The 144,179-nt window shown below is 46.4% G+C and overlaps 2 protein-coding genes across 3 annotated transcripts; both read right to left on the bottom strand.

Moving 5' to 3' along the window:
* Positions 1-19,302: 19,302 nt before the first annotated feature.
* SNTN (sentan, cilia apical structure protein) lies at positions 19,303-22,721 on the bottom strand. Its single transcript, XM_005432555.4, has 4 exons — positions 22,525-22,721; positions 21,880-21,914; positions 20,992-21,131; positions 19,303-19,550 (listed from the first exon to the last, which is right to left on the bottom strand). Exons 1-4 carry the CDS (start codon positions 22,632-22,634, stop codon positions 19,392-19,394), a joined length of 444 nt encoding a protein of 147 aa, XP_005432612.2. The 5' UTR covers positions 22,635-22,721; the 3' UTR covers positions 19,303-19,391.
* Positions 22,722-28,942: 6,221 nt separating this feature from the next.
* On the bottom strand, positions 28,943-138,846 carry SYNPR (synaptoporin). 2 transcript variants are annotated; one of them, XM_055709831.1, is made up of 6 exons: positions 138,707-138,846; positions 138,552-138,617; positions 58,673-58,797; positions 40,776-40,974; positions 31,476-31,667; positions 28,943-30,730 (listed from the first exon to the last, which is right to left on the bottom strand). In XM_055709831.1, exons 1-6 carry the CDS (start codon positions 138,722-138,724, stop codon positions 30,464-30,466), a joined length of 867 nt encoding a protein of 288 aa, XP_055565806.1. In that variant the 5' UTR covers positions 138,725-138,846; the 3' UTR covers positions 28,943-30,463. The 2 variants fall into 2 exon arrangements, with proteins under 2 accessions (XP_055565806.1, XP_005432611.1); XM_005432554.4 differs by lacking the exons at positions 138,552-138,617; positions 138,707-138,846 and adding an exon at positions 74,610-74,781.
* Between the last annotated feature and the right edge of the window lie 5,333 nt (positions 138,847-144,179).

Raw genomic sequence — 144,179 nt, 5'->3', positions numbered from 1 at the left:
AGGGTGGGAGAATGTCCCCATGGAGCCACTCCTGAATAGCCAGAGGAGCCCCAGAGGGCACTTCTAAGCATCTAGGGCTAAATATCATGCAGTAATTGTTTTGTGACACAGTCTAAACTTCAGCTTCCCACACCCTAGACAAAGGTTTGAGAAAGTCCCTGCAAACCCAATGCTTTCACAGTCTGTGTTTTGCAACCTCCACTTCCCCCAAACCAGCGTTTCCCTCCTGCTTCTCAGCTCGGCGCTTCCATCAATGAAACACTGATAGCACTTACAGCAGTAGTTTCAGTTACCCACCCCCCCTCCAATGGATACAGAGACTTCGTGGCTCCCGAAACCATCATCCCTCCAAGCAACAAGTGCGTGTGTGAGCGCGAGCATGCACACTGCCATAGGGCGAGGAGGAGGGGCAGATACAGAGGGGCAAGTTCGTGCAGCCATATGCACGAGGAGTACCATTAGGGAAAACATAGCTTTTGCCCTCAAGAAAACTATGATTCAGTCACTACTTTATGAGGGGGGAAAAAAGTCACACTGAATTTCATTTAGGTATTTTAAGTTCAATCTCACCAGAAACTATTTGTTGAGGGAAGAGGGAAAGGGAGGGGGTTAATTAATCCCAGTGAATCCTGGCACCATGGCTCTGTGCAAGGCACATTTAACATTGCAGGGTGCTCCCTTGACATTGCCAGGGGCTCCTGCCTGAGGAAGGTGCTGCTTGGGGCAGAGGGAACATCCGCGGGGCTCAGGGGACTTGCAAAGCTGCCAGCTGCCATCTCCCCCCATCTGAATGAGCAAAATGCAGTGCATGGCCACCAGCACGCCAGGGTGCTGAGCCACAGCTCAGCTGGGATTACAGCACATGCATGGGCTGCTGTGTCCCAGGTTCCCCAGGAACAATTTAATCACCAATTGCAGACAAAGGATTAATGCCACAGAAGAAACAGGTTTATTGATTGCAATTTACATCCCCTGCCGCGTGCTTCCCTATGCCAGTGCAGGGATGTGCAGGGGAGGCAGTGCAGCAGAGCCCAGATGCAAGCCCCAAAGCACCTTCTTCTCCAAAGCACGCAGTTTCCATCTCCTTCAGGAAGAGCTCTTGGATTTGTGGCAGTTTTCATCATCAGTGGCAATTTTTATTGCAAGCTTTAGATCCACAGCACCCAAAAAATAACTGGGGGCATCTCATGCTCCAGAGCTCTGGCCTTAAAGCCGGTCACACGCTCCTCCCTGCAATAGCAAAGCAGACCTTGTGCATGGCACAGACAGCCAGGCCTGCAAATAGCTTGGTCTGGACTCCTCACTGGGCAGAGGTTTGGAAAACAGCTTAGAGAAGCAGCCTTCAACCAGCCTGGAGGCTGGGAGCAGGCAGTGCTGAAGCAGGCCTTCCTAAGTGCCCTGGGTGAGGTGGTACCTTGCCTTTTTAAGGTTGGTGTGTCTGAGAAGTGAGACACAGCCCAGATAAGGAACTGCCAGAGAAGGTATCAATAAGATAACTGGGTTTTCTTTAGCTGCTTGCTTTCTTTTAAAACAGGTTTCTAGTTTCTCCCCGCAATTATGAGGATAAATAACTTGGATGTCTTGGGTTCTCTTGTCTAGAAACAGCAGGAAAAATGTAGCTTATGAAAAAATGTAGCTGTCTTTTTAAAAATAAGCTTCTTTTTAACATTTGCAAGTTATCAGCATTGCAAGGATCCTGGCAGTGGGTAAGCCATCCTGCAGAAGATGGATGGGCAATTGTTGAACAAAGGCTTGAGCAATTTGTCTGAAAAAAAAGTTCAGTCATCAATGAGAACAGCTCCAGGCATCCTTCTGAACGTCCCAGGTGAGCATCATCCCTTACCCAAAAGGCAGGTAACATTTATACTGCTCTCTGGCATTCAGTCTCTGGCCTTTAGAATCGCTGCTCTTCCGATCTTCCCCATGTAAATCATCACACTTCCCCTTTTTATGATATTCTAATTAAGAAAACTGTGATAACAGTAACTAATTATGTCCATAACACATTTTGAAGTGCTCTCTCCGCCTGTCAACACTCAGAACGGGAGTCTAAACTTTGGCAAGGGTCCCAGAGCCAAAAAAGGGTCTGGAGCAAGATGCCACTAACCTCCTGTCATTAATCTTAGATAAAGAAGTTCCTATGAAAAACCAGCAATTCGTTTGCCATCAGTCTCTGGGATCCTTGTTCAGCTTTTCTGACACAGCTCAGTTACACTCTTCCAATCACTCTCTCAAGCGTACAGTCACTGTCATTTTACTATCCCATTTTCCTGAATAAACGGTTCCTGTTTGGAAGGATTGGGTATTAGGATGGACTAAGAGCAGTATTTCATCTTTCAGGAGACTCTGAACTACACCGGTCCTTTAAAAAAAAAAACACTAACAGATCAGTGTGATTGCATAGCTTCCCCAAATACACACAAACCCTCAAGTTTTGTCACCTCGATGTTTCAGCTGCAGCATCCTTCTCCCAGCTCGTGGGGCTGCTCGGTGTGGCATGCAGGGAAAGCACGGTCTGGGCAGCCCGTCTTGTTGGGGTCAGAAGGGAGAGCTTGCCAGAGCTCCAGAAGTCAAGGCATTGGGGTTTCCAAGATCAGGGGAATTAAACTGCATTTTAGCATCATGATAGAGCAAAGCTCTGCAGCTGGTTTAGCAGATTGAGAAAACATACCAACCAACACATCCAAATTTCAGAAGTTCCAGCAATTAGCAGAGACTCTGACACCTGCTTTGTTGGGACATCACCAGAGAGATGGTGGCCAGCACACCTGACCAGACATACCTCAAGCTACGGTCATCACCAGCAAGCCTCCTCCATCTCTTCCTCCACCAGCAATACACCCAGCCTGCAGCTGTAACTTCAGCCTCCCCTGCCCAGTCCCAACTGGGACATCTGCCCCTGCTTCCCACCATCTCACCTCGCCTCCCTCACCATAAAACAGCACTGCCAGCTGGAGACCTGCAGGCATCTCTGACTGCCTCCATGGGGGAGTTTTGTATTTAAAATGATGGAGAACAGACTCAATTGTCTAATGGGGGGGTTCAAGTTCCTCTACAGCATCTTTGGCCAAGGTTTTTATACCATTTTCCCACCTGATTTAATTCCTTAGAAAATCATCTAACATGCTAGATTTCATATTGCAAACAGAGATGTAAACTGTTTGAATGCCACAGGCCTGGGTTGTATCTGCAACATCAAAGGAAACCCATCATCTTGACGAATAATGGGTGAAATCTGCATGGATCTGGCTGGCTAGATGGTAGGAAGTGCCTCTCCAGGGAGTATTACTGTTTTAGCCATGTCAGGCCTATGAGTTACAGATTTTTGCAGTGTATAAATTTATTATGTAGATTCATGTGGTCTACAGAACACAAAAGGTGGCATAAATATATATTACAGTGCCAACAGCTTGTTTTATCTCAATGCCTGACAGTTTACAACTGACATTGAAGAGAACAGCGACGAGCAGCCACTTCGCAAGCCCTCTCTGTAAAAGGCAATTGGATCCGATAGTGGAACCGGTGGGACAAGCCTCCACCATTTTCAGCTAAACTGTTATGATAGGGACTCGAGCAGCTCTGCAATGCAGTTTCAGATCGTATCTGGTACTGTGCTTTGTGCTCTCCTGAGCTGGCTGCAATTACAGATGAGTTATTGGTCATTTCTTTGGGATAAACTTGTCCCACGCCTGTGTAACACAGTAGAATCCTACTTGCCATTTAGAGAGCAAAATGCATTCAAAGGACTAGATAACCAGCCTATTACCAGTGCTAATTTCACTTACATTATCAGGGTTAAAACCCACACAGCTATTGCTAAGCCCAGCAGCGCAATTCAGTGTCCGAAATGACCCCAGCAGGGAGCAGTGGCTGCGCTGGTCAGGGCAGCCCAGCCAGATGCTGGTGCTCCTGACGTCTTCCAGAAGAAATGAAACCCCATCCTTCTTTGACTCACAATGCACCACGAAAGCAGCAAACTCAGACTCCAAACAGCTTGGTTGGATGTCAAGTGTGTGGTGTTTGCGCATAAAGTGGAGATGCAGGCTGACCAACGCAAACTTGCAAAGCAGCAGTGAAAGTAATATTAGCTGGCGCAAATATGACTAGTTATTTCTTTTTGGTGCTACTTTGCACACATGATCAGCTGCCGTGGGAGCTTTTTTATTTCGTGTATGCCACTGCAAAGTGAAACTAAAATGTTGGCACACTAGGACAGCGGCCCTTATCTCCTGCTGTGACTGCAAAAAAATCACATTGCACCTCTGCTCAAGAAGTTTACGACAGCAGCGGTGGTGCTGGGCTTCCCCAGGGAAGGTGGCAGGTTTGAAGGTTAAACCATGACAGGGCTCAGAGGGGACAGTTTGGCAGAGCCAGCAGGCTGCAAAGGTTAATCTGTTACTACACGACACGCCTCGAGGGGTTTTGCCTTCTGAACCCAGGCAGCAAGGACAGGAATGGTTGTGTGGAGCCTCTCCCAGGCATTTTGGCACGAAAATGCAGATACCTCCTACAACAATGCTGGTGGGGTGTTAGTGGCCTGGGAGGAATGGAAAAAGTGAAGGAAAAATTAAAAGAAAAAAATGCTAAATTTCAGTTTAGATCTATTTAATGATTAAAGGAAGCTAAAGAAAAAAATTGTTTTCTCCTCTAAAAAAAAAAGATGTCAGAACATTTTCATTTCACAGCCAGAAAGTATCATCTTACTTCTAGCGCTCTCTGCTTTTTCTGAGGAGCTAGAAGTTTGGAGAATGAAACAACTCTGGGAAGTATCACTGAGTAGAAAAGCAAGATTTTTGCTGAGAAGCCATTTCTGGGAGTTTTAACCATACAATGGGATGCGACACAGCATCTGCTCCTTTGGCAAACTATTGCCTCACATTTGTTTTGGGACATCAACAGCTTTATTCATTATTAAGGAATATTCACATGCCAAGGAAAGATTGGCATTTCTGAGAGATGCTCACAAAATGTCCATGAGTTTTAGCACATGCCTCCTTATTCAAAGTTTACACCAGAAATATGGCATCCACCATCCTCTTGTCCTTAAAAATATTTCTCTCATTCATCAGCGCATGGTTTAGATCAAAACCAGAAGGCAGGAACAATTCCAGTCAGCGATCTGTGAGCAGTCCCTTGTCTGAAGGATACACATCAAGAAGTGACGAGTTGTTGATCACTTAGACAAAAAAAAAAAAAGGAATAATAATCCCTGAAAATGCTTTGTAAATGAAGTGCTTATTAGGAAAGAGATCTAATTTGCAGCTCATCTCCTGACTGTGGCAGCTCCACATCGATTGCTGCTCCCAGGTTGCTGATGGATGGCACAAGGCACACAGAGGCTGGAGGCGCTCCCCTCAGCTTTGTGCATGCAGGGATAAGATCACAGGTGGAGACATTGTCAAATCATAGATTAGACCAGACTGGCCCTGGTCTGTGATGTACTGTACAGGAAATATGGGTGTTTATTAACACAGGTGCTCTCAAAACTCTTCCACCGTACCCAAAGGAAAGCCCGGCTCCTCTGTGGTTTTTACCCACAGAAAAACTGGGCAGGCACAGGGAGGTTTTGCCCAACCACCATCCCCATGCCTGCCAGAACTGGCAGAGCAGCACCACTTGCCATAGGGAAAGCTGGCCGAAAAACCAGCAGAGTGGAAGATGAACTCTTCCCAAGGTGACAAGCAGCTGAGCTCCCTGAAAGCCAGAACCAATTCAGAAAAGGCAAGGAGAGACCCTCCACAAGCAAAGCACAGGGCTGATCCCTTCCACACAGGGTCCTAGAAGGTCCCATCTGCCATAACCCCATCCAAGAATCCCTTTTAAGCCACAATTTCACAGACCTTTTAAATCCTTGTATTTGAATATTTTCATGCATATAAAGGTCTGCTTTGCTATCCTTAAGGATAAGCCAGTTAACTAATAACTTCCACCTATAAACCCCATCTTCTGCCTGCAGCAAGCATCAAGACACAAACAGAATCAAGGCAGCATGAGGATATGTCTGCATGGCTTCAAGCTTGAGCCAAAAGCCTGGGTTTGTAACTCTAAATGCTTGTACACACACCCCCCTAGCTCTGATTTACCCGTGGAAACAGCTTCTTGGAGAACAGATGCAGTGCTTGTGGGCTGCTCCCCACACCCATCCCTGTGGCTGCTGCAGCACATCTCAGGCATCTACCGAGTGGCCACAGCTCCCAGCTCAGCAAACTGAGCCAACTTGGATCGGCTGTGCTCTAATGTGCCCATCTGCGCACTGCAGAGGCTCAGCACCTGCTTTACAGCTGATTGAGATGTCTCTGCCTATGGCAGAGGGAAAAAGGAACCCTGCAAAGCCTCCCTTTTTGTCAGTTAGAGCCCAAGCACATACTTGCATCAGGCTCCAAGTTGATTCACTTCATCCACTCTGTAGGCAAAAGCGATCTTTTCCCCCTGCGCACACGTAGCCATATTAACCGCCTCCCTCTACTTACAAGGATGCTCCATTTGCATCCCTCACCACCAGGATGCACCTTTTCCCAGGTGACACCATTTATCAAGCACGGCAGACTCCCTCTTTCACTGGGTCAGGCACAGGAGCTAGTATTTATAGGCTTTCACGGGCTTCGGATACCTTAAATGTCTTCCCATTACTATATAGGGAACCAGAGCCATTTCCAGTTTGGAACGGAGCCAGCTGCAGCAGGGCTTCTCTCTCAGAGCGGCTGAGAGCTGCGTGCAGCCCTGCCAGATGCCGAGACCCAGCGGCAGCGTGGGCAAGATGCGCATGCTGTGAAGTCCCCGAGGTACTCTCTGTGCTGACGACCACCTACTGACCTTCCTCGCCAACGGTTAACATAAAGGTGTGCTTATACAGGGAGGGCTCCCTTATGGAGCAGCGCTATTGTATCTGAACACGTGCTTTATCCAGGCAGTTACTCCGGTGTTGCAATACAGACAGAAGCTGTGAGACACACCAGGGGTGCCAGGTGTTTGAGGCACCCAAGTAAAGATGTCCTATGGCAAAATCCTGTTCCAAAGTAACTCCAGTCTTAGCTTGGGGAACCTGAGACCCTATAAATCAAGACATCACGCCTTAAAATTACAGGGTGCTTTCTGCATTTTCTAGTAGATGTCTTGAAAGGATTTGTTTGACGATACAATACTGCAAAGCCTAGGTTATTCACATTTATATTAGGCATCATTTACCCTTCAGAAGAAGCTGCATTACAGAGACAAGGAAAAAAGTCATATATAAGGTGGGGGTAGAATCTGTTGTGCGTGAGACACGGATTTCTGCAATGATTTGCCTGGGTAAAGGTTATTTAATTTAGTGAGATATGTTGTACTCAAGTGTTTAAATTAGAAACCTGCTCCGAGCTGAGGATCTTTGATTAGACAAAGAGGAGAACAGTAATCACTTGGAGCACTACACACAAGGGGCAAGCAGCCACTCAGAATCCCTAATTTATAACTTACTTATGCACTGCAAAGCCCACACACCTTAATGGTTTAGATATTCTGCTTTATGCCAAATGACTAAAAGCTCCTTGTGTGAGCAGACAGCCACTCAACAGTCAGGTCATTTATCTTTCAAAATTGCAACAGAGCAATCTTGTCCTCTCCAGTTGGAGTTCTCTCTCTAGGCACAGGCATCTCGAGGTGGCTGCATTTCAATACACATCATTTGAGAGCCTGCTGCGGGCAAGCTCAAGCAGACAGCAAAGTTGTGAAGTTGCTTCTCAATATGCAAACCATGATCATTATTGTATGCTGTGAAAGTACCAACATGTCACCGTGCCCAGTGACCTCAGGACAGCTGCTTCTAGAGACACGGTAAATTTCCTTTATCCCAGCAACAGACCTCTATTTACAGAGGTATGTGTGAGAAGCCTGAGCCAAGGAGCTACCTATACAAATACATCAGGACCAGGGGAGCATCTCCCCTCAGGCACTTTAATCTGGCCTCTTCCAAGCCTAGTAACAGGAGCGTGGGGCTTCCTGACTTGTTTTCAAATCTAGATCCTTCCCTAGGGTTGGCTTGCAGATGTAGGAGCTGGGAGCTTCATTCCCCAGGCTCCAGCACCAGGCACAGTGGCTTGCTGCAGGACCAGAGCCCTTGCTGCAGCACGGAGGATGTACTTCTTGGGCAACCAGTGCAGGAGGATCACGGCATGCAACAGGCTCCAGGGTGTCACTGCTCAAGGACTGATAATGTATTGGTAGAAAACAGACTATGGAAAAAAAATAATCATTATAGTTGGAGCAAAATAGCTCTATGCATGTCACCTCTGGCCCAACATTCGCTTTGTGGTGGAGTCAGAGATGGTCTGAGCCTGGGTTTTTTTTGCAACACTTTTAACAAAACGCACTGCAAAGCCTGTATTGCACTAAGCTAGACACGTAGAACCCCCCACGATCACTTTAGGAATGAAAGGCCTCTGCAGCAAGGCAGGGACCCACACTGGGCTCTCAGGCTGGACAGGCTGGTGGGACATACCTCTGTCCTGGGCACTTGGGAGCAGATTTTCACCAGCCTGCTCCTGTCTCACAGAGGATTGCTCACAGTCCTATCACCAAGGGGGAAGAGAAGTGAAAAGCCACAAGTATCTATCTTCCTCTGAGGAAGGCGCAGATACTGCTGTTATCTTTATGACAATTTTTAGCGGCATCAGCATGCACCACGCTCAGCAGCACAGTTGAAATCTGTTGTGTCTGGGATCAGCAGACAGATCTTTGCCTGCTGTCTTTGCTGGTACATTAGCACGTCTTACATTAATTCATCAAATTAAGAACGCTGCAGTAAAGCAGAGAAAACTTGCTGGAAAAAAGCTCGCTAAATGTTCCATGCAATTTTGTTTTGGATACTTCAACCAAGAGTATCCCTACCCAGAGGCACAGTCGTTACACAACCAAGTCCCTGAGACAAAGCCTGGCTGGGGGGGTTGGGAAGGTTCCCTTAGCACAATGGGCACAAACACCCAGGAGCTGGGCTTGTACGTCCCAAAGCATATGGAAGGAGAGTGCTCAGTACCGTGGCTTCGGGAGATGCAGTGATACACTGAATGTGGCATATTTGTTCCCAGTGACTGGTGTCGGGGCAGTTTTGTGGCTCACGCTATTAACACAGGCAAGTGCCTATGAGCAGAGTGCTGGGAGCTGGGATGCGGCTGGACTAACAACACACGTTTAAGAAAGCACATGGTATTGTGCTATACATCTCAGTGTGTGATTAACTCCGGTTACCCCAGGACAGGCACCATTCATCACCGGTCTGTCTCCTAGGGCTCCACCAGCAGCACGGCAGCACTGGGAAGGTCACTTCCCCGGGAACCCCCTGCGCATCCTTCCTCGCCCCATAGCACAGGGCTGGGGTTTGCCGGTTGGTTGCTCCTTGAGTCAGTCCACACACCATAGGGAAGGAGTTAAGGTTTTGCCCCTCCTTGAAACCAGGTCCACACTGAGCACCCCCAGGACTTCTGTTACTGTAAATAATATAAACCTTTTGTATTTTTGGTCTTGTATTTCTAGACAGGCTTCCAAGCCCCAGCCTTCCTTCTATCCCCAAGGAACCAATAACTAATGAATAATTGAGAGACCTGATTTTGGAGCAGTGTCTCAGAGCTCACTTGAGCGCACATCACATGGGACTCGGCATTTGGCTCCCACTGCCTGCACCTGTGAAAGGGGGTCTCCCGAGAAAGAGCCGATGGCTTTTCTGCAGTAATTACCTTCAGCGAGATGCAGTTAAAGCACAGCAGCATGTTACAGATGAAATGGCAAACCAGCAAGTCTGCTGTTGGCATGGCCCCCTCCCTATTAACTAATGGGATATATTAAAGCGGAGGAGTTTCCGAACAATCAGATTAAAAAAATAAAGAGGCCTGTGCCTGGAAAAACACAAACCTTCATGAAATATTTGACACCTTTCAGATTCTAACTAGCAGGAAAGGAGAGAAGAGAAATATTAAGCTGCAAAACAGACTGGCTTTGCACTCTTTACACTTTGTACACTTTACTGCCAGTAAGCTATTACTCAGCTCACAGATTAATTAAAAAAAAAAAAATTCAAAGAGCTTCCACCACAGATGCTATAGCCACAGCTGCCTGTGGTGGAGTGACAACCCCTCTCTTGTTAACATCAATACCAGAGACATCAGAAAAGACAAACATGATACTGGGATTTGGGAAAGAGCCCTGGGATAGGGGTGGGGGCACGGAGCCCTGCCAGCTGCAGGGCCTGGCGAGCTGGCGAAAGCTCTGTCAAGAGCAGCAGCAGCGAGGGTCCAGGGTGGCTCCTGGCAGAGGAAGGCATCGTCACCAGCACGCAGGAGGAGCCATGACCAGCAGAGCTATTGCCTGCTCCATTTAACAGCATTTTAACACCAAAGGGCTTTTGACAAAGCCCTTCTCCCAGGCACTTAAAGCTGCTAGGATGTCACAGGATGAGAGGGAGGATACTTTAATGCATTAATAACTAGAGGGACAAGAAAAGCAGAACCCACAGAGATAGGAATAAGCTCTAGTTTTTCCACAGATGAGGGATGTATCCAGGGATTCGTACCACTCATGGTAGTCATAAGTGGTCTAGAAAGTCATTTGGAATCAAGAGAAGGTTTGTAGGTGAGATGTGCTAAGCTAGTGAAAAGTGGAGGAGATTTTATATGTGTACGGACAGAGAGAGACACTTTATATATAATGTACATTAATAGCTATATATTAAAGATATTACATATGTATTATAGCTTGTGTATATGTTATAGAAAATATTATATGTTAAAAATGGTGCGTATATATATCTCTCTACTCACAGAAGTACATATAAGCTAACAGCCACCCCCTTTGCTACAGTCTTTGCCAGGGTACCAGGCACCAGCTGCTCTCACAAGACAGATGTGGAAGAGGCAGCCAGCAATACCGCACACAGCACAGCACTGTGCAGGGCTCCGTGGAGCAACAACAGCAGTAGTACCGAAGCAGCAGGCTAAATGCATTCCTCCAAAGCAAACTAAACACCAGACCCCGAAGCCAAACCCTCTGGTTCTCCCCAGGGCAGCAGGTGCAGCCAGGCTACATCAGCCTGTTTCCACCCTGGCCACGCGGTGAGGCAGGCGGGCAGTGAACCTGGATAGCCGCTCACCGCCAAGACCCATGCCAACAGCTTCCAGAAGGGCCCATAAAAGCAGTGTGTGTTTTTATGAGGCATTACAGAGACCTGAGATATTGTAGCAATTGGTACCATGCAGTTTAAAAACATAACAATTTCGATTCATTTGTGTATTAACTAATAACTCAGGCTCTAGTCTACTATTTTAACAAACTGATAGGATACTTCAATTGATCTTAAAAGTACCTATTAACACCTGATAGCCCATAGTACTCATTAGGGTGAGCACACCTAGCCAGGAATCTTGTTATGAAATAATTGTTGATAGCAAAACGCTCCCAGGTTGCAGGAGAGCATGCAGATGGCTCACATGGCTTCCAGCTCAGAGGGACAATCCTGACTTTCCTAAACTCTTGGTGCTTACAAAAAGAAGCAAGGTCAGACTGGACCTTCCTAAAGCTACTGGGATGCAAGCTTTATGCTCAAGAAAGATTCACAACTGAGTTAGGTCAATGACACCAACAACCCCCACAACTCTGATTAATACCAGTATTTGTTTTCTTGTATATTAATCTCTAATGCAAGGAAACATTTTACATACCTGTAAGGCAATACAAAATAGCTGTCCTGTCAGCAATCCAGCACCCCAACCTCTCTCCCAGGGTCTCTGCAGAAGAAGAATGTTTTCCCTTTATCAGAATTTCTGAGCTGACTTGAAACGCTCAGCAGCTGAGAGCTCCCAGTTAAATGCCTAAGGAAGAGCTGCTAATTTCTGAGCTAAAGAAAAAGGGGACAACCAGAGCAGGCACGTCCAGAGCATGGCTGCCACCCAGTAAAGTTAATAAGCCACCTTTCTTAGGAAACCTTCTACCATGTTAGATGTATGCATCCAACATTATATAGCAGTCACTTCAGATTTCAAAAGTCTTCAGACTCAGCCTTGAGTTTCCTTCAAGCCCAAAGCCCACTCTCCTGTTACACCAGCAATCTCTTTTCTCCCACAGAGAGGTAAATCCCCCCAGAACCCACATCAGGCAGCAGAGACCTGCCTCCTCCAACACACCTCAGAGGTGCTGCCTGCCTGGCCCGGAGCATCAGCACGTCACCCACATCCCAGACCTCAGACACCCACCTCAGCATCCCCAGCCCCACTTTGCACCCACGTACCCTGGGCAGCATCTCCCTCCTTGGGGAGGGCAGCCGGGCCACGGCTCTGCAGCACCATCGCTCCTCGGCCAGAGCCCAGCACCCTGACCTCAGCATAGCTTGGGCTTTGCTGGATGAATCCAGATGCAGGTGGAAGAGCCTGCCTTTTAACCCAGCTCTGCTGCAGGGGCAGCTCTTGGCATCCCCTTAACAGGGGTAAAAAAAACCCCAATCTGCATTCTCCTGTGGTCTCAAGGGCTAGAATAAATATCAGAAAAGAATTAAGCGTTGCTCTTTTATTTAATATGCTTACCCACTCTTTCCCTCACATACACTTGAGCACTCCCAGCATTGTTTCGCCCCAGGATACATTCAGCAGAAAGCTTTAGGTGCTCATTAATTAATGCCTAATTTGTGTGGGCCTGTGCTTATAATTCTTATGCAAATTCCTCTCAAATTGTGTTCTGTTTTCAGCTGAGCTGAATCCAAGCACTAAAAAGCCAGAAGAGGAAAGACAAATTGAGGAGTGTATGTGCAGGTAATAAAGCTTTTCTCTTCCTCAGAGGCTTTGCAATAACCTTGGGTCATGTGTACTACAAGCATAAATTTAGAGAAGAGAGAAAGAGCGGTGTAATGGCTGAGTCTTGCAGAACAGGCAAGTTAAGAGCTGTTATTGGAACGAAACTACTGATAAATGCTCACTGATGTTTTGGTTATTAATGTGATGGCTTTTGTATAAACTCTTCTTTCTCTAGGAGTATGATGGATCTTTACCAGAGGAGAAAAAAACCCACAGTTTTTCCCGTATAATTTAATCATTGTGTATGTTGCCTGGTATTAACACGGCATTTGACAAAGCCATGTCTCATATGATCTGGTTTTAATTTGCACTCTTTATTACAGTTTGTTGTAGCTGCCTAATGGAAGTTTGTCAGGGAAGTAATCAGCCTTATTTCCGTAGTGAGATCAGTTTAATAAGAAGGTAATTTTGCAATTTGTTTTCATTAATTAGTTAGGTAAAACCCTATAAAATCCACATAGTGGCGTATAAACCCAGGGAAGCTGTGACAGCAGCTACAGTGTCCAAGGAAAGAGGGATATTTACCTGTTGATGTTTGGTCCCAGATGTGGGGTTTGCCCCTGCCAGCTTTAAGGAAGCAAACTCTGCTATATAACTCTTAACCAGCATGTCTCTACTAGTGCATTGTTGTCTCTAAACAAACCTCAAGAGACCATCGTGTGGTGATGGAGGCAGAACAGCTAGATCAAGAGAAATGCACCAGCAGATGGGGGAAATGTGTCAACATCTGCACACAGGTTTCTGCCAACAGCCTGAGGTGTCAAAGTAAACGGATCTCATATTCCTGGGAAAAAGAATCAAAGAAATAGCGGGAAGGTTCTCTGGGCTACCACTGGAGGAGAAGAAAAGGTCTTGGGGTTGGGCTGTAGATATTTCTATTTGTTCCCACTGTAAGAATACTTGGACCATTCCCGGTACTAGCCAGCTTTGTTTTTCAAAATCAAGCAGAGACCTAGCATACATCAATTTATCCAGGCAAAGAGTTCTCCTAGCTTCAGCTGCCCTTCCAGAGAGCTCGTGTTTCATCTTGTAACACTGACTAATACTTAACAAACCACCACTAACCAGAGGCAGCAAGGCAAGACTTTCACCAAAGGTTGTTTACCATGATGCTTGTTTTCCCTTGCTCCAGTGATGCTAGGGTGCCTGGAGGCCAGCAAGCTTCTGCGTGCAGGAGTTTGCAAGAGCAGAAGAGGTCCTGGTATCCTGTACATCATTTATTGATCATCTCAGGACAAGCAGGGGCTTGATTTTCTTCCCAGTGATGAACTCCTGCATCTGTTTGGACTGCTGGTTTTCCTGGAGGTTTAGAAACATGCCCATCTGAGGAGCTGCTTCCCTCCATCTGAGAGGTCCTGGCCTCTCATTGATCTCAGCAGCAGCTTCACAGGAACATGTGCTGTGGCTTGTGTTTCTCTGGATGACAAGATCGAGCAGACAGCAACCGAGAAAGCTGGATCATGGCAAGGGGAATAAAATTAAGAGAAAATCACAAATGGAAACTCATCCCTTGGCTCCAGGGGTTGCAGTGGGTCAGAAATATGAAGGTGCCACCTATCCCTGCAAGGCTGCAGCTCATGCTGCCGTCGCACGAGGAGCCATCATCTGGGGTACAGCGGGGGTCCCTGCCTGCCCAGAGGCCCTTGGTACTCCAGGTCCTGTTTGAGACTCAATGGCTCTTTGACAAGCCATTACACACTCATTCGTGCAATAAAACCCAATTTGCATTTTGGCCCAGAGAAACCAAGCACTAGGTGTGACTGTGAGCACAGGAGATCCTTTCCAAGTCGGCCTTTTGGGGACCTTTGCATGGGAGGAATGTTGGCTGAGGCACCACACCAGATATGCACAGCCAGCCTCTGCTACAGACACCCAGTGCTGGGCTTGGGCCCATCCCATGAGTTTCTTTATGTTCAGTTTGGGGATCACAGTTTCAGCTCCTCTGCACATGCTGGGTGCTGGGGCCAGCTCCCGTTATGGCTGTGCATAGCGTAAACTCACTCCTACAATAACAATGCATAAAAGATAAGTCCCATGGCTCTGAATCTATCTGAGTCTAATGGCTGTTCTGTGCAGCTGGGGATTAGAGAGACAGCCTGATATATCTGGCTGCCGAACATCATTTGCTGTTTACCTTTGCTGGAGGAGGACTCAGAAGTAGGGCTATAAACACTTGCGGGGTGAGGAAACAGCAAATGAATAGAGCAAGGTGAGAAGACAGCTTCGCTGAAACCTTGTAAACCACTGACTGCAGTAAAAGTCAGCACAGGAATCAAAAGCTGTCAGCTCAGAAAGCCATAAAAACACCGTCTCTTCTTTATCTAGTTTCCCTGACTGAGCTTGAAACAAAGAGATTTTCTTTTTCCAGGAGGCATTTCAGAGTGCTCCTTTGTGGCTCACAAACTATCACACTTCGGAGAGAACATAATTCTGGGACAAAGCTTTTCATCTGCTCTGTAGTGAGCTCCTAGGGGGATGCACCACATAGCATCTTTCTGAGTCATTCCAACACTCCGAAGGAAGGTTTTCCTACCATGCAGCCACAGTTTAACTGCTACTTTGGTGGGCTGTGATGCAAACCTCTACTTCTCTCTGCAAAGTGACCTGCTGCAAGAACTGTGTAAGGGGAGGCAGCACGCAGCTGCCGAGAAGCTTTCATGGGCCACGACACGTGGAAATACTGAGTGGGGGCGTGCATCACACACTTGCAAAGTGCGTGCAGCCAAGGCAAGTTTTATTTTACATGAAAAAGTAATGCAACACCTACTATGAGAGAGGAGGAGACAGGCAAAGCATCTCTCAGACTGTAAGGTTCCTCAGCATCCAGGCTCCAGGGCCCCAGACAGGAGGTCTTACTGAAAGTGCGATAACAGCGAGGCAGCTGGGGAGCGTATTTCTCGTTCCTGAAAGATCTATGCAAAGCTGCAGACCCCGCACGTGTGGCCCTAGGCTCCTGGCAGAAAGCTCAACGTGCAAAACTGCCGTGACTCACCCCCTGCAAGTCAGTGGGCTGGATGCAAGAGCTCCCCCGTGATCTGGGAGGGTGCCTTAGAGATTAGACTGAAGCCAGATCTTCAAAACCTTCCAAGTCCAGCAGGCCATAGAGTTAACACCAGATATGAAGGAGGAAGCCATGGGGAGAAGCTGAAGGTGCACTAATTAAAGTATGAGAATGAACCTGCCTTCCTGAGCTGATATTTGGAAATGGAAACTGAAGATCTGAGGCTCTCCCTGACCCTAATTTCTCCTCTGGCAGTCATTTGAGAGCTGCTCATGTAACTGCAGAGATGACTCAGACTTTTCAGGGCAGAACTTCAAACTTTGATCCAAAGTCTGCAGAGCCTCCCAGGGTGGCTTTTCACACCTGGACAGTGTAGCTGGACAAATCCCAACTCAACCCTGAGGCCACAGAGGCCAGGTTTTGACTAGCTGCTCTCTGTGCTGCCATCAGTTCTAAGGGGTATCAGATATTGATAAGATGTTCACACTTGCTGAGGCAGAGGAGCCTGCAGATTTTATCAATTTAGCTGCCTCCTCAACTCCTTAGCACTTGCGTGGGCTCTGTTATGAGAAATCAATGACGAACTCCCATCACTTCCAATAGGAGCAAGCTAGGGACAAAACAAAGCACAACAGTGGCCTTTTAAGCAAGCTTTTAGCCAGCTCCCCGAGGATGCAGCCAGACATGCTGTTTACGCCAGATCAGCTTCAAAGCCGTTAGCTGAGAGTGCTCAGGGCAGCCACAAATAGTCTGAGCTAATAAAAGAGCATCTTCCACAGCCGAGCTGCAAACTTCTGCCTACTCCTAACTATAAGAAGATGCTGGGGCTCTTCCAAGTGTGTCCGTCTGCTTTTGAGCATCAGGCAGGACTTTCAAGGACTGATGCAAATCAAGCCTTGCATATCCCATTCAATTTACGCAGAAATTCTTGCAGAAACCATCGTAGTGCCTCTTGGAAAGCCGTGGTCTTCTGTGCAAGAAGCTCAGTGTAGACTGGCATCCAGTTCCAGCTCTGCTATATGTGCTGAGCAAGGTACTTGGTTATTCTGTGCCTCTGATTCCTTCCTTACCATTTGAATATCTTTGCTATTGAGTTGTTCAGGAATTTCTTCTTTCTTTGTATTTTCGTCGTGCTTAGTACAAGGGGCTTTTGATCAAAACCAGGGACTCAGGATGCTAGCTCACAATACACCATGCTAGAATAAAAAGGGTTTGCATACAATGAGATGACAGAATGAATTGGTCTGATAAAAGCTTCTTAAGTCATTAATTCAAGTCATGCAAGATTAAGAAACATTTCAGCAATAACAGCAACTGTGTTAGGGCCTTGGGAATTTCAAAGAACTCTTTCTTAATTGGCTTCACAATATTGTTCCTTTCGGATTTTTGTTGTAACAGAGGAATATTAGGAAATTCATGCTTTCAGAGTCACCAGTGGCTCCCAAACAAGTTTTTCAGGGCTGTGCCGTGTTTTCTTTACTTTAGTAATGGGCAAGCCTTCTAGGGAGCCTCACATTCGATCCATCTTTCTACCCCAGAAAAGGAGCACCAGCTGATTTTTCAAACTTGCATAGATCTTCTACCTGGCCAAAACCCAAGGGCACAAGGGAAGAAACTGAGCAACGCTAGGGACACATTATCGATATGAAGCTGTGATACCCATATGGATGAGGCTACAGATTAAGTCCTTATTTTGATCCAGATCCAGAGTGCTTGATCAAGGTCTGTTTCCTCAGTGGACACAAGCTTAGAAGAGACGGTCTCCAAAAGAGGTTTGCCCGCCTCACCCATGCCCGTGCTCCCATATCCCACCTCTGGGAGATCTGACGTGCACCCCATGGGGGCAGTCATCCTTGCGGCACAGGGCCACTGGTCCCTCAGTGGGATATGTACGGGAGGGACACCTCCATGAGCAAGCAAATAGACAGAAACAGCTGCTCACTGGTTTTGTCACTTGTGGCCACAGGTTTGACACTGCCTATTCTTGCAAACCACCATCAGAGCAAGGGACTTGGCTAGTGCAAGTTTTTATGTGTAGGAAGCCCACTTATGCACATTTAGCCTCCAGGCCAGGCCGTGTCTCAGCTGAGGTTCAAAGCCCGTGGAGCAGCACCTTACCTGCTGAGCTTCATTTCAAAACCCACCACATCCATCTGCATTTCTTCTTTCAGCTCTGTCCCATACCACACAGAGACACAGACCTCCCCTCTCGAAACAACTGGTTGCCGGCTTCCTACTGCAGCGTGTCTTTCCTTTGCACCAAAATCCATTACAAAACATCCTCTTAGCTTCTGGAAACCCTAAGAGCCTTTTTATGTCAAGGAGTTAAATCTTGTTACTCAGCTGACATTAATTTCCCTCTTTCAGCACCAAAGGTTTTGATCCCTTCCTGTTTAAAAAAAATTATGCACCAAAGCTAAATCATTCTTGTCCTCTCCTTTCCAGACAAGGAGGGAGAGAAAATGAAAAGGATTGCAACGTTTTGCTGGCTTGCTCATCTTATTTGTAGTAGTCGAGGCTTATTCAATTCTTGCAGAGGATATTCTGCTCCTGGGGTGTGAGACTGTTTATTGGTGCCCTAAAGAGATGTCACAGTGGGCTAAACCTTGGCTCTGAGCCAGGACCTTATAGGTAGGAATCGAAACAAAGATTAGGATGATGAGCATTTAATATTGAGGTTCTGGCCCTAACCAAGCCGATGGCTGGGAAGCCAATATCATTCAGCTCCAGTAAAAGCACTTTACTGGCCACCCTTCCCACCCCCCCACCCCCCCAGTCTGGCTGACCTCTTAGCTTATCTGGTTTCTTGTCTGCACAGTTCCATGAAACAACAGATAGTCTGACATGCTGAGCTAAGCCGTCCCTTCGGTCACACAAGTACAGCGTTGCCAAAGGTGCATTGCAAATACTGGGCTTGAAATTCCTTCCATAGTGATCCCTCAATGAAGAGGGAGGTCAGCTGGAGGAGGAAATACAAAGAAATAAATGCTCCTTTCAGAAGGATTAATGGTGGGTTGGAAACCAGGCAGACTAAAGTCAATGTTTACCAAAGGCTGCAACAGATTTTGTGTTCGCTGCCAATTGCGAAACCTGCCACTGGTACCACCCTGAGGTAACTGGGAGAGCCCTGGGGAGCTGAGCGGCCACGCCACGGATGCTGCTGCCCCCAAGGGCGATGGGGCTGCACATTCCTGCGGCAGTCTCCCCATCATCTCCCCACAATGGTGTGGGAGACGATGGAGAGGTCTGGGAGAGCATGGCCTGCCTTCCCCTGGCACTGAGCTGGGCTGGGGGCTGCACCCAGCTGCTGACTAGTGCTGGGGCCTCAGGACCCCCCGAGAGCCCCTCAGCACCCCCCCACCCCCAAGCACGTATATAGTAGGCACAAAGGCCTGAGCACCAACATTTCACTCCACAGACCATTTCTACAGAGGAGTGAGTTCAGCCAGGTTTGGACAAGACTTTATTCCATTTAGCAGGGACCCGCACAGGGTATCCAGGCACTCCATGTGATCTCCGTGTGTGGTTTGCTCCTGCTTTCCTTATAAAGTGCCAAGCCATTTCTTCTTTTAAAGCACTGATCACTTTGTGGTTTTCACATTTTTGATCTCCTGCAGCAGGTCAGACATTAGAGTGAGACTGACTAACAAGATCATGAAATCTTCAAAATCAATTTTGTTCTCTGACTCCTCATCCAGGGCAGAAATTATTTCCTGGTATTTCGGTTTGTTTTCTTGGCCCTACGGAGAATTAAATTAAAAAATTAAGCATGAAGTTCCTTTTTTGTTGCATCATTAAAAAAGGTAGAATGAATGACACATACATAAAAATTCAGGTCTTTATCTTCCCATTCAGGTCTTTATGTCCACATTCATATTAGTTTTTTCTAAAGGTATCCCAAGAAAGTCAGAAACATTACTGCAATAAGACAGGAGAATCACCAGTCCCCAAAGCTTCCACCTGAACCCAGAATACATCTTTTGAAAGACACCTAGTCATGACTGAAAATCTGGCAGTGATGATGTGATGATGATGCAGCTGGTAATTTTTTTTTTTTTTTTTTTTTCCCCCAGCAAAGTGTCTGTGCCTTGATAAAACCAGGGAGCGTGAACAACGAACCAGCCCTCCTAACTTTAATATTCAAGACAGGTCCTCAAAAATATACCGTGGAGGTCTCAGAAACTGCTGATTTTACAGATTTAACTTCAGTAGTTGTTATTCTCTGTCCTGTTGGACATTACCACTGGAATGGAAGAGTTTATTAAAATTATGTGTCATGTCTGTTATTCGTATTTTCTAATTAAAAAAAAAAAAAAGCTCCAGGATTATTTTTTTTTAACTTCATAATCTTCCAAACATCTCATGATTCCAAATTTGATTGGCTATTGATATTTTCAGGTCCTTTTCCATAAGGTGCCTAGTTTCTAATTTGATACCAATTCCAATTCTTCAACCAGTCATGCAATTGTTATTCTTGGAAGCAAAGGTATCACCAAGAATGTATTTACTCCTAAACACCTCTCTCATTTACTTAGTTAAGCTCTTTTTACTAGTCCTATACAGTTTCTTTCTACCACTTGATAAAACTGTTTGGTGTTCTGTTGTTTATCATTTAGGGAGAGGAAAAAAAATCTGCAAGAACTTTACAGCCACAAGTGCAGATGTAGCTGTTTTTCACTGTACCCAGCTGCCACCAACGCCCTGGTGGGTGCCCAATGGAGAGATGCTGCCCACTCCCTTTCCCCCAGCAGGGACCACAGTGCACGCAGCGGTGCTGTGGCATGGGACTGGCTCTCCTGGCACTTGGTTGGTGCTCTGGCAAACTACCAAATGTCTCATTAATTGAATGGGATTCTTCTTTTCATAAATACAGTCTCTTATCATCTGAGGGGTTTTTTTGCAATTGCCCTATTTTCTTTAAAAAAAAAAAAATGCAAGCAGGCGCATCAGCTGTGGTTTATTGCTGTCCCCCACTCCTTTAGCCCTGTGTTAGACATAGGCTCAACATAAAGCAACTAATTCACTGAGGGTGTTTGTGCCAAATCACTAAAGCCTCACTTGGGATTACTGTATGGACCGATGCTTGCCCAGCTTCAGGGCAGAGCCCAGGGTGCCATTCCTGCACCCAAAGCACCTGGCCAGCGCTGGCCCAGTGCCACCCACCCACCCACACCCCCTCACCTGTATGAAACGCCCAAACTGGGTTTGCAGCAAGCATTTGGTTTCAGCTTTGCTGAGCTTGCCCTCAGGATCAGCAGAATTGTTATACACCAAAGCTGCGGTGGCAAAAGCTTTTTCGAGGTCTGAACCTTTTCCTAGAGCTGAGAGGGGAAAAGTTACCAGCCTATCGGAAAAAGTGGCATTTGAGATATAATTGAAAAGAATTGTCAGAACCATCCTGAGTGGGTGGAAATCTGTGTAGTTTCATTAAAGTTAATGAGACTGAAACTGTTTATGCCCACAGAGGACCTGGCCCAGATTTTATTTGGAGTGGGCCAGCAACATGCCTCACGTCCCATGGAAACACATGTAAAGGAAGCATTCAGTCAGAGCTGGGGCACTAACACCGAGTGATGTGCAACACCCATCTGCTCTCTCCCCCCACCCTGAGCATCCAGCAAGGACCTGCCACACCATGGGGACAGGCCACGCTGGCCATCTCCTGGGTGCATTTGGACTCCCAGGATCCCGTATCAGGGAAAATATGGCCCATTTGGGAAACCTGGCTGAACAGAAATCCCCATGCTGAAGTGCAGCGCTGATGCTCAGACGCACAGTATACTTGGGATTTGGGCTGGATTCCTTCCCCCCGCTCCTGGGCTGCATCCTAAAGACTGCACGCTCACAGCCTTCCATTAGCATCAGGTACCACAGGTGGCTCAGGCTGTGATTTTTAATGATGAGGTAAGCAGAAGAGGAGATGCGCATCAACGCAGGAGCACGTCGCACAGGGCTCCACGAGACCCTCCCATCTAGCACCAGCTGAGGGTCTGCACGGCCTCACAGCTCCGCTAAATCACCAGGATTTACTGCACTGAACCCCCAAGGGACAGTGAATGGGTCCCTTACCTTTTATCGATGCCAGCTGCTTGGCTGTAGGTATGCTGGTAGTGAGAGAGACGAGAGGCACGGTTATCACCTGCTGATTTGTGTGTGCGTATATAGTTTCTCCATGAGCGAGCTTGCTCATTTCTGTTTCATTTAATCCCCCAGGAATTCAGGGCTTCCCAGGGGAGACTGACTTTCCTTCACAGTGGAAAGGAAAATGGCCTTTACAAGCAGCACGCAGCTCCTAATTCTTCACTTGAGTAGCCTGGCATTGTTATTAAAGATGATTATTAAATAATTTTAAGAGGGGGGCATTGCAACAGCATTCAAGTAATTTCTTCAGAACCTGAAAGAGCCCCAGGCAGTGTCTCAGGTTTAAGCCCATCCCCAGAGGGGTCCATCATCCCCCACTCACCAATGCTCCCAGTCTGGAGCAGACACATGGCTTTTATTTCCAGCAGCACTCACATCTACGAGAAGAACCTCCCTGCTCTCTGTTAAAACTTAAAGCCTGCTTACTTTTGCTGAAGTGCTGGAAACTGCTACAGAGCAGCCAACAGGCAAAACAAGAGCTGGTTTGTGACAGAGACACAATTACATCCAGATAACAAATTTCCAGACAAACTGGAGATCACCAGAGATGCAAAGAACAAAGCTATGGCTTACCGCTTGGGCATGCCTGCTGCGGCCAAAGGGCTTGTTTTGGTGGAAGCAGGAGCTGGCTGGTTGACTGAGTACTGCTTGGTGCTGGGAACACTGGCTCTGCAGCCACACATCTCGAGGCCCGGGTGTTTGTGATCTCCAAGCAACTCGCATAATAGCAAACAGGTGAATTCAAGCTCTGCCCTGTGAAAGCAGCCTGCTCACAGCCATGCCCTATCAATAATGCAAATGCTGCCTGGTGATCGTGGAGCCAGCTAAATACATCTGTCTAAAGCAGCACTGCCAGGCTGGCAAATAGAGTGGCTTTTATGTGAGAATTTGACAGAAACAAACCAAACTAATGGAGCCTGAATCTTCCTAGATCTGTAGGGATGTAACTTTGCATCAGGAATAACTAATACACTGCATCCGTTCAGCTATACACGTTATCATTTTAATGGGAGTGGGCTCATGTAATTTGCCCCGGGCTATGAAGTGAATTGTTCCTATAGACAGAGTCAGAAACCAAGGGCTTCACAATTGCTGACCCGGCATTCATCCTCCATGAGCACACTCCTGCTCCACTATTTATCCTCCCAGCGCAGTGCAAAGAGGAGATCTGTTCTTCCTCCAAACCGCTTGCAAAGCAGCATCCAGCACGGAGCCTTTCCTTCGGTTTCTACCCGAACGGATGCTGCCTGCTTCCAAAAGCAGCACGGAGCCATATGGCAGAGCAGTCGCACATTAGAGGGACTGGAAGGGCTCTGATGAACTTTGTTATTTATTGGCATGGATATTGCTATTAGAAAACACACAGCTTGTCACGCTGCCTATCTCTGTGCACAGTCTCCTTTCTGCAGATCCCTTGCCTAGAGGTGTCTAGACAGGGTAACTTCCACCTAAAAGACCAAGCGGCCGTTGCAATCCCAGGGTGGTCTGTTAATAGGTAGTGACTTCAGCTACCTCATCCAGCTCATCGTGGCTGGTGAAAGGATACAATACTGATGTTAAAACTACCCAGGATGAGACTTTATGTAAGAGGACACGCAAAGGAGACTGCAACAGATGGCCTAGAGAATTAAAATGTTTTCCTCATTTGGTAGAAGCTAAATTACTGAAGGCTAATGAATAAGGATGTTCACCACCTTACTGTTCCTGGATTTTAATTATCTTAAAAAGCATGGGAAAAGAGAACCTTTAATTTTCCATCTAAAAGTGTCATTACTCAAACAATTCAGAGCCTTTTTCTGAGAGGTTTAAGCTGTCTTAGATCTCTAGTGCATTCTTTAGGACTGGCTCATGAATAAAACAGAGCCTGTAATTGCAATGACGCAGCCAAAACACATATAATCAATGCTCATTATCCCATCAATTAACACACTAAAATTAAACAAGAATTCAGGCTTAGTAATCTGCCATCAGCTAAAAAAAAAAAAAAAAAAAAGGAGTCTTGATATCATGTTGAAGTGATAATTCCCTTTCACATCTGTTGAACCGTACAAGGAGGCATGAAAAGCCTTACATCCCGGTTAATCTGCAGCATGGTAATGTTTGGTCTTAACGTCCAAGGTAAAAATGAGAGTGAGAAACAGACTCCGTTGCATGTTTATCAGCTACAGGCAGTGCTGTGAGCTGGCTGGCAAACCCAGCCCTCTGCGTTTTGGGCTCTTTCCACCATAGATCAGATTTCAGCTCGCAGTTTTTTTTAATCTAACTGACTTGGGAGCGCCTGAGCTCTAGAACAGGTAATTTGCTTTGCTAGGGTAGTAACAAGTTCAAGCAAGCCTGGGGTACATTATCCCTCTAAAATATACTAATTAGCGTATGCAGGAGCATTAGTGCCTGACAGATAAAGGGTAGCATGAGGATAACCCTTGCCTTTGCAGATGATCGGCTTTGAAGACAGCAAGATTTTGGCTGGATGTGTTGCTCGAGTATCCTGGTCAGCAAGGTGTGCGGGGAGCCAGGCCATCTGCTCTGTAGCTATTTTGATAACACACTATTTATGTTTGAAATATCCAGGTGCTTTTATCGGTCAAGTTTTAGCATGTTTCACACCTTAACAATATTGTCTGCACAAAATACGCAACCTGATGCTCAAAACTGCAAAATCTTTACAGGCAGTTCACTGAAAATAATTGCCACTGCAAAAAGCTGCCGTCTCCACTTGACTTTGGGTGTTTTCCCATCCTTTTTGCTTTCTGCAGTTCTAGAAGACTTACATTGCGAAACATTTGTGTGTGATGGAGCCCTGGCTCCCTCTGAGATGGCCCTGGGACAGTCGGCAGGGGCAGGCAGGGGCATGCTGGGGCTGGCAGGCGTCGCTGGGGACAGAGGCGCAAGGGAATACCTGAAACAGAGGATGCACTCAGGCTTTGTTTCTTCAGCGAACGCTTCAGCAGCTGTAGGAGAAGTGCTGCTAACTTCCACCCAAGAAGGTAATAGCTTCATTTCTTTGTGACCAGAATATGGTCATTTTGATCTTAGAGAAGCCCCACACTCCATCTTAGCCCAAAGCAGGACTGGCTGCCACAGCCTAATACTATTTTCCTCTTGTTTCACTTGAAATCAATTACTTAACATGGGAAAAGCCAGCAGAACCAGCAGGTCTAGCGTGCTCACCATGGTTGGTCTCTCCACACCAGCCCCAACCTGTGGTGCCCGCACGAGCAGGTGGGCTCAGCCCCACCGGGGAAGTACCTTCTCTTCTGCAGGGTGGCATGCGAAGAGGAGACACAACCCAGTGCAGGTTAATGAAGGATTTAACCAGCTCAAGGGATTGATAGCTGTGCTGCTGCAACAAGTAGTCTGCTTTGCACAAATACCCTCTGGTCACAGAGCCACACAGGCTCCTGCTCACCGGTAGCTGGTTTACCCCTGCTAACGTCCTGCTAAATAGTCTGAAACCTGAACTGCTGAACCCCTGCATTTATCCCAGGAGGCAGGGAATGTGGCGGATAAAGAAAATTACAGAGTATTTCCTGCTCATTTGTTTCTCCATCACCATGCCATTTGGGGTGCACGCTGCTGCTGCTGCTTCCATCTGTGCTGGGATGGTGCAAGTAAAGTCCTGTGTGTCCCAGGAACATTTCCCTCTTGGCCATCACCATTTTTTAAAAAATACCTCTTCATAGTCAATTCGATTTCACTCAAGGGGGAAGTCTGCACCACTATTTATCTGCATCAGCTGGGCTGGGTACAGTTTGCTGAGCGGTGCCTGATGATGAAACTGTGACTGGCTGGGTAATGCAAAATTCTGCCCCACTCAGCGGGCTCAGAGGGTCTGTGCAGGGGTCGGGGTGAGGGGGAGACCCTGGCTGGGAGCCACGGATGGGTCAGCCCACCTCCCCTACTGCACACGTAGGAGATAACTCAGCTCGCCCTGGGATTTAGCTCTGGGGTCATGATTAAAATATTTATGAGTCCCATTGCTGAGACAGAGCAGGTAAAATGTCATTTAAGAAAAGCTATTAGAACCGGTCTTTCTGCAGGGGAACACCGTTTGTCATCTCATGTCCAGACATTTTTCAGACATGGTACAGCACTTTGGCCAAAATAGGCTCGTGCCTCGTATGGGGACTGTCAGGGAGCAGAGTGGCTCCAGGGATTTATGATAGGACATTTAGACTTCAAAAAGGCAGCTGTATTTATAAACCCCTAATATCTTATTAAAGGACACAACAGTAAAAATGTAAGAAAAGAAACTGGTAGCTAAATGCAACAAATGGGATGAATTAAAATTTCATATTGAAACGCTAAGATCTTCATACTAAGGATGTATGGCATTGACAAATGATGGGATAATCAGCACCAGATGTATTAATACTAAAATACAAATTATTGCTGCTTTTAGAAAATTCCAGGAGGAAAATCTCTTGGGTTTAGTAGGAGGGAATAAAAAGAAATCCTGAAAAAGAATAGTTAAGTCAGGGAGACTACAAGCTAAGTAACCCATCCATTCACATATATAAAAATTTTGACTCAAATCTGACTTAAAACTAGTAGAGAGAGGACTATGCTTTTGACATGACATAGCATAATATGAGAACTTTTTCAGAAAAGGATGAAACAATACGTGGCAGTTTTTACTTTGTAGTTCTTTATCTGTCTGTAATATTAACTGTGAAACACGGGAGATGCTGTCAGGAGCAGACTATAGACAGGTGCAATGTGTCTTGCATGTAACTGCCTCCTTTATCAGTACATCAGAGTTTCAGCTAAGAATAATTCAGGGCTAGAGCCCGAATTGCTCATTCAAATTGAGAGCATATACAGATTGGAAATAATTAACTTAATCAGGTCAGGTAATTGCAATATGAATTCATGCAACAGGAGCACAAACTTTCTCAGAGTCCTGGCCATCACTGAGGCTCTGTTACAGGCAGCTCAACAGCCACAGTGAAGGAGATTTTAGGAGTCATTTGGAAAGAATTGCACAATAAAAAAATACCCTGTCAAGTAAGGGCACAGCCCTGTAGGCTGGATTTGCATTTAACTTCATCCTTTTCTCCTCGATGTGTGGGGCAGGGAGAAAAGCAGGCTGCAGAGCACCGGGTACCCAGCGTCATGCTGCCTGCCCTCTCCAGCACCTCCCCGCGCAGGGCAGGATGCTGCACCTTTGCAAAGTGCATCCCCTCCCCAGTCAAGAGCGGTGTGTGAGCATGCCTCTTCCTTGGCCTCTGAAGCACCTGGAGAGAAAGTCCTGTGCTCCCACCTCCCCCGCCACACTCGCAGAGGTACCAGCCTCTCCTCCACAGCTCTACACTTGATAATGCAAATATGCTCCCATCTTGAGTAGCTGAGAAACGGGCTATAAAGAGAAACACATGGGGAAACAGGAGGGACAGCACAGAAGATCAAGGAACATGTTTTTTCCAAGGCTGACCTAGTTATTTAACTAACTGGCAGAGATACTCACTAATGATGAAGTAGGAAAGCAATCGGTCTGCCAGCAGCAGTTTCACAGAGGATGCTCAAATTTACTTAGCTATTTGTCTTACACCTAGGAAACATCAAATAAAGTCTTTTCCATCTTGCTGCTCAATGCTTTGGTATACAGTCACTATCCCCAGTTCAAATAAACTTCCAATTTCTCAACAATTGCCAAAGGATGTGATAAGAGTCGAACCCAGAGGAACACAGAGGAAACATTCAGATACATTTTCTTATATAACACAGAGAAGTGCATGCATCATTTTTGTTTTCGTTTTTGCTGCTGCCATACTATATTCATCTGAGAAGCTATAGAGGAAGAGATATTTCATCCCTCCTAACTCACAGTGAAGACTATAGTCCCCAAAGGACAACAGCCAGCTCAGCTGTTCTGCACGGCAGCAAGGAGCCAACATACCTGTGAAAATCTGGCGAACTGGGCAAGGCAAAGGGCAAGCCTTTCATGAAAACATGTGCCTCTCTCACTGCTTTTTCCAACTCCCTTCCACCAGTTCTGCCCTTCATGAGAAAATCTTAAGATTTGGAGTTAGGCAGATAATACCCAAAATAAGTCATCAACTTCATTCTGTCCTCAGTCCTGTGTTAGGAACTGCCCTTTCTCCAGGGGTGTCCAACTCCTGAGGCTTTGAAAGCTGCAGTTCTTGTGCTCACATGGTTACACAAGAATTTCAGCTTGTTTGAAATGCAGGAACAAACCTAAGCAAAACTCAAGTTTCTGACCCTCAGCATTGGATAGAAAAAAATAGGAATGGGACACTGCTCATCAGGGTAGAAAAGTTCATGGAGAAAAACTAGTTGACACAAAAAACTCTATCCATTTCTAGTGGGGAGGCTCAGATAAACCAGCTTGGGATATTCCTGATCAACCAATACAAAGTGGATTTAAAAAACCCAACCAAACAAACAGAAAAAAGAAGAAGTAGGACTATGTGGGATGGGGTATGAAGAGCATACATCCCCTCCCCCCATCCTTTGCTTCACATAGATTTCACTTTCTCCTGGCTTGCCTATATTGGACTTTTCCAAACTAAAAAAAAAAAAAAAAAAAGAGGAACAAAAGGACTAAGTAAAATTTTTCATTGACCAATAGAATTGTATTTTTCTCCCATTTGGAATACCAGGACATTCAGATATTCCGCTTTGTCCTCTCTACAGCTCAAACATGGCTTTCCAGCAATCCACAGAACTGAGATAGCACAGTACTGGGCTAGTCCTAACTGACAGATGGAAAGAGAGGTAAAGAGGCAGGCAGGTATTCAATCACACAGTTTTAATTATTTTTTTTTAATTGTTATACTGACCTTTAATGACAAGCGTCTGTAGAAGTGTCGTACTCTACTGTACATTAAAACAATCCTCATAAAAAGTGTTGGAAAACAGTAAGAATATGACCAATAAGGTAAAGCACAGGAATAGTTCTTTATCTTTAATAGTTATCATAGTTATTTTGCAGTGACATTTTAATATTAACATACTCTGAAAACAGGCATTGTATGCAATAACTTTATTAGGGTCAAATAGATATCACAATATAGATTCATCCACCGAGTAGCCATAAATTGGTTACAACAATCATAGAAGAGACTAAGCTGTTTTAAGCTAAGATGCTTTCAACATTACAGCTCATACAATAAGATTATATACTGATAACACTTTGATTTAGAAATGCAGATGATCAGTTTTGATTACTATATTGTGCTTCAGGTTTTTGTTTGCGTCAATGCATCCCATGTGCTGTAGTGAGGAGGGGCTGAATTTCCCAGGGAGAGATCCGAACGGGCTACAAGCCTGGCTCTGGCTCTTTGAGGATGAGTTCCTCCGAGCCTGGGTTATTTGGTCAATCCAGTTACATTCTCCAGTAGCACCAAGCTAGCGCTCAGAGCAGGAGCCTAACAGAGGGACACTTCATCTCGAAACAGCACAGATGGAAAGGTTTTCTTATTATAAGAGGGTATAAAGGAATGTTTATGCTTTGTAAGGTCACAACAACATGGTTGTGATATGCGGTTTTCATGTTCTGCGGTATTAAGCAGCAGGGCATTTTCCCATGGGTTTGTATACTGATATCTGCACCTCTGTTATCTTAGTTAAATAAATACCTTTGTAAACATATAACACAGTTACTTGGTCCTTATTCTCCACAGCTCACGTTAAAAGATTCACAAAACATCCATAGAAATAGTGGTTTACAGAATGAATACTTAGCTGAGTTAAATGGAATAAACATTGGTCAGGTACCATATATACTACTGAATGCCATTTCAAGGAAAAACATTTTAGTTACAAAGCATTCAGAACTTGGGTAAGCCATATATTCAACTCTGCAAAATATATAAAAGATGCATACTTCTTTTAAACATACATTTAACAAAATGTAGTGGCAGAAGTCGAGAAGTTCCGTTTACACGGTCCAGACATTTGGTAGTATGAAACTGCTTATCCATGCACTAAATTACGGATGACTCAGTTAACTGAAATGATAGTAAAATTGTCTGAAACAAAAAAGTTTAACAAAAAAGTGCTCCAAAGAGTCACAGACAGGCAGTTTTGAAAATTTAGGTGCAATGTTACATGCATGGATATACAGAGTACTCTGTAGAAATAATAGTAAAACACTTTTGATTTTCACCAAAATGCAGAAGGAAATTCAATTATATTATGCATATTAAATACTACAGACTTGAGGCTACAAAATGCTTCTACCGTCTTAACACATAGAAAACTACCATAAAGTTATCTCTACAGTACATACTACAACACTAACTCCAGGGCATCACCTGCCACAAGCATATCCCCTGGATCTGGCTAGCCAGGGGAAAAAAGGCCAACTCCAGCCCGCCGGCCACCTCCCACCTGCCTCAGGAGGTAGGCTTAGATCTTCAACTGACATTAAACACCGTGTTGTAGTCGTAATTTATGGAAAACCCTTAAAAATCTTGGCGCCACTGAAACTTGAGACCTGTGAAACTCTCTACACGTGGGGGATGCAGGAGCTCATGCTGCGTGAACCCTAGATCTGATTAGCGAAGGAGGTCGGCCCGCTCTGGCCGTAGCTCTGCGACTGGCCGTATTCACCCACCTGCCCGTAGGAGCCTGGCTGGTTGTAGCCACCATCCGGCCCGTAGCTGTCTTGGTTGTAGCCACCTTGGTTGTAGCCACTGGGCTGCTTCTCCATGGTGTCCGGAGGGTGCCGCTGGCCCGAGGAGTGCCAGCCCGTCTCCTTAAACACAAACCAAATGTTGCCTGCCCAGAGGATAAAGTTCAAGAAGCCAAAGACCTGGGTGGGGAGAAGAGGAGCTTGTCACTCGGCAGCCGCGGTCTCACAGCCCAGCCCAATGTTATGGCCCTTGCATGGTTCTGGGAGAAGTCAAAGCTGCTCCCAGCTCATCCTCCTCCCAAAACCTGCTGGAAAATTTTCTCAGCTTTGGAGCAAATGCCCAAATTCATGTCCCTTAGCTGTAGCTCACAAGGTGTCTGTCTTCCTTTTTGTTCCGAAAAAAGATTAAGCTTTTAGGCCAAAACATAGGGGTTTTTGTTTGAAAACGTAATCTAATTTAAAGAAACCATAGAAAGATAATATTGGTATAAACCAAAAAGTGAGATATTAATTTGTCAGCTAACTGGATGTTTTTTGTTGTTGTTTTTTTTTTCTTTTTACATTCTGAAGACCAATTTTATGTTGTATTCTTAAAGGAATTTAAGGCACAACCCCTTTTCCTCCTAAAGGAACACACAGCCCCTGTCGCAGCGAGCAAGTTAAAAGCAGACAGGCCAAGCAATGCGCTTGGACAGACACTTTGCATCCTCCCCATCCCAACCTTGCGCCCTCATCCTACTGTAGCTCCACGGCATGTAGCTGCCATGAGTCATGCTCTGCCTTTCCCCGCAGCAAGACTGTACTTCCAATTAAATCATTTCAGCTAACTGGTTTACACCAGCCGATTTATGCCAATGCACAGGTGAAAAGAGACGAAAACATGTGTTCAAGGTAAGGGTGAAAAGCAGTCATCAAAGTCACTTACAACCGAAGTGTTGAGGCTTGACATAACAGGGCTGCGAACAGGCAAGCATTTGTTGGACTGCTGTTTGCAGGCAGACATCAGTAACAGCACTTCGTCTGGGTCGGTCGCAATCTTTACATCTGACAGTCCTTTAGCCCAAGCAGATGAGCTCACTAGCCACAAGAACGAGAAGACCACTGTCACAATGAAATCCTAAAAGACAAATCAGTTAGAAGCATTATACTGGTGTGTCCAGTGGGGAGGAAAAAAATATTAAAAATCACCAGAAAACCAAAAGCTTGCAGTAGAGGAGAGAGAAAACAAGAGCTTGTAATTTTGTGGAATGTTGTGATGACTGTCATCACCCACAGCACTGATTTTCGAAACGCTTGATGTGCCTGATGGGGCAGAGCCCTTCGGCTGCCATCTGCATCTCCGACCTTGAGGCCAGATTCCCACAAATGTTTGGCCGGTACCCGGGATGCTGAGCTGCCTTGGAAATGTAGCTGTTCACAGCACCTGGCTGATGAATTGGGATCAATGAAAAACCAGAGATGCCTGGAAAAGAGCTGGGCCCTCCCGAGGGCTGGCTCTGGCCCCGGCTGCTCCTACAGACAGCTGGGGTGGGTTTCCAATAGGAAATGTTTCCATCTGCGGCAGCATCTCCGGGAGAACCTGAAACTGGCTGATCCTCAGCTACCAGATGAGGAGTTTTCTCACCAGCTACAGGTAAGGCCAAAAGTCCCTGCTGCACGAGCCATGCAGCTGCTAATTATCACGAGCAAACAAATAAACAGCAAGGCTTGCCAAGCACCAAGGCTCCCCTCTGTCCCGGTAAAGCATTTGCTCCCAACGCCTCTCCGTGTGGAAAGAGGGGAGAAGGGGTGGTGGTCCCTCCTGGATCCAGTGCCTCCGAGCAGCTCTGTTCTGAACCACTCTGCTCACTTTTCCCTCGAAAGACTCTCAGGAGCACACACAGGCATAAACTTCTCCTTGTCTTAGCCAGAACAAGTGGCCAAGTGACACTGTTGTTGTGTGGGTTTGGGGGGAAAGGAGGGAGGAGGTGTGATTTTTCAAGCTTTCTTGTGTCTTGCTAAAACAGAAGAGCCTTTCTGCTGTCATATTTCATCCCATCTGTCAGCCCACAACAGATGGCAGAGGTGCCAAAGTCTAACATACCACTAACTGCATCGCTGCGTCTTGATATCCCACCTCCCATGGGGGCTGCTTCCCCTTCCTCCTTACCCAGTGAAGGTGGACATGGGAGGAAGAGAAAACATTCATTACGAATACAGCACTTCAGGTTGCTATCCAAAGAAATAAGTGATCCCTAAGAAACATCATTCTCCTCTTCTACAAGCATGCTTGACATTTGGGGAAGGAGCTCCCCATGGCACCGCAGGGACGGAGGACACGAGCCTCCGGCACGATGGAAGAGGCACCAGTCAATAAACCAGCCGCACAAGCCAGCCATGAACAAAGGATTTCTCCACTCACGCAGATGGGATTAAATTAACTGTGCTTGGATGCTTTCCCAAAGAATACATCCTTCTCTTTTAACAGTGCCACAATTTGTTTTCTGCAGGTCTGTGTCTGCCACAGAGCTTTGAGTTCCTCTGACCTCCCTTCATGCTGCCCAAATGGGATCTCTTGAAGAGTGTGAAGCTCTTAAACTATCTTAAAACCCAAAGAGACTCTGTGTAGGCAGAGGCATATAGCCCAGAGTAATTTTTCTTCTCAGGGAGATTTCCAGCGAAAGAAATTATTGTATCTTATATGTCCTAGCAGTAACTGCATGAGAAACTGACTCCTAGAGGCAATTCAATTGCAAACATTTCCTAAAAACTGCAGTTGGTAGAAAAACCAGACATTCACTGAGCTGTGGATTATGATGGGATATGCTCTTTATTTGCTATGAAGCTTGACACGTTATCTACCTGGATGCCAAGACCCCATATAGGCGCTGATTGACACAATAGACAGGGACACACCAGAGTTTAGGCGAATATATTTTTTAAAATGACAAGCCATTCTCTCTCAATGCCACCGTGCTTCTAGACTTTGCAATCTAAATCACGCCATCAGTTCATTGGCAGCAACAAAATAAATGCATAACAGCAGGGAGAAATCTGCAGCAGAGACAAATGTACCAAAACTAACACAATGTAGGAGCTTAAACTTGCTAAAAAGAGGGAAGTTTTAAAGTGAGCAAAGTTCTTTGAGCAGGTGGCAGCAGCTCGGACCTGCTGTGGAGCCCCTCGTAGACCCTGACCCCGTTCCGGTGAGGCAGTTGTACAACTCATGGCACAAGTGACTGTGATGTGCAGGAATCCATCACCCCAACTAATGGCTGGCTATAACGTGCTGGTAGGAACACCCAGCGGCACTGTGCAGTTGAGGGGCTGGTCCTAAAGAGATGAAGTATTTAGTGTTATTTCTCAGGTCTTGCCTTCTCCATCTCACCCCATCTTCCAGCCTTCTGCTGACCTCCTCCGCTCCCCTGCACCAGGGTGTCCACACGCACCTAACCCTGCCCTCTCTGCCACCAATTCCCCTATGAGAGCAGATCGGAGCCCTGGGGAAAGGCTTTGTACTCCTGGTGGATGGGATCAGCCCTCTTACACAGGAACTTCCAAAACCAGTTAAAGTCTGGCCAGGTGCAAGAAACACACCGTGCCAAGAGGCAAAGATCCTGCAGTGGCACTCGGAGAAGGAACCACGCAGCCCATCCACCAGCTGGCCAACATCTTGTCAAGAAGTTTGGTCAGAAAGGCAAATGAAACACCAGGAGTTTTCAGCAGGTGCTCTCACCAAGGCTACATGGTGAGGCTTGGGCTCTTGGAGAATTTGTTCCATCTCCTCCGTGCTGTGCAAGGAGCAAAATATATGACTAGAGCAAACTCCCATCTTCCTATTTATTCTGAATCTTCGCTAACCTTCAGCTTTGGCTGGAACTCGAACCTCACTTGTTTTCAAGTGGGTTTGGATTTCTGGCTGAACATTTTCACAGCTCTGGGTGGAACGCAGCTACAAGATAATGACATGCTAAAAAGTGAATTTCAAGCTAAGCTGTTCTGTGGCTTAATGTCTATCTGGAGAATTTCTCCTTGGTAATTAAAGCCAGAGCGTCTGCATACTAAAACAAATCTTGCATTTGAATGTTTAATATCCCCATAGCATGGGTGATTCTTTTTTTCCTTTGGAACAAAGTAATTTTTGTAGTTGCTCTCTTGAAATGGTGTCTACAGATCTCTTCTGTGCGCCTTGTTGTACAGTTATGCTATGCTCCTAATACTGCAAAGTTTCTTTCTCGGATCTCAGCTGAGATACTTTGGTCTGCCTTCAGGTGCCTTTGGGAAGGAGGCAAAATAGGAATGTGTAGGAGAAAGCAGAAAACAGTATTTAAAATATGCTGAATATCCAAGCAGGGAGTTTTTAGAGCCTGAAGTATGTGTAACAAACAAAAAAAATAATCTTGCTGCCTTTTTCAAGTTGAAACTTGCTATTACTGAGTTTGCCAAAAATGCCTACTTGGAACAGTTTTGTATATTATACATTTTAGAACAGAACTGTGAATGCCTTTTCTTTTCATGGCAACTAAAACATTTCTCCTTGCTATCAAGCTACTGGCTTTTGCAAAATGCCCATCTCTGGAGGGGACAATCACTTTGAGTTGCTTAAACCTCCCGAGCACAGTTTCAGATCAGTCAGCATCGAGCGCGATCTCACCCAGCCAAAAGCATCTGCAGAAGCTGCTCGTTGGCTTGGAAAGGGGACGTGTTTCCTTTGCTCGTGGCTCCAGCAACCCCCAGGGCACGGTAACACGTGTCCCCGAGCGCACTCTGCCCTGCTCTCTCTCCTGGCCAACGTGGTCCAAGTTTGGCATGATGGCCCTGGGCTGCTATGCTTGAAAACGTGCAAAACCTCAGCTCTGGCCAGGCTGGAGGGTGCCCAGCATCCCTGCTGCGCTGGCGCTCCCTCCTCCCTCACTGAACCACAGCTGCGGGCCCCGTAACTGGCTTCCACTCAGGGCTTTCAGTGCCTCTCTGCAAGCGCTTCCATCTGCTAACACTCCTGCTACAGAACCTTTGCATCTGACAAAACCCTCTCAATACTTTTACAGCAGACGAGGGAGCAACTCCTCACACACCAGAGCCTACAAACCCTCCCACCAGAGCCCACCCAGCCCAGCAGCATTGCCTACAGGCTTCATGGGCAGCCAGGCAGGAGCAGAGGCAGATTTCTTTACCCCAGCAGGGACAAACCATTCAGAGGATTTGCTTTCACAGTAACAAACAACTTAAAAATTCAAGAACCACCCCAGTGAGAACCATAGCCCCAGACCAGGTAAGTCCAACAGCAGGTTTCTGCAGGCAGCAAACACCTTCTTCCTACAGTGGCGTTTTAGCTCTTTTTTGGTTTGAACAATGTCCCACCCCAGATTTTCTGCTGAATGAAGTTTTGAAAGAATTACGTGCTTCTTGCAATGGTGTATGGCCTTGCAAGCTTGCTTCTGCCAGGGATGTGCAGAGCCCTTCGGGAGGCACCAGCGTGTACAGCAAGGTCACCATGTCTTGTGTTTCAGAAAAGGAGATGACAACAGTGGGCTGAAACAGCTCTTTGAAATGCAAAGAATTATTCAGGTTATTCATAATTTCATTTTTAAACTGCAAGAGTTCAGTCTTTGTTTTTACAGATGGCTCTCTATTCTTTTCCTATGCATTTTCTAGAAAGCTGGAAAAAGGGGAGGAAATAAAACGTATTTAATCAAAGACATCTCCAAAGAGCAGACTAGGAGTGTGCTTAACTCGCTTGGTCTGCAACATGTGTCGAGAACCAAACTGCTTAATGTGATTATTCACATAACTCCAGATGGAAAGGAAAGATTTCATCTTCTTACAGGTAAGCATCTTTATGCACCGTAAGAATGAGATTATCTACTAATCACTATAAAAATGAAATATTTCTTTTCACGGCTATGTCAGCCACTTTTCTTGGCTAAATATTTTTATGTTTTTGTATTAGTAGATCAGAATACTAATAAGATCATTTACATTTATACATGAATATATTTGTTTTTCCATGACCAATCTATAACTTCCCCAAGACAAACCTGAAGGCACACAGAGACAGAGTTGTCAGCGTGGGTTTTAAATGGAGTACATACGGGGTATTAAGACGTCTGAGTGATACGTACAGATACATATTGACTCTGACTATTCTTTCCTTTATTTTCCCAGAGATATATGGAAGCATCTACCCCTGATCCCCTAAAACTTCAGCACAGGACTAACTGTTGGGTCGGGTACTCTCTGCTCGCAAGCAGCTGCAAACGTATAGATCTGAAGCAGGGCATCGAGACAGAGGTGCTAGGGGCAGCAGTCCCAGGGTGCAGCTCATCTCTGCTCTCATGACAAACCAGCAATGCCTCCCCAGGGTACATAGTGGTACACCAGTGGAAACCAGTTTAGGTTGGTCTGGGAGATGCAGACATACTGAAAACTGGTGAGATTTTGTACATAGCATTCATTAAAATCTAAGTCACCATCTCCAATTAATTTTCTTTAAAATGTTTTTGGCTCTGGAGCACTAATCAGTCATTTGAGACACTGGCTTGCACTTGTCACCGCTGAGGTGAGCCCCCAGCTCCTCCCTGTACGTGTGCATCGGCGGGAGTTTGCAATGAAATTAAACGCACAGCTGCAGTTTGCAGAGCTCAGAAACACATTGCACATATCTATTAAGTATTTAATATCTGGCAAACTGCTCCTTGTGGCTTTAGGAACTGGGAATCCAAGGTCCTCTCTTAGGTTCATCTATCTATTACGACCCCCCCGCCCCCTGAATGGTCTCTGCATGGAGCTAGCGAGGCAAGCGGAGGGTGCACACAGCAAGGGCTCACTGGGAAGGGGTGACCCTGCCTCCATCACAGATGTGTGACACAACCAGGGCCCCTGTGTTACCAAAAGGAAGATTTTCATCCCCCACACCTGACAGGCGATGTTAGCAACAGACATGGCTCACTGCACAGCGAATGAAACAAGGTGCCATCCAAACGGCCACGGAAGGAATAACGGCTTCACCGACTGGAAATCCTTCCTTGCCGTGATGTCTCACTTCAGGCTGAACGTTACAATATTTTTCCACAGTTAAAATGATGCTTTGTGAGATCTCAGCACATGCAGTTGAGCTTCCCTATATCTGTATAAACAAGGTAAATGTGAAACATCTGTGACTGAAATGTCTTTGCGAGTTTCTCCTGACTTAGTGGTCATTAAATTCTTTATAATTGTATATTCTGCATCCAGTCAGGCTGCTGCATGTTGGTAATATATTGATGATTCTCTGACTGTCTGTGCAAGGTTGTTTTTTTTTTTTTAAATACTTTAAAATTTCAAGTGAAAGGGTTTTTTTCCACTCTCCACTTCTCCTGTCATACTCATTTTTCAAATCCTGAAAATTTGTCAGGAGGAAAGGCAGCCAGTTCGGAGAGGGTGCCACTTAAAGGCAGATGTCATCCCAGACTGAGCAAATATCAAGCCAAGAGGAAGCACAAGGCTTAAAATGGGAATGGGTTTAAAATGGTTTTTGTGATCAGGCACTGCAGCAGAAGCAAGGACAGATGAAACTATCGTCTTCTAACTCTTCACTAAGAGGTAAAAAAATGGTAGTCTGGAAACAGTGCCTGCCACACAGATCCCACCTGGCGACAAAGCAGTGTGGGCTGCCCTGCCTCCTGCACCCACACGTGCTGGTGGCTGCTGGCTGGACTCGGGTGTGCACAAAGTACCTCGGATTTCTGCAGCACTTTTTTTTTTTTTTTTTTTTTTTTGGAAGGAACAGTCTCAGGGATGAGACGTACTCACACATCTGATCTGATATACGTGATATACGTGTGATCTTGCTGGGTACATCAGTTCAGTGTAGCATCTCCCTGGAGCTGGAGGATGCATCGCCTGCCTCCTTTGCACAATGCATTACACCCCTTAGGTGAGCCCTGCGGCTGGGGAAGCTGGTTTTCACTCTGAGTTTCCCTTGACCCTTGAATTCCTCCTGGCTACAGTTACTTGTTTTTTCTCTGCCTGGGGCTCTGCATTTTCCCTACACCTCCACTGCACAGCAGGACTCCCACCCTGTCCCAGTCAGGCTGTGGTCTCGCAACCATTGCACTGTGCAGCCTCCGGAGAGACCAGCAAGGATGTGGTCCAGGTGAAAAAGGGTCTTTTTTTCTAAAAATACCCAACACAACAGAGCTGGCAGCGCAAAGGAGATGCTGAAGCGTGGGGCTGGGGCAGATGGGACTCCCCTCCCAGCAGGCACAAGCTGAGCACAACCCTCAGCCACTTCCCACCACCACTCACCCGCTGGAGCTGCTTTTGCTGTAGGACAAATTCAGAAGCATCTTTATATTCTGAACAAATAAGGTCATTTAGGCTTGGTTTAAAGACTGGGAAATAGCAAACAGAGGCTTTGGTAACAGACACTGTTAAATTTAACCTGTGGATTCAATTACAGTCTATTACACAGAACAAATTAAATCAACTCCACGTTAGCGCTGTAGCGGATTGCACCACGCATCCTATGACAAACATGACTGCAGCAGCAAGGTCCTGGACGATAGCAAACAGCCACATCCTAATCTGACTTATTAGTATTATTTCTTCCTCTTTCCTTATTCTGTTGCTACACAGGATAACGTGGTTGGTGAGAAGAAAGAATTATTTTCCTCAAGAAAATTAAAGTGGCAGATCTCTGCAACTAATTCTTTGATGAGACAGTCCAAAATGAGATATTGCTTGATATCAACCGAATCAAGAAGAAGCAAGGCACTTCATTTCTTTACTGTTTCTGTAGGGACCCCTTTATCTTGCCTGTTCTACCTCTCCTCTCTGAAGATTTCCCCTCCTTTCCTTGCCATTTTCTAGGGAGAGAGGAAAGGTCCCAACAGTCCCCAAATGAAGAGATTAATTTCATTTGATATGGATTTAGAATTTCTCCTTCTGTAACAATTCATCAGTTCTGAATTATGCAAACTTAAATAAAACAAGTCATATCTCCTTGAGGGAAAGATTTTCCTGCTGCAAAACCCTGTGATGCTAAGATTACCTTCCTACGGTTTAATCTTTTGCTTACTGTTACTGTAGTTATTCCCTTTAACAGGTACAGCCTTTCTGTGCTGGCATTTATTTTCCTTTCTGTTTTTTTCTTCTTATGCTCTTTACCGGTGGCTTTCAGTCACTTAAGGCAAAATCTCAGCCAAATGTCTGCTTTCTGTCCATCGTAAAATTTAGATTTTTCTGAAATCCAGAACTAACTCTTTACATCAGTTCTCACTAAACTCTGCCCACCTCCCCTTTGAATTGCTCTCTTCACACCAAGACATCAGAGAAATATTTCCTCTACCTTAGTGTGACCTCACCCTTGCAGCCACGCAGGAGAGGGCTGCCCATGGAAGGGACAGTGCGCTGCAGCGCTGCAGCCCGCGGAGACCTGACCCAACTTGAGCGCAGCGGAGGATGAGCACACAGCCCTTGGCAGCCCGGCAAGCCCATGGGGTGTACCACGGGCTGGGATGTGTGGACAGGTAAAGCACACCGCCAACAAAATAGTTCTCACTGCCTTTACAGTCTGGATTTATGAGAAAATGAATGCACAGCAGCACTTGCTTTTTGTCACAAGCCTTCAGGAATCAGTAAAAAGAAAAATAAAGGCATGAACAGCCACAGCTTGATGGGTGCATAGAATGATAACTGGAAAGTAAGGAACCTCATAAACCAGTGCTGAGACATAAATGTGCTGGGAGCTCAGCGTAATACTGGAAAACCAGCCACAATTTTCCAAAGCAAAATAATTTGGCTGTACCTGGCGGTAATTAGCAATAAGCAATCTCCCTGGCTAGGCTTTGGTCAGGGGCATGGTTTCATTTGTTTGCTAGGGTGATGTCCAAGATCTCCTCTTCCCTTTTTTCCCCACCGACCAAGCTGTGCTGTCCCAGATGTATGGCTCAGGCCCCAGTTCTGCAACCACCCAGCTACATGTTCATTGTTTGTGTGAACACCATCACTACATGCAGTGGGAGAGCAGCAGGGAATCCCACAAGTACAGACAAGATTAGGACTAAACTCCACCCGCACTTAGTCTTTGTTACGTTTGATGTTACAAGTTTAAATCATCATTAAGATTAAAAAAAACAGAGATGAATGCAGAGATGCTTTGGGCATCGGGCCACCTGGATCTCCCAGACCACACTACATCCTCGACCACCAAAAAAAAGCAAGAGGTGAAGACCTCTGCATGAAAATGCTGCAAATGCACACTTACAATTAGAGGCCCTCTGTTGTTTTCACGGTACTTGTTCTGGAAGAAGATATAAACCACGGTGGCCGCCAGCGAGTAGAGGAAGGCAAAGACTGCAATGGTGACAAAGAACTCCGCTGAAGAGGAGAAGTCCCCTATCAAGGAGAGCTTTTCTCGGCGCTTGCCTTCACAAGTGGGAGCATCGAAATTCACTTGATGCAACCTGGAAAACATACCAAAGAACGGCAGGTGAAGTATAGAAAAAGGGAACTGTGACCTGAATAAAGATATAAATACATTTGCTCTGTCTCCCTATCGCATTCCTGATGCGCATCGATCTCCTGTTTGAGTGCAAGTGGTCTTGTGGGCTGTGCTCATCAGAGCTGCTTGTACACATGAGATTACCTCCATGCGAGTGTCTAGGTGAGACTGAGGACTTGAAGCACATCTTTTAATCAGCCTCAGAAAAAAGTTGATGTTCCAATGGTTTAACACAAACTCCCTCTCCTTTCTGGGGTTTTGCCATGGCAACAACTGAAAAAGGATAACACAAAACCCAATTTGATTCTCAAATTCTTATAGTCAAGGCAGCAGAAAACAGGTCCTATCCTCTATACTAAGCCCATGAGCTACCTGACTTTGGAAGTTTATGACTTTCTTGTCTAGAACTGCCTAGTGCATAACTACCCGGGGCTGCTAGCCCCTGGGGCCGTGAGCCACAGAGCACTTCTACATGAAAAGCTTTTAAAACCAAGCTGCAGCAGGAATACACAACTTGGCTCAAAGAAATCGTCCGCATGCCCTGGTTTAGGCAACCAAAGCCCTAACCTTATACTCACGCACCGTTTGCAATCAGCGGCCAAGCTAATAGATTTGTGGCTCTGACTGGTGGCTCCTGCCAGACTCTTTTTTGCTGTAATGATTTTAATTTCTGATTCAGAAAGAGAAAGGGGATCCCTGGAAGGGGTACTTGGGCAGGTCCTGTTGCATGGCCCAGATTACCAGCAGTGGGGACACAGAGATCACACTGCTCTGTGCAGGGAGAGTGGAAAGGATGAAGCCAGCAGCAAGTTAACAGCAGCAATTAAAGAAGTTATGATCTGGTGCAGAGAAAGGATGAAGCCTTCTGGGAGACATTCCTCTGCTCAAGGGCAATTAATGTGTGCAACAGCAACCCAACTGTAGCAGCAGCCATGAATATATGACTAAATAAGAAGTTGGGCCCCCAGAGGAAAACAAAGCACCTGCAGCAGAAATCACAGAAGATGGATTAGTGGATGTTAGAGGATTGCATGACTTTTCACTTTTCCTGGTCCAAACTAAATGTACCCGAATGCGTGGCCAGAACCTTTTCATCAGCAGTTGACGCATAACACCGGTTATTTGCCTCAGGCATTTTCTTCCCTGAGATTCTGTCACTATAGTAGTGGTGGGATGAAAACAAGAAATGTGTCTGCCTGGGCTGCGGAGACGAGCAGCAGCTGAGTCGCCTCCCCTACGTGAACCCAGGAAAGTCTGATGAAAACTGAACACATAAGAGAGGCTCTAATGCTCATGATCAGACAGTGTGCACATACACTTTGTCAAGGCTTATTGTGCTTTTCTAAAGGGGGTGAAAAAAATGGAAGGAAGATTTCCTAGTGCCTGTCATGCCAATTTTGCAGCCTGGAGAGAAGGTGGTTTTGTTTTAACCCTCGCCAGGATTACAGAAAGATTTGAAATGCATGATCTGCATGGTCTGAAAAGAAAGGTTCCTCTGCTTTCCTCAGGCACATGCAGCTGCTCAGGTGCTGTACTGACACAGAACGCTGGGAACCTGGTTCCAAACCCTTTGAAAACAGTGGCAGCCTCTGTAGGGCTCTGGATCAGTAAGAATCTTGGCCCCATCCCTGCTTGCCGAGGGAATGCAATGGTGTACAGCCAGAGGCTGCGCTCACAGTCCCCTCCAGGGCTTGAGGCTGGCTTCAAGCACACTCCCCACCCAGCCCGGGGCAGGGGACACCTGCAAGGTGTGCAGAGCCAGCGCTGGCAGCCACCCTGTGCTCCTGTCCCCTGGCACACCCAGGGTCTATCATCAGCCCAGACTTTGCAACTCAGTATAGACATTCAAGGTTGGGTGAGGGTTTGTGTTTGTCTGTTGTTGTTGTTGTCACCCCCACCAAAACACCAAATGCTTAAGTATCATTTTCTGGTTCTTGAATAACTAACCACGTTTGCTGTGTTTGAACGGTCGCGCTCAGGTACCACAGCTGCTTTTCCAGGGCCCCGTTTCAGGGTGTGTTTTCTGCTTTTCCAGCTGAGCACAGTGAAAAGGCTCCGTCCCCTCACCAGAAAGCCAGGCTTGGCTGCAATGGTGGGACCTCTAGCTTTACATCACCACCTCACACTGCTAACAGGCTTTAGAGAATTGCTCTGCCCCTCACATTGCTTGCACAACCACCGTGGAAATGGGCTGAGTTACATTAAACACAGTCAGATTGCTTTTTTTGGGGAAAAAAAAACCAAAAAACAAACTAACAAGGCAATTCTGCACACATTTTGTCATGTAAAACACATCTTCAGGGTGTTTTTTTTTCCTCCCCTGGAGTCCTGAAATAGCACACCGGGCAACGCATGGTGTTGCAAGTAGCAGTTGACACTCCTGAGTATACCCAAGATGAAATAACTTAAGGAACGTTTCTATCAGGATTTAGGTTGGGAGCTGCTGCCCATCCCTGGCCCCTCTGACTGGCCTCGGTCACCACAGCCCCACCCAGTCTAACCACCACCAACCCATCAGCCTTTCTGAGACCACTTTCCTTTTCCATCCCTGTTTTCCTGACTGCACCTTAGTTCTGAATCAAGCCAGAAAACCCCCCACATTCATACATTATATTACCATCATACTTGCATCTTCCCAGCAGTGCTTTTGTGGCCAAGCATCTGTCAGGGATACCAGATCACAGAAATCTTCTTCCATCAAGTTATTTTTATTCACTTTGCTTTTTTTTTTTTTCTTTTTTTTTTTTTTTCCTTCAGATTTCCCTAGCGTCCAAGAGGATGTGCAGTAATTGGTGCCTCTTGCGGCCACTTCACCGCTGCCCAAACAACCGAGATCTCAGTTGTGCAAAGGGCCCCAAAATAGACCATGACTCAGACCTGGGAAGAGAAGACGTGGCAGGGAAGAGAGATGAGTGAGCCAAGCCCTGGGGTGGTTAGGGTGGATGTCGACTTTGCAAGATAGATTTGAAGCGTTTCTTTAAAGCAAGGGAGGATCAGTGACAGAAAATCCAGTTTCACTGATCGAAACCTCTTTGATCTGGAATGGCATCCCAGAGAGAAAGCGCTGATTTTTCCACCGATGTTGCTGAGTCAGCCTTTCTGGGGGCAGGATGGCTTGTTGATGACTCACAAAAAATTAATTGCCTCTACCTCTGCCTCCCACTTTTGATGTAATTCTACCTGTTCTGCATCTTGCTTTCTCTGACTTGTTCTTCTTTCATCTTCTCTTATCTCTCACTCTTTGCACCCCACCTTTTCCTTCAAGTCATCTTGCGTCTTCCTTCTGCTGCTCCCCTTATCTCTAGCACCACCCCTGCATTTCACCTTTGCCTCTCCATTTCTTAAGCAAAACCAGAAGCCCTGGCAGTGACCTTTGCAATCGTGCCCTTTGTTAGCACTTGAGCAATACTGGTGGGCTGCATTAGCAGAAGTGATTTTCCCTACTTGGTGGACAATGTAAATAAAGAGCACTTCAGTAATAAATTGATCTAATCAGGGAAAAAAAGTAGTGAAAAACCTTTCCCCTCTAAGTTCCTCCAAAAATAAGCTGGACAGTGCTTTTTGCCTTGTATTACACTGAGTGCTGTTATTAATTCAGAAATGAAGCTGATGACTCAGGAATGTGACCTTGCAGCCCCCACTCAGGCAGCGTGGCACCAAGGTTGCCCTGGCTGCTCACTGCCACTGGCACCATCCCCTTCACCTGCTGGTTCTGTTTGCAAACAGCCACCGCCACTGCCAAGCCATCCAGGTCCAAATTCCCTCAAATTCCCTTGAATCTGTAGCAAGTCCACCCAAGGCAGTCAAGTTTCACCGATGAAGTCACAGTAATTAAGGGCTTCTGAGGTTTCTTCTACCATTTGGCAAACTTTCTGTTGCCGTGGGAAATATGATGACAAGACGGCTGTATTGTCTGGTTTGACAAGATCAAAAGAGGGCAGGAATGTTTTACAGTGAAAAAAAGGATTTTTACATTGTTCCACAATAGCGAAGAGCAGTTACATTTTCAGACACTAATTACCCCTGCTCTGAAAACAAGACGTGAAGCCAGACATGCTGAACAAAGCTACAGCTGTTGCATATGCGTGGGGGAGCAGAAGCTGTGCTCTCTCCATGTAAATGTCAAGTTGCCTTTCCTTCCTGAACTTTCTCAGCACAATATTCAAGCCACAATTTTAATTTTAATTATGGCCCCTCTTTTTTTTCTGAGCAGCCTAGTCTACCTGATGATCTTTGAGTTACAGAAATGGTCAGAGCCAACCACCCCAAAGACCCATCTTGTCCCATGTCCCACTCCACGGAATTAGGGACACGGAAAAGCCCAAGCAGGAGAGTGTGCACCAAGTGATCTAATCTTGCCTGACTCACCAAACCTCCCCCTTCAGCAATGCACACAGGGCTTAGACTTGAAACCAACAGAACATGCAATTAACAGCAAGTATGTGCTCAAGTATTATTGATGAACCGGCACAGATTTCCTCTCCTGGGCTTTGATCAGTGCCTGGATTAATAAATAACAGATAAAGTTCTGCTTCCAAAAATTCTCAATGGGGTTAGTGTTTCTCCATTCTTTTACTAGGACGTGGTGAAAAACAGTCAAAAAAAAAAAGCTATCTGTTTTGGCAGGTTGTCCTATTTTCTGAAAATAGCATCTTGTAATCCACCCCCCAACCCGTCTACAACATGCTTGAACAAAATCTGCAACACCCACACACGTGCTTGCAAAAACCCAGAGATCCATTATCCTTTTACTGGGCTTTATTTCTCCCTCACTTGTTTCTGGTAGTCAAATTGTCAATTGTATTTATTGTCTGCAAAGTAACGAGAGAAATATACTGCTGGAAATTAGTTACTGCAGGTAGCATTTGTGGAGGAATTTGCAGTGAGATGTTTATCTTGGCTGATAACCTTCAAATTGAGGGGGAAAATGAAATTTCAAAACAACAGTAGTGAGATGCTGAGTGTCACAGGGCCCTTGAGCAAATCAAACCGCTCTGTCGAGGCACAAGAACATGACAGGGTTTTTCGCCTTCATTTCTCTGGGATCAGTGTAAAAGCATTTCTTTTAGTTAACCCTGGAAAGGCTGCAGCTCCCCCATTTCAGAGGACTGTGCTGATGTGCTTTCACACCAGTGCCTCCAGCCAGCCAGTCCCGGGGTAGATGCCCCTGCAAGACACCAAACAGGGAATTTTCATAGGTTTAGTAGAAGAAAACTAAGAAGTGGGAGCCTTGCCTCTCACAGCAGAGCTCATCACTCCCGTAAAGCTCCTCTAGAGATATTACCTGCGTTAAGAAAAATACTTTAGAAGTAACCTTTAATGCTCAGGTGAAAGTGGAAATCTGCCTGAGACGGAATGGTCTTTTCTCTAACGAAATGGAAGTCTGTTGGCTTTTCCAGCACTCTTCCCAGCCTGTTCTCAAGGACGAAGCAAGGCACACAGTGCTCCTCACTGCAAAGAACATTTCCTGTGGTGCTGGACATCCCTGCATGTTCAGTGCTAAATTCTGGCTATCTGAAAGGCTGCCCACAGGAAACAGGCTTTCTTCCAGCCTTCGGAAGGGTGGATGGAGTTGAGCTCTGCAACTTTCTCCTTTGCCTTCCAAATCTGCTCTGGAGGGGGGAACCCTACAGCAACGAAGCTGTGCTACAAGCTCTCATACACACCATGAACTCTTGCAGAGGGAGCCGCTGCTAAGCGGTTTCCCTCAGTCCATATTTCTTGCCAATTATAACCATTATCTAGTAATTCCTGTAGGTTCTGAACATTTGCACCCAGGCATCCTGGAGCTGTTGACATCAGTCTCTTCTTGAGGTAGTCAGCCTGTTAATACCACATTTGAACTGCTCAAAGTCATTAACGCTGAAGTTCTCTCCAGCCCTTCCAGTGAAACAGCTGAAATGTTAGCAGAGCCCTGGGCAGCCGTGGGGTTGTGATGGGCTTAGCCCAGCAGCGGGACAGCGGGTATCACGGACACAACTGCTCCCTGGCCCTTTTGCACTTGTAGTGTCCTAGCAAAGCCAGAGTTTTCTACCCCTTCACGAACAGCGACAAGACTGTTTCTCACCCCAAGCCTGCTCCCTAACAGCTCTCTTCCCAAGATGAAGAAATTATCATTTACTTGAGCGTTCCTGTCCCCCGCTTTTGCCACTGCCCATCTGCCACAATGCGCACCCCAGCGCTGCCTGCATATGCCACAGACATTTGAAACTGTGAGGTGCTTGCCAGTATTTCCTAACTGTCCCAGCAATTTTGCATACCTCACTCTACCACCCCGCAAAAAGAAATACCCGCTCCAGACTTCCCAGCATCCAAAGGTGCCTTCAGTACCCTCCCCTCCTACGTCTCCTCCCCTTCCAGAGCAGCTGCACATTAGTTTCTACCACATAGCTATCCCTACAAAATCAGTTCATTTTTCTCTGGAGATGGAAAACAACAATAAAATTATCCAGCTGACTCAGCAATCCAACCTTGGTCTTTTGTTTCTTTGCTTTCTAGCGGAAGAAAGAATATAGTTTGCTCATCAAACAGCATTCAAAAAAAAAGTATTTCACCTTGAGCTTCTGTTCTCTCAATGAAATCTCACCGTTTCTTCCCAAAACATCCCAAAGCCCGTATCTCTCTAGAATTATTCAACACTACCAGTAGTTTCACTCACATACTTCATCTTGCAAACATTTATTCCTAACTTATGTCCTGGACATTTGAACATCCTAAAGATCTCCCCCTTGCTTCAGCTGCCTTCAGTGGCTTACACCCATCCAAACACATGTCCAAAGCAGCATCACCAAAAATACCCCAGAAGACGCTGCTGGGAAGCTAACCAGGAAAGCTGTAGCAACCTTTATCTCCTCTTCTGGTTTATTTCCAGTCAAAATAATGGAAAATATCCCCCCACCCCCACCCCATATTTTTGATTTCTTAACTTGTCAGGTTCCCAGCCCTCACTCGCACATAGCCGTTGTGCAAACATTTGGCCAGTACTATTTTCCTACAGTAGTGTTTTTAATAGGACAAGCTGTCAGCCACAGTTGCTGTTGCAACACACCACACTGTGCGTACCGTGCTGGGAGCAGTAGCAATTCCCCCAGTGCAGGCAGCTCAGAGCAGGCACACCAGGATGCCTACCCAGAGCTGCACGACATGCATGTCCTCTGCTCCATCCCTCACCACCTCACATCTCTCTCCTGCTAATACAGTGAGTCAGAGACCCTCTGACGCGCTCGGGTCTTCAGGCAGGGAAGCTACAAAACCCTTTTGAGGATGGAGTCTAAAGACATTGGAATAGGGACAACCCCAGCGGTGGTGGGGAGAGGGCAGCAGTGCCGTGTCTGCAGCCTGGGAACCCTCTTGCAGGACCTGCTTCCAGTGATCACGTTCACAAAGCTCTTGGAAAACAGCCTGCGTAACAGCTTCGTCACACTCCCAGAGGAAGAAACATCCCAGACGTGTGCCAGCCATAGCAATGAACCTCCCCAGACTGTGCATGTAGCAGTAATGCAAACCCTCGTACTCTGTCGTAGCACCAAAAAAGAAATAAAACGGCTCATTATAGCACACATGCCGCCGGGAGTGCTCGGAAAGCTGAGTGGGTGATCCCAACCCCACTTCCAAGCCTACATCCAGACCCAGATTTATCTCCCAAGATATTTTCACAGCTCTTCTCAGAAACACACGCTTTTCCTTGCTGTGCAAGCAGAGCACAGCGCTCAAAAGACATGCTCTACTGGTCTTTACAAACCCAAATACCTCCTCAAATTCAGCACTTACGTTCTCTGCGGTACAGAGTGGTGGCACTACGCTCTCATTTCCCTATTTTCTTGAGGTGAACTGCCTCCTAGTCACTGGGAAGTCTAGCTATTATCTCTGAAGGAAGGTAACCCTTGATTATCTTAAAAAAAGTCATCGTGTCCACGGAATAACGCACATTTGGAGGCCTGGAAATGCCACAGGCATGTATCTGCATTGCCATATATTCAACTGCCCAACATTACCCGGTCCCACCATGAGATCCTGACTGAAGCCATAGCTCTGATGTCCCTCCTGCTGCCCTCTCTGCTGGACCTACTCAGGAATTAGCCTCCAAACTAACAAGCCTCTGTCAGAGCAGAAAAAAAGCTGCTGTTCAGAGAAAAATCTACCAAAACATAAACATCTGGATATGTGACATAAGCAATAGAAAGTGCAAAGCAAAGGCCTACAAAAGTCATGGAATCTAATAAAACTGTTACTGAGAGCTGGGTGTATCAAGTCCCCTGGCAGTGCTTTTGCATGGAGCGATGTGGGACTGCTGAGCCCCCCTTCCTGCACCCCAGCACGCTCCGCTGCTGCGCGCATTGGTTCATAGCACTCGCGCCACCACCAAGCCACCTCACCTTCCACAATCACACGGGTTATGATCTTCCCATAAAATCAATGCAAGTTCTTGGGCATCACCTGTTGTTCAGCCAGAACCACCTGAAAGCATAAATCCCTGAGAGAAGCAGCGTTCACATACAGTTTAATCTAGGTCTGTAAACCCAGAAAGCAGCAATTTCACCTCCAAGACCAGCCAAGATAAATGCAAGAGCAACTACAGAAGATGCAGCTATGTTTATTCCTTGTATTGTCTTTTTAACATTAATTTTGTATTTTAACTATAATTTTCCCAAGTATATTGGCCTAAGGTACTTAAGGCAATCAAATTAAGTCCTCTGTAGAGTATTATGGCATGACTCCAATAAAAATCTCTATCAAAATATTTTCATTCCAAGTACATGTCAAATCCTTTCCTCCAGGAGCCCGTGGTCTCCGTCGCAGCCCGAGCAGCACGAAGGGCAGGAGCCGAGCCAGACCTCTGGATAAACCATCAGCACCTTCACACTGAATAACTCGCAAAGGTCACTCCTGGGAATCCAGACAGGACAGCGAGAGGGACCTCACCGAGTGGAGCTATGAGGGATGGGGCTGGATGCCCACCCTCTCCATCTATTGAATAAGAAGCAATATTGCATTAAACTCTTGGCAAAGAACTTCATGTAGAAGCCAGGTGTGAGAGGAGACCAAAGACATCCCATTTATCTGGTTCCCTACGCTCCTGGGGAAACTTTGAGGGCTGCTGCACAGCCAACACGCGTTTGGGAGCAGGGAAAAGGGGAAGGACATGTGCTCAATTGTCCCCTAGCTGGGTCATCACATGCTGTCTGGGGCATGGGATCAAATGCCAAACAAAGCAAAGCCAAAGGGTTTCTGCTTTGGTTGCTTTTGTACTGGCAGCATGAAAATGTGCAAAAAGAAATTTGCAAGGCAAGTTGTCAAAGGCCTGACTTTTAGAAAAAGCCATTGTGGCAGGCACAGATAAAACACCATCACTGAGTAAACCACAGAGACTGTTCATGAATATATATTAAAATTTCAAATTGTGAAAAAGCTGCATATATTAACAAACCCAAAAGTGACTTCCACCTTAAGAACAAATTCAGGCTAAAGCATTAATGAAGACTTTTTCTGGCACTGAAACAGCGTTAAACATAAAATATAGCTTCTATGAAGCAAAATAAGCCAGTCTGGATCAATACCACCCAGATTCATCAAGAATCCAATTGTTATGAGTGCCAAAAGAAAAGCTTCTACAATTTAACAAAGATTTAAGAAGCAGCATTCTCTCTTCTCTGCAGCAGACACCATCTCCAGAAAGTTGCTACCACTTTCCTTCCCCATCTACCTCCCAGCCAGCTGTGTGTCTGTGGGCTCTGTGTTCACCCAACATTTGTGTGTGGACGTTCATAACAGAGGACAACACCTGACCAGTCTGAAGAGCTGCAAAGCAAGACAAGGCTCCTCTATGGCCCCAGTTCAGCCCCTAAGGTTGCGTTTGCTTCAAATGTTAAGTCATTAAAAACTACAAAGTAGAAGCTGGAGAGCACTGAGGAGAGCAGCAACTGAGAAGACCTCAACATCTGGAAAAGTCGTCTTGTCTGCAGAGCTGCTGCCCCGTGACAAGCCCGCTGGCTGGAGCAATCAGCCTCTCCCTGGCTGGGTAACGGACTAGGGGCTTTACAGTTTTACAGACTCTGGCAGCCAGACCCCCTCCTCTCACCTACACAAGCACTGTATCACCGCACGCAGCCCAACACACCAGCGGCGTGAATGGGCAAGGACTTTGCCGCTTACGTAGCCACCCTTGGGCTGTGGCTCCCTGGCTGTGTACAAAGTAGTCTGGCATGGAAGCCAAGCCGTTCAGATCAGCTAAGAGATTGTGGGGTAGGCAGGGTGCTGGATGCTGAGTGTGGTTGTGCAGAGGACCCTGTGTACAGGGTCAGCCTCAAAGAGAAGGTGAAGATGTGACTGTGTCAGATTTCTGGTGGTTTTCTATAGATCTCATTCAGAAACAAAGCATCAAGTGGCTGGAAGCATCTCCCAGTCCCTCACTGGTGGGAAAAGGGCACTGGCATTTATCCGCAGTTCCAACAGAAGCGCTAGCTGGCAGTAATAACCATTCTTTGGCCAAGACACCAGCCTTGAAGTATTCTACAAAGTGGGTTTTGAAGACTGTAATTGGGGTCAGGAAGAGGCACTCAAAACTAGAAGAGCTACAAAGTCATCCTTCTTGATACCTCATTTTAATCAGAGCAGCAACGATTTAAACTCCCTGACAACAGGGATCGTACCCTGTGCTCACAGACAGCCATTGCTTCAGACCACTGCTGTCCGTGTATAAAAGCATAGACATCTTCTCCCATTTTACTGTCCTCTTGGTCTAAGGACAGTATTCCCAGAGCCAGTGTGGTCCTTGAAGACCCACGGACACTGAAGAATACCAATTTGCAGATTTTAATTGCTTTTAATAACTCATTGATTGGAGAGCTTGGCTTGCCTACACCAGCTGCACATCCAGGCTGCTTACAGACTTGCTTCAGTACAGAGACTTGACCAAGATCTTGATGCCTTCACTGCCAGGGAAGCCACATGCTTTAAACAGCTCAGAAAGTTCTTGCATTCATGTCATCATGGAATAAAAGATTTTAACTGGATTTTTATTGAAAAACAAAAAAGATTTTTAAACAATCAAGCTGCAATTTTCTGGACTGCCCTAAAAATTACCAGAATGTACAAATGGCAACCAAGGTAAAAACCAACTTCTGTATTTCCTGGTTAAAAATACATCTTAATGCTTCAGTCTGCTTTGCATCATTAGGTCACATTAAATATGAAAATACTTTTGTGAAGGCGTCACAGTTAGAGATTATCTGTATCCTGAAGGATTCATTTCCTGAATTTTGCCCAGCAGGATGCAACATTAGGCTCCTCACTTGCATCATTGCCAGTTTCCACTAACAGTACTTAAAATCTAAAAGTCCTTGTTAGGCAAATTATTCAAGAGGTCAAAATCAGGTATAAAAAGCACTGTTGAGATCAGGGTTTGAAACTGTTGTGGAAGAAGATAATTAAAGCCAGGACTGAGCCCTTAGGGCCCATCCTGAAGAGCCAGTTTATATAAATTGAGGTATTGATGAAAATCTCCACCTTCACTAATGTATTATCGAACACCTTCTTGTCAGTTCAGATATTAACCCCAGATCTGCAGTGCCAGATGAGGTGGTCAGTTTGGCAAGAAAAGGGACTAAGTTGATGCAGCTTTCGCGGGCCAGCCGATGGCAGAGCCAGAAGGGACCACTGCAACCATGCAGCCTGTGCCCTCTGCTGCTGAACTTCACCCGGCCGTCCCTGCAACTCCTGCTTGTGCAAAAGCACAGCTTTTCAAAAGGCACCAAGTTTTGATCTAAGGAGTTCCAGGATGGAGATTTCTCCCTTCATTAAGCTGGAATAGGTCATGCAGGGTTTAACCAGTGCCTCTCACCTTCCTGGGAGCTCTGCCAAATCCGCCTGGGAACTGGGGCATCTACATATTGGCACAGAGCACACCCAAAGCTAGTGCAACTTCTGCTGGCTTGCTTTTGCTTCTGTCTACGCACAGAAGTCTTATGAGGCCACAATCTGCCTTTGCAGAAGGGGCATCTTCTGTGTGATGAACACATACAAAATAAAACACGAACCTTAGGGAGTTTAACCGACTAGATGACTTTATTCCTTCCCATCTCCCACCTTTGACTGGTACATCGGTCCAAGCCAGCTGGGAGCGGAGCCTGCCACTGGTGCCTGAAAGTCAGCTTTGCAGGCAATTACTTCATTTAAAGACTTCCTATTTATCAGCAGCTCCTGGTCTGCCAATTTATAACCCTTTGGCCAGAATGTTTTCCACTGAGTTCTGAAGCAAGATTTACTACAAATGGATAATAATAAAAAACAAAAGGCTGGTACACTGGCACCGAAATGTGCTAATATTAACAGAGGCTTTTTGCAAAGAAAGACAGTTGCAAAGCACAAAGAGTTAGCTACTTTCTCCTTAATTATCATCTGTAGCTTCTAAGTAGACAATTTAGGTCTGGCTGTCATATTTTAAATGAAAGACTAGCCTACCGATCGCATGCAGATGAGGCATACACTTTAAAGGGTGCTCAATGGGAATGTCTTTATTCAGATGAGATGCTTAGGGAGTGAATGGAAAGCTCCCATAAAACACAATTTCCTTTTCCTTCAGAAGCAAGGATTACTTCAAGAGACAGTTTTACTAGCTCACTGGAAAGGTGGTTTAAAATAAAATAAAAAAATAAAATAAAAATGAAAACAACATTTGTTTTGCTCATTGCTGTGATACAGAGACATGCACAGACATTCTTTCATCAGGCCCTCACATTAGCAGCATCAGGCAATCCCATTCTGTCCTGCTAGTGGCTATGGCTCAATTCTCCTAACACCTACGCACACCCTTATCTTAACCACTGACTCAGGTGAGACTGTTTAAAATTTAATCAAGTGATCCTCTGGGCCAATGCTTTCCAAGTAGCTTGCAGGATGAATGCCACAAGAAAAGCAAGATACACTCCAAATGGATTCCCCCATGCAGCATTTAACTTGGAGGATAGCCTGTGCCTGCAAGGTCGGCTAAAGCACCTCCAAAAGCTAAAGGCAAAGAGATTTTAGTTCAGGACCTGCCTCAAGACTTGACAGACAGCACTCCTATGGGACTCCACTGACCACGGCACTGCAGCCCTGTGCAGCCCAGCCCTTCGTCCTGGTGCTCCCCAGAGCCATGAGCCCTGTGCAGCATCGCCCCACAGCCACGCTGGGCAAGGTGTTCCTCCCACCATCAGGACAGGGATTTGCAAAAGTGAGATAACCACAAAGCAGCAGGTGATGATATTAGCAGATAACATCTGGCCAGCAGCATGCTGCCTGCCTGTGCAGCACAGCATCACCAGAGCGCTTCTGCTATGCTAAGTTTAATCTAAATCAGTAGCTGAAGAAGCCCAAATAGTTCACTACAACTGTACCAGTTACAAGAAAACCAGTTTGTGATGAACAATTATGTCGCAAAAAATCTTCAGTATAGACTCTGTAAGTCAAGCCTGACCACTGAGCTTGTAACTAAAAAAAATTTGCTTTTAGGAGGATTGGTTAAAAAGCACCTTAAAACAATGAATACCAGCAACAAATATGTGCACAGTAGGTGTACTCTTCAACCACTCACTCTCAAAGTAAAACCAATGAATAAAAAAGTACATGATAAAGATGTTGCTGGGATCAGAATAATATAAAAACAAACAGGACCTTCACCAGGACCCTTACTATTGAAAAAAAAAATACTGCTTCAGGGCACTCGGATGAGTGACAAATCCAATTTGAAAGGGTGATTGACTGTGAAAGTTACAAATAATTCCAAGATGCTGATGTTTTGGTTTTTTTCCCCCCCTCGCTCAGAGGATCACTACTGGGGTGAGGGTCAAACTGATGAACACCCTAATGTGGGCCAAGTCTGCAACAGATACTGTACCAAGCACAGATCCCAATGCTGAGAAAAAACTGCTAGTGTGGGACCAGAGATTTTTTTTCTATATTTGAACTTGTAAAACTTCTGAAATACATATAGAGGTATCCAGATGAAAGGCTGATTTGTGCTTCAAGGCATGAAGAGGTAAAGAAATCCTGTGTGATAAAACTAGAATCAGGCAGAAATGAGAGGAAACTTCAGGTGATTATTAGAAATGGCCTTATGAATATCAGCTTGGACACAGAGGAGTCTGGCAGGATGTGTAGCGAAGTGTGGCAGAGCTCCAGGAGACAATGCTGGAGGGTATTTGGATTTGAACTACAGGTTTCTCTGTACATTACAGGGTGACTACAGGGTTATGGATGTGGGTTGCAGGAAGCTTAAATGAATCTGTGCAGTTGTAGATGGAAAAGCATCCACCTCAACTCCTATTCCAGAGGAAACTATGGAGCCAGATTTGGGTTCAATTACTCGGTGATGCTGGAGAGACCCCTCTGCAGTTAGTACACGACAGCCTTGCGCAGGTGCCCACCACATGGGCTTTTCTCTGAAGGGATCACTTCTCCTGGCCATGCATAAGCACCACTTTGCCAGATTACTCTGATGGTCTTCTCTAGTGATGAATGTACTTATCTGTCTTTCCTCACTTGTTCCATTTCAAAGGGCAATTGAATCCAGGTCCAGAACTAAACTGGGAAGAGAATGTGATTCTCACAGAAGTGAGAATCAACCACTTTGTGCAGGGGATTCCTTTGGGTTTCTTTTGATGCTCCCCAAATTCCTGTTGCGAGATTACAGTGGCAGTAAGATAATGCAGGAGCCAAGCACAACTATCATCTTACCATAACTTTAAACTGCTATTAGTTCTTCCTTGACTTTTAACTATACCCTTCAAAACTCTGTCTGCTGGAACAAATGATTTCTCTTTAATTCATTCACGCTGTTTGCTGGAGACCTTTGCAACTTCTATGTTGGGGCTGAGAAAAATCTCGGTAAGAGGGCACGGAGATGCTCCTTGATTTGCAGGAGTATTTGGAGCTACCTGCTGCAGAGTGCAATGCTTCAGTACATCCAGGACTAGCCTGGGGCTACAGGAATCACTGGCTTGAAGTCAGCTTGGCAATCTATGTTTTAATCACACAGCCCCAGACCCCATCAGCATTGGTTTTGCCCTCCTGCATCCACCCTAAGGTGATGGGCCCCAGTCACAAGCAGACTTTCAGTCTTGGAAAACTCCCTCCCCATTTTGATCTTGCTTTAATGGGCATGTTTTCAGGCTCCTTCGACCTCACTTTCAAAACATCTAAGTCCTCTTGCTTTGCCAAGCTGTCCTGTTGAGCCTTACAGTTTTGTTTACTTGCGTAAAGCTCTTGACATGTAGTTATCAACTAGCCAAGGTCTGGCAGTTCAGCTTCTAGAAGAAAACAAAACCTCAAACTCACAGCAACAGAAATGAAAGCAGCTGGTAGCACGGCTGCATGGCTTTCTTCATTTCAGGTCATGCTGGAAGGTGCAGCTCAAAAAGCAGCACTCGGGTATTCGACTGCTTCAGTGTCACTGCTGACAACCACACCAGCCCTGTGGTGTCAGATGCTCCACAGCATCTCTCCTTCCACCTACACCTCCCCCAAATGTCAGCCACTAATCAGAGCATTGAAGGCATTTGAAAGGAAAATGCCATGTGAATATGGACTTACTCAGATCTGGATGCAAGGCAACTGGTGGGAAATTCATCCTACCTACACAAAGCCCGTGCCTACATGCCTGTGCAGGCAGATGAGCTTCAGGATCACAGTTTTGATGAGAGAGCCTGTACTTAAAATGTGCCTACTTTTTCCAAGGGCATCAACTGCTCTAATATGAGATGTTACCGTTCCCAACTAATCTCACTGCTGTTTTTAGAGCATCCTCTCTCCATTCTGAGGAAGGAGCACTGGAGAAAAGCAGAAAGAGCAAGTTCATGAGGACATTCCAGGAATATTTAGATAAAACAGTGAAATGACACCAAGTGCCACAGGTAGCACTGGGCCAGGTTTTCCAGGCACCCATCTGCTACCCCACGTAGTCTGTGGATTTGGACACTTCTTTGCACAAGCCTCAGGTTTAGCATGCAACATTCCAAACTGCACAAAAATTGAATAATCTTCATGCTTCTCCCCAAACACCAGCTGGCTAAGTGTCACCTACCTTCTTCCCTGCAAATTGAAGGTGTATTTACACACGTGGCCAGCCATCCCACTGTACACACCATACACCCTGCCTGTTCATGCTGAGCACACCCCGCCACAGCTGGGAGCCACACAGGCAGCTCAAGGGCCACCTACAGCCTCAGCTGGGTCCCTTCTGCAAATAAACTCTGTTTTGCATCAACTTGCCAACATGCTGGAATGTTACAATTACCCAGAAATTATTTCCCATTTTCTAATAAGCAAGACTGTGGGAAGCTGCAGATCCAGCTACTTCCTTTGAGAAGCAATGGTCAACAAACCTAGTAAAACACCACGAGATACCTGCTGGCTACTTCTCTCCATTTTATTAACCTCTCACATGAAGTACTACTTTATAATCATGCAAACTAGAAGCACTTTAGTGTAGTATTCTGTAATGAATGCCAGAAAAATGACCTATTTGGAAGTGAATCACATTACAAATTCATATAACTCAATTTTCAGGATTTCTCTCATGCATACTAAGCAGAAATGAAAGAAAATGCAGACAAGTTCAAGACAAAAATAAACATTTGTAATACCAGGAAATGTGCCGCTGGAGTAATAAATGTGTGTCAAGGAAGAACAACAGTTCAAAGAATCAAATTCAATTTCCACTGTTTGGAAGTTACTGCATTTTAGAACATGTTAAAGAAGTAAATGCTATTACATCTGGTCTGTGCATAGCAATCATAAGCAAAACAGCATGTGATTTCCAAGGAAGCAAAATAATTTTAGAGTCACAGTGTACTAGACTTGAGATTAGATTATGCATTCTTTTCTTAATCATCTCAATTCCTCAAAGAAATCACTTATGCAGAAGTGAAAGGTTTCTAGAGTGGACTTGACATCTTTGAAAACAGAAGGCTGCGGATGTTCTTCTGAAGCAGGATCATAAATGGCATGAACATTTATATATATATATATACCTCTCACTACAAGCTTTCAGACTACTTAAACAACATAGAATCTGGTTTTCCCAATTCTCTAGGTTCCAGGGTTTAAAGTATTCAGGCACCAAGATATGCAGACAGGCAATTAGTAGAATTTTAAAAAGCATTTCAAAATTATGGCTCAAATTTATTTTGTCTTTTGCTTCCCTGCCCCCAGGAAGCAGCTCTTCTATACTCTTGCTACTCCAACGGCTGGGAATACCCCCTCATTTCCAGCTTAATGGCAATGCTACAGTCAATGGACACTTTATCCCCCTTTTTTCATGGACTGATGTGTTTTTGGTTGGTTTTTTCCTTCCCCTCGTCTGCTGTATTCTGCCCCCTGTGAGTCCCTGAGCTGCCCTGGTCTTTATGGGGCTCTGACACCCACAACTGCTCTCTTCTTCACTGAGCTCCCATTCCCCAGCGGTGCCCACAGCCCCATCCACACCAGCTCCAGCCAGACTCATTCCTCCCACACACCCAGAGCCTAAACAACATTGTGAGGAAAATTCAGGAGCCCCCCCCCAGATTGGTGCTTAATCAGAATCTGCTATAAATTATGGGACACCCCCCCTGAAAATGGGCTCTGCATCAGCCCCCGAGTGCCTGCTCCCTGCAAACGAACCGCCACGAGCCCAGCCGGGTTACCTGAAGGGGTAGGCAAAGGCTATGTCAATGTTGAAGTCACTCTCTGACTTGTTTGCACAGTCCACACTGAGGCGCAGTCCTCCAGAGTACCCACCGCATGTTGCAAATGCAAAGATTGCAAAAAGCTGTCAAAAACAAACAACATTTTTATTTTATTTCCTTTCAGCAACCACCACAAGCAGATCCATGCGGCAGCTCTCGCTGCAGCACCGGCCCCCTTGGGTCAGGTTATCCATCACTATCACTCCGTGCATTTAAAGCATTGCCATACATTACTCCAGTGCCCTTCCCGAAAGCAAATACAAAGAACCACAAAACATGAAGCTCTTTTGCCACACGTAGATGCAATCATCACCATTTGTGTCAGGCATTTCTGCCCTCCCCTCCTGTTTTGAACCGCATTTGGGATTCACAGCCCAGGCAGCTATTTAAATCATCCCACAGACAGGCAAGCTCGGACAAGAAGAGAAGGATGAATATTGACTGAGCATAATGAGTCAGTCTTAACCCAAATAAAATGCTGGCAGAAGTATTTATAAGGAGCAACCAGGAGTAGCAATAGTAGATCAAGGCAGTTCATGTGGCCACTATCCCATTACATAGCAAAACACAGAATCATGCTGCCTCTCTCATTTCATGTGTGACTTGGCAAAAAACCCACATTTTTTTTATTATAGCACCGAGAGGTACAATAAAGTTACACTCAGCAAAGCAGAAAAAAAAATATCAAGAGTTAGGATAAGCTCAAGCAAACCAGACAGAAGCAAAGAGCTTGGGTGGTTCTGACGCAAACCCCTATCGTATCTTAATCTTCCAGGAGAAAAATGTGAAGGAGGGAGCATGCAGGCCAGAAACACCTCGGCATTGATACCAAAGGGTTCAAACACAGGAACTGGAAGCAGGCACGTGTCTTAAAACGTCATTGACAAAGCAGGCTTCCCTGGAAAATCCTGAGCAGAAGCAGGGACAGTTTATTTATGCAGTTGTAATTTAAATTAAAGGACAGGTTAGGTGGTGTTGATTGTAGCACTGTAGCTCTGAAACAACTCCATCAGCTTTAACAGAGTTACTCTGAGATGTACAGTAGGGCTGATATGGGAAATGACAAGCAAACAGCCCGATCCCTGTCGCCATTAAATAAGCCAAAAGTCAGCAATGCAGAGGAAACAGTGTACACATCTGGAAAAGAAAACACGTTCCTGGACACCAAAAGATTATACAGCACGCAGATGTAATGGCAAAATAAAGGACTGAACATTTCAGTAAAAGCAATATGGAAATATGATAGAGAAAACAAACCTATCCTCGCTGCACAAGGCTCTGCAAACACATCATTAATCTTAGTTTTCCCAATCCACAGCCAGAACGAAGCCAGGAGTTTCAGCTGCCTCCTTGGACTTCAGTTCTGCATGTGCATCTTCTCCCCAGCCACTGCCGGGTTATGGGATGATTCCTGAGGAGAGGGGCTCGGAAAGCTGCCCCAGTTGCAGGTGATGTGCTGAGCACAATGAAGCACAGAGAACAGGAAAATAATGCAAGTTCCCACCCGGCTACTCCCCAGGGCGTATCACCAAGGAGAGATTTGCAAAGGTATTTAGGTGTCCAAGGATAAGGAAGGTTGATAAAAAACTTTGATCAAATCAATTCCTCATGCTGAGCTTGCTGGAGAAAGGGAAGGCTGAACTTTACTGTGAATTGACTTGTTAAATATGTGCCATGAAATAAATGTTTCTACTATAACTTGAATTATGTTCCCTCATCTTCAATGAGACACTTCCTCTGCAAATACAAGAGGTTTCTGCCTTTACGTGTAGCACAGCACTGAAAATCAGTATTAAACATCTTCATTTAATTTGTGAGGCGATGTCAGAAAACAATATATTGAGATGATGGAGAGATGAGTGTGACCTGCTTTCTGACCTAATTAATGGAGTTGCAAATATAAGTGTTTTGCAAATACATAGGGAGGCACAACGATTAATGCAGTGATACCTCAAGAGGGAACTGAAGGGTTGCGGTGTGAGACAGACCTGCCATAAAGGAAAAGCCATCGCCTCCCACCCACAGCGCTCAACGTGGGGACAAGCAGAGAGGAAAGATATGCAATGGAAATGCATCTCCCTTCATCAAGTACTGGAAACCAGCATCAACATGTGCCACGGTGATTATTCACCAAGGCCATAGAGCCATACCCCAAACCACAGCTCGGGCTAAAAGGGATCTCCTCCAGAGTTCCTATTTTTTTCTCTCACCTACTGAGAGCACCTCTGACAGCAGACTCAGCACCCAAAGCCTCAGTCCCTCGGGCAGTTGAGATCCAGTCTTTACTCACCCTTTAGCCCCACTTTCAGCTCCAAACCAGAAGCTTTCCAGATGCTTTCACTTGTTCAGCAAACCCTTCAGCCTCCTTCCTCTTCAGCCACAACCCACCAGGGCTGCCCACCAGTTTTCACCGTTACTCATCACGGATGCTGCCACAAGCACCCACAGCACCCACAAGGCAGGTAGGAGAAGGAGAAGGAGCCAGCTGGAGGTTTTCATACCGAACTTCAGCAAGGCCACAGCCAACCCGAGCCTGGCTCTCTGCCGTGGCTGGATCAGGTGCTGCTAACGGCTGGCATCACCCAGCTGCCAGTAAAGCCCAGCCAGTCCCCACAGCTGGGTGCTGAGGCCGTGCAGCACCTTTTGCAAGCATATTTACGTTTTGCATTGAAGGAGAGCAGGGTGAGGGCTGTAAATCAATGGTATTTCCCTGGGGTATCTTGGCCAAGCAGCAGGCATAATTCTCCTCTTGCCCAAGCAACACCCCCCCGCCCCCCCTGCCCCCAGTTTTGCTGCTTTATATTGTCAGTGGAGTGCCTGGTGCAATAAGCCAAGATTTACTTGTTGGGTTTTGCGCACACTGTAATTCTGTGGCAGTAGCAAGAATGCTGTAAACACCACTGTATTTTATTATAGCAGGATTTGTGTAAATGGCAGTTGTAAACCCCATAATGGGAGCTTTATGGGCCAGATTCAATAAAACCTCCATCTGTGAGATAATTTTATTGAATCTGGCCTCTCTGAAATTGAAAAGTTTATGGAGAAAGGGAAAGCGTTTCCCTATGTTCCTATTTACTCCTTGCCTATAAATCCACACCCAGCGCCAGTCCCATCTGCAGTATGCATGCATATTGCTTTTCCCTTTCGTGTGAGATAAATCTCCTCAGCACACGGTTTACCTCTGGTTACGACATGGCTGCTGCCTCTCAAGGCTCAGCCCCGATGGCCGGTGCTGCACCTGCCTTCCCGGAAGGAGCAGCAGCCGGGAGAAACATGGTGCCCTTGAGGCAACAAATCCTTGCTGCAGTGGCTGTGCCGGGCTGCTCCTGCCTGCTGGCACGGGAGAGGGTGAAGCCCATGGGCACTGCATCCCTCCTGCAGCTGCAGGCATTGCCTTGCAGCTGCGATGCAATGGCGAGGTCGCTGCCTTCACATCTGCCTGTGCCCTTGTGGGGAAATGGGGAATGCCTGTCCCCAGCCTGGATCCATGGTCCATGTTCGATATGGGATAAGACCCTGAGCAAGCATCCCGCTTGTTTGACGTGCGCTATGGAAGCAGTTACCAACGCACCCGAGGAGGCCATAGACCGAAGCGGGAGGAAGGGACATTATTTGGGCTCTCCAGCACAGACCAGAGCAATGCACATCTCCCATGTCCAGTCCAGCCTGGCTGGAAGATCACCCTTCTTCCACATGGTTTCCCACACATCTCTAACAAGACAGCACATCTCTGAAGCTCACAATGCCTTTCTGTATGGTGATTAACACCCCATCCACTGCTCCTGTTATGGTGATATTCCCTGTAGGACCTTGCAGCCTTGGCCTGTACTATCGGTATATTTTTGTAAGGAAGTCAGGTAAATCCCATAGCCTAACTTAACCAACAGAAATTACATTTATTATGGTATTGCACAATAACAAACAGCCTTCTCTGTCAGATCAGATTAGCATGTTTTAAAGATCACTTGGCTCCTTCACACTTTGAGAAAAAATAGCAATATAATATCCAGCAGAGCACACACTTTTCACACCCACCCAGGGCAGGCAAGAGTTCACCAGCTGATTTATGGGATCATCTGGAAGGCCTCCTTCTTCTGGTGCCAAGCTCCAATGCAATGGCAATGGACCCTCTAATTCAGTATTCAGGAGCTGTTATTTATCCAGACTCCAGGCTGGTCCCCTTATTTCCCAGCCCAGACGTCCTCGGTGGCCAGGGGCTTGGGGCATGCGATGCCCTGGGGGAGCTGAAGTCCCAGCTGTGCATTAGACAGTTGGCAGCGCCTCGGCAGACGACCCTGGACATCACTCATCCCGCCATGCAAGGGAAAAATGGGATGATTTCCCATCGCTTCTCCACGTTTGGCTTTCCGACAATTCCTCTCAATGCCTGCTGAGCGACAGGCTCGCTGTGCGCACCAGAAGAAGGCAGAATGGTTCCTGACAAGGCGAGTTAAAAGGTTTATGCAGAGCATGTTACAGCTAAAACATCCCGTTAGGAAGATAACACTGTCATTTAAAATTGATGAAACTTTTATATAATCCACTTGCTGTTTCCGGGAGCACGTCTTCCCTGTGCAGCAGCCTTTGACAGCTCACTGGCAGATGAGATGTAGCCACCCTGGGGATGCACCCCAAATCCATCCTGGTGCAAAGGGGAGATCCTTGCTCTGCCTGAGGGCTCCTCAGTGACTCCTCCAGGATGGCAAGATCTTGAAAAGTAACTGTCTTGGTCTTACCTGGAGCTGTGCTGGCCCAAAACAGTCTGTGAGGGACACATAGCTCACTATGTGGGTTGGTCTTCAGCACTTTCACTTGGGCTTGAGGGAGGAAAATGGGAATGAACCTGTTGGATGCTTTCCCAGAGAGGACCCCCAGCCCCCTTCCCGTGCCCTAACACTGGAAAGCCAAGGGGAACTCCTGACACTTTTAAAGAGCAACCTGAAATATTTGAAACGCCTACTCTTTTGTTAGTCCTTTAACATGTTCAAAGCGTTTTACAACAGGCGTATTTTCTTGGCATCATTTCTTGAGGTAAGACTTCCCTTTCTCCGGCTCACCATAATAAAGAGACAGCAAAAGCTTTGCCAAATGTTATATTGCTTTACATTTTCTGCTGCTCACCGTGGCCAAGGGCATGTGTGAGAGCGGGGAGGGAGCACGCTGCTGCCAGGGCCCTGGAGACATGCCCCCCACAGCCGGCATCGCTCACCCGGCAGAGTGTCTCATTAAACTGAGATTATTTATTTATAAAGCAGAACCAGTAACTGAACATTATTATTAAGGCTGTAAAGGGAAGGTTTGAAGGCACTAACTGACTGTATGGGAAAACATTTACTGCAGAGCTGATGGCCCAAAATATGTCACCAGTGAAGGATTAGGAAGCACTCTCTCCTCCGGGTCTCTGCCTGTTTCTTTTTTTAAAATCTGGCATTTTTCCTGCACGGCTCTGAGCTGCAGACTTCCTGGAATCACTTCTCCTACATACAAGCCTTTGTGCACTGGAGATTATCAGATTATTGACTTCGGCATCCCTAATTATATCAACTTGACTGGTTGATGAATTGGAGGTGGATAGCATCGCAGCCGACGCAGTGCTGGGCGGGTAGGCGATGACTAGCAGGAGTCATTATCCTCCAGCAACTATACAGGGAGAAAACTGAAATATCTTCTGCTCCTGCTGAGAAATAAACCCTAAAGCAATTGTTCACTGCTTGCTGGGATTTAGCGTGTACCCCCTTACAAATAGATTGCAGCATCGCAAAGAACGATCCTGTGCCTGCCCACACCTGTTCTGCATGGAGGGGAAAGCCCAGGGATGAGGGAACATCTCAGAGTCTGGGGCTTGAAGAACCATGTATGCCCCATCTGGGGAATGTTGTATGTCTGCCCAAACATTGACCCCAGCAGTGCCTGTTTTAGCACCCCACTGAAGGACCACTCAAGCAACCGTCTCATGTCCAGAGGCACCTGCAGACCATGGGCACCTCAGGATGTGGTGGCAGCTAGGAAAGGGCTTTTGATGTCACCATGCTGGAACTGGGGACATACAAACTGTCCAGATCCAACACAAAGCACCTCATAGCTTTCACTTAGCATCAGACCTAATGTTTCCAGTGTCTTTTCAAAGGGGAATGGAAATGCAGGTACAGTTGTGCTGGAGGAACATCTCTGCATCAACAATTTTGTATGGTTCTATACTGAGCTAAGTGAAGGATGCCCCTTCTTACGCATGCTGTGTGGTGAGGATGGCTATTGCTGGAACACACCACATCCTCCAGCCCACAGAGGCCAGCGGGACCTGCACAGCACGAGCTGCCGTGTCCCCAGCCACTGCCACCCACCTGGAGAAGACATGTTCCAAGACCTCCCCACATGGCTGGGCTCTTTGCTGGGGCACTTGCAGCAGCAAACCTCTGTTGGGCATTTTAGGGCACCCTGCAGAAAGCAGCCCTCGATGCTGCCAGCTGGACAGAAGGACCTGACCCTGCAGCGGGCAGGAGCCCTGCAGCATCCTCTGTTTAAAGAACAGCATTTCATGTAGTGCTTTGCATTTTTTAAATGAAAAAAAAAAATCCACTTAATTTGATTCTTAATGGAAAGATTTATGGAATGAAATTGGGGTATTTTTACTGAGTAAAGACCATTTTATAATAATTTAGTTCTACAATACTTTAATCCCAAGGAGACAATTTTATCTTTTTTCCTTTGAAGAAAACCTTTATCTTTTTTATTCATCTTTCGTTGATTATTATAAAAAAAATCTGTCCTGGTTTCAGCTGGATAGAGTTAATTTTCTTCCTAGTAGCTGGTACAGTATTGTGGTTTTGAATCTAGTATAAGAATAATGTTGATAACGCACTGATGTTTTAGTTGTTGCTAAGCAGTACTTTAAATCAAGGACTTCTCAGTTTCCCATGCTCTGCATGGAAGGTGCACAAGAAGCCAGGAGGGAGCAGAGCCAGGACAGCTGACCTGAACTAGCCAAAGGGTTATTCCATACCACAGAACGTGATGTTCAGTATATAAACTGGGGGGGTTGGCCAGGAGGGGCCGATGGCTGCTCGGGCACTGGCTGGGCATCAGTCAGCGCGGGTGGTGAGCAACTGTGCTGTGCATCGCTTGTCTTTCTTGGGTTTTGTTTATCTCTCTCTTTGTGTTGTCTCCCCTTTCAATACATGATGATGATGATGATGATGATGATTGTTGTTGTTATCATATTTAATTTCAATTATTAAACTGTCCTTGTCTCAACCCATGGGTTTTACCTTTTTTCAGATTCTCACCCCCATCCCATCAGCGGGGGCGGGGCGGGGGGGGGGGAAGCAAGCGAGCAGCCACACGGTACTTAGTTCCCAGCTGGGGTTAAACCACAACAAAATCTCATTTAGCTCCACCACGTAATGGTACAGCAGTCTTTTCTCATTATATTTTAATAGAGTAAACCCCAACTGTATACGAGAGGACTAGCTAGTCATTCGTCGAGGTAAAGAACACTGTTCCTCCAGATGGCCAGACAGAATCTGTGTAATGCCTTTCCTATTTATTAAGCTCAAAATATAATGCAAGATGGTGAGATGTGTTTCACCCAGTATTTAATGGGTCAGCCATAAAGTTGAAAGCTAATGCTAAGGTTGCCAGCATGCACGGAAGAGTTAACGGGCAGAAAATAGACATATTTAGAAAGCCTGTTCTTGGACTCAGAGAAATGAGAAGTTGTCAGGGCACAAAGCTACTTATACAGTGGGGCAGAGATGCTAAGCTCTTCCAGCCCCTCTAACCATTTGCCAAAGGTTTGAGAGAAACATTTACAAGGACCTGAGGGTCTGTTTTGTTATTTATTGTGTAAATTGCTTTCTGTACGTGGAAACTGACAGAGTGGCAACAAGTCTTCCATGAAACAAAATCCACCAATACTTGCTGCAGAGACATTTAGGAGGACCTGGGGTAATCACCAGGGGTACACTGCTCCCATTGGGATGTACCACAGAGCCACAGCATCACTGCACTGACAGCTAGCAGCCCTTTCCCAGCCCAGCTGTAAGGCAGTCTGGAAGTTACAGCTCTCCCTCTGCGGTCTCCACAGCTCCACATCCTTTTCAGAATTCTTCCTCCACTCTTCTTTTAAGGATGTGGGAGCACAAGTTGGACAGTTTTGTTTAGATTTGTACCTATGATGCCCAAATAACTCAAGGTGTGTCATCTCTCACTTCAGAGCAGAGACATGCACTCCTTTTCGGCCCTGAAAGCTTTTCCAGTCATAGACTGCTAGCAAAACAGACAACCGTGGTGGTCTCGACAAGGATCCGCACTGTGACAGTGCCCAGAGCATCGCCAGTGCCAGCCCAAGAGAGCAGCCACCTCCAGGCTGTGTCCCCTTCCTCTCACCCATGCCAGCTGTCCCCCCACATGCCTGCACCATCTCATGAGCTGCTTTGGCATCGATTACGTGTGACTGCCACATGCAAAAAACAAGGAAAGCCATGCTCAGGTAAAGGAGAGGTTTTCTAACAGCTCATGTTAATCCTTATTTTATTAACAGGTAAGGTTCGGCAAGCCAGCAGATGCTCAGGTTCATGCATAAATGTAATTCTTTTCCTGCTCCCTCTTGAAAACACAGATTTTGTACAGGCTTTACAGGTTGATTATATGGGATTTACTGTGTAACAAGTGTAAACATTTAATTATAAAATAAAAAAGGTTGGACGGCTGCTCTTTTCCTTGCTTGCTTGGTGGGTTTAAATCATCTGGGTTTAAAATGGCCCACAAGATAATTTAAATGCATACGGAGTATGATCAAAGTTATTACTAAGGATTTACTCCTTCTAATAAACACAGGGGTTTACCTTACGGCTGAGTGACATCCACATGTGGGAAGCACTCAGCGAACGGAAAGTGCCCCCGAACTTAATGTCACTGAATCCCTGATGGTGGATATGGCCTCAGGGGCTCAAGGACAACCAAGATTACACAACACCTCCCCGGCCACAGTGCTGGATGGCAGGGGACAGCAAACCCAGCTGGCAAAAGCAGTGTTGTACGCAATGTGCATCTGCCCTGGGCTGGGGCTGTGACAAGGCACCTCTCCCAGCCCAGGAGCCCAGCCCCAGCTCTCCCAGCATCACCCCCAGGCACCCCAGCAACACCGCCTGATGGCTGCTGTAACTGCTTCCATACCCAGTTTGCGTTTTTGCTCTTCCCTATTAGCTTCAGCTCCTCTTTCCCAGCACCACCTGGTAGACCTGGGCTCCGGTGGAGCATTTTCCTGCTCTGGTGACAGATGCACACAGAAATGAGAGGTGGGGAGCACTCCTCTGACCAGAAAATGCTCCGTCAGCTCGGTCCCCCGGCGCGGCACAGCATGGGGGCTGCAAGAAAGCCGTCCCGGGGTCAGCACCAACTGAAAATGATTATTACAGGAAAGGCTGCTGTCCTTCAATCATGCTGTATTATTTATAAGCTAATGATTGCCCATTGACTAGCAGGGATTATACGTTCTCGAAGATGTTTCTGGGTGAATGAAAGGGCATTAACCTCATTATTATCACGTCTGTGCTCATCAGAGGCCATTAGCAGCTTCCTCAGCTCCCCGTGCTGCTGTGTAGCTATGTGGTGTCATCTGCTGCCTCTCCACCCGCCCACCCCACACGCATGCATGCCTGCATTCGGGTCTGTCTCCTTTCTCAAGCAGATTTAAGGAAATGGGCGAAAATTATTTAGCTTGGCAAGGAATCTGCAAAGCCCTTGGGATTAATAATCTAGTGCAACAGCTTTTTCCCATGAGGATTTGAAAGTGCTTTCAAATTGCTAAGCAATGGGGCCTCCAATCCCTTATTACATACCCAGCTGCACTCTTTCAGATGAGGTCTGACCATTTTTTTCTTTTTTTTCCATCCCATAATACCTGTATGAGCAGGACCACTGGGAACCAAGGATCTGCTTTTGGAAAAGCACAGCTGGTTTTCCAGGCAGTGTGTCTGCAAAGCCCTCCAGAGACCATACAGCCCTGGCCATGGAGGCTCATTAGGGGTATCCTTCATCCATCTGACCATCACAGGTGTCCCCTTCTTGCTCCAGATCCAGCCTCACCATGGCACCTTTTACGATGGAGGATGGCTTGAGCCATCCATCCCAGAGCTCTGCCTGGCATCCGTGGAGATGGGACCCAAACACGGGACCTGTTGGCTCATCTCAAACCAGTTTTGGGTGGAAAATTCCACTGAAGCTGGCTCTGACCTCAGCACTCGCCTCTGTGAAAAAGGCTGGAAGAAGAATTTGCTCCTGGCTAACTATCAGCCCACATGGTAAAAATAATTTCTTTTCTAATAATTAAAATGATGGGCTATAAATGAACGTTTGCTTTGCTGAGCTCTGGGAATTCACAGGGAACATTCTGAGCATTTTTAAAATTAAAACCTCTCTTCCCTCTTTTTTTTCGCCACTCCTCTTATACTCTGTCCCCGGAGATATCAGTGCTCTCCATCCCACATTTAATCATAAAAAGCAACACCTAAACACAAATGTTTTTAGGAAATGATAAAAACAGTGTCCTTAAATTGAAATAAAATATTCCTTATCTCACTAGCTCTTGACACACTTCATCTGGACAGCTTAAGTTGTCCTGTTTCCTCTCCATCCTCCCCCTTACTGTGCTCCTCCACACTTCTTGCCTGTCTCTTTTTCTTTTCACACCCTTTCATTCTTGTTCCCTGAAATCTGCAGCCATACCTGCTTCTAAACACAAAAAAAGATAACAAAAAAAAAAACTTGGCAAAAACTTTGCCTGAATGTTCTCCGTTTCCTCCGTGGCTCAAAATACTTAATTCTGAAATAACCAGGCGTCCTTTCCTTTCTCTCAGCTGCTAGCAGCTGCTGCACATCTTCTGTGTCGCTTCCCAATGTACTTCAAATCCTCCCAGACCTCAGAAAAAAGTAGGCATTTGGACAAAACCAATAATGCATCAATATGTTTTTGGCTGTTGCAATCTTTATATCTGCACTGCTGGAGATGATTATCTAGCTTTTTTTATCTGTAGATTCAGGCCTGTGGAATAAAACCAGGGCCAATAAAATAAGGCAGAAAAGAAAACACAAGCAGAATAAAAAAAAAGCAATTGAACATGCTGTAAATTCAGAGTCAGGTAAAAGCTAATTCTGGACATGCTCACTAAAAAGATGAGGACGCAGCGAGGGAGATAGACTTATTAATTATTTGTGTTATGGTAGCACTTAGAAGCCCCAATCCTTTATCTGGGACTAGCTGTGCTATACATGGCAAACACTCAAATATATCTTTGGGTAATTGCACACAGTTTTAAGAAAAATGTGCAAATGCTCTGTTCTTTCACCTTCAGCAGTTTCTGGTTTGTTAATGGTGTTAAAGGAGTCCAAGTTCACCATCAGTCTCATTCTGAGCAGCTCCCAGGATGGTCCCATGGGTCAAAGAACAAATAATTCAGCAGGAGGGCACCCTCCACCCATAGCCGGATTGAATAAACCACAGCAAACCCCCCAAAGTGGACATGAGATACATCCATCGCTATTGCCATCCCCATCCCCTGGTGAGGGGGACAGAGCACTCACTGCTGCCAACACGGATGTTTCATCCTCATTGACTCTGTGCAAGTTTGATTGCTTTTCTAATTAAGATACATTTTATGGTAATCTACCAAGCCCCTTAGACTAAATCACTCACTTAATCTGTTGTTAGTGCCCATATGTTTACAGCTTTCCAGCCTGCTGCAGCATATTTGCTTTGCCACAGCACCGGGGACGTTTAAGTGACAGATGAGCCGCTGTGCAGCCGTTGGGGTGGCACAGAGCCCTTCCACCCGGACAGCCCGCGGCACGGATGGATGGATGGACGGACAGACGGACAGCCCCGGCACCCGGCGGTTGGGAGAGGAGAGGAGAGGCACGGCATTGCAGACACAGCACCCCATGCTGATCACCTGCCTCTCCCCCCAGCTGTACAGAAGGGTGCAGCATATCTTTCTCATTTTCCTTTCCTTCCTTTTCCCCTCCAAAATAAGAGGTTGTATACAACAGGGGAGGAAGGCTGAGCAGTTTCACAGCACCCTCACGTCTCTGGCCCCAGAGCTCACTTATGAGGATTTTCACCGCAGGCTCAAGGGCTCCGAGCAGCCTTTGAGTGAAGGGCAACAACTACATTTGCAGACTAAGGACAGGCAGAGTCGGACCCTCCATCTGTGCTGGACACTGAATTAAATAAAAACTGAGCAAGCGCTCCGCAGTTCTGCTCCTGCTGACCCTGTGAGCCTGGGCAGCAGCATATGCCCCCAGCCCAGACACTCTGATGGGCCCTTCCAACCTCTGCAGGGCTGATGCTATGCCACCGCACGGCTGGTGAGGAGCTGCACCTCTCCTTTGGGCTTGCCTGGGCTCTCCAGCAACCTTGCGTCCTGTACGGACACGTGTGTGCTGTGCGGGCAGGCAGCAGCTTCATCACTTCATCCTACACCAGGCTGCCCATGGCAGTTCCAGGTGAAGCAGGAGCGATGCACCGAAACGGGATGTGGCTCTTATCTCCCCAGTCTACAGCTCTCCTCATGCCTTCCCACACGCCTGCATCCCATGGTGGTACCCACATAGGCAGAGCTCAGGTAGGGTCCGTGGACCCCAGTTCTGCTCAGACTAGCTGGGCTGAGCCCCCAGCCCACCACACACAAACACGTTGTACTTACACGGGTGTACCACGCTACTATTGAAACAACTTGTGCTCAGCTTGCCTAGAGAAAGAGAGCCCAAAGGCAAAATCAGGAAAACCACCCAAACTCTAGGTCAAGTTGCCATCTGCCACCCTAGGTACAAGGAAATATTGCCTGAAAAAAAAAAGGTCATATAATTGTACAGGATCTCCTAATCAAGAGTGACATGAAGAATAAAACACCACCTGCCATCACCAGCAGTGACAGGTAGCTACTGTCCAGCATCAACACTAACACCTTTCCCCCTGTAGAGAGCCTATCGATCTGAACAGGATCAACAGAGGTGAGGAAAGTACTCATTAAGTCTTCCAAGGACTTGGCTAAAAAAAAGTATTTGGCATTCAGGAGGAGCCAGATATTTAAGAAATCAATTTTTTATGAGTTTAAGGAATTTTTCTAGGAACTGTTTGAGCTGCTAGAGGAGCAGCGAAGGAGACAGGACTCAAAGGAAAAGAAGCTCCCCAGGATCCATACACCCCTAAAATAATGCTTCAAACTCCTTTCAAAGCCTGATGCACCTGCTAGAAAAGGTCAGTGACTCCTCCATCCCGCTGGCACAACTCTCCCATTTTCAGCCCCAGAGTTTGTGAAGCACCATGCTGTGAACCTGTCCCTGCAGCTGCACCAAGCCCTGGCGGCACATCAACCTGAGGTCATCTTGCAGAGAGGATGTCATGCTGCTGGGGAGGTGATGGAGGCTGCTCCCAGGTCCCAGAGGCAAGCGGTGGTCTGGGGTACTGGACTGGGGAGAAGCTGCCCCTAGATCTGCTACCACCAGGTATCCAGAGCTGAAGGAGCACCACGCACTGCAATGCTAGGATGGGTAAAAGGCAACAGATGGAAAACCATGAGCACTGAAGACTTCTCTGTGTGTAACATGAGGAGCAGGGCAAGCTCTCCCATCCTCCTGAGTTTGTCTCAGTCGCATCCTGTACAGACATCATGTAGGGCTGAAGGGATCCTTTCTGCTCAGCCACAAGCTCCTCTGCCAAGGGAAAGTCTTGCAGTGATGGGCTTAACCACATTATTCACCTTGTGCCTCACACTCCCCTGGCCACTGGCGACCTGCCTTCCGGGACAGGGGTGAGCCGTCCCCCTGCCTGCAGTCAAACCAACCAGCCCTGGTGACATTTCCTGCTCCAAAGCTGTTAAGATGAGCTCAACTGGCTTCCTTAATGAACTGCAGCCCAGCTTTCAGGGCGGTCTGGCACCTCTGCTCTGGTGAATTACATGGCACAACCCCCCCAGGCCTTCAGTTCTGCAGGGTAGGAAGCAGGAATCATGCTCCTCTGTTCATGCTACACAGCTCCTTCCCCTCCAGGGTCATCCAAGTGTGCTCTTTGATCACCATCCTTCTGCTCACCTGGAGGACATTGCACTGAGCCAGACAGCAAGGCTTGGCAAAGTTAGAAATGCTTAATGCTGTCCTCAGGGAAGCAGGGTTATGCTTAGAAAGTGTGTGAGATGTGCACTGCTCAGACACGCATGCCCTCCACACCTGAGAAGTTAAATGACTGTGAAAAAGACAATTATTGTTACGTACCTTGTTCTCTGACACTGTGGTACGTAACACATTTTACGCACCATGTTTTCCAACACCGTGCCAAGCACATACATTCAAGTTATGCAGCTGGAATAAATACATATATATATATATGGTCTTTATGAAACAGCAATCATGCAAAAGCCAAAAATCCACTGAACCGAGTGCCTGTTAACTACGTTTTCAGGAGCCGAGTGCACGGGCTCGCCTGTGCAATGCCCCACGCCCGGCTGGCTGCCGTGGGATGCTGCACGCCAGCACCAGCTCCTGCCCAGCCCCGGCTTGGGCAACCAGGGCACAGCCCCCAACACAGCTCGTGAGCCCACTGCAGAGGGACACACCACAAAACATTCCCATCAGCTGCTCCTCAGGCAGGTGAGAAGGCAAGTGCAACTATTCAGTTTTGAAAAAACAAGAACAATTAAATTGGTTCAAAAGCAGCTTAAAATGACTAAGCAGTTATTGCCAATCTGAAATTTCTCTCCGGAGGAGTTTAGCTTGGACTTCCAGACACAACATCTTTACCTTCTCCTGTGGGTTTAATAAACTCATTTACAGCCTTCTAACGTCTTATTAAAGTACACTTCGTATATCTATTAGCATGCCCCGGTATCATGAGAGTAGGCAGATTATTCTGGGTCTAATACGTTGATTTTCTGAGCAGGTAGATACTTAAGCATGTTCTCACAGCAGCTCCAGCTTGTGCTGCAGCTGGAGTTTTTAACGACTTCTGAAACGCCAAAGCGACTGACTCCCATGGACACGATTCAAGTATGAAAGAATCGAAGTGCCAATAAATTAATCAATATAATGCTGCAAATTCAAATATTTATTATGCAGTCTGTAAGTATGACAGCTATACATCTTGTTTTCCACAGCTGTGCTACTACGATCACTGTCTTGCACTCCCTGGAAAGCACACCAGGAGCTATGATGGGGAGAGATAAATAACTGCACCTCGCTGTTATTTACAGGTAACGAAGAGGGCTCCAAGTTAGCCAAGAGCTGAGGAATGAGGCTGCTAAGCTCTACAAAGCAGAGGCAGGGAACAGAAAGTCAGAGCAACAGCCTATTGACCTGTATTTATGATGTTACACTCCGAAAGCAAGCTATTTTCTTAATTAATTTAAAGATTTTCTTTATTTCATGAATACATTTTGATGAGGAGCATGTTGCTGCCAACCTGCTACACTTCAGATTGATCTTTCTAAGGTAATATGCAGGCAGATATTCATACTTCAGCTTGATCATTATTAAGTATCTCTTACTGTTTTTTTTTTAAAATATCAAATATTGTTGCATTATTTTTGAGGCCTCTTTGATTTAAAATGCCAGAAGGAGCACAATAAATCAGAATTCCCTTTCCCTTTAATCCTCGCTGTCCGCGTTTCTGCTGTAAAATGAAGTGCAAAACAAGTTTTCAAAGCAGGCACTCTCCTCTGCAAAGCAAAATACAAACTGAAAATATTTCAATCTATCTAAAACCCATGGAACAGTTGGGCTCAGCATGAGAGTACAAAGAAACCAAACCTAAAAACAATTCTGTGAGCTTCACAATTCCTGTAAAACCCCACTTCTCCCCCAGACAGTACAGTTACACAAATAAACAGAGATGCACATAACTTACCGGAGCAAATATCACCATACACATTTACAAAAGAATTTATAATCCAACTTGCGTCTCCTGAAATAAAGCAAGGTTTGTCTCATACTAAAAATAAAGGCTCCCAAAAGCTTCTCACAGGAGAGAGAGAGAGAGGGAGGGAGGGAGGGAAGGAGGGAGGGAGGGAGAAGGAGCAAGCAAGCACCAGCTCCTTGCCTCGCTTTTTATGAAGCAAATAAGGAGAGCAAGAAAATCAATGCCGAGAGAAAGTGAGATGATATACCAATCAGGCAGCAGCCTCAGCCTTATTTGCAGAGACATGGCAAAATGCTCATATTATTAGACAATGACTACACACAGCCTAAGTAGAGAAAGTGAATACTTTCCCCTCGGTGAGAGGCTGGCTGCTTTGTGTGCAGGTACCACCACAGTGGGCTGGGAGATGCAGCCCCTTCCTCCCCACTGCTAACGCAGCATCACTTTGAGTCCTTGTGCGTGCTCTACAGGAGAGAAACAGTTCACAATTCTGGGCTAAAGTTGCACTAAGCTTAAAGATCCTCCAAAGCTCTGATGCTTACAAACTGCCATTGGAGCAGTGCTTCTTCGTTGCTGGGTTTGGGGGGTTTTTTGGACTCTACTTTGAGATGCCTTTCACTGCATCTTAGAAAGCTACTGCAAGGAGCCCACCCAAACAGGGGAAAAGACCCCTCAGGTCTCCCACACTTTAATGGGCACTGAGCTCCTCCTGTGCTCACACAAGACTAGACCTCCAAAGTGTCCTCCAGGAACCGGAGCTTTCACCCCCTTTTGTGTATCAAAGAAAACCTATGGGAAACCACAGGTTCCCTTGCGCCAAAAGGGAAAATTTCTGTGCTATTAATCCACCCACACAAACCCTTTGCTGTTCCCTGTGTGTGTGGGGAGGAGGAGGAGGAGAAGGCAGCAGGAGGTAAGCTCATTGCCTCCGACATACAGGCACCTGCTTGGGAACGGGACACATCCCTGGCAAGTGCCTGCCACCTCTGTGCAAAGATGCCACATTTGCTCCCCCCAGCAGCCACACAAAGACACAAACCCCACGCCGTTCCACTGCAAACCTCCTCACAAGGGGGGTTTCAGGCTTGTCCCACCTCTCCACTCTGTGTTCAGGACTTCAGCACATTAAAAACATAAAATGGATCCACCAGCCCCACTCTGCCAGGCACTGCTTGCTGTTACCCAGGCTGTGAATCACGCTCTATGCTATTTATTTATCAGCCTTGGGTTTATCGCTGTTTTGCCCTCTTTTCTACACGCTGCATCAAATATTTCCAAATACATGTGACAACGGATGAGACACAAGGTGAACTTTCTGTTTTATTTGGAGACAGAAGTTACACGCTGGTATACAGAAACACCTGCTGGGTGACAACAGCTCTCTACGCAGCAAAATTGGAGCACAATTGCTTTTCCCCAGCGGCTTTGGATTTAGGCTGAGCAAGAAGAGCTGGAATTCACAGGGAAAATCCTGAAGACAAAACCAAGGAGACTGAATTTGTCTGATAATTCAATTTATCTGTTTGGGGCTGGCACTTCTAGTACAATCCAGACACACAGGATGCTCCAGCAGCCCTTCATGAGTGCTGATCCTCAAGGCCCCTTCCCCACGAGCAGAAGCTGCACTGCCATGCTGACAGATGTCACTGCTGATGATGTGACCCCGTGTTTCCAACAGATACAGCCTGATGCTGGCTGATACTGTAATGAGGAGACATCGTGGTGCTGAGAGAGTTCTCCGGGCTGAAGCACTGCTCTGCTGCTTGGTGCATTTTAAAGTATGGGAAAGCATTTGTCGGCTACTGTGCATGCTGCCCAAGTCCCAGCCACACAGATTAAACTCAGCACCTCTGGTCTGCAAAGCTGGGCAGCATCTGCCTCCCACTGCACCGTGAGCAGCATTTCTTTTTGTTGCCTTACCCACACAGGAACCGCACTCTGCAGCCACGCTCCCACCATGCAGCCTGCATGTGGGACACATAATGTCTCAGCATTTGCCTCGTTAGTGTTAGTTAGTGTTGGCCAACACACCTTCCTCCCCGAGGACAGGGCTTACACATCTCACTCCTTCCTTGCCAGCTCTAGAAAAGACAGAGCAGCCCAGACAAGGTATGGAGGAGATTTTGAAGGAGTAACACAGACCCGAAGACAAACATGAATCAAAAGCCAGCAATGGGCAAAGGTGCCTGAGGACGACACAAAACTTGCCACCCACTGCATCAGCACAGGGGTTACTGCTGGCTCTCCCATAGCCCTGGGAGAGCTCTTCTCCAGCCTGCGGGTGCCTGGGTTTCTCCCACACATTTGGCTGAGAATGGCAGGAGGATGTTCAGCCTGCCTGAACTCCCCAGCTGACACATCTCATTGCTCCTGGCCTTCTTCATTGCATTCAGCTCTCCAGCTGGCACTGAAACTTGCTGTATCTCATGGTGACCAGCCTCTTGCTGCAAGGTGTGACAGCAAGTGAAATGCAAACACCTCTCATTTTCATTTTCCAGTGAGATAATTTTATTTTCCCTTCCCACAGCTAACAACTGCTGTTACTGAAACTCACTAAACTCTCCTGAAAACTTTGAAAAACATGCATTAAAATAGTTTTGCAGAGGTGCCCCTGGGAGCTGCTTTGTCTCAGCCTTCTAAAATGTGTGCCCACTTGGGCACCTGTGCAGGACGTGGGGGTGAGGATGCAGTTTTAGCCAGAGCACGATGGGTTGCAGCAGGCGATGACCTGTCCTGTTGCACAGCTCCTTCAAACAACGCTGCAACACGGACTACGTGACATAAGGAGATCAAAGCCTGCTTTTATTCCTGAACCAGCGACAAAACATGAATGCTGTGGATCAAGCCTAACGTTGCTGAAAGCAGATGTGTCGGTGTTTGCTCACAAGGCAGACCACTTACCGGGCTGCAGCAGACCCTGCAGCACTGCAGGCTGGTGCTCTCTTCAGCTTTATTAGATTCTTTTTCAAAAAATTCATCTGAAATACTGAACGGGGCACTCAGCATCACCAAGCATAAAGACAGCTGCTGATGATGCCAGCGCTGTTATACCATGTTGCTCTCTATGCTGTATCAGAGCCTTCCACTTTTGATTTTTAAGTTGGGAGTTTCAAAGCAAACTAAAAAGCTTCACAGGATTTAAGCCCCAAACTCCTTTAGATACTACTGAAAAGCTGTACACATCCAGCAGATTACCGCCAGCTTTGCCACATCACTCAGGGCTGAAGAGGTTTAATCCCTGCCTCTATGAGGTTCATGGCCAACAGAGCTAAAAGGGATGCAGGGACACCAGTACCAGAGAGGGCTGCAGCCTGGGGAAAAGACGTCTCCCCGAGTACAGTAGCAGCCATGGGAGGCATCTGCACAAGGATGGCAGGAGACGGGGCCACTCTTCTGGCTCCCCACTGCGCTTTGCTGTCTCTTCCCACAGCACCCAGCCCACCACAGGGTACCTAAAGCCCCCACAGAGGGAGCCCAAAAGCACTAGTTACATTGAGACCCTCTCATTGCTGTGTTGCTTTACTCTTAACGCATCTGCTTATATTACCCCAGGAACCCTGTCCATGCTTGCACATGTGAGCAGATTTACAGATGCCTATAAAATCACCCACTGCATGGTAGAGATGAAGTTTTACTGGTCTCACCATGGAGGACCTAAGCTAGAGTTTTTTCAGCATTATGGCCCTCAGCTCTGCCCCAGGCTGCATCACACCCAGGCTTCCCTGCCCAGGCGAAGGCAGGAGCAGGCAGCACCACCACAGGCCCTTTGACCACGCTACTACGCATGTGCCCACTCCACATTTGGAAGAGCTAATGAGTAATATCAGAGCCTCCATCCCACCTGTTCTGTAGAGAAAACATCAATCAAGGCAGCAGCGGCTGTGTGAGCAGGTTGGAGCTTGGCAGAGGGGCTGCAGCCCCGGCTGGGGCAAGGAGAATTGGCCAGCCCAGAGTTGCTGCTACAAATAACCCACCAGCCCAGGAAATACTAAGATGTGCTGCCTGTTTGCCAACAGAGATTTTCACATTTCCCTCTCAATCTTTATTTAAATTTGGGAAGACAGAAAATTAACGAAGTCTGAGATATATAACTGGAAACCATTTGTTTTCCTTGTGGAAATGGAACGTTTCCTAATGAACCTCCCCTCCCCCTGTGCCATTCGGCTCTGGATGCAAATATTGCTGCGAGTTTATCAATCTGTGGCTTGTTTCACGCAGTTTGCAATGCTAATGAGTAAACCAATTTTGACATATTATGTAAGCCAGTTTCTGAAACAGAGATTCTTGGCAGGCCAAATGTAAACACAGACACCCTCTTGCATCCAATTTAAATGAGCATGTTGCTGAAAGCACTAAGGGCTTGATTCTGTTGACTTATTCCTGATTTACTCCAGTGAAAAAAGAAAAACAACAAAAAAATACCCTTCAATTCAATTACTAGTGCAGCAATAATTTGCAAAATGGATCTAATTTTGTAACAAGGAAACATGCTGGAATAAGCTAATGCAGGGTGGTGACTCGGGCACTGCATGAGCATCAGCACAGCACACGATTGGAAGCACACACACCATTCCAGATGGAGTTAATGGGGGAGATGTCAGCTCTCCTCTCCCTCATCCTTCCAAGCCAAATTCAGCTCCAGGTAGCACCCCATGGGATGGACCACCCCCAGAGGGTGACTCCTTTCAGCCCCTCTGCTCTTCCACCATGGCTTTGCAGGAGAAAGACATTACCTACCTGAGCAGTAGGCAAAGCCCAAGAGCAGCACTGAGTGTTTTGAGCCACATGCTGCCCCTGCTGCAGTTATGCTGGGGGTGGTGGGAACCCAGAGCATATTTGTTTCAGCATGCACCAAAGGTCTGTGCCACACCAGGGCATACCTGGGTGTTGAGAAGACATGAACTGCTCGCTGCCTTGTCCACCTGCCTCAAACCTGGCAACTGGCCCCACCACAGAGGCAGTTGGACACCCTGATTAATGGATTATATCCAGGTTTTACAGACTATGATCTCAGCACCAGAATGACGTGCATCGGATGGCAGACTGCAATGCCCAGCAGCACACCTTTGAATGACACAGGGACAACCTGAAGGTCACAAACTCAGAGTTAGGGGTAGGAGAAAGGAGGAGGGAAGCATTTTTAAAACCCCCTAAAAAAAAAAAAAGGCTCTACCAGAGAGATGAACACAATTTTATTAAAGTGAGGAAAAGCTGGAATCAAATCTTTCATTTACACTTTTCCCGGTACCATCTGGAACATTTGCATCTGCCAAAAGCACAGCGTATTTCTGTCGACAAGTGGAAGCAAATGAGGTAGCAGCATACCTGGAGGTGGCCTCTGCCGTGCTAATTGCTCTGGGCACCTCCAGAGTGTATTAAAACTAAAACATGAGTGTAAAGTTGAACTGTGATGTTACTGCTATGGCAGAGGAAAAGTAAGAGTCATACTCTGCTGCGAGGTCAGGTGTGCTGCTGCAGAGCTTCTTTATTGCACGTGTCCAAGATCCCACCAGGCACCGGAGCTGCAAAACACACAACCTCATATTCAATCCCCTTCACAGCCTCAGGACCAGGATATCATTTATCATACCTGGCTCTTTTGTATTATAAAGTAAAGGAGAGCAAGAGGAAGAATACTTTTAGCCTCCAAGCAAATATCCCATCCTGAGCTTTCGACGGTGAGAGCAAACCTGAGAGCTCTTTCCTTTGTGCTGCATAGCGCTTTCAAGCTATGATCACAAGCAACTGAAATGCCACACATTTGCTGGCTCATCAAGTTTTACCCTGCAAGTTTGGAAATACACAGTTGATAAAGTAATTACAGTTTTTATGGCATGAGAGAAAATCTACTGCTGTCTAGACACAAAAAAAAGGACCGTGCTTGAAAGGAGGGCAGCTGACAAGTAAGCATCCCTTGGGATGAGAATGACAGGGATACGTGCCGCCCGTACAGACCCAGCACATCACAGCACCAGGGGCTGCAGAGGAGCAGCAAAGATTGGGAAAAGATGCCCCACAGACCTGAGGGATCGTGCAGATTCCTGCCTGAATCAGTAAAAGCCTAGCTCTTTTCCAGCCAACAAATACCTGTCCCCACTCACGCTGCCACCCCAGCACGGAGCCCAAGGTGGGAGCAAAGCCCAAGACCGGATCACCACATCGGGTCCCATCCCAACAAGGGAGGCGACGGCAGCGAGCACCTGGCAACCAGACTGATGTACTACAGCACTTCCCTCCCTCCCTCCCGTTATCTATGTATGGCACAACACAGCATCAGGCAGGCAAAAGAGTGCTTGATTTATAACATCTCATTTTTACCGTAATTTTAAATGATTTGGAGTAACTCCTGTGGTTAGAAGTCCAGCTGTTATTCAGGGCAAGTCAATTTGGAAAGCCCTCACTGTCCATCCAAGCACCCCATGGATTTCTGATGCTTGGAATAGTGTCACTGCAACACCCTAACTCTTAGTGCTTTCTGCATTTTTCAGCTTCAAGTCTTGTTTCTGCACATCTTAAATACCAGACAGTAAAAACACAGAAAATAATAATCTGAAGGTCAAATGGGCACGGACTGTATGATGAAAACAGCTTGGAATAAAAGAGAATGAGATGACTTTCTATTGTAATTTTTATAGCTATTTAACAGGAAGAATGAAAAAGTCTAATTACTGTCAACTGTAAGTTTTCAGCTACCCAGCCAGTAGAGCGCTGTTATTAAACTACTGCATAATTGCCTCTTTTACTCTGCTTCCCACAGAAGTTGTGTTATTTCACTCATAGTTAAACTCATAATATTGGCTTCATAACTAATCCTGTCAATCGAAATCCCCAGGGGCTACTGCAAGGATAAAAATAGCACAGAGTTGTTTCTTCCCTCAGCTTTCCTTCAAAGCCTGTTTCTGGAATTACCGGGGCTGTGGCTCGGCAGTGCCACGGACCGTTGCACCCACCACCGAGACGGGAATGCCGCCCCTGCGGCTCAAGCCAAGCACGGAGCAGAGGGATGGCTCCTTCCAGCAGGCGATTCTGTTCCCTGCACTGTGGGTCTGTCCCGGCCAAAATAAATCCATCTCTCCCTCCCGACACAAGCAGCTCAGATAAGATATTCGGTGTTGTGTGGCTGAGCCTCCATCCCCAAGCCCAAAGGTGACTGCCCACCCCGGGGCTTCATGCCAGCACTGAAGTTCAGCTGACACTTGCAAAGCCTGGGGACGCACGAAAAGTGCAGGTTTCTCCCTTCCCCAGGCATCAAGCACTGGGTTGGCTCCTCACATACAAACCCACAAGACACCCAACTACATGTTCAAGACATCCACTGAAATACCTGTTGGACTTGATGATCTTATTTTCCAGCCTAAATGATTCTATGAGATGAGCACAATTTGTGCACTTACGCAGGAGACTGCTTAAAGCACCAGATTTTTACCTGCCCAAGTTCTGTAAACTCCGTCTGAAGCCCTGCTTGCTCCCTGTGCGTTGGACTGATGCTCCTTGCTAACTCCTGGCACGGTCCTTCCCTGGAGAGGGCGTTGGGCTTGCTGTAGAAGACCCAGGCAGGGTTTCTTGCCAGAGCTTTGCATGGCAGCATGTCCTCCCTGTCTGGTGGGATGCTCCTCTTGTCTCAGACACAGCATACATGGTGGGGCCAAACTCACCATTCAGCTCAGGTCTGGGATGAGACGATAGGGCTGGAAGGGGTGAGGGAAGATGGATTTGGCCTCACACTCAGACCTGCCATCTCTGTCTGTGTCTCTCTGGAGACAACAACCCTGTGCTGGGATTGCTCTCTGGTGGGCATGCACAGAAACTGCTGAGAGCTGGCGAGGAACCGACGGGAAAGAACACATTTCCCGAAGCGGGGTCCCAGAGCAAGGGCCTGGGGTGCCCATGCCAGGAGGGAGGCAGCGCCAGGGCTCTGTGTGCACCTGAACCAGCCCCAGAGCCATCACACTTGCCTCTGCCCTGCCCAGCCACCACTGGAGGAGCCCCTCGCTCTGCTGCGACTGACAGCCCGACAGCACATAGCACACTCACTGTACCACCAGGTCCACGGGGGAATCACGGGAAACTGCTTCAGTTGAGGTGGTTTTCCTCCTGGAAAAGCCACCACCCTGCCTATTACAGCCACAGGCAGGTGATACTGCACAGACCTGTGATGCTGCAACATCACTCATGGTCTGCAGCTGGAGCCATCCTCATGCTGGACAGCAGCAACATCCATCAACCAAGGAGTGAGAAAACCAGAGGAGCGGTTTAAAAATCTGTGCAAAAAGAAATTGCTCGCCCTCTCCCCACCCCTCCGCAGCAAGGAGGGACCAGCTCCAGCACAACACTTTGCAGCCACACAGGAATTATCGCTTCCCACGCAAGCCTGAGACACCCTGACCGGCACTCCAGAGGGGTCCCAGGGTTAAACAGCCCCTGTGCATGCACTAGGAGAGCACGAGGGTGCCCAGCACAACCCTCTGTGGGATACTCCTTCCTCCTTCCACCACTGTCTTTGCTTTACTGTTTGAAACAAGAGGATAGAAAATTATTCATGCCATTGCCTGGGCTGCCAAGCAGCGCCACGGTGCTCTTGGGCAAACTGGGAGAGCTCCCAGCAAGCCCAGCTGGGAGAGCCCCAGCGTTCCCAGGGGTTAGGGTGTCTCCCCAGGAACCTTACCACTGCATGACTGCCTCCCAGGAGGTGGTCCTCACCACCTGCAGACAGCAAGCCTACCAGAGGACACCCCTGGAGTCAGCGGGGCTGTGGGACTGCCTTGGTGGACACGGTTCACAGCAGACCCTCAGATTTAAAATAAACACAGCCTGACGCAGTGCTCCTGTTCTCACCCATGGTGCTTGTTCAAATGAACCCTCAGGCTGATGGATCTCCTCACCCAGAAAGTCGCAGAGACCCAGAGAAACCTGTGTTATAGCCAAAGTTACCACTGGCCAGAGAGCAGAGCTCACAGCTTCCACACCTGTGCCAGGCACAGGAAGGACAGGGGGGTGAAGCACCAACACATCAGGGCTGAAGCAAACCCATCAGCATGGCTGGGAACTGTCCCTGTGTCCAAGTACAGGTTGAGAAGAGAAGAGTAAAGGGCAAACAAGGAAAACTGAAGCTGCCAGGCAGAAGGGCAGCAAAAACTCCTACGGGAGCAGTGTGGTGACGGCAGAGTGTGCACAGAAGCTCAAAGCACCGGAACAGATCAGGTGGCATGAGCCAGCCTACCTCCACTGGGGGTGACACCATACACCCCCTCTTTGCATGCTCAGCAAGGTCCTCAAGGAGAACACGACAGAGCAATCGCTCTTATAAACACAGGCCTTGATATCTAGATGAACGTCCTTGGGGTCTGACTCTTCAAAGCCTCAAAAACTGCTGGGGGCTCCTGATCTTCCTCCATCTCCACCAGACTCTACTGCTTGTGGTGTGTCCATTTAAACTTGTCAACTCTTCATCCTCAAAGAAGAGGAATGAGAGTCCCAGGCTGTCCTGTGCTCTTCCTGATGCGGCACAATGGTTTTGACAACTTCCCATCACTCAGCAGTAGATCCTTCAGGAGGAATCTGGAAGAGGAGAGCACAGGCTGCGTAAGCACTGGGTTAAGTCCAACTGTCAAATTTGCACAGTGATCCGAGCATGCAAGAAAACACATGCAGGGTCTCACTATTTCCCCAAACTACAGTACTATAGATAAAAAGGGTAAAATTGTATTCCAATTGACTGACTGGGAAAAGGAAAAAAAAGTGCCTTCCTGTTTCCATAGCATCAAATTAGCAATGGAATTTTAGATGCAGAAAGCAGAGCATTCATCTTGCCACGTACTTTTCATTTAACATAGTTCAATCAAAGTGGCCATCAACTCTCCTGGATGGAAGTAATTAAGGAAGGCAAAGGCTGCTGTGTTTCCAGTGGAGAGGAGAGCCTTTCCTTTGGCAAACCTTATGCGTCTGGATGCGTCCAGCCCACCAAAAGTTTTCAGTCAGCTGTTAGCCCAAGGCTTGTTCCCAGATGTGGGGCACCCCACTGCTCCAGCTCCCTCAGATCCGCAATCCTTCCCCCACCATGCAACTACATCCATTATGTGAGCAGAACACGGCTGTTCTGACAAGCGCACACCATGCAGCAGACATGCCCACGTGCCTGGGTGCAGGGAAGAGGAGCTGTCTGCATGCGCTCATCTGATGATGCAGGACACTTGCACTTCAGCTCTGTAATGGATGGACATCTAGTCACACCCAAAGGAGTAGGTGGCCCCATGTAACAAGACCAGGGACCACTGAAGAACCCCGCCATAGAGAAAGCAGCTAGTGCAAGGCAAGGGGTTGGCTATTTGGTGAAAGCCTACACCTCTCCCACTGATGCCCAGGCAGACACTGCAGTGCAAGACCAAGAAGGTAGCTATGCCACCGTGCTGAGTGTCTGTTCAGTTCTGTCTCAGTCGTGAATGAATGTCTTGGTCACCACTGAATGTTGTGAGGGTATCTTCTATGGTCCCAATGCTCAGAACAACCAGTCATGCACCTGACAGCAAGTAACAGAGCTCATGCAAAAAACAGATAGTATCTTACATGAATCATCATCATCAGGGCTCTTCCAGACACCAGCTTCAGGAAGGTCAGGTGGTGAGGTACTGTATGTCCCCTGTGAACGAAGGGGAATGGTGCATTTTTTTAAGTTTCACATTAGGCAGCTGTACAACTGCTTTAGGTGGACCTTCCCTGTGGATCGGAGAAGACTGTCCTTGTCCAACCATCAGAGGGTTTCTGTGCAAATCACCTCATTGTCCTTGGGCTTTTGCACATTTTCACGTGTATAAGCTTAAAGTGTTTGTTATTATTTCTTGAAGTGAGGAACCCCCAGAAGCACTTGGTGAGTTTGCATGGAAGACAACACACTTGCACATCATTTATTTCCAGTAATGTATTCAACAAATATCTGGGTGTCCAGTACACGCTTGTTGGGAATTTATGCAAATTTATTCTACAAATAATCTTGAGAAACAATGCTAAGAGTGAATTTGAGCTGAGACTGTCTGAGATTGAAGGTGTTAGTTAGGTTATCAGACACAGTGGGTGGCATGTTAATGAGTTCACTTCTTAACTAGTGGGTATAAGTGAGAGGCTTGATCTACAACTGAAAGAAAAAACTGAAAGAAAATTTGAATTTAGAGCACAACAGCTATTCCTGAATAGATTCACATGCAGGCACTTGTTTTACCGCAATGCCTACAGAAATATGCACGGAGCAACTGTTTCTGAATAGCCCTGTGTATAAACAAGCCTGTAAAATTTAGTTTCTGGTCTAAATATTTAAACTGGCTGTCTGCATGTAATACAAGGTAATAGTCTTCTACAAAATCACTGTTTCAGTGAATTTACTGGCATCACCTTTGTTTATCTGTGTAAGAAGGGGAGGGAAGCATCAGACAGGCCTGAAAGCCAGCAAAATAAATTCAGGGTTATTTTCAAGAGGACTGCTTGTCTCACAGTTAAGAAAATGGACCCGGAGATGGAAGGTCCCATCTCTGCCATGGTCTATTTTAACTCTGCAGAAAATCAGGATGTGTTTCTCGTACCAGACACAAAGCATTTTCTCTTACTTCAGCCGACAGTCATTTTTCCCTAAGCAGTCACATCAAACCACTTACAGTTCTTTGCATCCTACTGTAGCTTTGTTTTACTGTAATTGTCCTTATTTAAAAAAAAAAAAAAAAGTACCTTCCCTCTTTTTTAAAGCGATTAGAAATGTCATTCACATTACCCTCTGGATGTGAACTGAGCTATTCCCAACAGCCACTCAAAAAATACATAATCACCATAATTACTAGTGGCATCTAATTAACATTCAACTTCCTCTCTAGAGCAGCTACAGCTGGACAACCCATTTATTTCAACCTAAAACTAATGCCCTCCTAATTATTTTCTGTCACACTAAGTAGCCCACCTGTGTCCATCTTCACCAGTGCCTCCGTCTGGCACAGCAAGCCAAGTGAGCACCTCTGCACACACTGCGTGTGCTCCGCCTGCTAACAAACGCCTCGTGTAAACATGGGGACCTGCTCCCACTGATTATACAGCTGGTGGCTCTATTAGCGTTCTTCACCAGGATTCACAGGAATAAATAAATAAAATAAAAAAAAAGAAGAGAAAAAGCAAAGGAGCCTCCTACATCAAATGCAAACCACCCTCTGCTTGGCATCATCGCTGGGGAAAAAGGCTGCAGCCACCCCAAGGTACTCAGTGCTCTGGGTCTGACCTCTTGGGAGAGGGCAGAGGATAAAGAAGCCCATAAAACACTTGTGCCTCTTGCTCCTGAGGATGCTGGGGGCTGTTTGCCCTTTACCATGGCTGTGATCCACCCTGACTGTCCAGGGTGCCGCAGCCGAGCAGGAGGGCTTTGCCTACGCCTGCACTGCCTTCAGCTGGGGCACCAACCACCCTGTGCCCACACCAGGGCCATGGCTCAGTCTGACAGCTGCCAAAATTCACTTCCATCAGCCAGGTGGCAACAGGGTCTGGGTGGGCATGCGGACGGCCCCAAGTCCTGGTGTGTCCTGGTGCTGGTCTCCAGGCTGGGGCAAACCCTCTGCCATCACCTTCGTTCTCCTTCCCTGGCCGCTCTGTAGCAGCAATAGCGCCAATACTGCTTAACCCAAACATGATTTTAATAATCCAGACAAATAGGGATTAGACAGATTAAGCAGCCTGTTTTTATGAACTGCGCAGTATCAGGCACTCATTCTGAATAAACCAAAGTACATACAACTCCGCGATACCTCGGTTGTTTCAGCCTACTCCTAGTCCTTTTCTGTAGTTCTTGCAACCCCCATCCACTAATCAGGCAACTTTTTAATTCTCTTTCATTCTCCAGACACACATCATCCCTGTTGGTAGGAAAAGCAATGCCTGCTGCTGCCATCTAGATGAGCTCCAACTCATTAGCTCTCTGTTTCTTTCCAGAACTCAGCTGAAAACTTATTTTCCCTTTTGCTCACGCCTCTCCATTTTCCTCTCTCTTTGCTATTATCTCTGTACTTATATTATTTCAGCCTGTAATTATTGTAGCACTCCTAGGAAAGACGCTCTGCAAAATTACATCATATTTGCATTCTCATTTGAGCTTTCATCATTACACCGACCACATATATAAAGGGGATGAGAAGGAAACTGACAGTTACTGGGGGAAGCTCTGACTAAACTTCTCCCAAACTCAGGAATTACTAATGCCTCTTTCTTTCCTTCTCCTCTGCTTCCATTTGTCATCTTCGGTGTGAACCTCTGCAAGCAGAGGTCCCTGCTCAGCCCAGCAGCCACGTAGGGTCACAAAACCCACAGCAATGCAGTATTTACCCCCAGTCAAATGTGGCTAAGAAGGTCAAAATCTATAGGTAGAAGGAAGAAGCTCAGACAGCATGATCTTGCAGGCTTCGCTTGCTGAGAAAAATACAGCAGATCAAGAGTTGTCAGAAATGGCCTGAGTTTCAAGGGAAAAAAACCAATTAGAAAAAAATAATTAGTGCATGCACATTGGTGGGCCATTTATGTGATAGCCAAGTTATGGTTTTGATGCCAACATAAGAACTGCAAGCCCCAGTTAAGCTCCGAAATTCAGTATCTTTAAACTCTGCATGAATTTTTTCCCACCCATCATCACCTGCTGAGCAGTAAAATGCCTCCAAATTGAATTGTCCAACCTTCCCCAAATAAATTTCCTGCACCACAAAAGAAAATCTCTTCATGGGAGCTGATTTGCGAAACAGTTTAGACAAGGCTATAAGCAGATGATCAAACTTTATGAAAATGCCCTAGCTCTTATCAGTGCAAATCAAGCTAAGATGGATCAGAGTATTGAAGTCTTAGTGTTTCATAAATCAAAGAGCTGCCTACATGCTCCGCTGGCTGTCCAGGAGCACCTGCGTATGAAGGACTAATTGCAAACCAGTATATTTTTCTTTGCTACTTTTCCAGAAAAGAACAGAGTTATCACAAAGTGCTACTCTCCAGCTAGCAAAACATTGCTAAGGTTTCCCAGGAGAACCACTTGCACCTCATTTACCTTCCCAGCACATCCCAGGTTTGCAGACACCTGGGTTCTGAGCAGCCCACCCCACACCCCACCCTGCCCAGCATCCCACCACCACCCTGGCTCAGACCTCCCGCTGCATATCGGTTCTCCTGGGAAATGCACCGAGAGCATCAGCAGGGAAAGAGCCCTTGCCCAGAGGTCCACAACCAGCCTGGTGGCAGAGGAGGGCTGAAGGTGCCCCGCACAGCGTGGCTGCCTTGCAGCTCCACCACTGCCATAAGGACTCAGCAGTGCCGTCAACCAGCCTGCTAGCCCTGCTAGCCTTGGCTTCTTCATCCCATCCCTGCTCCCACGGCCAAAGAGAAGACACGGCCTCTGTCAGAGGCTGTTGCCATCAAGCCACGTGCAGTTTGTTGATCAAAAGAGCAGGCAGGCGCTCTTTTGAAGGCAGGAGCTGGCGGTGCTAAGAAATTGGGGAAAACACATCAAAGAAAAGCATGAAGCATTAAATCCCAGTGGTCTCCCCAGCCCCTGGCTAGCACCAGCAGCTCGGCTTTTCAGCTGATTAGACACGGGTCTGCAGGGCTCCGCTGACACGCTCTGCCAGCGCACACCAGCCCTCGCCCGCTGTGCTTGCCCGCTTTAATTGCCAACGAAGCAGAAGGAACCAGCTCTTCCCCTCCCCTCGCATCAGCATGCTTGGCAATGCAATGCCCCGTGGATCTGCCTCCCCAGTCCTCTCAGCGTGGATTCTCTGCTGTCTATAAGAAGCTGCACATACACCACCTCTACAAGAGCTCTCAGCAGGGGCAGTGTGGGAATTGTGGGCGTTCCTTTATTTATTTATTTGTACAAAACTTCCAGAAATGCAAACTCTTTGAAGTCATACCACCCTGTCCCACTGAGTTGATGCTGGCCAGCAGGTTCAAAATGTATTTGTACACCTTCTCGAGCTGTGGGGAGCCAGACAACGTGCAAGTTGAGTCACAACAGAATTATTTCAGCTGATGCTTAAAGATAAGACTTGCAGACAATAAAACAAGCACCCCCTTCGAAGTAATAGTCCCCTCCAAAAGCCAAGCAGATAGCAACCTATCACTTCAAACCTCAGCTAGCACTCACCTGCATTCCTAATTGCTTTTTGTCTCCACTTGAGGCAATTAACTCCATACCCCCCCTCTGACACTTTCTCACTCCAAAAAGCAGTTTCCATTTTACTGGCACAAGGCTCTGCATTTGGATCTCAAGCTTCCGTGCTTATTCCCTTTTCTCCGCAAGGCTCTGCACATGTTTGTGTCTGGGCATGTGTTTTCTCACCCTGATGAATTCATTATTTACGGGGCTGAAAGAGCGAAGCTGCTGAAATGGTTGTTCATCATTTAGCTCTTCTACATGTCTCTCAAAGGCATAACAAACATTATGGGAAAGCAAATATCAGACTCGACGGGGCTGCCTGAGTGAAAACACAGAAATGAACTCGTGGTTACTGTGCAGAGGGTATGTCAATACGTGCCATACATCCCTGCCGGGCATGGAGCTAGCTAAAACCCTCCTAACCTGGAAGCTGCCAGGTTTCAGCCATTCCCAGGCCCCCAGCATGATGCCCAGAGCAGCCCCAAACTGGCACAGGTCAGTGTGCTCCAAGGGATGCACTGGCTGAGGCATGTTCCCAGGATCACTGATGTGTTGGGTTTTAACAGATTTGGGAAATGGTACCAGAGGGCAGAGATGTTTACCCTCAGCATAACCAAGACAAGGAAAAAAAATAAACCATTACTTTCAAGCAGCTTTTGAAATCTCCACAAGCCTGTCCAATATCAAAAGCCTGTTAATATGCAAAAGCCACTCAACATATTTCCACTTAGAAGTGACAAGCACAGGCATTAATGAGCCAACACTTCCTTGCTTTTACCATCTTTACCAAGACTGGAAGACCTCCAGGTGTGAGACAGCCTCTTGCCAACACAGCAGCAGCACTGCCAGCAGGGCCAGGTGTGGTCCAGGGTGCACAGGGCAATAGGGATAACCTCTGCAGCAGGGAGGTAGCAAAGCCCGTTTTCTTCCCATCGCTGATCTTGATAAAAAGGTTTTTACTCATCAGGAAGCTTTGATCACAGAGACCTGAAATTACAGACCACACTGATACTCTGATTGCTGCTAAGCATCTCGACAGATGATAAGTGCTTCCAAACAGACAAAACCTTCCAAGCTTTGTTTAGAGCAGATGACCACAGCCCACGGGAACCCCTGTGGCCAGGCAAGCAAGACTGTGTGAAGGCACATCCACCGCACCTACAGCAGGATCTCATTCCAGAGGGCAACTCCACCAGCCACCACTACTGCAGCCAGACCTCAGCTTGCTGTGCCGGGCTCAGGAGGAACGGCAGGGACCACAATTCCCAAACCTGACACACTTACACTGTTACATGCAAAGTGTTTTGGACAGTATACACTTGCTAACTTTTTTTATTGCACTTTGCTGCACTGTTCTGGTAGCAACAGCTCCCTCTGAGGGGGATGCCAGTGCAGAGAGCCCCACTCCAAACCACGCACAAATCCTTTTCTTATTATTTCCCCAGTGCACACAGTGTGCTTTTCTTTATTATTATTAATAAAATCAGTCATCCTGCAGGCCTGCCTACTGTTGAGCAGGGAAGCAAAGGAGTCTTGCATCAGAAAGTCACCGTTTACTCCAGAGCCCAAGAACTCGTTCCTAAAGCAGCACGAGCACGCTGCACTGTGCCCAGCTCCATGCCCACAGCCATTCCACAGGAGAATCCCTCCTGAGAGGGGAAGGAAAATTCCTGCAAAATACAACTCAGAGCACAGTGCAGTCACGGCTCTGGCAGCAGCTTAGAATAATGCTGGCCATCTTGATAGCATGAAAAAAAAAAGTCTATTAATATTTAAAGAGAAGGATGAAAATAATAATTACACCAGTTTCAGGTCTCAGTCACGTTTTGCCCCCTGCCACAGCTACTTTATTCCAGGTCTCTTCCCCCTGGGCACACTCTGCATCTCCTTCCTTGCAGTGGAAAGCAAACACGTTGACTGATTTTTGCGCAGAATTTGCTTTCGATGTCATCATAGCAAAGATGGTTGGAAGGAGCCTCAGAGCAGAGGCCAGGCAGCCCATCACCCTACCTCAGGCAGGGTCAGCTCTGTCTTTTCTGGCAAATGTTTGTCTAACTTCTGACCCCCAGTGACTGCAGCTCCACAACTCCCCAGGGTAAATCTATGCCAGTGCTCCTCTACCCTCATCTTAAAAGTACATATCCATGCCTTAATATCACTTCTCATCCCAGCGACCACAGACATAGAGAACCGCCCATTCCCTTTCTTTCTGCAGCAGCCCAGGAGAACTCAAACATGATCTACACCTCCTTGCAGTTATCTCTTCTTGACAGTAAAGGGCCTTAGCCCCGCAGCCTCTATTCTCAGCTCCTTTTTGCTGTACCTTTCTCAGCTCTTCCCCTAATTATCTCCTTCTTTGAGGACAAAGCCCAAAATGTGCTGCTTTCCCAAGGGCTAACCAGCACAGAGTAAAGCAGGAGGGATTGCCTCACCACCCCATTAGACAGCGTTCCCAGTTTGCTGCAGCCCCACACCTATTCGGCTGCTTTGCAGAAGAATACTTGTTACTTTCAGTCTATGAAGCATCATGTGTTTACCAAACCCTTTCCTCAAAACACCCCTCCCTGCAGAGTCCCACCCTAGGCTGTAGTTGTAAAGCTGTTCCTGCACCGCCCCAAAGGAGGCTTACACAAAAACAGACAGCTGCATATATTTTCTCAGCATCAAAGTCACCCCTTGAATTACCTTAAGGAGCATCCTCTTTCCACTGGCTACATAAAAAGCCCAGCCAGACCACATAACACTGTTTAATTAACCTAAAAATCTCTCGATCCCCTTACTTGCTGGTCATTTTGGCTTCCTCATGCATGTTATCAGTCCCACCCCACCTATCTCCACACAGGGGTCATACTGCAGAGAAAGGCAACAGCAAGGACCAGGCAGGTCTGACACGAGCACATCACCTGCCCTGCTTGCATCCCTGCCAGCCACTTCATCACAGTCACTACTCCCTCTCTCTTCCTGAAAAGCCCTGGCTGAACAAGGCTCTGCAGGTGTGATTAATGACAGTCTCTTAAACTTTCAGTCCAGGTGATCTGAGCCCACCTGTGCTGACTTAGGCATTCAGGATTTGGTGATTTAATTTCCTGCTCACAAATCCCAAATACACCACAGGTGTGGCCAAGCCCCCCCCTCAGTTCATCCATCCCCACACGGAGAGGCTGTGTGCAGCACAGGCAACTTGGGGGTTGTGGAAAACTTGAGTAATGTTTAGATTTACAGATCAGCTTCCTTCACTCCTTTCTGTGTACAGCACAATTTGGCACGCAGTCATCCTCTTTTAAACAGAGTTGGGCAGAGCACTAAGATGGATGCTGTCCCTGTTCCCCATATAATTACTAATAAATTACTCCTGGAAAGCAGCAGCAGTAGATTAATATTAGATAAATTTCTTTCACCAGCTGTGTGGTCATTCCTCTAACTGTGACTGTGGTATCATGTACAGCGGTGTGGGAACACTCTGCTGGGCTTGTTTAACTTACACTTTATGTCCAGGTCTGCTGAAAAGCTTCATGACCTGTCTGAAAAAAACTTCATTTTTTTCACAGAAGCTGACTCTGAATTACAGATCACTCAGGAAAAAATGCTTATGAAAGTCAAAAGTGCTAAACTGAATATGCATATGAATAACAAAAGGACTAGCTCCCTACCGAGCAGAACACAAAATACTAGCGCTCCTGCATAAAATGAAATTAAGCCAGACATGGTTTAAGCAGCATTACAAATATAACATTCCTCTAACGTTAATGACCAAGCCTGAGCCTGGTTCCAGCCACCCTCTAGGATTTTAGCATCTAGCAATTCTTGACTCTAGCCCAAAAATGCCTGCCAAATCTGCCTGTATGCGTTTGCAGCAACTCATATGCTGGTGGTGCAACAAAATATACGATTTGCACATGCAAATTCTCATGAAAATCATAAACACACAATTAGCTTAGACAACTTTTCAGTACATGCTCGGAAGCTGTTTGACAATTTAATCATTTTAAGTATTAAGAACTCTTTCTCTTACTGCAAAACTGGGGCCTGTCATGAGGTTATAAATAAAATACATACAAATCGCTATCTGAAGGGTATGAACCATCAAAGCCAAAGAACACCAAGGCCTGGATGGATTTAAAATCAGAGCAGAGCTGGCATCAATCAATTGTGGTAAACAAGAGCCTTCAAACAATTTCATGCATCAATCTCTATGTGTGTGCATTTGGCTACACATATTATCATATTAAACGTGACATGTATAATACATGTTTATGTAATACTTTAGGCACGGCTGGCCGTCCTGGAGGATCTTGCAGAGGGAGCGTGCACGTGCCATTTCACTCAGTGGTTTTGGACAGGACTGTGCCCATCTTCACCTACGTGACGCCTCCCATCCCTGCCAAGGCTGCTTCTCCCAGTGCCTGCGGATGCAGCCAGCGCTGTGTCCCCAGCGGGGAGGAGAGGGACCCAGCTCAGGGTCTCTGATGTGGAGGAACTGGGCTTGTAGGCTGGGGAATGTGCCTTTTCTGAGCAGCCCCACAAGGCAGAGAGTGAGGATGGGGTGGGACAGGCAAGGGCCAGGCTCTGAGCAATGCGCCGGGGCAGCCAGACGGGTACGGGGAGCTGCAGTGTGCCCCAGTGCTCCCCGTTGGGTTGGCAGCCATCGGACTGCTTCCCCGTGCCCCCACCTCGCTCCCTCTGTCGTCCCTCTGTCTTGCACCTGCAGCTCACTTCTGTCTCATATGGCTGCCAAATATTTTGAAGAGTTATCTCATCAGTCAAGGGAAAAAAAAAAAAAAAGAATATCAGATGTGACATTTAAAAACTGAGAATCACCTTGTAGCTGCAAATCCACATAATTAACAAACCCATTTTCTCTTCCATCGTGTGAGTGTTTTTAAATTCAGGAATGCCAGCTTTAATAAAAACGTGTTCCATATGAAAGAAAAAAAAAGTTGCTTTATTTGTAATATAACTATTTGATTCTCTTCTCAAATATTTGCACAGTTTTGTTTAATTTTGTAGAAACCCAAAATGGAGACCGAGATCAAAGAGGCCGATTTCACTAGAGACAATAGCTTTCACAGAGCTCTGCGAAGTTCTACCATCGCCTGAAGATGTTTTAATGCAGGAAAGATCTTTACATTTCCAGCCTGCCAGTTTCAGTTAAGACTAATAATTACAGTCCTAAACGGACCTCTAGTTCTTACCCGAACTGTGATTTTAACACCCAGTTTGGAGGCAATGTTTTCCTGTTCATACTGGGCAATTTGGGCAGGGTTAGAAACGCTCGTATCAGCCTGGTCACTTACAGCAGTTGACAGCACGGTTCATGTTTTGGACTAACAAACTGCAAATACTTTACTGTACCTGGAGAAGCAAAGAGTGGGAAATAAGGAAAAAAAATCTCTAGCCCTGCGTTTATTTCAGCCAGTCATGTAGTATTACACTATTTTATTACCTTTTCTTGTTGTTGTTCCTAACTAGAGTTTGCTGGGTCCTCTGTATAAGGATTATCAGTGGCAAAATTCAGTAATATTCTATAGTACATGACTTCAAACATACACAAGCTTAAACGAGGCTTTGTAGACAGTGACACTAAGGGGTGTCAAAAGGAATGCATTTGCTCAGCTTTGGGGGAATTGACATGGTGACTAAAACTAGCTGCATCAAAATCCAACAGGTCAGACTCTCTCTGCCCTCACTTTTACATCCATTAAGCACTGGGAGGTGATGGGGGAAATGGGCCATTATTCACATGGCATATGATTTCAGCCAGCCCTCTTTAATAACCCCAGCACTGGAAAATTAATGACAGTTATTTCTTTTAAAGCCATCACAAAAATACCCCAAACCTCTAAAAACTAGTATCATGTTTTCCAAGTCCACGGCTAGAGCTCTCCACTGCCAGCAGGTTCCCAGATCAAGGCTGGGGAGCGAAATGCAGCTCCCACGGGGGACGCCACGCATCGCCCAACCTAGGGCGACCTAGCCACACACTGGAAGAAATATCTGGCTTTTTCTGCAATGCTTTTCCTTGTTTCTCTGCAGCTTGATTATCCTGATAGGGCAGAGTGCAGTCACTAACCACTCCAAGCCCAGGGTGGCAGTACTGAATCTTCAAGATTTTAGCTAATAAAAGAAATTTATATTTTTTGCTCCCGCCCCCTCCTTGAGGTTTGGACCCAGGAAAGGCACAGAACCTTTGAAACTGCCCTATGCAGGGCTCCTGGGAGAGCTGACATTGCTGCCGGTGGGGTTTACGTTGGTGCCATCCCGCTGCGGTGCCGGAGCCGCCCCAGGACCACGCTGCAGGGTCGGCAGGAGGCATGGCCAACACTCACTGCTCCACAGGAGGGCTGTCCGGGAGGCGGTTCGTGCAGAGGGATTTGTGCAGAAATCTCATGCTAGCAAAACACGCAGCTCTCAAATAGGTCAGTCTTCTTTGAAGACATTTTTTGTTACAAAATTAAACATATTCATTCTCCAGCTGCCTGTCGCCCTGTGTGCTGGGCAGCCCCCTGCCCAGCGGGATGCGCCTGGGCAGTGAGCCAGGGCTGGTTCTGCTGCAGGGACTCCCTAAACCCCGGCTGCAGCTGGTCGAGGCCAGAGCAGTTTATCACAAGCAGATCCGGCTCCACCAACAGAGATGACGCTGACCCAGTGGCAAGCGATGGTCTCCTCCACAGGCTGGTTTTCTCATCAGTCTTCTCCTTCCGCAGATCCACCTCCTTCTCTCCAGGTTTCATCTCGAGCAGGTCAGCAGTTCCTGTTGCCATTAGGGTAAAACACTGCTGTGTTAATCCTGGCCCCAGTCTGGGGCTTATGGAGACAGCATCTGACCAGAGCTCCCAGGGGAAGGTCAGGATGGATGTGTCCCCTGGCCCACAGGCCAGCGTGTTTTGGAGGAGATGGAATACAAAAAAAGAAGAGCCAAGGCTGCCTCTTCCACAAAGCTTACAGCAAGTAATAACATAATGCAGGTATTTAGTGATCTTGTAATTGCTGTAATCCAGGCACAGTCACGGCTGAGTCCTTGTGGTGCTTTGATTTTCAAGCTCAAGCCTTGTAAACAAGTTGGCTGAACTAAGGATACGGATAAAGGCAGCGGGAGGCTTTCCCTCTGCAAAAAGCAGAGAACTGTTTGTCTTGAAAAAATTAATCACAAAAACAGACCTCTATTTAAACAATTTCTTTCCAAAATTTTGGAAGGGATTTAATTTCCCCTTGAACTTGACATGAAAGCAGACGTTATGTTTGGGTTAACAAGCACCAGAAGTAAAACCAATTAAATTTTACTGTCACTGAAGACTGAACCGACTGGGCATAAAAGCCTTCCAGATTTTTGTTGATGCAGTGATGAAACACAAATATTTATGAGCTGCATACTGCCTCCAACATAATTCAGAAAGAGTCCTTTTTGTGCTCCAACCATCTTGTCAGGATTACAGGAGAGGAGGCTTGCCACTGATATGCTCTTCACCTTAGCCTTTCCCGCAAGGCAGATACCAGCAGCTGTACGTTATCGCTGCATGTATCTCTTCTTCATCAGTGTTAGCAAAGGCAAATGAAAATGTGAGACAGGATAATACCGCTCGAGAAAAAAAGAAAGAAAAATTTGGAGATAACTTTGAAGTGATGAATCAAACTACTGCACAGAAATATGCAAAAGCAAGCCTTATTTGTTTCACAGCAGTAAGGCTGGTGTGTTATTGAAAGGAACAGCCTTGAGCTCCTGATAGAGGCAAAGAAGATCTCACTTACAGCTGAGGCACAAGAAGAAACCGCTTCCCAGCATCTCACAAAGTGTGTGACCCAGCCAAGAGCTGAGCCCGCAGTTCCCGGTGGCAGTCCAGCACCAGGAACACATCCTTCCTATCAAAGAAAGGCTGGAAGAAATGCCCTGGCAGTGCAAATCCATACAAGAAAATTAAACCTACCTAATTAAGAAGATACTCCTCTCTGTCTGTGAAATCTATTACTATAGGTCAAGAAGAACTTGTCTTGTCAACTCATAAACATCATGCACACCTCACAGTGCTCTGTGCCACCTCAGCAATGTGCTGGTAGAGGTCCAAAGGGATGTGGAGAGAAATATGGCAATCGTGGCACAGCACCAAGCAGTCCCTCTGCAGCATCCTCTGTCGGGCAAACAGGAAGGGCCATCTGGGCTCAGCCCACAGCTCCACCTAGCTCCATGTCCTTTCTTCATATGGCACAGCTGAGAAATGACCAGTGCCAGCCAATCCTTAGGAAAAGGGGAGGAGAGGGGGAAAAGCAGGGCATGCACAGACTGATTCTCTTTCCCCACTTCTATTAATGAGTGGGTTAAAGACTTGCTGAGCTGGAAACCATCTTCTTAAAAAGCCACTTTCTTCTCTTCTCTTCCTTAAATCTACCTGCTCCTTTTTGCTTTTCACTTTCATGGCATTATTAGGCAATGACTCTTACAACTTCACTCAAGTTCCCTCAAATCAATAGGTATTTATTTATTTAGGACTCAGCATTTTAAAAGATTGTTCACCGTTGCCTGCTATTATACATCCAGGTATATGCAAGTCACACATTTGAGTTTAGAAACTGAAGTGGTTTGTTTTCTGTATCATCTGAAATCCTACAGCACCAGGTGCAGCAGTACTGTTACTGTTATGTGGTTACAGCTGTAACTGAATAGTTTCAATTTCTTTGACATACTCTATCACGCACTTTATACGTACAACATGAAAAGCTACTCAGCCTAATTTGTCAAAGCACACCGTCCTAGGACTGATAGTCATCTATTTCAAACTTCCATCTTCCTCATAGAATGTTAGTTCCACCAAATAAATGGCAATAAGTAGTTGGGGCTACTGAAGCACTGTTTTCTTTTTAGGGAGTTAATGGGTCTCCATCATTGGACATACTGGGAACAGGTAGGTTAGATAAATCCCTGTGGGGAATAGTCTAGGCTGATCCTATCATGGGGTAGGACAACGGGTGAAATGAACTCTTGAGATCGAAAAGGATGTGAAACAGCTGAATTACATGGAAAAATTATTGATCACTGGATGGGCAAAGTTGAGCAATCACTTGATTATCTTTTTTATTTCTCTGAATCAGGAGAGATCCTGTAAAGCCAAGTATGGTCACACTGCTGTGGGAAGAAATGCTCATATCAAGCATCCCATTCCCAAACTCACTGTCTCTGTCACATACCTGCTCTCATGTAACCCTCATGGAGGAAGAGTAGCTACAAACCTGTTAGGAAAATAATCCTTTTAGTATCTATCATGATACAATCTACAGTGTCCCCTCAGAAGGCTGTGGAAGAATATAGCAGCTAGAAACCAGAATTGGGTCAGTTATTAAGTTCAAGCAACATGTTAATTAAGAAAAAAAACCCACTTCCAAACCCTTAGGGGAGATGGAGGAAAACCACTCCCTCCATGGGCCAGGTCAGTTCAATACCCAGCTGCAGGAAATTCTCTGAAATAGCAACAAATGCTGTGTTCTTGCCTGGGATGCTGCAGGACTCAGCTTTTGTTTCCTGCCCAGGTCATTCCTGTCTCCATATGGAAAAAGACAGTACAGCTGCAATGCGCAGAAAATACATGCATAAAGTTAATAACCTCTGTTAGCTTAAACTAACAGAGGGAGATTCCAGCTTGATGTAAAGGGAAGAACTGGAGGTCAGTTGAGACGCTGAACAAAAAAATCCTTTACAGTCACCAGACTGCTTTTGCCCACTTACCAGTTTGCAGGTTTGTTCTACTTTCTTAAATAAGAATTTGCTATCAAACACACTATTTTATGTATCTATCTAGGTGATGAATGTATGAATCTGAAGGCTGAAGTGTGTCACAGAGCCACACCACACCTGCAGGGTGGCTGCTCAGCTTCATAAGTGCCCAGCCCACATCGCCCCAGAGGTGCCAGACAGCGACAGCAGGAGCCTCCCTGCCAGACTCAGGGGCAAGGACTGCAGCACCTGGGAGAGGAACAGGAATTTTGTGATGATCAGCAACAAGAAGGAAACTTGTTTGATGTACCACAGGAAAGCAGGGAGTGTGCCTGTAAACCCGGGGCCTTTGTCACAGTTGCTTGAACAAACACTGAAGAGAAAACGGATGCTGTGCACCGTTTGTGCACTCACTGAAAAACACACACTAAAACGCCTGTAGTAACTATGGAGACTACCGGAATGAAACTACGCAGTACGATGTCAAATCATAGGTAACCAGGAAAAAATATTTTTAGTTATCATTCCCTTAACCTGAATCGATATGTAATATCCAGGGGCAAGTTTCCCAAGGTGTGGGCACATGATTACCCACAAGACTTCTGCAGTGCCAGCCTGACTTTGGGGAGCATCTCCCGGGTGCTGCTTTGACAGCTCAGCTGTGAAAAGCTGGCAATGCAGAGAGGCACTTAGTGTAAAAAGCCTGTGGAGACGAGGAAAAGAGGGCAGAGTTCTGCAGGGCTAACCTGTGGCTGTGCTGTCGGAGCACGGGCATCCTGCACCAGTACCACCAGGAGCAGCACTGCCCGTGTTGCCAGCCCGGGGCTGGGGGCCACCCTGCCTGCACCCCCCTTTTACCTGCTGGGAAAAGCAGCAGCAAGCAAGGAACAGCTGGAGAATGATGCCTTCCTTGTGACGGACTTCAGACAGGGCTTCTTAAACTTCTTAAACCAGTAGCTTCTTAAATGTCTAAGTTCTTGGACGTGCATGGAGTGAGGCGCTTTTGGCACACCCAGAGAGCTCGGTGTGCGGTAATTTGCTACACCCAGAAATGCTGGTGCTCACCTCCTGACGAGACAGCCTTTTCTGCACCATCCCTCCGGTGCTGCAGACAGCTGGGTAACTGAATGGCTCAGAGCACCAAGACGCGCAGAAAGCAAGCCTAATAAAAGCAAGGTAAGACTTCTAAGTGAGTTACAGTGCCACTACTGTCGGTGAAAGCTGCAGCCACCACAGACCTCATGGAGGACAGACAGTGAAGTTCATTAAAGTGCTCTCAGCAAACATTTCTTGTGTCAATCCCATTCCAGAGTTAGCCTGCAGCTTCTATCTATGCTGCCTGTATACCTGGTTCCTCTGGGTTATTTCAGAGATGAGCAGCTCTAGGACAAGGCATCGCTTCCCTGCTCTGCCCAGGACATCAGCACCCTCAAAACGGTGAATCGTGTTGGGGTAGAGCCCATAGAAGAGTTTGATTTTCTCTAAGCTGCCCCTGATTCACCAGCTGCAGCCAATTCCAGCAGCCAAGCTCAGCCTGTTGGCATTTTTCTAAGAAAACAGCATTGGATCTGGGCTGCATCAGGGAAAGACATGTTCATGCTTTTCGTATTCTCTATCCACAAAGACAGTCCCCTCTGGGCCAAGCTTCCAGCATGACCACTCCAAATATAACACACACACATCTGTTGAGGAACGGCTGGATGTGATCCTGCCTTTTACACACAGTTGCTTATTTGCCATCAGTCCTCACTGCCAGAGAAGGTCAGGCTGCCTCCTTTCTCACCCCCGAGCTTCTGTATTGAGCCCCATACAGAGAGCATCCTTCTACTTGCCTTTAGTACCAGGGTGGTTGAAGTTCCCCAGATAAACACAGATTCTGCTTGCGTGGAATTGTCCCCCATGGCACAGGTTCAGTTGTGACAGGACCAAGAGGATTTCAACGTGGCTGAGAGCTGGGTACATTCAATATGAGGCCAAGCCTTCAAACTGCCCCATAATGCTTTTCTGATTTTTGTTTTAGTTTGATGGTTTTGGGGTTTTTCGGTGGTGGGTTGTTTTTTTTTTTCTTTTCCATATTCTTACACCATAGGCAGTATGTGTGTTGGGGGTGGGGAGACAAACCGGCAGTAGATGAGCAGGCAGGGGAGTGGGGATTGAGACATTTACCACATTTTGGATATTACAGGAGAAGCACATGGGAAATCGTGGCTTTCCCAAATCCTTAAAACTCTACAGCTGCTGCCAAGCACAGGAGCTTGATCACAGCAGGGGCAACAGGAGCTTGCCTCAGGGGAGAGATGGGTTGCATGCAAACCTTCACCCTCAGCATCTCGCTGTCTCACTGCAGCAACACAGGCTCCTTCCACACTACTTTTAAATACCACTCTTGCCACACAGTACACATAAACATGCACTAATCCATGCACAGGAATACCTTTGGCTGTCTCTGATACTAAAGTTATAACTGATGGCACAGCAAATGGGGACCATTGCTCTTCACACCAAATAGATTTTCCCTGTATCCAACTTCATCACAAGTAGGTTCTTATATGCTAAATTTATGCAAACCAATGCTATTTTGGCAAATTGTTTTGTCAGCATTTTCATGACAATGGATACACGCATAATGCAAAGAATCCACCTTGCTGAAGAAAAAGGCAAGCGTTTCTGAGAAAATTAGAAAGTTTTAGGGAAAAAATATTCTGGTCTGGAGCAACTGTCAGTATCTTCATAAAATTATTCATTGGTTCTTTCACTGGTGAAAGGTATTGCAAATGAAGGAAAAGAGAATTAAGGAGAAGCAGGTAAGTCTCTTTAACAGCCACCCTCTGCAAATCAACCCTTGGAGCCTGCTTGCCATTTACCAAAGTATGCAAGGGTAGCAGGGCTGGTTTCCCACATGAACTCGTGTAATGCATGACCATCAGCAGCAAAGCATCCTTCTCTGGAAGCTTGCCAAGGCCCTGACTCACCATCACACACATCTGTAGCACATGAAAGCTGTGCACTTGTTCTCTCCAAGCTTTGAGAATAATGTCCCCTATCAGACTAAATAAAATCACATTACTTCAAGATACATCACTGTAAGGGCTTCACCCAGGCAGATCACGGTAGTGGAGCACCTCCGTTCAGTGCCTTGCAAGAGCATAATCCCTTTAGTCAAGCCTTGAAAGACCAGGCTGCCAACAAAGTTCAACCCATTGTGCCTGGGATCTCCTTAGAGCATTTGGATGTTCTGAGGAGCAGGACATCCTTCCCCTGCCGTGGCATCTCCCAGCACCAGCCACAGCTGGTGGCTTTCTGAAGTGGTTTCTAAACCACAACCACAGGCAGATCTGCAGCCTTCAAGGTGGCTCCTTCCCTATTTCTGCTGGGAGTGCAAAGCAGATTTTTGCATAGATAAGGCCAGATATCTGGTTTGGGTTTGCTTTTTTTTTTTTCAATTATGCCATAATCTACTGATACGTGTAATGCAGATTACAGATTCTGTGTACATGTAAAAATGGCAGCTTGCTTGGTCAAAAGGTCAGAATCACAAGGTGGTCCCAGATCATAAACAAAAAAGCAACATCTCTCCTTGAAAACTTTAAAAAAGTAATTCAAATTAGTGACTTTCATCAACCTGGTGACGCTGCACTAGCTGTTCAAGCTGAGAGGTGTTTTATCAAAAATACATTCTGTATTTGGAGTCCTCCATCCATGTGACATAACCTCAACCACAGCTTTTTTTATCGCAAAAAGTCTCTGCAATTATGATCCTGTCACTGTTCTCCCTTACAGGTAAGAGAAATAACTTTTTCATTTGCTTTTAACAACATTTTATGGGATTCAATGTAAATACAGCCACCTGTGCAAACCCAGGAAACTTCCCTTCAAAATAAGCTTGATTGCCAAGAGGAGCCAGCTGCAGTAAAGCAGGATGGAACACAAACCCCAGGCAGGGAAGGAAACATCGGTTTTCCCTCTACTCCACTCCCCTGACACATGTGCATAAAGGCACAAACCAAAAGAGGGACAAACTGCCGATGAAACACGGGCTTTTAATCTTCATGTTGCATCTGAATAATACAGTATAGAAGTGGATTTCAATGCTTAATGTTTTCACCTTTATTGAGATGGAGCATTAAAAAAAAAAAATCTAATACAGATTCAGAATGGTTCCAAAAGTTTACAATGATTTCAACAAACACCTGATGGATCAGAACAGATACGCTCAGCTGGTGTACAATTAAAAAACTCACCTGAGAGGACAATGTTACCGTCTTTGTCCATCGCAGAGGCCAGATGAGCTCAAAAAGACAACTCTAGGTATTTTAGACCAGGAAAGTTCTTGATTGACTGTTTTTAGGAGGTATACATGGACTTGACCTTCACTGGAAACAGTTGTCATCTTCATCCATGCACAGGCTCATGCACGATTATGAATGTGTATATATGTAAAAAAAATAATGCATATTTTACATACATATATGTATATGAATAATGCCTTGGACTTCATAAAACAAGCTTATACCAGCATAGGCTTCCCCTTTGGCCCCTGCACTGATAAAACTACACAAGTAAGATGCTGTACATTTAATAAACATGGTTTCATTGCACAGAAAGCAGCAATACATGCATAAATGGTCACATATCTATCTTCAGCATACCAGGATAAACAAAAAGATCTACTAAGGACACAGAGTGATTTTGATATTACCGTGCCTGGGTAAGCAGGGAGATAATGAGCTGTCACAGCGAGTAACAGTTTGGCACCAGTGATGCGGCTCTGAATGGTCACAGCTACCAAATAATAATGTTTACTTCAGCATTTCTGTTGAGATCAACTTGACGCCTCAGGCGGTTTGGGGAAGAATCACTTAGTCAACATGCAAAATCCAAATTCAACTGGACGAAACTAATTAAACTGATAGCATGAAAGACTTCCAAAACATTAAATAACATATGAAAAGACACCTTAGTACAACCAAACTGACTGGATTTTTGGAAAAGTCTCTATTTCTCTGATCTTAAAACACTGGGCATTTTAGGCCATCCAAGAAATACATTTCATAGTTAAACTCTTGCAATAAAGCCATCACTGGAGAAGGAATCAGCAGCAATACCTTCTGAATAATCCTTTTCACGTCACTCCTCTGATATAATGATGCTACACTCCTATTGACCAGAAGATGTGATTGTAAAGGATGAAAAGTCACTTTCAGGAAGTCTTCACAAATATTTTAATTGGTTTTCATTTTACAGGGGTTTGGGACTGGAACCGTTTTAGTCTTTGAGATGCAGGAGGATCCCGATGGCAGCCTGGCTGAAGCTCTTCCCTTTGGCTCGGCAGTGATGCCCCCCCCCCCCCCCCCCCCTCCCCGAACAGCAGCTGTTGCTCATCCCAAACGGCTGCTCCATCCATGCACCAGCCTGGCAGGCTCCAGGAGTGCGCGGGAAGGGTGCTCACACCAAAAAGGGTCAGTGACTCCAAACCTCCCCTAACCGGGCAAAAGTATTCTTCCCAGTTCAGCGCTGGCCAGCACAGCAGTATGCATAAATGCAAGCACGCTGTTTTGGTTTTTTTCACCATTTCCCTATGTCTCTATAAGATGAGCCGGATACTCATAAGTGATACAAAACTTACGCATCCTGCTAAGTAGAAATGGTATTTAGTTACTCCGAAATACACTAAGTAAGATGCCAGTTGAGCTTAACCTCTGCTACAGTCTGTCCTTCCCCAAATTTCCCATATGTCACAGAAAACACATTCCAGGTGATTTCAGAGGAGGGCATCGGCTGAATTCAAGCAGCTAGAAGGCAGCATGACACTCGGGGACATCACTGCCTGTGCAGCCAGGAACCACATCTGAGTCGGGATGCTCCTATTGCTGCACACAGCTACCTACCAGGTTTTATCTTCGCAAAATCCTGGAAGACAATACCTCTGATGTGGAGCGTTTTGCCCTTGTCAGAAAACAGCAGCTGGTCCCGCAGAAGCACATTTAAAGGGCAATGGTGGAATCTGGGTCAGGCAGCAAAGCGCATGTTCCCCGGCGGGTTCCGCAGCCAGCCGGCGCCTGCCACCAGGTGTCAGCAACTTCTTGATTAACGCAGATCAGATCTGAAAATGCTCCTTCATCAGGCTATTTATTACTCAAGGGGACAATTTGCACACGTACCACCAAAATAACCAGAAAAGACGGCCACCCTCACCTCCAAAATCGGGTGCTGTTTGCCTCTGTTCCTATACAAAAGCTTTCGGTACCGTTGCTTCTGGATCAGCATCTTATATCATTCCTGCAGCCTGGCACCTTACGGAAAAAAGAGAACTGAACTTGTCTATCAGGCTTAATTCTCGATCCCCAAAAGGCTGTGGAGGCTAGGGGGTGTCGCAGGCTGCTTCTGAATAAAGCAGACTGAATCCTGCCCTAGCCTATGGGGAAACCCAGTACTGACGCCTTTGCTTTACTACCAAAAACTGACCCACAGAGCAGTTACAGTCCAGATTTCCAGAGGGGAACCGGTTTGGGTCAATCCCACAACTCCAGCTGAGGGGCAGTTAGCCCCTAGGTGTGTAAAGCAAGGTATAAGACACAGGAGATAAAGAGTAGCTTGGAAAAAGGTAAGTGACAACTGCAAAAAGCACAGTTACCTACCCTGGTGTCCAGAGCAAACAGTGCTGAGACAGAGGCTTCCTACATCAATCTGAAATAACACGGAAGTTGGAGCAACAGAAAGAAAAACAGCTCAGACGGGAAATCATCTTTCCAAATACTCTCACATCTTCATGTACCTGTGTGACATTTCTACAATCAGCACAGTGTAGGAAATAGAGAGAAAATATGAGTTACTAATACCTCTGCATCATTCACAGAATTACCTGGTGGGGAAAAAAAAAGACGTTATGGCAGGAGATAATGTATCCCGGCCCTCTGGTGCAATGCCACACGTGGATGCAGGGGTACACATAAGCAGCAGCCAGCACTAGCTCTGGGAGTGCTGCCACCATCCTCGGTGCCTACAGACATTGCCACACTTTGAAGATGATCAATGAGGAAATATTCTTGCAGCATCTTGACACTGCCTCGTCATGTGAAAGATACTCCCGGAGGGACTCAAAACTATCTTTTTATTCTGATTTGAGCTGCCATGGATACAAATGTCTTCAACTGGAAACAGACCTTCCTTACTGGTCAATAAGCCCCAGGTCTTCTGGTTCAAGCAAGTAAACCCTCACAGAGTGACAAAACGTAACAGCAGCCTTGAAACCTTCAGAATCATATGAAAATTAAGATCTTCTGTTTTTCCTCTCTCTCCCTCTGGTTATCCATCCCAGTGATGGAGCCTTATCAAACAGCCCAGAACTTAGAGCATCCATCTGGCAGGTCCTCATGTCATCATATTCCTTGAAATTGTCACTGTAATGTCGACTGAAGGCACCATTACTGCGGACACTATCCATTAGGTTCAGGGAGGACACTGTCCATATCTTCATATAAGACAAACCATGGAATCTAAATTTTTTGCACGCGCTTCATTAGGCCATGCAGATACAGAATCTGAGAGACAGATATGAGACCAGAAATGTTTTACTTTATTTTCAAGGCAACACTTTATATGGCATCCAGGGATATTTTCACTTCGAATGGCCACAAAACCCATGTCCTCCACATGAAGTTTAAGTCACGATCTTCATCTCAAAGCTGCAAGAAATCCCTCAAGATTTTCAATTGTATTTAAAAATCCAAAAAATTCAATTCAATCCAAAGCTGTAAGTAAAAACGCCTCTGATCTGTATTGATTTCAAAGACGCTATGTACAATTTGCAGCCCAACCTTGCCTGATAGCAGTGCAAAATCTCAGGAGTATTGTACAATGTGTCAAAAAACCCTTGTAATCTGGGATGGCAGAGATTTTGACAGTCTGAAAAGCGAAGGTGCTAGCTGTGGTTTCAGGACAGGCGTATCAGCTGAACGGTTCTGGTAAAATCTCAACTAGTGAGTGACCTGGGCACATTCAGCTCATTTGTCACTGGGAGGCACAAATCCTGCACCTCTCTCTGGTTCTCTGCAGAGCCAGAAAGATGCTGTGTTCTGCACAAGGAAATACACAGCCTGCCTTTGAGCCCATGGCACATTTCACACTGCATATTCTGCTCTGACAAACATAATGCACCACGGAGATGTGCAGCAAGGCAGAAACGTCCGAGGTTTGGCCCTGCTCCCACAGCGGATCTGGGCAGCATCTTCCTCGCAAGCCCAGGATCAGGCCCTCTGCACTTAGAAGCGGCTGAGCCATTTTCTCAGTGAAGGTATCTTCTCATCTGACAGCACTGGGCTCGAGCAAAGAGGGCTTGTGTTCTGCTTTGATTCTGCATCTCGTTATCCCACTCTTCACAGTGAGCAGATGTGAGGAGGCTTTTCGCTTTCTGGAGCATTGCTGTATCCAGACTGGGTAGAAAATACTGCACGACACCAGACAACTGCCCAAATGTATCAAAGTGCTACAACCTCTTATCCCTTACCCTACTGCTTAATCTAGAAGTAATCCAGGCCTCCTCCTCCACTGAACTTTCATTTTTCTTGACGTATGATGAAACCCAGCTTTGTTAGCAGCATCAGTAGGTGAAGCCGGCTGTCACATCATTAAATCAGTGATGGGGACTCTGCAACTCTCGATTAAATTCCCAGTTCAGACACCCTTTCCCTGCAGAGGCAAACACCAGCCTTCCCTGCTCCTTGCTTTCCACGCATGAAACAGAGGTGGCGGCTGTTTCTCCAGGCTATAAAAGTGGGGAGGGTGTTTGGCAGCACTTACAAGCCACGTCTCAATACAGAAAAGGGTGAAGCGAATGCCTAACCCATACTGAAGTGTTCTAATTGTGTTTTTCTCAATGGTGAGGCATTGCAAGTCAAGAGCTGTGACGATATACCCTAAATCATACAGGATTACTACATTGTGTCAAACAAACATATAATTAAGCAGCTTTAATATGTTAACAATTTGGAATCAGATTAATGTTGTATTAGGCTAATAGAGTTGGTCCCCATTAATCCAGATCAATTGCTCAACTCTGTTAGTTAATTTAGGTTTTTTTTCCCCCCAGAAATTTAAAAACATAAATCTAGTTCTCAGCAGAATGTGCACATGCTGCAGGGCAGGATGAATTCATCAAGATAACTGGGCACGTGGATAAACCAAGTGCAGCTTAACTGGTTCAACCGCACAATGCAGAACTAAACCCTCTAATCCCCTGTGATGGGATTTTTGTGCTGTACGAACACAGGGAGTAGCACAAGAAGAGAAGATGCATCTGGGCAGCAAGGTCCTGAAGCACCTCTCCACATGTGCAAATGGCACCGAGCCCTGTGCGGCTTAACACACTCTCAGGACCAGTATCGGAGCCCAGCACCACCTTACATAGCAGACACAGGTGACAGAGGGAATGCTGGTTTTGGAAGCAAAAAGGCAGGTATGCAAGGCACAGACACATGTAAAACCTGCTGCCCAGCTTCCCCATGCTATCTGAACCTTAAATATGGTGTTTTAGGGATCACACACATCGTGACAGCAATGCTGGGATATCAGTCATGACGAACATGTGCAGGACTCAAATGCAGGGCTTGCACTACAGCACTTTGCAAGCCAGCCCCAAAAGGGTCTTTATTTTCCATCCATAGATGACTCTTAAGGATGACCACGTGGAAGCACCCGACTGAAAGAAACTATTAATACGGGGGGCAAGGAGGGGGGTTAAGGGCCAACCCATATAGCTCATGACCTGTATAGCACTGACAAGATTTAACCCAGCCTCGTTCAATGCAGCCTACTCATGGCACATGCAAACACGAACTGCAGCAGAGTGACACCATGTCCCATTTAAGGTTCGGTACAGATTTCAAACTCAGAGGTGATGCTTCAAATCCAAATGCCTACAGCCATCCACACACACACTCTCTACTTTATTTATATCTATATGTGTGTGTGTGTGTAAATATATATATTTAATCTTCCAACATATGCATCTTTTCTATAATCTGCACATAGATGTACTCTATATTGCAGCAGGGCAATGGCCAGATTTTACTGCTTTGGTTAATCTGGCTAAGGCAAAATCACACATTATAGATGCAATCTCTTTTAAGCAAATTCTGTATTGCTTTATACTCACAAAACATGGAATAAGTGTAGGCAACACCAATGTACAGTTGTATTAAACTGGATCAATTGTCCACATTTTTCTACGTCACTGCAAAACCTGCATTTTAAGAGTTATAAATATAAGTTCATAAACAATGCAATTTCTAACAAGACAGTTTCTGAAGTTCCTGTCTACATTCAAGGTAGCTTGAGAGTAGCTAGAAAGAGGTTTGATTTACATTGCATGAGTACTAGCAAGTCACTCAAGCACCCATAAAGCAGATTACCGTGTAGAAGTGCCAGAGAGCTAATTCATCATGCCCTTTCTGTGACAAATCCTGCGGTGCAGAAGGCAGGGTGCTGTAGTCACCCGAGATGGGGACATGAAGCTTTTATTCACGGTGAGATGTTATTCTCAGTACAGAGTACCAGCCCTTGAGGTACAAAGCATAAATCCTGGTCCACCATGTTTATGCTACTGGGGCCAAAAAGTCTGCTTAGAAATATTGCTGGGAAAATGTCAAGCAACGAGCTATTCAGGATGGAATGGCATGGAGACGATGGGTTTTGTTCTAAGAGTAAAATGGCAAAATACAGGATGTAAATAGGTTTGGACAGCACAGTTTTTCCCAAAGCCTGAAGCTCAGCACACAACGCTATAAAGAAAAACCACTTGCATCCATTTTGTTTATGACTGAGTCATAAACAGCAGTCAGGTAGGTATTTTTTCTGTGCTATCAAGCAGTTATTGATGTGTAGCTCACCAAGATGAAAATATTTTACGGCGAAGACATCGGCGAGCATCCTTACACCAGCAGAACGCAATACTGTGCCGAAGCAATATGGTACAAACACTTCTCTTCACATACATCGGTATTTACAACACGCAACAGTAAATGGCGCATAAAAAACATGGCCACAGGCACTTGCCTCCAAGAGCAGCCTCAGCAACATGTCATTAACATGTATTTGTTGACCATTTTGAAAGCAAACAGGAAAGCCTGTGTGGCAGCTATGCTGGCAGACAGCTCACCGGTGCAGCTCTAGCCCCCTGCACTGTCACCACGTTGATGGCCAGGCATGTTTTCTCATTAATATGAGCTACTGGTAGCGGACACAGTGCTGCCCATGGGTAGTTTCCCCCGAGGGACAGGAGGCTCCTCTCGGTTTGGGAATGCACCTTTGCTAGGGCGCACTCGCTCCCAACCGCTCTGTCCCCATAGCCGATACCAAAGTGCCTGATCCTTTGTCGGGGAGGAGCAGGACCCATGAGGCAGCACTGTGCGAAAGTGTGCTCCTCAAACCTGGAATTTCTCCCAAGGTCACCTTGTGAATCATGTTTCTTCCCAAGAAATGGTAGCCTGACCTCTGCTCTTCCTTATCTCTCCATCTGCAATCAGCCACCTGCACAGAGCCAAGGCTGCAGCGCTGCTGGCTCCTCGGTTTTGACTTTCCATTTCCAGGATGCCTCAAACATTTCTTTGCTCTCCAGCAGATAAAGCCACGTGTCATACTGGGACTGTGACAGCAGTGCCATCAGCCACATCCTCCTGAAACCTCCTGGCTTCTGCAAACAGTGGGCAGCAGTGGGAGATGGTCTCCTGCGAGCTCCCCCAAGCACCGTTGGTACAGCAGAAGACCCATCTTCCCTTCCCATCGACAAGAGACCGGTTGACTGAGCTTCAAGAAGAATTGCCATTGATTCTCAAAATATGCCACAGGTCTATACCAGCCATTACCTCTTCCGTTAAAACTGAATTGTGTTAAGCAATGCAGCTGGAAAAGAATTTCCCAAAGAACTATTATTGTGCATGTGTGTTTTCCCCTTCAGACTTTGATTTGTCACAAATAATTGCAGACAGGAAGGATGACATGTTCTGCACAGACATTTTTTACCTTGTCAAAATTCTCGTTCTGAAGTTTTCAAAATGAACAGTTTTCATTGAAAAATTTTCATTATAAAATTTTAACACGAATTAAAAACAAAAAACCCCACAAAAAAAAAAAACACCACAAAACCAAAAACAAACAAAAAAAGAGTATAATGGATCTAAATCAAAATACTTCAGCTGACCAGACCTGAGTTTTGGGGTGTTGGTATCTTTTTCAAGGCAAACAGACTTTCAAGTTTTCAACATTTCTTCTTGACTCAAACCAGATAATATTTTGGCAGTCTTGCCTTTTTACAGTGAGACGTGAAGGCTGTTTCACACGTGGCTTTGCCAAGCATCATCGAGGAAGAAATTACCCTCATGTATAGGGAAAGGGCACATTTTTCTCCTCCCGTGCCCCTCACCCTGTGACAGCTCCTGGAGAGCAGTGGTGGCCAGAGAAGGAAACACCCAGCTGTGGAAGCAACCGAGAGGGTCACCAAGTCTCCTGCTGCCGAGGCAGGACCCCACCATCACTCCAAAATTTCCTAGCTTGCTCACAAAACCAGCTTTGCTTCCCTTCTTCCCACCACGCTGGCAGAGGAGCCTCATCCTCCCAAGGGTGGCAGCATTCCTCTAGCCTACGGTGTGCCTACAGCCACACAAAGGTGGTTCATTAGCTCAAACAGCTGTTCTCCCCTTCATGTGTTTAAAGAGCAAAGTTATTTTTAAGTGTGCCCATTACACCAGAAAAACCAAGCCAAGCCTGCTTTTGTCTCCCTCCTGCACAGCGATCTCCATTTCTCAGCACACCAGCAATTTTTTGCACCTTTCCCTGCTATCAGAAACTCATTTAAAATCAAACACCAGGCAGGAAAGCTCTCCTTGGCCACCTCTTTTGCTCTTTTTGTAAGGTGTGACCCAACTGTAAACATTTATCTTCCACAAATAGTGCGTAACCTCCACAAAAGCAGAATAGTTCAGCCTTTTCGGTGTGACTGCTAACAGATTTATCACCTCCATCTATTACCTGGCCTATGACACTGTTAAGATTGATTCGTTTCTAGTACGTCAAGAAGCAGAGCATGCTGAGGATGCATTTTTTCCCAGAAATCAGACTTCCAGCAGCACACAGAACAAAGGGAGGTACAGGGACCCCCGACAAGCACCCACTCCACACTCCAGCCAGCCAGCTGTGCATCCACTGCATCCCAGCATCCAAATGGCTCAATGTCCAAAGGGAGACCAAAAGCCCTTGTGGAGGCACCACAAACCTCACAGGCTTCACACTCAACCTTGGGAACAGCAGTTTGTTTTCCTCATGAACTTCCCCTTCTGCACTTGAAGCATGGACCGGCAGCCAGCACACACAGTACACCGGGACCACGAAACCCACAGCCAGAGGTTTTATCCTGCACAGAGGCAGATGTTGTGGCTGCCATCCCCAGCCCAACCTTCCCCTTCAGCACTTACATGTATTGGTTGAGGATAATGAGCCTTTAAACCATTGCTCTTAAGACTCTGCCACTTTCCATAAATCAGATGGAGTCTTGGTTTGGTTTTATATTTTGGAAAGGAGGAGGAGGGAGGCTCTGATATTGCCAAAACGCCCCAAAAAATCCAACAAAGTCAAAATATACCATTTGCTTACCAATAGCAGAAGCTTGAGCTAGCTTTTTATTTGTGTTTATATACAGTGAAGACATTCAGGTGAGAATAATAGTAAGGTACTGTGTCACAGGCTCAAAAGTACTGTCTTCCAGGTAACAAAGCACTTATGAAGACAAATCTGCATCACAATTTCATTCATAATCAAATATGAGGGAATGAGTTGGCATAACTGACAACTCCATCTTTTTGACATATTTGTAATTTGCTTTAAAAAATTAATGCAAACACGAAGTAAAAAATGTTCAACATAGAGGATAAAGAAACCCACGACCAACGACTCCGACTCCCCTCAGCCGGAGGTGACACACTCCCTCAAACACTATATTTATCTTGGCATGTCTAAATTATTGGCTGTTATCACCATTTTTTCTCCTAAAGATGTGCCAAGGTATTACTTTCCAAATTACTGGCCTGTATTCTTAATTACCTGCAATTTCCATCTCCTGTGAAAGTCAGGGCAGCCACGTGGAGCTAAAGGCTGGCAGCACGAGGGGCCGTTTGCCCGTGAACCCCCTGGCCTTCAGGGCGCTACAGCGCAGGGACCCCCCCAAACACAGCCCGTGCCAGCTGCTGCCCGCACCAAAGGGGCTGAGATCAGGGAGAGGGGAAGGGAAACCAAGTCACGGGGCCGCCGCCGGCCAGGGACCACCCAGAAGAGGTGGGTGAGGTGTTGCAGCCATGGAGCTGACGGGTGCCTGCCTCCTCCCAGCACCCTAGCCAGCAGGATGCACACCGACACGGCACCCTGCGCCTGGCTACGGCCCCTGCAGAGCACATCGCTTAAACAAGCGCCAATTGTTCGGTACTCGGGAGAAATTTGGCCAGGCTAGATGTTTGGAGATGCTGTTTAGCATCATGTTGATGCATCATCCTCTTACCACAGTATTTTTAGAGATATCTGTAATTCCTAGCCCTTTCCAGGCTAGAAAAAAAAAAAAAAAATTCCCACTTTGGCCATGATGAGCACATGTCAAGGAAAAGCCACCACATATGCACCATCGCACTGTGAACATGTAGCAAGTGCTGGTACCCTTTTTTGCTGTAAAACAGAGGGACCAGACAACTGGAGCATTTGGATCCAGATCTTCTTCCTTCAGGTACTGAATTTAAACACTTTGCAACAGCTAAAGCAGCACAAGGATTCCACATTCAGTTCTGAACTTCTCCCTAACCTTTGTGGTGGCATTAGCATAAGGCAAGGAGACATATTTTGACTCCCATCTGTGCAAATCCTCCCCGTGCTGCAGAATCAACATTCTGTCAACCAATTATTTTATGCTGTATCACAGCACCGAGGGGTGGGGGAGGTGGGGGGGGGGGGGGGGGAAGATGAGGGGGAATCATCACACCTACAATCAAAAGAGCAAGGTTTTGCAACATAGCATGTACTAAAGATGTCTGTCTTAAGTCAAACTAGCAGCCATATTTTATTCAAGAAGCATGTAAACAAATCTGGCACATTCATTATAAAAAAAATTGTGTACCTAGCATGTTCATCACATTTCAGATATTCCATTCCTCCCTCCCCACTAAGCTCCATGGAGACAAGTCAATCACAGTTAACCATCTGGTAATCCTTAGCCCAGGCTGTGCAGCTGCTACCTACCATTTTTAATCAGGGCTATGTCTTCCATTCATGCTAAATAGGAGGCACGAACAGCTGCTTGGCCAACACTTTCAAGCAAGCTCTCTCTCCCTCTATTTAGTATTCCTGGCTTCTCTTCCTTTCAGCTTTACATTTTACCCATGTTTTACAAGCTCTCACTTAAAAAAAAAAAAAAAAAAAAAAAGTAATAGTGAAACAAGAGGAAAATGCTACTGATCATTAAATCTTTAGAGGGTATATCTGTTCTAAACAAGTTCCTGGGGGACACAGACTGCAATCACAGCCTCTCCCTTTAGAATGTAAAACTCAGTGCATCCATGGAAATAGGTTGGGCTTTTTACCTACAGGGCCCCGCAGAACAGCTCTCCACTGCACATTTCAGGTAGTGAAGTTCCAAGCATCTCACAGGTAAGAAATTTAAATTGTTGAGATCCCTTTTTAAAATGGGCAGAGTAACTTCTCTAGCTTGCAAGGAAAGTTTCCTGCAGGCTTTTCTGTATCCCAGCAGCCAAGCAGAAGCCTCCCTGCCTCCAGGAGATGAAGGGCAAGGGCATATCCCATGTACCAAAATCACCACCAAGCCAGGCTGCCTCACCTGCTTTGCTTGGACCCAGAGGAGCTGCTCCTATGTGAACCATGTATTCAGCTCCTCTCCAAATCAAAAAAAAAACCCTTTGGGTTTATTTTTGTAGCAGGTCCAACTTTTATAGCAACCAACCATCTTTTCCAGAGGTCTAAATATAATAGCATCAGCATGGCAGCATCCCAGCTGCAACTGCTCCAGAAGGTGGCATGTATCCTGCTTCAGGTGGCAGATACCAGCCCAGCGCCATGCTGGGCACACACACGCAGTCCCTCATTCTCTCTCTTGTATGCAGCCAGAGCAGTGACTGTAGATGTCTTACCACAATAACATGAAAAAAAATCAATTTTTATCCATTGCCAATGACAGATTTGCTGCAAAGTCAAGAAGATGGGCATGGCAATCTACGGTGATGCCACCTAGTAGAAATGACTCCGATGGAATCAGTACCCAACCCAGCATGATTTCCACCCGGATTTTGCAGATATCGACACTGAGGTGTTAGCTGAGCCTGTTTGTTTAGGCCAACTCCTCCAGCACAGGCTGCTTGTGAAAACATTTATTTGCGTTTGTTTTTTCCTGAAATCCTCTTTCAGCCACGAGATGCATTATTTGTATTGGCCTTTTCAGCAGAACAGTATCCTGGAGTATGGAAATGGCCCGCCACCTCTGCACCTCACACCGTGCAGCAACCGTCACAATTTGTACCCCAACACCATGTTACAGGTAGTGTTGTAACTGCAGGACATTGTTACTTGCTCAACCTAACAACAGACAAAACCAACATGAATGTCATGCTGAAAGTAATAATAATAATAAAAACCACAATGCTATAGCTATTAGAAAATGCTGTCTTTATTAATAGACACATCACTGGGGAGGTAAACTCTTCCTTGGCCAAATCAGTCAGTTTGCCTTAACAGAAAGAAAACAGAGCACATGTTCAGCTCAGAACAATGCATCAAGGTTAGTGTAATTGTGTATTCCTCTTAGCCCACCATGAATGCAGCATTTAACTTCTGAGTTTGCCACAAGTAAAAAAATCAAGAACTAAATTAGATGACAGGTTGGTGTTTCATCTTGTGAAGGGCAAATTCCTCCAAAACATGTCAGAGCAAATTGTAAGAGAAAATAAAAAAAGGTCTAGAAATGTGGTAGAAGGACCTTGTGAAAAAATAGCTCCAGGATAATGAGTGCCATCAAATCGATAAGGTTTACTTCTCTTTTCGGTCTTTATGCATACATACACAAAAAATCACTACAAACATTCTGCTATAATGGCATTTTAGTATTTCATAGGGGATAAAAGAAGTCTTAACTGCTGTATCTAAATGTGCAGATTGACTTCAACTCTTACATCAGCCAGAGGGGATTGGAAAATCTTAAGTTTCTCTGTCACAGATCAAAGAATAAAATCCAAACCCTATGTTAACCCTTTTGGGAAGTCTTATTTCAACCAAAAAAATCCTCCTGATGAGTTATGGACCAATGCCTATATGTCTCTTAGGCAATGATCAGGCTGACAGCAGTGAAAATGGGGCAAGAGAGGAGAGCAAGGAAGAAAAACAGCCAGTGAAGAGCACAAGTATGGATGATTCCCTGGCGGGAAAAATAGCGTATAATATGGTGGAACAGTTTTCTGCCACAAACTAACTAAACTTAACTGGAGCTATGTGCTGTACATATGAAACTGACCCTTGCTGAAGGCTGCCTTCTGCTTGTAGGTTGATATTCCTGCTCTGCAAAGTCTATGTTCTCCGAAAACCTCTGATGCACCCTGCCTGTTGCGCATCCCTCCATGTTATGGAAGTGAATAAAATCTAAATTTAGCACAAAACACATAGTACAAGCCAATCAAAAACTTACATACACTAACAAGCGGCAGCAAACTAGAGGACTATTAGGAAACCATGATACCCAAAAGATTTTATGGTACTTTGCTCTGATTGTGCCAGCTGCTCTACTTGCTCTGCGGACAACACCGAGAACACTGATGCTTTTCCAGAGGTGATGACGTGGCAGAAACCCAGGCTCAGCAGCACCACCTAAACAACTTTCACACAAACTACCACATGCCAAAAAAGCGCAGAAAAGACCTTCTGTGACTGAAATGAAGAACAGACTTCCTCAGTCACTTCAACACTACAAAGTTGTAAAAACCTAAGCTTTGCAGCAAAAATACTCTTACACATTATCCTAAGCAGCAATGCCCGTGCTGTACCAGTGGTTGCTATTTTTGGCAGAGAAGCTTATTCTCTGATGACACTACTGCTACACCAAAAGGGACCATCCTTTTTGATAAGGAATTACTTCCCTGAGCCCTTGATTGCACTGTTACAAGACGAGGCAAGTGATGTTACCCCTTTCCCAAGCAAGGAATGTCTCCCATAATTAGGAAAAGCTTATGGCACTTACACCCTTTGCAAGTGAAATCAGTGAAGTACCGTTAACCCTCAAAGCCCTGGACAGACACACACCACACACTGCAAAGGCTCAGAATGGCTACATGTTTCCATACTGACATAAACTATGCACGTTTACCTCAGATTTAAAGATGTCCAGGGTGCAAATACTGGATGTGCTGGGATGCTGTGCACAAAACCCATGCAAAGAAGGGTACGGAATTAGTAATATAATCTTGGGGCTTTTTTTTTTTTTTTAGAGCTAAAGTAACACTTTCCCATGGGGAAAAAGCTCATTTTTACAGAAAGTGATCCCGATAAAAGAACACATTCTTCCTTAGATTTACCCCTGAATAAAAACCAGTTTGGCATGTTTGTTGGTTGAGGAAAAAACAAATCTCAAACTGCCAGATGTGAGCTATAATAATGGTGGTGGTGATGATTCCAAGTTTGGATTTTTTACCCCCATCATGTATACTAGTTATGAAACGGAGACTGCAAGGGCTGAAAGGGAATTTTAGCATCTTTAATTAAGAAAACAGAATGAACTAGAAAACTGGAAAAAAAACCCTTGTGACTAATATGCAGATTTTATCAGCTTGTAGATCGGAAGCCACAGTTTGCTGGAAGTTGTCTCCTTTTTGCTAATTTTCCTCTGATGAAAAAGGCACTTGTGTTCTCTTTAACTGAATGCTTTACTTCCATGCCTTTTGCAGCATATGCTCAAGTTTGCAGTTACTATTGATAGAATGGGAAAGAATTACAATTCTTAAGATTTTATAAAAATTCTTTCAAAGCCTAAGTGCTGTAGAATTTAAATTACGATTCAGATATTCACACTCAAACATCATTCCTGGAACCTTCCCTTGCAAAATTCCTACCAAAAATGGAGTTTAAATTAAATGAAGGCTGTAACGGTGCACGTGTTTAGACTGTGGCCTCATTGGAGCCTGCATATGTGCATGAAAGCTAGCGATGCCAGGAAAACAGCGTTCAGATTATTTTAGGTCAAATGTCCAGTGGGACACTTGAAAACTGTTAATTTGGAAGAGGATAGACACGTGACTTTGAAGCAAGAAGAGAAGTCTGCTCCTCTGTGATCATTAAGCTGAAACCTTGGGAGTATCTGTGCCATTAGCAGAGGGAGCTGGCTTAGCCAGAGGATGTGGGCTGGGAGAGCAAAGTCCCACAAGTGAAGGATGCCCGAGCCCTATGTACACCTGCACAGCAAGCATTTCTTGAGCCCACCAGTCCCAGTGCTAAGGTATGGGAAGCTGAAGTCATCAATCATAATCTGCAAAAGGGATAAAACCAGTATCACGCACAAGGTTACTCTTGCAGGACTGGGGCTTATGATGACCCTCAACCAGAGTTTTCTGCAGGGATCAAACCCTTGGTTTCCTCCCTCCCAAAAAAGAAGAAAAAAAAAGAAAAAAAACCCAAAACCAAAACACCAGCATCTGCTTAAGTGCCAAGGCACTAATGCTGATGGACTCTGGAGAGCATCTCAGAGGCTGTGTGACAGCAGCAGCAGATTAGGTGCCCCTGGGGCAGGGACAACGGCTGCCAGAGCGCTACCCCTACCCTGGGCATTGGTGCAGCACCAGGGGTTTGGGGGCAAAAGTGCACGAGATGGTGCATCGGGGCCCAGCAGACAGAGCAGCTCTGCTGCTGCTGCTGCTCACCCCTGACCCTGCAGCCAAGCCACAGGAGATGAGATGAGCGATGGGGAAAGTGCAGATGGGGCATTGCACTGCCCACCTCTGTTTCTTCTGCTCTGATTTGAGAATTCTGTGAGGCATTTCTATCAGAAAACACTACCTATACCAAACTTAGACTCCATCAGTGTACTATAGTATATAACTCTGAATAGGAAAACTGATCTCCGTGTTATTGGGCATGCAATAAACTAAAGGCACCACAAACAGGAGGTATATGCATCTAGCTATAGGAATGCCTTTGTTACACTTGAGAACTGTTAAGTATGAATTAGACCTGGAAACAAAATTTCCATTTCCTAGGCTTTTACTAAAGCAACATCACAGGAATATAGACCAGATATATAAGCACGGACAACCTCTTAGATGAAGTGACTAAAGCTATCATAGTATGTATGACCGGGTAAGAAACATGATACTGTCACTCAGTTAACAACAGGATAAATGGGAATGTAACACAGAAAATGTATCCCTATGGAGTGTGAAAATACATTAACTCCTTGATGCTCTTTACAATCCATTATCAGCTACAGAAGGCACACCATAATATCCAAATCCCAAGTGCAAACATTAAAGACATGATATGCAGCCATAATCAATTGTAATTACATTGTTTCATCCACAATCACCCTGTAAACAGGTCGGGAGCTAATTAGATCAATAAGTGAATTCCCATCAAGTGCAATGAGCTGCACATTCAGCAGGATAAGTTACCCCTGCCTATGGCTACAGCAAAAGAGTGCGTTCGCAGCATCAGCCGGACCAGCTCACTTTTAAATTGGCTCAGGCTGCAGATCGCAGCGTTGCCTGCCCACTGCTTCCCAAAGGCTCGCTGCAAAGGGCAAGGCTTTCAGTGGCTACAGATAGCTTACGTACCCACCGCAGTGGTCTTCCTTATATTCCGTATTTGAAGCATAAAACATTCAACAATGGGATATTTTAACTCCTAAAACCAGTCAATTACATTTGCCAAATTAGCCTGTGTGACTGAGTTGGTAAGCGCAATGAAGGAGTAAGAGTGAAACAAAAGCCCTGTTGGAAATAGGTCACTCCTTTAGAAAATTTTGCAATGACACACTGCAAATGCATTTGTGTGTTCAATGAGTAAGACGTGTTTCTTGCAATGAGAAAGCCTGGAAAAGCTTAATCAAAGCCTAGCTTATCAGGAAAGGCTGATTGGCTTCCATTGTGCCTCATCCAGCAGAATCTAGCATTAGCGTAAGCTTCGCCAACCATTAGTTGGCAGAAAATCCCAATTTATTTTGATACCAGAGGTCTTACCTCCAGGGGTTTCCATGACCACATAATCAGGTGGTGCATCAGTAGCCCATCCCATGCCCTCCAGTCAGCATCACCCAGTTAATCAACTTGACAGCCAGGAAGGATGGGAACTGACCATAATGCAGAGTAATTTGGGAAGGAAGAGAGGTACTAGGGTGATGCATAATGAGCTGAAATATTTTTCTTTGAAGAAAGAGTGCAAAAGAGAAACTAATTAATAAACTGCCATGAGTGATTCAACCCAAAAATGCAAAATAATGATGGACTGAAGTTTTCCCTACAGCGAGCTGTCATCTGAGTTTGTGAACTGTAAGGCTGATTTCCCCAGCATTATGCAAAGAAATGGTCCCTTTTTGCTTTTATTTAGACTTCATATTTTAGCTGCTGAGTCTTCTTTACACTGAGGTGGGTTTGCAGGCACAGAACAAACCTAACCCTTCTCTTCCTGGGCATGATCTGCCTGTGCAAAAACGTGGTCACATTCTGGGGAAGCACTTCTCAGTACTTCCAGACTTGGATATCTACCAGGATGACACATGACAACAAATGACAAAATCTAAAGGAAGTCAGACCTTATGGGGGCCGGGGGTTAAGCACATTTTATATAAAGATGAATTTATTCATTTAACATTTCATCTGAACTCATCTTACATTTGTGCCACAGCTTGACATTGTTATAATCAATCTAGCAGAAAGTATTGTGAGATACCATTGGTGCAAATAAACATCAAGGAGCACGAACCAGAATTTATTGCCATTCTAAACCTGGTATGCAGGAAATATTTTTGTCGTTTCAGTTCAGTGACTACTTCAAGGGTGAAGAATCAAGTCCCACCAGGACCACCTGTAAGCATCTCGTGGCTATTTGCCACGAAGCCACTGCAAAATGGGATCTTCTTGCAGTCTCGTATAGCTATCAAAAAAAAAAAAAAAAGTACGGGGCAAAGGTAAATGAGATAGCTCTGCAAGCACTGAAGACTCATCAATACGGCGCTTCATTGCTGAGAAGCAGAGTTAATTAGCACTGCCCCATTGACGGCACCACATCAGGATCCAAGCCATCCCCTCCACACAGCACTGCCCGGTGTTGAGTAGATCCACCAGCTTGTCCGGAGCCAGCCAAGGCGTATCTGCCCTGCTAGCCTTTGTCATTCAAATCACCCAGCTATGAAACTGTGACTACAACGGTTAAACACAAGCAAAACAATCTAATTTTGTGCTTCAGAAGACCAGCTAAGAGTCCCCTCACCATCTGTAAATCCAAGTGCCAGACCTGGGCGATTAGGACCGCATGTTTCCTAGGTGATAAGCCTTTCATTTTTCTGGAAGACACTTGAAATAGAGCATAGGAAGATTAATCCTCCCCAGAGAAGGGAGAGTTCACTGGCTAATTTCTCTTGCATTTAGATGTAATAATTAGGCGTATTGATTCTCCTGCTTTATTCCTTACCATTCTAATGAAATAATTAAGACAACTTCAAGGAAATATTTGAAAGCTCATTTCACATTGTCTCTTCAAACACGGGCCACCTAACACTTATGTGCACACTCAAAGGGAAAAGCAAAGGCAGATTCTCGCCTTATTTATCTCCGTAATTCATCAGGCATCAACTTCAGGCAGCAAAGTGCTGCCTGAGGCTCCACTCCATTTGCTGCCTATCATGACTATGAACAGCAACACAAATGAGATCCATCTGGTGCAACCAGGACACACATTGCTCCGCTAAGCTCCCACAGCAGCTTGTTATCAATGGGGACTGGAGAGAGGCCGACCCTCTCCAAGAGTTCCGAAGAAAAAAAAGCCACATGGTTAATTCCCCTCGCACAGCCTCACAGTAGCATTCTTGCAAAATATCATGCATATGCTGTGCCCAGTTCAAACTTTTAATTTTGATTCTTGGAAGGTAACGCTGAAGTGTCTACACCAAAGGGCACTCATGATCTCCATTCTCTCAGACAGCCGCACAACCAAGCTTTTCAAACACAAGCATGAAATTATCCATGAAGGGCTCAATCTTCGCACCGCATCCACAGGAGGAAAAAGGACCCCTGAGACAAGTGGTCTGGGGGCTCCCTGATGGCCCTCAGGGATGTACAGTGTGGCTGAATGGATACAGTTCAGACCCTGATGCACTGTGCACATTGGCACGGATACTCAGGGAGAGCCAAAACTGGAACAACCGTTAGAAGGATGAATGAAGATATTAAACATGCAAAAAGTTCTAAGAAAAGCCACTTAAATTGAAAAGGATTTTCTCATGTCTAATTCAACATTACTAATTCAACAGTTGATAACAGTTCTCTGATCTCTCCAGCATGTCTCAGATTTAAATAATTTTCAGCAATTTTGTATTAAATAGCCTTTAAAATATTAATCTTGTAAAAACACAGGGAAATGCATATGCATTTTAACACACGCTTGCTTCAAAAAACCACTAAGCCCAGCTGATACAAAATTATAGTCTCCCAGCTGCCAGGGGCAAAGAGGATGACTGAAAAGAGCTCACGCCCCCAAAAGCATGCAAGAGATGCTGCTCTGGATCTAACACAGATGTGTTAGATATTGATGAGTGTTTCGGTCCAAAGTGAGGACCAAACTTTCCAGAAGTGAGGCATTTACTGCAGATTGAGATCGCTTGAGTACCTTGACCCAAGCAGTACAGATGCAGGCTTCTTCGCCTCTTCCCTTCATGCAAAGCTCACCCAGACCCTCGTGACTGATGTAGCTCTGGCAAAGCATTAGCTATAAACATTTAATAGGCGTCTCCTGCATCTAGTGGTCACTCTGACAGCAGGGGACTGATGTTTATGATTGAACACTTCAAACAGAAATCTTGGATATGGCTACCTCTCAGGAGGAGGAAACATCTGAAGAATGTGTTTTTCTGATATTTATATTCCCTTAGAAATGAAGGGTGTTTTCTGTATGACTCACATCCATGTTTTTCACTTGTGATATTTTTAAACTCCGAATCCAGCACTGATTGGAGTGCAAAAAGTGCGACTTCTCTCCCGTCCTACCCCGAAGGGCCTTTCAGCCAGGTACAGGTGACAGCAGGAACTAAGAACAGGTCATCTCCAGGTTTGCTATGGGGACAGAAAGCCTAAAACAAATAGCTTTGGGATCTACAAACATCAGTCATATGTGAAAGCTAAAACCTGGCAGGTTTAATGAAAAAGGAGTAAATAGACCCATTTCCTATGAGAACATCATGTATATTTGAAAACAAACAGAAAAACCCACCCAGAATAAGGGCTTCTTTCTCTCCCCTCCACCCAAGAGTATCTTTACAGTTGAGAGCAGAGCTAAATTAAAAATTGCAATTAATTAAACAAACAATTCAAGGAAATATTCGCATGACAAATGATCTGATGCAGATTGCTGGCATTCATTTCCTCCTGCTGCACATCCGTTCTCAAAGTCAGCATGCTCGCATGAGGCCATCACGGAGAAACCCACGTCTGTCGTAGCTATGTGGCAGGGGCTGCACCCAGAGTGCCCAGGTCTGCAGTGTCCAGTCCTCAAAGAGACAAAGGATGCAGAAAATACAACAAATAATGATAAAAATTTCAGTGCTTTGGAAGTGCTCCCTGGAGTTTCAGCTCGGAGAAGGCTAAAGGTTTCCTCACTGGAGCAAGGCTCACCATGAAATCTTGTTGGCTGGGCTACAATGCCTTTAACATCAGATAAATGTAAATGCTGCCTTTCTTTAAACACAGTTTAGTTCCTTTATTGCATCATTCAAGAGACATAAATGCCAGCCTCAAGCTCAGACAGACAGAACAAGCTATTCAAAGGAAAATCACGGGCAACATTTTGCTCTGGGTGGAAGCATTCTGCTAATGGTTTTACAAAACATCTTTTTCCTGCAGGAGCCAAAACGAGAGGGAAAGTTGAGGCAGAAAACCTGGAAACATGAGAAAAGGTAAGAGAGAGATCTCTGCCCAGCCATGGGGAAGGAGCCTGAGGATGCAGGGTCCCTCACGGGACACAGGAACGTGCCAGGCTCTCCCGTACTGCTGGTGCAAATAAGCATGAGTACATCACCAAAACATCTGAAGTAACTTCTTTTAAAAAAAAAATAACTGGCAAAGATCTGAAAATTTGGCTAATGATTCAGATCAAAAGGGGTACCATTATCACAGAATCCCACTCAGCCTATACAAAAATGCTCCAGCTCTCCAAGTGACAGGGAATACACTGTTTTCTTTGCGGTAACACAGAACTGTACAAGATACAGGGTTTAAATACATTTCCATTCAGATAAGTTATCTCTTCCCCTCCCCACCAGCAGCTTTTAAAAGATGCATCTTGAACTTACAGCACTGGAGGGTTTTTTCTTCTCAGATTTTTAATCCACTGGCATCATAAAGACCTTTTAGCAATTTACAGTGTGAAGAGCACTTTCTCTTCGGACTGCCCTGCTTTGAGCCAGTTTGTACCTTACGGTTACTTCATTACTTACATTGCATTACACAGGGGCAAATGAAGCAGCCGTGCTCCTCTCTGTGGCAGATGTGCCCCGGGGCTGGCATGAGCCAGATGTTTCCCAGGGTCCCACATCAGGCGCAGAGGACGGACTGCCCAGCTGCTTTACCCCAACTGCCCCTCCACGGCGTTGAGCCAGACAACACACTTCTGGCCATCATGCTAGCTTGAAAGAGGGGAAAATCAGAGATATACTGCAGTGGAGGCAGCCACATCATCAGGCTGCACTAATCAAGGTGTTGCAATTAGCAAAACAAACAAAACCCACCAAAACAACAAACTTGTGGGAGACATCCAGTTTCTGTTGAACTACAGAAGGAACACCAGAGGGACCGGAATATATTTCTTGCTGCGATGGTCTTGGCTATTTGTCCTCCTGCAAGCCAGTGGGACACGTGCCAGCCTCTTCAAACCCTGAAGCCACGCTCCCCACGTGTGGTTTTGGTGACAGTTTCATCAGGGGTTAAGAGTCACAAATTTAATGTTTAACAACTGTAACGAACCAACATGCAAAACTTTTGCTCCGTTACTCAGTTTCTGTCTAACAAAAAGGCATCTTGGCCAGCAAAACCCATGGGTCTCCTTCATACACGTACAAAACAGAGCTCTCCCACGACTCGTTGGCTAATTCCTGACCACTGCTTCTGCAAGACATCTCTTTTCCCTGAGCCCTTCCCGTCTGTACATGTTGCACGTCAGCTGTAAACATCACGAACAATACAGGTTGTAAAAACCAGAACAGACTGCAAGAAGCTCGTTTCCCTCTTTGAAGGCACCTGTGCTTTCTTGGTAACGTGGTAAGCTGATGAAACGCCAGGAGGATGGTCTATAGGGAATACACAAGCACTATACATGGCACATTGAATCCGATTTTGCTGCATACCACCATATGGAATGGAATCTCAGCGGCATCAAACGTTTACCTAAACTCCATTAATGTCTTCTCCAAGCCAATATTTATAGCATACACACCAGTATCTGCTGTCAGAGTGTGTATAAATGTTAAACTGAACTGTTAAAGAAACATAATGACAGATGTAGAGATGCTGAGGAGTGCAATCTATTCTAATTTATGATAATTTATTTCCATCATCTGGAGCCCTATTCAGAAGAGAAAGCTGAATGCATCCCAAAGCGCATCACGGGGTGGAGTGTAAAAATCCCCAGAAAAAAACCCTCTTTTGAACCAGGCAAGAGTACTCTTGTCCTACCACCCAGGACATGCTTAGCAATCTCTCTGCACAGAAGGAATACAGATGTGGGGTACTCGAGCCCTGCCTCCCGGCAGCCCAGTGACATGCAGGTTTTATGGCAAATTGGGAATAGCTGGGAACTGTTTGTCCCATGAGAGACGTTTGATCGTTGCTGAGTCACTACTTTTGGGGGACTAAGCTGCGCCAAAACCATTTATTAGCTCTGTCAGAGCCTCTTCAGCTGCATTAACAACCAATGCTGCACCCATGGGTGGCCAGCGCTAACGAGCACATAAACAAAAAGATGGAAACCTATTTTTAAAAATGAATGAACTATGCCACAGTGAGCTATAGAGCAGAAAGAGCTTTTCTATTTAACTCCTCAGCAACGCATGCTGTGCTGGATCGGTTCTGCCATGAGACCCGAGGTCCGCCTCGGTCTCCTGTTGCTGTCATTCTGCTGTGAAAGCCATGACGAAGGGGATGAAAAAAAAGAAAAGGGGATAATAAATAAATAAAACCCAAAACCAAACAAAACAAAAAAAGCAGTGACAGCACTTGGTCCCTGCAGTGGGAGTGGCGGGCCGTGGAGGACCGCAGGCAAGGAGCTCATTTTCACGGCATCATCCCTGCCCGGGAAGCGCGGTGACGTGGCAGCGGGAGGCGTTCTGCCGCGTGGCACAGCCAGAGTCCCCCGCATATGTCGGCCCACCGCGAAGCCAGCTCCTGCTGCCTGCCAGGGCCGCGCAATCTGGACAGGCACAGATTCTGTGCTGGAACGGGCGCCCTCTCCGCAGAGCTGCCTGCCACGAGTGACAGGCTGCGCTGGCAGCAGCGGCAGCGCGTACAGCCCACGGAGCCAACGCAGCAGAACAAGGCGCTGAGGAGCATGGCTCACCGATTCCCTGCTCAGTGGACTGTGCTGCCTCAGCACAGCCCTGAAACGCTCCACATTTGACCAAGAGAAGGGCTAGGCACACAAGCATGAACTACAACACCAATATGTAAATGCTGCCTTAGATCAGCTGAAAATTTCCCACCAAAACCATTTTCTGCATTGGAGACTCACTCATCTTTTTCAAAACAAGTTGTCTCTCAAAAAACGTAGCCTCCTCTTTCTAAGTCCCAGTGCCAAGGGCTTGCAACAGCCACCCTGGGGACACTGCTGTGCCCCTGAGGAGCCCGGGCTGGCCCCTCGCTCTGCCCCTGCTCTGTCAGTCGGGCTCCACAGCCGGACGCACCGTCCCGGTGCACAGGGGGGTCACGGGTGATGTGATCCATCACCGGCTGCTCTGGGAGGGGCAAGCCCAGGGCACTGCAGTGGGGTGTGGAGAGGAGAAGGAGAATGGGACCCAACCACGGCTTCTTTACAGAAATATTTCATGATGAAATGTTGTAGTTTCTGGCATAAATTTTTCTTCATTCATGATCTCACCAGAGTGCCAGTTTCCAATGGAAATTTAGATTAAAAATTACTTTTCCCCCAAGAAAATGAAATCTGTTTTACCAAATCAGCTCCACCAATGACTTTTTGATGCAGCAATGACAGATGCTTCCCTGACATCAAGGTACAGCCCAAATTGCAAAGCACAAACACTCCACACACCCCTCAGCTACCTGCCCCACGCTGTAACGCACGAGGAAACTCGCTCTAACACGTTTCCTTGCTATGAAAATACCACGTGCTCCCAGCTCATTTACCGCCTCTCATCATCATCATCGAAGCCCAGCCCCCAACGGTGCAGGGGAGATGATGTGTTACCTCGTCTCTATTTGCAGACCCTTCCACACATTTTGAGATGGGCTGCGGTGGGGCTGCTCGGCTGCGCGCCGCTCAGCACCCAGTGCCGCACCGCAAGCCGGCAGCCTGCCAAGCGCTCCCAAACCTGGCACTCGGCTGGGACTAATCAATAGAGGTGCCTAGCCAATACCATACAGCTCTGCTTTTGCTCTGAAGGATCAAACTTTATTAATTAACCCACATGAAAGTGAATGTTTTGCAATGAAATCTCTGCTCCTGGCCTCAACTCTCTCAATGAGTAATTCCATCAAGGAAACTCTTCTTGCAGTACCATTCACAGAAGTAGATTAAAAATGGGGAGAGAATATGTTCAGAAAGAAGCTCGGTTGAGTCATACTCTTGAATCATCTCTCTTTCCACACGCCTGTGGTCACCAGTTGGAAAAGTCAGTCTGCGACGCACTTGGTACCTGGCAGCGTGCAGCTTTTGCACTTTTATCCATACTCAAATGCATCCTTGCGTCTGTGTGCAAGATTAGAACAAAACACTGCTACGACACAACAGCAGACACCATGTATATCAGCTTGCTGAGATCAAAGGCACGCAGCAGCAAAGAATTTAATTAAAATGTTAAAATTAAACAGGAAGACATCCATTGTTTAATTTTTTGGCAGGCGTGTTCTTTCGAACCAGGACCTAATTCCACTCCAGCACTCTGACTGCCCTTGGAGATGGCAATCAGGAGAGCTCTGCTGGATTTATCAGCTGCTGGATTTGGCGGTGGGGGAATCCCACACTTGCTTTGGCTTTCAAGCACAGCCTCTGAAAAAGCACTTGGAGAAACTGCTCAACTCCAAAGAAAAATTATCTCAATATACATATTCTGCAGTAATAACCCAATTTCCAGTATCAGACCTAACCCCACTGGGCTGGACACGATACACCCTCACAGGCATCATTCCCTCTTATGGTCCCAACAGAGAGCTGTGACCTTGCTATGTTCAACCGCTCCCAGCCACCACTCTCTCCATATGAAAGATGTTTTAAATAGGGTAAAACACTGATGCAGAGCAGTGCTGCTTTGTGTGTAACATAGCCTCTGCATGAGGAATAGCAGGGTAAGCAACTATGTGGTTTTTAAACTTGCACACAAATGGGGGACTCGCCTTGTTTTGCTTCAAGCATACCTCCAGCGCACAGCCAGGGAGAAGATTATTCTGAAAACAGTTCAAGCAAGGCTCAAGTTTGCTTGTTAAATAACTCTAAGGTATTTCCTGGCATTCTAGGGTATTTTGACTTGGATACTGAAGGCAGTCATAGGCCATCATATGGCCCACATCGGGGAGCCTGAGCCAAGCAGCCTGTTGTGTCCTTAGTTTCTGAGAAGCTAGCAAGGAAGATTTTGCTACTTTTATAGTATTATTTGGGGTGCCACTGAGGCTTTTCACCTAATATTAGGAAGATTGGCAGTGTCAAACACGGGCCCCTAATACAAGCACCCAACATGCAAGTGCCAAAGGATTTGAGCTGAGGCTTATTACTTCAAGCAACAGAAACTCTGGATTTGCATCACCTGAGAAATAACACAGGAGGGCAGAGAAATGGCATCAGGAAGAGTGAAGACTGAGGACAGACACAACCACTTCTTGAAATTCAAAGAGCTGTTGCTATAAATCACTTCCTGATGTATCAATGATCTTGCCGATGTTAGGTGGCATTTTTTTCTGAGATCTTCTGGGCAGAATTTCACCCTCAGTACTTCAGGTTCTTGAGCACTTCTCAGGAATATTCAGTCAGGCTGTTTGCAGCAGGGTCTGGTATTTCTCATGGAATAAAGATCAAGTTGACAGGTTGGGGGTTTTTCAGGACAGTCAAATCAGATTTATTTCTGACAGTGGGTCTGGGACAGTACACCTCTCATCTGGAAATGTATAATACTTTATTGAAATCCTCCTGCTCCACAGTTTTTCTCCTGCTTCCTTAACACAGAGGAATGGGAGAGTATCTGCCCCCTGCACATCTCTGCCTAGGATGCTTGTTGGGGGTCTTCTCAGCAAAGAGACATCCCCAGTCCCCCAGCAAGAGCCCCTGTGCAGGGTGACACGATCTCTGACCATTCTGAAAATACCCTCGCCAACTTTTACCTTGCAATTGCACTGCCAAATTGGGGCTGGGACATCTGCACCAGCACTTCTCTAGGAACAGGAGCCCACAAAGCTCCCCCAGATTTCATCCCAAGCTCCGGGCTGCAGCACTTTCTGCTCCCCACAGCATTAGCTCAGCAGCTCCCGCAGGCTCTGCCTCTAACACAGCCTCTTCCCCAGACACCGAGGCATTTTGGAAGAGGCACAGACAGAACAGCTTGTTCAGAGAAACACATTTGTCTATCCATTAGAACATCACAGAGAAGGAAAAGGTAAAACAATAAAGGGCAATGAGCACATTACTTCAGCCTTTCCCGGCCATTTACATACCCCACTGCTTTAAAGACCAAAGTTGGCATTAGGCTTGAGAGACCTTTCTGCTTTCCTCTCCACGCTGAGGACCAGAACACTGCTTCATGCCACAGATGGCTGCTCATCCAGAAAGCCCCTTCTTGAGGGGCTACATCAGTCTAATCCTTTGCTGATCCTTCTCCCCTAGCAGCACTATGAAAATACACAACCACAGCAGCAACCGAGCTGCCCGATCCAAGACTCCCTGCCTGGACTTCCCTCCCTCTCACACCAACAAACACCTGAGCCTGACCAACACCAGTTCTCACCTCACCATGCATTTCTGCTTCAATTCAAGCACTTTGAAAATGCATGCCAATACTACATGCAAAAATCTTCTGGACTATGTGATCATGGATGTGCCCGCATCCATAGGCTGCTAATGAGACAACATCTCATATTTTTTGCTTATATAAAAGGTTCTTAGAGAATATTTCCTTACTGAATGCTATTAACAAGCCCTTTCCATGCCACGATTTGTACCTACAATTATAGTCACTGAAACCCCCCATGATTTTATGCAATCTAAGCACTTCCTTAAGAATGGGGAGTGAAGTATTCTGAATGGGAAAACACTGCTTCCAAGGACAAACCTGAGAAGTCTCTACGATAGCCAGAAGATAAAACTGTGCAAATTAAACAAAGCAAAAGCTTGCAGTTTTTCTATATTCAGTATTCTTTGGCTTTTGCCAAAAAGCAAGCAAGCTGTCACCTTAGCAACTATGTCACACTTTGCAGTACATATGCCACTTTGAACAAACACCTTAAAAGCCGAGGCTCCACGCTGTATGCTCCTTTCAATAACGTTCCTTGCAGCACTTTGCAGGTGCCCCCTGAGAGCAAAAGCCATTAAGACCCTTTTGGCCAGTTGCTGGGCTGGACAGCCAGCCAGCTGGCCAAGTGCTGTTTGCCACACTGCACCCCAGGACCATACTACTACTTAACTACTTTTATTTGGTGCCTAAGGGGACAGCGGTGCTAGCAGGGGTGTGACGTGAGCAAAGTCTTCCATTGCCAGCTCTGCGCAGAGTCCAGCGCTACCCTGCTTCTTTCCTCCCCCCTTCCCCTGCATCAGGAGGGGGTCCTCACTCCCAGAGCAGGGCAGAGGTTTCAGCCAGCAACCAGGAGGTCTCCTGCCCCTTGGGACTACACCTGTGCCATGAAGCCAGGTCAGCTTGGGGGTTACAGGATCCATGATGAAAGGGTTTTGTCACAGGCACCTCTGAGCCTGTCCTCCCCCAGCTGCAACATTTGAATCCAGAGATGTCAACATGCAGGGCTTTCACCCGGGGCTCCAATTATGCAGACGCTGATTTACAGGAGTGATGACTGGAACATCTCCCTCATAAAAATTGGCAAGGAGACTTTAACCGTGTATGTCTAATGGCAGAGCCCTCTATCTCCGTGCATCTCCTTGCTAGTTTGAAAGTCAGATCATTTTTGTTCTTCCCTTCATAGAAACCTGGTTTGCATATGTAATCAAATTTAGCATTAATGAGTCTCTCTCCTCATCTTCTATTCCTAATGCTTGAAGCAGCCACACTCAGATAATGCCAGCCATTGCAATGTCTTATCACGAGGAGCTTTTATCGGTTTCACCCAGGAATTTCCACGGAAGCAGTACATAACTCCAAAACCTCCTGATTCCTGGAGCACCGTATCTCAACCATATGTGCTAATCCTACATAATTATTTTATATCAGGTCTCACTCCGGGCTGCTTGAGAATCATCAGAATTTAAACAAACTTCAGGCGACCTTTTAAAATCAACTCTTCCATGACCACAACATGAGCCTAAGTGGAAAACAGCAGGCACTTTCCAGATGTAAGGTGCCACTTATTTGCAATGTGGCTGGGCATTGCTGGCCTCTTCTCCTTCCCTCCTTGCCTGTGCCAACATTTGTACCATTTTAACTGCAACCTTTCGATGGGACAAGCACAGTTCTCAGTTTCCAAGATCATCTGCATACAGCTAAACACGCATGTGAACAGCATGCAGAACAGCATGCAGAACAGCCAACTCTCTGCACTCTGTGTAAACCCATGGGATCACAAGACAGGTTTTCTGCTCTTTCATGTTTTGGGTTTTCAGTCTTTAGGGCTTCCATCCTTCTTCTGCTACCCTGCTCTAAAAGCATATGGTTTATCAAAGCCAAAGGTTTCAGAATCACAAGACTCTCAGAAGTTAAGACCACAAGGTAAAATACCACGTAGGCACTGTTACTGCTTCTGCTGCCTTTATCCCAGTCCCACGGACAGAGGGACACGTGGCTTTCACATCTGGCTTCAGTAAGACTACAAAACTTTTCAGGTCTCTCCTGTCGCAGACAACACAGCCTGATGTCTAATGGCAACATCGACCTCTCGGTTCTTCCTAATAAAAATAACTTGTCTGACAGAGTTCCCTGCCTGCAGATTACTGATGCCCCGATACGTGGTCAGAAGTTGTAGGTCCAGTGACAAGGACCAATACAGCCTGTTTGCAGGGCTCAGGGGTTTTTGGATGCTCGGATCCCATTGTTTCACTGTGGCAATTTTTGCCTGTACAGAGCTGCAGTGCATTTTGCATGCATTATGCTAAGCTGCCTATAAGAAATCATCCAATTAATGACAGCTTACAGAGAAGGGTTAGTTACAGGGTAATTACCTTTCTAATATTAAAATGCCATAGAAATGGATTTACATTTTTTTATTAAGTGGCACAGGTTTTATTGACCTGACACTACACCTACAAGACCTTTGAGGTAGCAACTGGGACCAGGTTCTCAAGAACAGTTAGGTACCTGCATCCCAAGGCAGACATCAAAACCAATACATTTTTCACACGTGTTTGTGTATCTTACACATCAAGACAGATGGACCCAACACTAAATGCAGCACTTGATCCTGGCATTGCATAAGCAACATTAGCAGTCAGAAAGAAATATTTTATTAAGGTTTCTCTTTCAATATGAGGGCAGAGAAGAAACATTCAGCTCTTCCAGCCCTGCATTCCTGAGGAGCCTTAAGCTTCTGCAAGGTTACCCTGCTCCACCACCTCAAGTCTCTGCCCATGCCAGAGCAAACAGCAGCTTTCTGGTTAAGCAAAAACCAACCACACATAAGCAAACATGATGACGAGTCTCAAGCAACTACAAATTATCTCAGGCCCATAATACACTATGTAGAGCAAACTACTAAACACACATCCCTCGTGTAAGCATTACCTTCTTAATTTTTTTTTTCATTTATTTTCAGCATCTCAAGATATCTAGGCTTTTCTAGGACACACTTGAAAGCATGCAGCTACTTATGGCCATTCATATGCATGCAAATATAATCCAACAAAAGCGCTCCATGACCAGATGAGCAATCAGCATTAGGACAAAAAGACAAGACTTATTATCAGTCTTTCAAGATTCAGATTCCCTTTGCCTTCGAAATACACACCTGTTTGCGAGGCAAGGGGTGCTAACCCTTTCAGAATCTACACAAGCAAAGCAAGCTTGACTCTTGCCAGGCTAGCAACAGCCTGGCCTTTTTCTGGCTCACCAGTCAAATGATCAGCATCATGAAGGCAAGGAAGCAAAGCAAGGTTAGCTCAGTCCATGTACACATAGATTTTTCAAACCACCTTGCAACTCTCTTGTCCAGTTTTCACTGGAGGTGGATGGGGATTTGTTGTCCAAATGCCCTGCGCTGCTTTGGAAATCTTTGGCACATCCCATGAAGATGCTCATGAGCAGTGATGAGCTGCAGTCAGGCAAGGCCTGGAATGTATTTTCTCTGCACAGAGGCAAAAATAAAAACAGCTCCTCAGACACATTCAGGTCCACTTCCAAGTTGTCCTACAAAAAAAGCCCCAGCATCCACAAGATCTGTGCTGCAGCATAAATGACTCGCATCTGTCATTTTCATCATCATCATCGTCATCTCATCATCAAAGACACTGGCTTCGACAGAGCTACTTGCACTGTCTTTGTGCTCATACCAGCACAGACAGGGCTCCAAGCTGGCGGAGCAGGAAGCTTGTTGCACGGTATTTTAAAACAATCTGCAGATAATCAGCAAGGCAAACACAGCACCTCCCAACTATCAAAAAAGGTTGAGATTCTGCAACTTTGCTATTTATCGAGGATTACAGGGAAAGGTGTTATGACAAGCACTGCATCTCCTGTTATTTTACACAGAAACTGGACAAATGTCAGGTTGCTTTGGGTCTGCAGTAGGAAAGTTGTTTGTGGCAAATCGCTGCAAAGTTCATTAAAAACCTCAGCCTAGTGATACAAAGTTCCCACTTTTACAAAAGTATTTTTGCAGGTAACTACCTGATTATACCTGAGGTAGTTCATATACCCATCACACCGCGATGCGCAGAGCCTTGCTTTTCACTTAATTTGCCTTTGTTAAGGCTCCAGAGAGGCAACGACTGAGAAACAAATAGACCACAACTGACAGACTTGCTTGTCTTGCTCTCTTTTTGCAGACCCCAATAAAAGCAGTCTAAACACATCCCGAGATTCACAGGACTGAAATTAATCCAGGGAGACGAATGAACATATTTCTTTGCTTTCATCTTTCGTTATTCATTACTGTCAGGTGCGTGTATAGGAGAGTCATTTCTCAAGTGAAGTTGTAATAGGGTTTGTGACATTGCAACTGGTTGTAGTGCCACAGTAGATTATCATGAGAAATAAGCTTCAGAAGGACACCCTCTTCTCATGCAAAGATCCGTGGAGTAACAGCCAAGGGAATAAAGAAGAGCAAGGACACACAGAGCTTTCAAACAGCTTTTCCCTGCCCCCAGCACATGTCATGAAGCAAGAGCTGACTCAAAGCTAGAAACACCCAGGGCTTATCTTGTACAGCTATGTGCAGTTTTCCAAGCTCAGTTTGTGATCCACATACTCCAAGTACACAGTTACCAAGGTAGAGTTTAAAAAACACAACTCTTGCTTAATTGCTACAAACCCTTCCCCTCCCTTCTCTTAACTTTTCCTGGGCTGAGCCAACGTTGTCTCTTAATGGCTTCTAAATGCAATGTCTTGGCTGAAAGAAATACAATGTATGTCGTAAATACAAATGAACACATATCACAGTGCTGTGAATATTCCGAAGAATCAGTGTTGTCTCAGCATCTTGTCTCTGGGTGTTAGGTGACAGTCGAAGTAGAAGACTGAAAAAGGTCAGATATAGAGACAAAAGTACAGAGACAGAGGTCCATGTCTGAGACAGACTATAGGTAAACTGGAATTTGCACACCTATGGATTCATTCTGCAATAGCTACAGTTTCATGCCTGAGAAACCTACAGCCACCTCAGCTGTCTCCAGACTTGCAAGTGTTTGCACTCGTTAACACACAAATTTCAGCAGCACTGTTGTGCAAGAGGTTTATTAACAAAGATGCGCGGACCCCTGAGCCACCGTGGGCCTACCCAAACTGCCCAGAAGATGAGAGTGAAGATTCAAGGCTGGACTGCCCAGCCCACCTGAGGACATTTTCGGTCTACACCATCTCCACCCCAGCAGCCTTTCTGAGGAACCCCCATTCCTCTGCCATCTGTGCTGCAACACCACGAAGCCTCCCCGCAAGCACGAGAGCCAGCCATCGCCCAAGATCACTGTGTCACCAGCTGGGCTATGAACTTTATTTCTTTGCAGATGCAATCTAGGACTCTAGTGGGAGGTGTTAAGAGGTGTCATGAGTAGCATATGGGCTATAGTACACAACAGGGCAGAAATGCCAGTTTTCCCCTGCTCAGATTGCAGAAAGGGCTTTCCCCACCCTCTGTGTCCTACCTGCTTGTTTTTCACACTAGATAGCCACAACTTGGCTTTCTGGGAAACGTGCATTAAAAAAAGCATAAGCTTTTCAAAAGCAGAAGTTAACACCTCCCTTTTAGATGACAAATAAGCCAAAAGAAGACAACATTAAAATTACTGCACTTGCTTTCCCAAATCCTAAAACTCTGTAAAACTGGGTGTTATGATTCAGCTGCCACATCATTCACATGACACCAGTCACACCCTCTGACAGGTGATTACTGTAAAGCTCAAAAAAACCTCATCAGCATTAACAAGAGCAGGTCTGATAAATTCCACTGTCACCAGTACTTTTTGCATAAAAATGCCCCACTCACACACCATTTAACACCCGAAATGAAACGGCTGTAAATCCAGCAATTAGTGGTGTAATTTGACTGTTCTGATCAACTGCACCGAGGGTTTCGAGGCTGCCTGGGAGTGCAGAAGCGGACACAGAATCAGCTGGAGCATTTGGTCTTTAAGTTTAAAATGCTAATTAGGCTGATAAAAGGAGTTTGAGGGAGAGAGAGACAGTCGAGACTGGAGATGGCAGGGAGGTGGATAGCAGTTGGTAGGCATGGTGAGAGGAAGATGGGAGCAACATGATGAAGCGAATAGAGCTGGAATTTGGGTAATCCCAAAAGCCTTTCAAGTATTTTAAAAAAATAAAGTCTACCACACTCTGAGATATTATACACTAAGATGTGCTTAGTTCTACTTACACATACGTGTCAAAAGGGGGAAAAAGTAATTTCTTAGACCATCTTAAATGTTAACATGCTCCACTCCCTTCTCCTGCGTTCCCTTATTGCCAAGGACTGACACACTGCAGCTGTGTTGGAAGAGCTCTGCCTACATGCAGCCGCACGTGTGTTCCTGTACACGCCAACGGGCAACATGCAGCTGGAGCAGCCAGAAGACTTCGGCGGGGGGCTTTCAACCATGACAAAGGCAGCTTTTATCTTCGGCCGTTGGAAGAAGTTACAGACCTAGAACACTGCCAAGGGAAAAGAGCTCCCACTTGCTGTCCCAAGGATGCCAACACGCCGGGGGGAAGAGCTTCCTCAAGGGCACAGCCTGCGGCCCCCCGCTCAGAGCCCTTCGCAGAGGGGCTCGCTTCCCAACCACCACCAGGCACAGCTTCACTGGGCCAGCAGTCAAAAGACCCCGTTCCCAGCAGCAACTGGCCATAGAAATTGCTTTGCTCCCCTTTCTTCTGCTCCACGGCAAGTGACGCGGAGCAGCTGAAACACCCTCAAAGCAACATCTGGGGCTCAACCCCTGGGTGTCCTGGCTCATCCTCAAGGCAGGAGCAGCAGCCAGGTGGGTTTGCAGGAGCTCTGGGCGAGGAATGCAAGGGGCCTTGTCCATCCTCCACATGCAGGTCACCCAAGCCCACGGCCCCACCACATCCCCATCACCCATCTCCATGGGACCCACTGCGTCGAGGTGCCCAGTGGGGAAGAGGCGCTGCCGACCGCAAGCAGGGACTAGGAAGGGGTCCGGGGCAAGCAGCTGCCCCCAGCCCACCTCACCAGCCCCTCACAAACACCCTGCGGCCTGGCTGCACAGCGGGTGCCAACATGTGGCTAAACGCACCCGCGTGGGGACGTGCCCCCCAAAATCCGCGGCTTACATAATTCCCCAGCCAGCCGGCGTTAGGGGAATGTGATTAATCCTCCGTGACATGTTCTGAACTTTCCGTTCAGAGCGGCTCGCTCCTCCCGCAGACCTACTGGCGATGGATGTCATTTGACCTGCAGACTTCACTACGAATGAGCATCACAGCAACACACAGTGACATTGCTCCGCAAACCAATTATCCGTCGCCTTCCCCGCTCGGCCCAGAGACAAGTTTGCTAAATGCATAATGAGGATTTTATTATTAATTATTATTATTATTATTATTATTTCGCCCCCTCGTTTGTAAAAAGTCGTTTACAGCCAGCACAAGGATGGGGCGGTGGGGGCACCCGCCAACCCTCCCGCCGCCTCGCTGTAGGACGCCAGTCCCCCCCCCGGCCCCTCGGTAGCCCCCGCCGCCGTCCCAGCGCGGCTCCCACCTGTTCCGCGGGGCGCGCAGTTTGGGAGCAGCCCCCCCGCGCCCCCCGGCACTCACCCACTCGAGCACCCTGAGGAAGGCCAGCGGCTCCTTCACCACGCGGAAAGTGCCCGCGGAGGCGAGCTGCGGGCAGAGAGAGCGAGTCAGCACCGCGCCCGCTCCGCGCCCCCCCCCCCCCGCCGGATCCCGCCCGCCCGCGGGGCTCCGCGTACCTGGTCCACCGCCTCCATGGCGCCGCAGCCCCGCGGAGCCGAGCGGAGCCGAGCGGAGCGGAGCGGAGCCGCCCGCCAGCCGGGGATGCGCGGCGCTGCCCCCGCGCACGCCGGGCGGAGCAGCCGGGCGGGGCCCGCACCCCCCGCACCGCCCCGCGGAGCCGCCCCGCGCCCGGGCACCGCGCCGGCCTCCGCCCGCCGCTCCGTAAATCGCTGTTCGTCTATTTCTGATTTTTCTTAATATTTTCTTATATTATTATTTCGGGGCGGAAAGGAAAACGTCGGGATAGAAGAAAAAAAAAAGGGGGGGGGGAGCCAACAAACTGCGCCCCCCCCCCCCCCCCCCTTTGGCTGGAAAGAAACTATGAATATTTTTGTGAAGCAGCAGGCGCAGGGGTGGTGCCACGCTGCTCCGTGTCCTCCTGTCCCCTCTCGCCCTCCCGGGGCCGCCTTGCCCGCCGCCCCCGGCCCCCGCAGGGCTGCAGCTCTGCGAGCCTGCTCTCTAAGCACGCGCTCCCTCCTGCTTTTCCAGCATTTCCTTGACAGCAGAACAGCATTTTCTGCCCTGCTGTTGTTCTGGCCTCGTTTCCCAACACAACCTTAATAATTAGAATACATCCTGGGTGGCACAGCCTGGCAGAAGCTGCTGTTCCCTGTGTCTGTCCACACTTGCTCGCTCACCACATTCCCAGCTCCTCGTGGCATTAACCCATCACCATGAGGGGCTTGTGATGGAGCCAGTGCCTGCCCCGGCATTGCCGAGGGCACAAACCCATCACCCTATTTAACAGCACACATCCAGCACCAAGAGTTAGGCCTTGATTCCGCAAACATTTGCATATTCAACTTAACTGCCACCCTGACAACCAGTTGTGCCACCAGGACACCAGTGCTCAAATAGGATTTGGGCCCTAAGTAGGTCAGAGATGGTGATATCTGCCTAAAAAAAATACCTGAAGCTTTTATGCCCTGTAAGGAATCAGCCATCTGCAAAAGTTTAATAAGTCAATTAGTTTTGCTCAGACTAAAGCTCTTTTTGAAGAAAAACCCAAGTGTGTTTGTGGAGTAAACAAGATGCATGTAGGGGGAACACATTTCTGAAGGTTTCATTGGAATCTGAGGCAGAGGATTTTGTGTCAAAGTCATGGATCTGCAACAAACCCAGCTGAAGTCTGTGGTCTCAATGGGCGTGGGTCAGGTTCTATTATTTTTTTTTAAATAATCTTTTTTTTACCTTATCATAAACCAGCTTCGGGGTCAGAATTACAATTATATTTCATTTTTTTGAGAAAAAAAAGGTTACGTTTTTGTGCCTTCCTTTTTCTGCCTTAGGAGAAAAAAAAAAAACAACAAACAACAAACAGGAAAAAGAAGGAGAACTTTTCCTTAAAAATGTTACCAAGTCAGCTTTTGTTTATTTACTTAAATAACCTCTAGGAAATATAACAAGCTTCTCGGAAATTCTAGTAACTGCCTGCGGGTGGCCTAGTGCCATGGGAGGCAGAGTCCCTCGCAGAGGCACAAGGACACAGCATCCCTAAGCCTCCGAAAGGCACAAGCAGGCAGGGACAGGCAATTACCCCTCTGACTCTCAGCCAGAACCTCCCGCTGGTGCAGGGATGCAGGGCCAGGTCCCTGTGAGCCATCTGCCCTCAGCTCCCACGCCTGAAGAAGAAATGAGTCCAGTCCCCCAGAAAAGCAGGGTAACTGTGCTGCCTCCTGCAGAGATTTCCAGCTCCGGTATCTGCTCTCAGCCCCAGTTTATACCAGCACAGGTTCTGGCCATGGGAAGTTTTGTTGCTTTGCAGTTTCCCGCCGGCATGTGCCGTTTCCTTTATTAGGTTTTTTTCATGGAGAGACTTAGAGCTGCGGATGTATTGAAGCAGTTCAAAAACCTCCTGAGAGATTAAAAAAAATACTGAAACATTTAGTCAAGGCATAGCTGAGCAGTAGGCTGGGGAGAGGTGGAGAATCTTTTTTCCTTAATTTTATTGGCAGTATATTCTGGAAAAAAACACTATGCCCAATCTCCATTGACTGCCATGGAGAACTGGAAGCCTAATTCACCCTTTATTAATTACTCCCTATCATAATCTTGAGATTTTTCAGTAACACTTGAACTTCAGTTCTCAAAAACTGTCGAAGACAGAAAACCAAAAGCAAATATTCTTAAGAACTTCACTACTGGCAGGCTGGGCCCTCCTGAAGACTGGGATGGTTTCCCCACTGCTCTCCAGCTCAGCACAGCGGGTGTGCAGCAGCTTCAGGAGCTCCCTCATGCTGTGTTTTCATTCCCCTTCTACCCTCCCAGCTGTGTTTTGGCTTGGTGCTCTTCAGCACTCAGCCACCCCCACCTCGGCTCCCCCTTTGGCTGGAAATCCTTGCAGACCCGTGGCAGCAACCTGGTTTTAACAGTCAGGGCTGGTGCCTCCTCTAGCTGTCAGTAAGTCTTCCAGTGGCTGTTGGCACGTGTACTGCCCTACGGCAGCTGCTCTCTTTACACACGGTCCCGGTTCGCTCAGAAGTAGGAGCATCTCCCACCCAATTTTTGAGCCTCCTAGAGCAAACCTTGCTCTGCAAATGGCATTAAAGATCCCCACTTTTTTGATACTACATAACAAAATACACTGAAAGTTACGTTCAAACTAGCAGAGATAACATCTGCAATTACTGGAGATACAGCAAACAGCTATACACCACAGTACTAAATTATATTCACTGCTCACACCTGGATAACCGTTTGATATTCATTAACCAAAAAACGCCATAGAGATGCAGTTATGAATCTCCATGATGAATGAAAATAGCCTGCAGAGACCTGAAGTGTTTCTTAGAGACAGCACTCCCCACTGAGTGTGCTCCCTAAAGACAGGAGCCTCCCACCCATTCTTTTCCTTGGAGGGGGTCCACCAGTGCCATAGGGGAAGCGGCAATGCCAGTCCTGCATCACTGCTGGGGGCCAAATCCCACCCCACCCCCCATGACACTATTGCTTTAGTGCTCTTCCCTCTTCCCTTCAGAAGAATAAATTTAATGGGCACAAATCCTGACAAGGCAAGTTTAAAAGCTACAGTCCTCACTTCAGAACTAGCACCCTGTCCCGCTACAAGCAGTGATTCCTTCCTGTTCCTAGGATGCACATACCCTGATTTTTCATTTGGGTAGGGAGGTTCCCTGATTAACGGCAAGTGTAAGAATTGCATCTGTTCGATGTGATATATCAGCAGCAAAGCAACAAGGGGTGCTACATCTCTGCTCTTACCTTGGCAAGGTTTTCTCCCAGGGCCTTTTCAAGAGGTACGCTAGACTTCTGACCCGCCTGAACCTGTCTTCTGGCAAATAATTTCTGACAGTGCCCTCCAAGTGCCAAGCCAACTGAATTCAGCCTTTCGCCCCATACCCGTGGGCTGCAGACCACGCTGCGCCGGAGAGCGGTGGATCAATGCAAGCAGTAGGTCAACGCAAGCACAGCTGTGCCAGCACGACTCCCGAGCACATGGCTCGGGATCAGATTGTCCCTGTGGGAATGGAGAAGGTCATCCCAAGAAGTGAACACCATCTTCAGGGACGGTAGTGATGCTGTCCCTGCCCAGGGCTGCAGCAGGCAGAGCTGTGCCAGCCTCAAGGGGCTGAAAGAGGACAGTGGGGATTTGTCTTTGCTTGGGATGTCTTTTAGTTTAAATCTTACTTCCATCTGCTAGTGGCGAAACAGTAAAGAATGATCTCTTGACCTGCTAGACTGGACATTAAATGTAAGTCAGATACATTTACACACAGCTATATGCATGCACACCTATGAAAAGTAAATAGTTGAAAATGCATTTTTCCGTGCACATGGCAGAGCACAAAGCCTATGACCCAGGGGCCATGTGGGCTGCAGCAGCGAGGACCAGACGGTGGGGTCACCCAGTTTGAAGCGAGTTTAAGGCAACTGGTGATAGCACCAGTGCTAATTTTTGTGAGCAGTTGGGTGTAGAAATGAGGTCTCGCACGCGCGTTAGGAAGACCATATGGCGCTTAGCACACCAGATTTCCCAGCTCCAGCCAGGCCTCAGTCTCACACTCTACCTGTCACTCTTCTCAAGATCCACACTGTTGAGGGTCATTTCATCCTCTCGGGGTCTCCATCAAATTTGTTCACAATACATTATCCCCAGAAAGGGAGAGCTTGGTGCCATCTCTTGGATCTTTCTGCTGTTTTTAAAGCTACCAGTGACTTTGATTAGGTTACAATATTTTCCCCTGGGGCTGTATGCTGCACCAGGGAGCTTTTAACTTTTTCCTGGCACAGGGAGTTCAATCTCCCATCCTAATGTCAATTGCCAGTCATTTCATGGCTTGGCTTCATTTGTTTGATGTCTTCACTCTAAAATTTAATAACAGATAAGCAACAAAATAAGAGGCCTTGGGATAGCCAAGAATTGCCACCCATGTGACCAGGAACAATATGCGGGGATCTGTGGGAGAGACCAGTCTCTGTCCCTTAGGTCCCAGACAGCTCCCGTACCACATTTTCCAGCACCCACAAGCCTCCCCCCTCATTCCTTTTTCAAATTCTAGGTTTGCACCCCTGCCTATAAATAATCCCTAATAAACCTGATTTCCCAAAGAACCTCATTTCCCAGTTTTCCTTGTGTCCAGAGGATAGGGCCAAGCAGGGACGTTGCTCCCCCTTCACCATGTGTTTAGGTCAATAAGCTGAAATGTCACGATATTGCAGAATATTCCACCCTCAGAAGCTGAAAAAAGTCTGCACAGAGAAACCCACGTGTGCTTGTTTCAGAGCAAAATAGCTTGGAAAAAAATGCGTGTCTCAATATGTTGCCGGATAGACAGTAAAAGTCTCCAGGATTCGAATCAGTAGAGGAATGAGGCCATCACTCATTATTAAGCTAAAGGTACAAAAGTATTTTTAAGAAGAGCTTTGTTGAATCAGCATTTGTTTTTCTAGCAGCATGCACAATTTCTTTAAGCAGGGTTATTTTCAGAGTATGGTATGAAAATAATTATGGAGCACTTTCTAAAGGTTCAGTGATTAAGGCAAGCAGCCAGCTGTTTGGCTGCACAGCTGACGTTGACCAAGAAGTACCATGTCTACAAGTCAAACTATCTTCGTAAGATTTCTAGATCTCACACAAGACTTACAATTATTTCTCTGCCGATCTCTAAGAAGAGCTGCAGAAATCATCTTTGGTGTTTCTTTTTGGATTTCAGTTATGTGCCTGTGAAATGAAATTGAAAGTCATATTATTGGAAGTCAAGTTTTCCCTAGCCCAAAAGGTTTGCCTGACTTCGCTGCAACCTTTGTTCCATGTACAAAGAGCGGTCCTGATTTGATTTTAAAAATTAATCGGTCATTTTTCTTTTCCTCCTTAATCCTTCACTGACATCAAGTCCTGTCATTTTTGATCCTAGCTTCCAGAGAGCATTGTCTGGCTTTAATCAAAAGCATCCTGTAATTAGGTTCCAGCTA

This window comes from Falco cherrug, chromosome 4, assembly GCF_023634085.1.
Source record: "Falco cherrug isolate bFalChe1 chromosome 4, bFalChe1.pri, whole genome shotgun sequence".
Lineage (NCBI taxonomy): Eukaryota > Metazoa > Chordata > Aves > Falconiformes > Falconidae > Falco > Falco cherrug.
This window is presented reverse-complemented; position numbering and strand designations above follow the sequence as displayed.

What these genes read in the sequence shown, in the direction of transcription:
- SNTN (XM_005432555.4), bottom strand. Translation starts at nt 22,634, where the DNA reads ATGTGTGGCTGCAGAGCCAGTGTTCCCAGCACCAAGCAGTACTCAGTC. An exon ending in GCAGCTGGCATCGATAAAAG is followed by an intron (nt 21,132 to 21,879) that starts GTAAGGGACCCA and finishes TTCCCCTCTCAG; the next exon opens with CTCTAGGAAAAGGTTCAGAC. An exon ending in AGTTTGGGCGTTTCATACAG is followed by an intron (nt 19,551 to 20,991) that starts GTGAGGGGGTGT and finishes AATTCTCCGTAG; the next exon opens with GGCCAAGAAAACAAACCGAA.
- SYNPR (XM_055709831.1), bottom strand. An exon ending in GCCTTTGCCTACCCCTTCAG is followed by an intron (nt 40,975 to 58,672) that starts GTAACCCGGCTG and finishes TATGTTTTCCAG; the next exon opens with GTTGCATCAAGTGAATTTCG. An exon ending in ACAACAGAGGGCCTCTAATT is followed by an intron (nt 31,668 to 40,775) that starts GTAAGTGTGCAT and finishes TTTGTCTTTTAG; the next exon opens with GATTTCATTGTGACAGTGGT.